Source organism: Gigantopelta aegis, chromosome 5 (assembly GCF_016097555.1).
Source record: "Gigantopelta aegis isolate Gae_Host chromosome 5, Gae_host_genome, whole genome shotgun sequence".
In the NCBI taxonomy this organism is placed as follows: Eukaryota; Metazoa; Mollusca; class Gastropoda; order Neomphalida; family Peltospiridae; genus Gigantopelta; species Gigantopelta aegis.
The window spans coordinates 31,546,109-31,690,287 of NC_054703.1; the positions used below are offsets into that span (position 1 = coordinate 31,546,109).

The 144,179-nt window shown below is 36.8% G+C and overlaps 2 protein-coding genes across 2 annotated transcripts; one reads left to right on the forward strand and one right to left on the reverse strand.

Moving 5' to 3' along the window:
* Window positions 1-28,241: 28,241 nt before the first annotated feature.
* On the reverse strand, window positions 28,242-88,739 carry LOC121373706 (mothers against decapentaplegic homolog 3-like). The gene is made up of 10 exons (XM_041500443.1): window positions 88,588-88,739; window positions 82,003-82,219; window positions 48,987-49,180; window positions 39,056-39,187; window positions 37,525-37,584; window positions 35,272-35,307; window positions 34,106-34,333; window positions 33,342-33,479; window positions 30,790-30,934; window positions 28,242-28,904 (listed from the first exon to the last, which is right to left on the reverse strand). Exons 2-10 carry the CDS (start codon window positions 82,215-82,217, stop codon window positions 28,781-28,783), a joined length of 1,272 nt encoding a protein of 423 aa, XP_041356377.1. The 5' UTR covers window positions 82,218-82,219; window positions 88,588-88,739; the 3' UTR covers window positions 28,242-28,780.
* Window positions 88,740-95,844: 7,105 nt separating this feature from the next.
* Window positions 95,845-119,850, forward strand: LOC121373407. The gene is made up of 5 exons (XM_041500052.1): window positions 95,845-95,941; window positions 97,752-97,953; window positions 99,496-99,660; window positions 109,342-109,374; window positions 114,503-119,850. Exons 2-5 carry the CDS (start codon window positions 97,899-97,901, stop codon window positions 119,089-119,091), a joined length of 4,842 nt encoding a protein of 1,613 aa, XP_041355986.1. The 5' UTR covers window positions 95,845-95,941; window positions 97,752-97,898; the 3' UTR covers window positions 119,092-119,850.
* The last annotated feature ends 24,329 nt before the right edge of the window (window positions 119,851-144,179 follow it).

Sequence of the window (144,179 nt, forward strand, 5' to 3'; positions counted from 1 at the left end):
ACCACTTCATGGGCTACTCTTTTCAATTAGCAGCAAGGAATCTTTTATATGCACCATCCGAAAGACAGGATAACACATACCACTGCCTTTGTTATACCAGTCATGGTGCACTGGCTGGATAGAGAAATAACCCAATGGGCCCACCGACGGGGATCGACCCTAGATCGACCACGCATCAAGCGAACACTTTACCACTGGGCTACGTCCCACCTCCACTAGCTGGAGTGAGAAATAACCCAATGGGCCCACCGACGGGGATCGATCCCAGACAGACCGCGCATCAAGCGAACACTTTACCACTGGGCTACGTCCCACCTCCACTAGCTGGAGTGAGAAATAACCCAATGGGCCCACCGACGGGGATCGATCCCAGACAGACCGCGCATCAAGCGAACACTTTACCACTGGGCTAGGTCCCGCCCCGGTATTATATAGTGTGTTATGGAATTAAAATCTAACAGAAATACAAGATAAAGGGTAGTTAAAATAATCCTAAGTGTACATACATTGGTCTCATGAAAAAATCACCTGCGATGTTTTGTGGCTTTAGCAGGTGAATTAATTTATTTGGGGGGGGGATGGGTGGGTGAAGGAGGGTGTGTATATTTTTGTTTTGTTTTCAGTAGGGTTTTTTTTTGGGGGGGGGGTTGGACATTAATATTTTTTAAATATATTTTTCTTTAAATGTTTTTTAAAATACAGGTTTAAATATTATGAAGTTACAGAAATATAAATAATTATGTTTATAAATAGCAAAAGATACACACCAGGGCTAGAAATGAAAAAAAAAATCTACATGCACCATTAAAATTCTGCATGCACCAAAAATAAGGCAACCTCGTTCTTTTTTTTATAGGAAGCTATTCGGAATTATTCGGCAATACCTATATTTATTTATTAACAGTACCAGAACGTTATACAACTGCATTTATTACCTATTCCTGATAAAATTTGAAAATTTCATCCAACGTAAACACCGTACTGAAATCTATCATAGGCCTATTACAAAAACGTACAAATATTTGTGTTTTGTATTAAGCAAGTTATCAACTTTTTTAACTCGATAAGATCTGTTGGTATAATATAAATTAGCCTATGGAATTCGACGAGAAGTTGCTATTGAAATAATCACTGACTGACTTCGAGTCAACTGAGGTCGAAAATGTTCAAGGCTGTTACGGTACTTTGTATTGATCACAGATCTGGCGGAGTTCAATTTGTCAGTGACGACAACAACTGTGTTATGCGCGTGGATACCCCAAAGTCGGTCTCGACCACCTTCCCTAATACCGTTCACGGATATAACCGCGATATTGCTGGCAATTTTCGCAAATATATTTCACGGAAATGACCGAAAGGGCGCCATTGTCGTAAGTAGGATTATGGGATACAAATTGGATGCGCCCATAAGATAAAAGTTATCGTTTTCATGTGGCGAACAGATTACGAAATAGACAACAGGATTCTAGTATACGCAATACACAGTACTTGAAAAATATTAGCATGCACTGCGTGCACCCAATTTTATTAGTTACATGCACACGCAAAAATCAGCATGCACCGGTGCATGTACTAACACTGCATTTCGAGCCCTGCATACCCGTTTGTATTAAGTCTTTCAAAATCATTTCAAAACTGTTCCCACCTACCCTATTTAAAAAATACTAAATTATGCAATTATGTCTTGTTTTTCTGTGGCAGTGTGTGAAATAGCACTTGCTCATTTGTCCTGGAATCGAACCGCGTCGGTGGGCCCATTGGGCTATTTCTCACTTCATCCAGTGCACCACAACTAGCATATCAAAGGCCATGGTATGTGCTATCCTGTCTGTGGGATGGTGAATATAAAAGATCGCCTTGCTACTAATAGAAAAAATTTAACGGGTTTCAATCTCTAAGACTATAATTATGATGTCGAAATTACAAAATGTTTGACATCCAATAGACGATGATTAATAAATCAATGTGCTCTAGTGGTGTTGTCCTGACAAGTGAAAATCTGCTTGGACAAACACTTGTAATGCACATGTACCTCAATGGTTGTCCAGTGGATAAGTAAAAAAGTTCAACTGATGTAGTTTTAGTTTAAGCAATCACTCTAATAAAACAGTGCCCCATGACTGGGATGTCAAAGGCTGTGGTATGAGCTGTCCTGTCTGTGGGAAAGTACATATAAAGGATCCCTTGCTGCTCATGAAACAAAATATATTTAGGCTTCCTATATGAATATGTGTCAGAATTATCAAATGTTTTTTTCTTGTTTTTTTTAAATAAAAGCATTTAGTTGAACAAGTGGAAATATTGTGCATTGCTATTCCGTGAAGGGAGTATCACAGTATGATATAACTTTCTGTACTATGTCACCTTGGCAACAGCCCAGATAAAAAGGTTATCAGACAGTTTGACCGCTAGTGTTAACACTGTAACTGTTACTCTGTTAAAGGTGATCGCAAAACAATGCACTGGCATAGGAAACAGGGGGGGGGGGGGGGAGAGGGGGGCATGTGCCTCCCACTTTTCAGATATTTTGCTTTACATTTGCTTTATAATAGTGTAAAAGTGTAAATATAAAAGTGTGCCCTTCCCCCCTTTTTGGCACCTTCCTATGCCACTGCAATGTGAATAAATGTTCATATCACCAAATACCATATAGAGGTGGTTGCTGAAAGTTTATGAAGTCTGGAAAATAAAAGATTATTACTGGAGTCTAAAATTACAAATATATTAATATCAATTTACTCTACCTATTATAACAATGCAGTGGCCTAGGAAGGTGCCAAAAAGTGGGAAGGGGGAGGGCACTTTTATATTTACACACTTTTACACTATTATAAAGCAAATATAAAGCAAAATATGTAAAAAGTGAGGGGGCAAATGCTCCCCTTGCCCCAAACCCCACCCCCACTTCCTATGCCAGTGCGATGAGATGGAGATGGCATCTCTATCCATTTGTCTCTCCTCTGTCTCTCCCCTCTCTCTCTATCTTTATCTCCCTCTGTCTATCTATCTTTATCTCCCTCTGTCTCTCTTCTCTGTCTGTCTGTCTCCCTCTCTCGCCCGCTCTTCCTTCATGTCTTTCTAACTAACCCTCTCTCTCTTGCTCTCAAACCCGCACGCACGCAAGTTGTCTTGTTTGCTTGTCATAAGACAAAACTTTTTTGTTTTTATAAGCGGTTTAAATTAAATTTGTTATATAACATATTGCGAGTGTGTGTTTTGTTTGTGGTGTGAGCGGAAAACAAGTGTGAGTAAGAAAGAGAGAGAGAGAGAGAGAGAGAGAGAGAGAGAGAGAGAGAGAGAGAGAGAGAGAGAAGGAAAGAAAGAAAGAAAGAAAGAAAGAGTGGTATGTCGAAAACTAATATTTTTATACAATTAAAAATAAAATAAAATAAACAAAATTAAGTATTTAACATACCTTTTTTTTTTCGGTTTTTTTTTTTACTTTTTCTTCTTCGGTTAATGAACTTAATACCTCGCTCTTCTTCAACACAACCGAACCAGAGAAAACCTTGTACGGGGTCAATCGATAAAACACGAGAACTACAAAAGCCCACGCGAGAGTTACGTAGTCCGATGGTGACGTGTGTGGCGGCACGTAGCTCACCGCTATATAAATACTCGTCGACGCTCGACCAAAGGAAATTAAAAAAATAAAAATAAAGCGGACATATCATAGAAAATGTGGAAAAACCCTCTGTCCTGTTAGAAAAATATTTTACAGAACAAAAAATAGTACACAAAGTCAGCATAAATTAACCTAGATAATGTTGATGATCAATATAATATTTTGTTGGCTTGACGATGTCCTGTTCTAAAAATAGCTGTCCTTGTGATAGTTTTCTAACCTACATATTTCTTAGTGCCATAAGTGCATGTGCAATGTATACAAATGTAGGGTTTATTTTTGGATCTACGCAGCGTTATATCGCCAGCGCTCGTGGAATGCCGTCTACTCCTGTACTTCGTCCGTTGATAATATTAAATTGATCATTATCGTTAAAACAGTTAATTTGAGTCTACAATGGAGTTACGTAGCTTACCGTATCTCCAATAGTTAACCAACCAACAGAACTGTTTGAAAGGATGTAATAATTCTCTGTAGAATTACACGAGAAATAGTTCGTTATTACGTTATTACTCTCTCTCTCTCTCTCTCTCTCTCTCTCTCTCTCTCTCTCTCTCTCTCTCGTCTCTCTCTCTCTCTCTCTCTCTCTCTCTCTCTCTCTCTCTGCGTGTGTGTGTGTGTGTGTGCGCGCGCGCGCGCGCGCGTGTGCATTCGCTAGTCCCCAAAACACGATAAGCCTACTAAGTACTTAATATAGAATTGGCTAAAAAAGGAAATGTTTTATTTAACGACGCACTCATCACATTTTATTTACGGTTATATGGCATCGGACATATGGTGAAGGAAAAGAAAGAAATGTTTTATTTAACGACGCACTCAACACATTTTATTTACGGCTATATGGCGTCAGACATATGGTTAAGGACAACACAGATTTTGAGAGGAAACCCGCTGTCGCCACTACATGGGCTACTCTTCCGATTAGCAGCAAGGGATCTTTTATTTGCGCTTCCCACAGGCAGGATAGCACAAACCATGGCCTTTGTTGAACCAGTTATGGATCACTGGTCGGTGCAAGTGGTTTACACCTACCCATTGAGCCTTGCGGAGCACTCACTCAGGGTTTGGAGTCGGGTATCTCATGCCTCGACTGGGATCCGAACCCAGTACCTACCAGCCTGTAGACCGATGGCCTACCACGACGCCACCGAGGCCGGTATATATGGTGAAGGACCACACAGATATTGAGAGGAAACCCGCTGTCGCCACTTCATAGGCTACTCTTTTTCGATTAGCAGCAAGGGATCCTTTATATGCACCATCCCACAGACAGGATAACACATACCACGGCCTTTGATATACCAGCCGTGGTGCACTGGCTGGAACGAGAAATAGCCCAATGGGCCCACCGACGGGGATCGATCCCAGACCGAACGCGCAGCAAGAGAGCGCTGGAATTGGCTAAAAAGTATGGCGACTATAATTTTAATATTTTACATTCACTACTATATATGGATATTGTCAAATATTGTTAACATAGAAACAAATTCACCATATGTAATAGGGGTGAATACAAGACATTTAAAAGGGTGTGACCGGCCTCGGTGGCGCAGTGGTTAAGCCATCGGACTACAGGCTGGTAGGTACAGGGTTCGCAGCCCGGTACCGGCTCCAACCCAGAGCGAATTCTTAAGGCCACTACACCTTCTTCTCTCTCACTAACCACTAATAACAAACTAACCCACTGTTCTGCACAGACAACCCAGATAGCTGAGGTGTGTACCCAGGACAGTGTGCTTGAACCTTAATTGGATATAAGCACGAAAATAAGTTGAAATGAAATTTAAAAAAGGGTGTGGTTCGAAAATTATAAAAAGAGCAACTTTGCGTTTACCAGAAGTAAACGAATCGAGTTCTTGAAGGGAGCGAAATATCTAGAGGGGTCTGGGGGCATGCCCTTCGTAGGGAAATTTTGAAATATAGATACTTAGAGTTTGCTGCATTGTAAGATATTTCCGACTAATAAAATATTTCTACAATTAAACTTACATATTAAATATATTTTCTTGTTTAGAATATCAGTGTCTGTATATTCAATGTGTTTCTGGTTGTAAGAAGCCCAAAGTGGATTTTGTCTTCAAATAATTTCGTAGGTACGAAAAAATAATTTTTAGGAAATGAAATTTAACCTAGTACAAATATTAGAACGATCAGAAACACGTTTAATATACAGCGACTAATATGTTATGCAGAAAAATATAGTTGATATGTAATTACAATCGTTAAAAAGTCTCTGATAATCGATAACAAATAACATCTTAAAAATTGCATCAAACTCAGGAATGTCCATTTAATGGGAATTTGAACGCAGTAAGTTAGAAAACTTACTTTAATGGTTTGGAATGGGGACGGTATAGTCAATTTGCACTTATAAACAACAAGAAAAGAAAAAAAGAACAAAGTTTTACAACACAAACCTGATTGTAGATATAAAACATAAACAGAGGTAGAATTTGAAGAAGAAAAAAAAAAAGCGTTTTAGGGCAAGGCGATTTTGGCTTGGGTTTCGAGACAGCGCTTCAAAGCCAATATTTCATTGAACGTTCCTTCACGTTGATCATACGTGGTTAATGATCAACATTAAAAACAATAAACATGCTGGCATTGTCTTTGTCTTTTGGTTTGTGAAATCAATATATGTCAAGTATGTGTGGGGCAGCTTTTATAAACGTTTCTTCACAACTGAAGAGAGAAATAGGTTTTAAAACCAAAAGTCTAGCAATGCATGCAGCGAAGCGATTACGAAGACCGTCATACTAAATTATAATGGCATGACATGTAATTATCTTAGTATTACACAGAATATTCAGGGGTGTAGCGTGATCTGGACGGGGGGGGGGGGGGGGGGGGGGTCGAATGTGAACCAAGTGGACTGTTTTTCTATTTTGTTTTTGCACCACCAGAAACTCCATATGTTCTGAAAGCGGACCATTTGCTTCGGCGGGGGGGGGGGGGGGGGGGGGGGGGTCGTCCGAACCCCTGAACTCCGGAGCCTACGTCCCTGATACTAAACAGAGAATACTACATGATCGTTACATACCTTTAAGTTTCCGAATTGCTTCAAACCGTACCTAAGGAGCCAATGTTTTCCCAAACACAATTGTTTGTTTGTCGTCGTCGTAGCTCAGTGGTACAGCGTTCACCTGATGCACGATCGATCCCCGTCAGTGGCCTATTTGTCATTCCAGCCAGTGCTCCACAACTGGTGTAACAAAGGCCGTGGTATGTACCATCCTGTCAGTGGAATGGTGCATATAAAAGGTACAGGTTTAAGAGAAATTAAAACGTAGGCTCTTTTGAACAAAGTTATATACGGCGCTCGCGTTTACGTAATATATACACTGTTGACTTGTACGTCATCTGACAATAGAAAACGACGGGTGTATCTACATTGGTTGGTTTGAATTGGTATTTAAGAAGCCATCAGATGTCTTTAAATTGATATCCAACATGTATCATATCGTCGTAAGATAACATATATTTTACACTGTTGCCTAAAACGTTTTACACAGAGGTACGCTTAGTGATTACTGTAAAGAATTCAATTTTTTAGTGTATTTGACACAGTTCTTTTGCCATGCTTTGTTATTATAGTTAGGTCTATAAACCTTCGGACTACTGAACCTTCAGACTAATGAACCTTCGGACCATTGAACCTTCGGACTATAGAGCTGTAACCATTCATATTGTAATGAGTATGAAATAATCAAATTACAGTCCCCATACTTTAAAAAAAAAAAAAAAAAAAAAAAAAATCCAATTCCTCATTCAACAGGGTTATCGGTTTTTATGAGGCAACGTAGCTTTTGACGTCACATTTTTAGAAACTTACTTTTTAACGGTATCCCAGGAGTGGCTGTACTCCTTGAGGTGAATCTCTATATAGTCTGTCCCATCCTCCTACAATTTATTTAATAATTTTTTGTAAATAATTTCAATTTTGTTTGACGTAAAAATAAAAATAAAAGTTGTTTGGAAATAACCAAAAAAAAAAAAAAAACCCAACAAAAAAACCAATAGAAAAACAACAACAAATTATTTTTGTGTCCAATTTAGAAAATTGGCTCAGAAATAAATAACTTCAAAAGCATAAAAAAGACGTTCCCTGTGGGACGGATTATCGATAGAGATTCATGCAATCAACCATTATTTTACCAAACACCCATTTGACTCTGCTTTGTGCAAAGATACGGTGTAAGTAATAATACGGCATTGATCGAGAATAATGGATTTGTGGTTCAAACGACCCGGATAAACAATACAATACAAAATGCTTTATTTCCGTGCCTACATATGATGTATACATATAATTATTATATACATATCAACACAGTCTGGTGACCCAGCAATAATAAAGTTAATGATAAGAATAATGAACGACTCGGTACAAAATAATTTTTTTTATCGTTGTAAGTGCTACAGTGATTTGCCATATATCATAGGTTATGATAGTGGTTTCAGTCCGTCCCACAGGGAATGCCTTTTTTATGTTATGGAATTTACTAGAAGTTATTTATTTCTGTGCCAACAGTTTTCTAAATTAGACACAAAAATAGTATTCTTATTTCATCCTTATTATGTCAAACAAAACTGAAGTTATTTACAAAAATTCTTCTCTTTTAAAAAAAATATAGAATCATGGGATGGACTACAGTTCTTGCTGTATCCATGTCCCAACTAAACAGAACTGCGCTATTGTTACAAGATGAGCAGCAGGGCAGTTGATATATAAAAAAAAAAAAAAAAAGAAGAAGAAAGAAATACAACAAAATAATCCGAGGAAAAGTAGAGGGTTGTTGCAAGCTTGTCATTGTAGTGCTGGACAGGAACGATTTTTGGGGGGTGGGGGTCTAAAATCCACATTCCGAGATGTTTTTATCTCTGATGAACAAAATATAGCCTATCTTTGGTCTCTCCGGGGGACAAAGAAGAAGGCAAATGAAGAAAACAATTGCTTTTGTCAACATTTCCACATGTTAAACATTTCAAAAAGATTTCCACAATTCTTAAACATTTCTTAAATATTTCCACATTTCATAAACATTCCACATTTTAAAAAACATTTCTTAAATATTTCCACATTTCTTAAACAGTTCCACATTTCAAAAAAAAATTCACATTTCTTAAACATTTCTACATTTCAAGACCATTTCCACATTAAAAGGATTACACATTTCAAAAGCATATCCACATTACAAAAACATTTCCAATGAACTCATCTTTAAATTAATGAAAGATAAAAATCATATGTACCTACATGTATAATGTCAATTATGTGAATACCCAGTACCACTGTGATATGTTATTTATAACACTCTCCTTTTGTGTATCGTTCCAGCCAGTGCACCACGACTTGTGTATCAAAGGCCGTGGTATGTACTACCCTGTCTGTAGGATAGTGCATGTAAAAGAACCCTTGCTGCTAATCGAAAAGAGTAGCCCATGAAGTGGTGACAGTGGGTCTCCTCCCTCAATATCTGTGTGGTCCTTAACCATATGTCCGACGCCATATAACCGTAAATAAAATGTGTTGAGTGCGTCGTTAAATAAACCATTTCCTTTCCTTTCCATGCTTTATAAACTGAATACTTTATAAATTAGCCGGTAGTACAAATACCAATATCAGTAAAGCACTCGCTTGATGCATGGTCAGTTTAGAATCGATCCCCGTTGGGCTATTTCTCGTTGCAGCCAGTGCACCATGACTGGTATATCAAAGGACGTGGTATGTGCTATTCTGTCAGTGGGATGGTGCATATAAAAGATCCCTTACTACTAATGGAAAAAATGTAGCGGGTTTCCTCTCTAAGACTACATGTATATATGTAAAAATTACCAAATGTTAGACATCCAATAACTGATGATTAATAAATCAATGTGCTCTAGTGGTGTCGTTAAACAAAACAAACTTCTGTTTTTAAGTACCAATATGTCACACAGTTTCTGTGTTGTTGAGTGAACTGGGTTTGTATTTGTCACTAGCCCAGTGTTAAAAAGAAGGAAGGAAGGAAATGTTTTATTTAACGACGCACTCAACACATTTTATTTACGGTTATATGGTGTCGGACATATGGTTAAGGACCACACAGATATTGAGGGAGGAAACCCTCTGTCGCCACTTCATGAGCTACTCTTTTCGATTCGCAGCAACGGATCTTTTATATGCACCATCCCATAGACAGGGTAGTACATACCACGGCCTTTGATGTACCAGTCGTGTTGCACTGGGTGGAACGAGAACTAGCCTAACGTCATGGGCTACTCTTTTCAATTAGTAGCAAAGGATCTTTTATATGCACCATCCCATAGACAGGATAGCACATACCATGGCCTTTGATGTACCAGTCGTGGTGAACTGACTGGAACGAGAAATAGTGTTATAAAGAACTAGCCACGGGCGTCGGGCTAGCGGATTTGTCAAACTCTATTACATCGTAACACTTTCACAAACACTTGGGGAGGATTCCCCACCACCCACATAACGACTACAACATTTGACACCTACCCACACACCCTTAATTACAGACACTAAAAGATTATTGGTGGTAAATCTTAAAGGCAGAGATGAATTTTACTTGTAGAATGCAAGGAATTGCATTTCAGGACATCTAGTTTTTAAAATTGTACGGAGAGCACACCCCGAACCCCCACACAAAATTTTGCTTTGCACCCTTGATCTGTCTGCCCATCCCCATGTGTACTTGTTTCTACTGTGCCAGACACCCTTCCATTACCCACACACCCTCCATTAAAATGTAGGCCTAATTCCTATACAGGCCTGATAAAACATTGCATGCATGACTGATTGTCTCACAACTATTTTTATTTTTTATTTTCTATCCCATTTTCAAAGGCTTCTGAATAAAACATCTTAGTTTAATCGGAATGACTAAACTATTAAAGGGACGGACCCTAGTTTTTAAACACTAAGGCATATTTTTCACTATTAGAGAGCCGTTTATGATCACTGAAATCAAACATTACTTATATTTTATTGTTTATATCATCCATTTCTGCACAACCAAAGTGTTTCTGGTCATCCTGCTGTTTCTCATATAACAAAATGCATTTTTTTTTTTTTTTTAACGCATGTGCGTCTGAGAAGAAAAGATTATGGGGTCGAGTTGTAGTCTATTTTAAAAGGTATTTCGCCATTTTAATGTCACAAACTCTTATTTCACTGTGTTGTAACGTTATCCAAATAAATTATGTTTCAGGCAGGATAGCACAAACCATGGCCTTTGTTGAACCAGTTATAGATCACTGGTCGGTGCAAGTGGTTTACACCTACCCAATGAGCCTTGCGGAGCACTCACTCAGGGTTTGAAGTCGGTATCTGGATTAAACATCCCATGCCTCAACTGGGATCCGAACCCAGTACCTACCAGCCTATGAACTACAGTTACGGGTCGAAACTATAGGGTCTGCGACTCTATATCCTACCGGCCTCGGTGGCGTCGTGGTTAGGCCATCAGTCTCCAGGCTGGTAGGTACTGGGTTCGGATCCCAGTCGAGGCATGGGATTTTTAATCCAGATACCGACTCCAAACCCTGAGTGAGTGCTCCGTAAGGCTCAGTGGGTAGGTGTAAGCCACTTGCACCGACCAGTGATCCATAACTGGTTCAACAAAGGCCATGGTTTGTGCTATCCTGCCTGTGTGAAGTGCAAATAAAAGATCCCTTGCTGCCTATCATAAAAGAGTAGCCTATGTGGCGACAGTGGGTTTCCTCTAAAAACAGTGTCAGAATGACCATATGTTTGACGTCCAATAGCCGATGATAAGATAAAACATCAATGCGCTCTAGTGGCTTTTTTAAAACTATATTCTGGATGCTGATCTTCGAAGCTATCTTAGCACTACGATATCGTAAAACCGTTGTCGGCTTTGGCATGCGTCAGTGTAACATCATAGTTTATAACAGTTTTACAATAACGTAAAGCTAAGATAGCTTCGAAAATCTCTAGGTTCGCTCATGTCTCTGTATGAAGGCAAGTTCATATCTCTGTAAGACAGAGTTCAAAGGATGTTTATATAAAGAATGCATTCATTGAAAGGAGCAATGGACGACTTTCTTTTCTAAACATTTGGGGCGGGATGTAGCCCAGTGGTACAGCGCTCGCTCGATGTGGGATTGATCCTTGTCGGTGGGCCCATTGGGCTATTTCTTGTTCCAGCCAGTGCTCCACGACTGGTATATCAAAGGCCGTGGTATGTGCTACCCTGTCTGTGGGATAGTGCATATAAAATACCCCTTGCTGCTTATTGAAAAAAGTAGGCCTAGCCCATGTAGTGGCGACAGCAGGTTTCCTCTCTCAATATCTGTGTGGTCGTTAACCATATGTCTGACGCCATATAACCGTAAATAAAATGTGTTGAGTGCGTCATTAAATGAAACATTTTCTTCCTTCCTCCCTTCCTTCTTTTCTAAACGTTACAGAAATGAAACTGCAACAAATGTCATTGAACATTTATTTCTTACTGATACAGCAGAATAGAAACCAGAAAAAATTATGAACCACATTCAAAACGCAATACTATGACCTCATCACTCTTGTTTGTGGTGGTCGATATTTCGAGTAATTCGTGGACATGTGCAATCAACAAATTGAGGAATACAACAAGACTACAATACATGTATACATATCATAAAAATTTATGATACTATTTTTACAATTTACAAACTACAGGCTGGTAGGTACAGGGTTCGTAGCCCGGTACCGGATCCAACCCAGAGCAAGTTCTTAAGGGCTCAGTGGGTAGGTGTAAGGCCACTACACCCTCTTCTCTCTCACTAACCACTACCAACTAACCCACCATCCTGGACAGACAGCCCAGACAGCTGAGGTGTGTGCCCAGAACAGCGTGCTTGAACCTTAATTGGATATAAGCACGAAAATAAGTTGAAATGAAATTCACAAACGTAGACCTGTACCCTACAAAATATGGGATTCTTTCTTGTGTGCAAAAGTAGGAACATTAGAGCCCATGAAAATAAAAGATTTTAAAATAATTTAAAACATGAAAAGGAACCCAAGTCCTACGCATAATATTTTTCACTCACAACTTTAATGAATATTTACCGGCCTCGGTGGCGTCGTGGTTTGATTGCAAACATATTTTACTGTACAAAGAACAAAAGAATTGGACACAAGTTTGACAACTTACGAGGCCCTCTTCTATATTCATACAATATACTTGGCGACCTATATTACATAGCTGTAAATATAAACTACATGTATACATTCAATGATAACCAGTGTAAGGAAATGTATTATATACAAAAGAATGTGAAGGGAAGAAAAACAAATATGATACAACAGATTACACAAATAGTACATCATGTGCAGTTAAATTCGCTATCACATTTACAAATAATCCTTATGGTAATTTAAATAATACTTTATTAATCAAGACGATGAGTTTTTTAAAATATATATTTGAACATAAGTAAATATTTCTTTATTATTGGCATCGCTTAATGTGCTTCTACCATATAACAGTAATTGTAAATCTATTGGTTGAAAAAGGAATTACATAGAATCCGTCTCTGTTGTTCATATTGTTTATATTGTAAGAAAAATTGGATATTGTTTTCTAATCTGTATCCACAGTTACATGAAGGGTCTGTGGTAAGTCCACATCTGTACAAATCGGCGTTTAAAGGGCTACATCCATGTCGTAATCTTGTATGCAATATATTTTCTATTCTTTTTCCACAGGAAAAATAATATGGAACTTTATTTACCACTGGTGTTACTGCTTTTTTGAAAGACGATATTGTTTCACACTTTTTAATTGCTGGGCTTAAATTATTCCATAAATCAATTGCTGAATAAATGAATGATGATTTTAATAAGCAGGTTCTAACAAAAGGTGTAGATATGTCCTCCCAATTTCTTAACATATAAGGAACCCTTTCTTCTAATCTTTGTGGAATACAATTAGTTAAGAAATCGGGAGTCATTCCTTTCATTATTTTAAACACTGTACACAGGTTTTTTGTTTTTCTCCTTTCACTAAGTGTTGTAAGACCAGTTTCAGTATATAGCGAATTACGTGAAGCAAATTTAGGCATGCCAGTGATTACCCTTGCAACTTCTAGTTGTACCTTTTCTAAATTATCTGCGTTTAATTGGGAACAGCCATCCCAGACCTCTGAAGCATATTCTAGGACGGGATTAGAGTTTGACGATTTAATAACAGTCTGTATTTCCTTAATACTGAGATCATTGCCGATGCTGATGTGCATACATTTAGAATATGACTAGACCATTTTGCATCATCTGCTAAAGTTAAACCTAAATGTTTATGCATTTTTGATTTGTTTAAAGTTGTCACCAAATACAAGACATGGTTCATTAATTAATTTGATTAGAGAAAACAATAATACATTCGTTTTATTTGGGTTAAAGGTAACTAACCATTTGTTTGACCATTCATAAAGTTTCAACAAATTAATGTTTAGATCACGTTCTATAATTGAAATGTCTTTTGATGATATTCCAATACTTGTATCATCGGCAAATAGCCTTGTTACACAGTCTAGTTCATCAGCAATATCGTTAACATAGATCAAAAATAGTAAGGGACCTAAAACGGATCCTTGAGGTACTCCAGCCTTTAGAGTTCCATAATTTGATAACGTTCCATTTATATACACTCTTTGTTTCCTATTAGAAATATAATTATTAATCCATTTTAAGAGATTGCCTCTGATGCCGTATTGTTTAAGTTTATAGATTAAACCCCTGTGCCATACCCGATCAAAGGCCTTGGACATGTCACAGAAAACTGCACAGAAATATTCTTTATTGTCCAGTTATTTACAAATTTTATTTTACAATTCAATTAATTGGTACACGGTGCTGTGGTTAGGTCGGTATGCACACTGATACTTATAAAGCCATCGGTCTACAGGCTGGTAGGTACTGGGTTCGGATCCCAGTCGAGGCATGGCATTTTTAATCCAGATACCGACTCCAAACCCTGAGTGAGTGCTCCGCAAGGCTCGATGGGTAGGTGTAAACCACTTGCACCGACCAGAGATCCATAACTGGTTCAACAAAGGCCATGGTTTGTTCTATCCTGATTGTGGGAAACCCAAATAAAAGATCGCTTACTGCTAATCCGAAAGAGTAGCCCATGTAGTGGCGACAGCGGGTTTTGCTCTCAAAATCTGTGTGGTCCTTAACCATATGTCTGATGCCATATAACCGTAAATAAAATGTGTTGAGTGCGTCGTTAAATAAAACATTTCATTATTTAATGAATATTTCCCTTCATCACGTAGGCGATCGGCTTATGATAACTCAGTCTTTTTATGTCATTTGTGTTACACTATTTTTCACAAATATTAAATATTTTCATACATATAAAACAAAAACAAAATAATAATAAAAAAATAAAAAATTAACCAGTATTTTGATAACTCAGTATTTTTATGTTGTTTGTGTTACCTGTAAAACTATTTTCAATATTTATATCTTCATTTTTAATCAATTAGGCAATCTGCATAGGATAATATGATAATTCAGTCTTTGTATGTCATTTGTGTTACTCAATTTCAGAATTCTAGTCTAGGTAGTACTAAACCAAATAACTTCCGGCTGGGTCAAAGTTCGAGGTGCAGTGAACTTCACAAGTCCTGTGATTGGTGATAAATGTGAGTGTGTTGATTGTAAAAAATAATAATTTCATCTGGGTTAAAAAAAAAAATGCAATTTTATTTCATCTAGTACCACTGTGTCAAGTAGCCTTGTGCTTGAAACATGTATGGGGTACCTGTAAAAAAAAGTACTAAAATTTTGTGCAGAACTAGGGTAGTCATAGACGCTACCCTTATCTCTGAAAGGAGCACTTTGACCCCCATTTTTTTCTGATTCACTTTAAGTGTGAGGGGTGGTAGTATTTATATCTGTGGCGTAGGAGTTTTAGCCACATATGATACTATTGTCGTCTATGGGATTTGATTTGGTAGTATACACCCTCTAATCATATTTTCAATACTAATATTTATTATTATTATTATTTTTTTTTAATCAAGTAAGCAATATGTATACCATAACTCAGTCTTTTTTATCAATGTGTTACTCTATAATATTTTTGACTAATAATTAGGGTCTATGTCTTCAATGAATATTCATACTTATTTCTACTCTTGCAAATAGGCAATTAGCATATGATAACTCAGTCTTTTAATGCCATTTGTGATACTCCTGTATAATACTTTCCACTAATAATTAATGGTAGGAAATGTTTTATTTAATGACACCCTCAACACATTTTATTTACAGCTACATAGCGTCAGACATGTGGTTAAGGACCACACAGATGTATAGAGAGGAATCCCGCTGCCGTCACCTCATGGGCTACTCTTTTAGATTAGCAGCAAGGGATCTTTCATATGCACCATCCAACATGCAGGATAGTACATACCATGGCCTTTGTTACACCAGTTGTGGAGCACTGGCTGGAACGAGAAATAGCCCAATGAGGGCACCGACGGGGATCGATCCTAGACTGGCCACGCATCAAGCGAGCACTTTACCGCTGGGCTATGTCCCACCCCTTAGTAGTTAATGAATATTTATACTAACTTCTGCTCTTATTATTATTATTATTTCAATCAAATAATCAGCACATGATAACTCAGTCTTATGTGATTTGTGTCACTTAATTTTACCTTTAATCAAGAGAACAACAGGTGAGTGACATGTTATCAGCTTTATGGTGTTATTGTGAACATTCGCAACTCTCAGTCACAGCGGAGTGTGTGTGTGTGTGTGTGTGGGATGGTGGTGGAGGGGATGGAGAGGGGTGAAGGGGGTGGGGGTGGAGGCGGGCTATAGCCCCATCAATAATTCTGAATCAAAAATACTCTTGGTAGTAAATCTTAAGACAGACATGAATTTTACTTGTAGAATGCAGGAAATTGCATTTCAGGACATCTATTTTTCTAAATTTTACGGGGAAAACATACCCCGACCCCTCCCCACCAGAATCTTTGCTACTAAAGGAAAAATGTAGCCGGCTTCCTCTCTAAGACGATATGTCTAAGTTACCAAATGTTTGACATCCAAATCATTGTGCTCTAGTGGAGTTGTTAAACAAAACAAACGTTTAGGTTATGGACTTTATCCCGTTTACGACAGTGGGGGATATTCTGCTGTGTAGCTGCACAGAGTTGTGCATGGAGGAAGCAAGTAGACATGGGGGGGGGGGGGCACAAAGCACAAAGACAGACGTGCCTGAAATGTCTGTGGTATAACAGTATGTTAATAAAGTTTTTAGCTGAATCTTACAGGCCCAGAAGAGAATCTGGTGCATGGATGGGTGGGGTGGGGTGGGGTGAGGTTGGAGTGGGGGTTGGGGTTGGGAGTGGTGGGCATGGGGGGATTCGCCAATGGTTCCTACAACCCTTAAAACTATTCAAGTGCCACCGTTTTTTTTTTTTACCTTCTCTTCCCCCCCCCCCCCCACCACTGGTATGCCTTACTGATGAGTTGGTCTATGTGCCTTTTTACCATTAGCCCTACCCCCACCCCCACCCCTGCAAAATATTTCCTGGATCTGCCCCATGGCCACATGACAAACAATAACTGTGAAGTGTGGTTTATCACTTTGCTCTGAATGTTTACAAGAACTGTGAGAGGTGGTTTATCACTTTGCTCTGAATGTTTACAAGAACTGTGAGAGGTGGTTTATCACTTTGCTCTGAATGTTTACAAGAACTGTGAGAGGTGGTTTATCACTTTGCTCTGAATGTTTACAAGAACTGTGAGAGGTGGTTTATCACTTTGCTCTGAATGTTTACAAGAACTGTGAGAGGTGGTTTATCACTTTACTCTGAATGTTTACAAGAACTGTGAGAGGTGGTTTATCACTTTGCTCTGAATGTTTACAAGAACTGTGAGAGGTGGTTTATCACTTTGCTCTGAATGTTTACAAGAACTGTGAGAGGTGGTTTATCACTTTGCTCTGAATGTTTACAAGAACTGTGAGAGGTGGTTTATCACTTTACTCTGAATGTTTACAAGAACTGTGAGAGGTGGTTTATCACTTTGCTCTGAATGTTTACAAGAACTGTGAGAGGTGGTTTATCACTTTACTCTGAATGTTTACAAGAACTGTGAGAGGTGGTTTATCACTTTACTCTGAATGTTTACAAGAACTGTGAGAGGTGGTTTATCACTTTGCTCTGAATGTTTACAAGAACTGTGAGAGGTGGTTTATCACTTTGCTCTGAATGTTTACAAGAACTGTGAGAGGTGGTTTATCACTTTACTCTGAATGTTTACAAGAACTGTGAGAGGTGGTTTATCACTTTACTCTGAATGTTTACAAGAACTGTGAGAGGTGGTTTATCACTTTACTCTGAATGTTTACAAGAACTGTGAGAGGTGGTTTATCACTTTACTCTGAATGTTTACAAGAACTGCAATAGGGGTTGTAGGATAAAAATGTTTGCTCCGTTACATTATCATCTTAAACCGGCCTCGGTGGCGTCGTGGTAGGCCATCGGTCTACAGGCTGGTAGGTACTGGGTTCGGATCTCAGTCGAGGCATGGGATTTTTAATCCAGATACCGACTCCAAACCCTGAGTGAGTGCTCCGCAAGGCTCAATGGGTAGGTGTAAACCACTTGCACCGACCAGTGATCCATAACTGGTTCAACAAAGGCCATGGTTTGTGCTATCCTGCCTATGGGAAGCACAAATAAAAGATCCCTTGCTGCTAATTGGAAGAGTAGCTCATGTAGTGGCGACAGCGGGTTTCCTCTCAAAATCTGTGTGGTCCGTAACCATATGTCTGACGCCATATAACCGTAAATAAAATGTATTGAGTGCATCGTTAAATAAAACATTTCTTTCTTTCTTTTTTATCATCTTAAAGGAAGGGACAATTAAGGCATTTGGCCTGGTATGCATATTCAACGATGTATCATGCACATTATTGCTTAATATCAACAAGTATAATCGTATAGTTAATTAATAAAACGGTTAAATGTGACGGCTGGTGTATATATATATATATATATAGCTGGTGCAGCCATTTTGTACCATCCCAGTGAATACGCCTTCTGGTGAGCTGGTGGTTATGTAATACTTAACGTGTCACGTCAGGAATTAGTCTTAGAACTGAAGAAACAAAACATACCTGATTTTTGCGGATGCATCGCAATGTTCTGTAATAATATCCATCCCAGTAAGCCAACAATATGTATATACTATTTTTCAATACAAAATAAACCATCATTGTCAAAGTGTCTAAATAACTGTATTTTGTTTTGTCCCTACATTAACCCACGTACTGAAATCATAATCAGTGTTTTCTTAGTTAATTGGTCTTTTCTCTCCGTGACCTGTACCTGTAGTTCCTGATTGGCAGGTGTATATTTTCGACGGTCAACGTGTCTAGACACACACAAAAATATGTGCATGTTTTACAAATGATAATGGACATTATCAGCCGTCCTACTTTATTACTGTAAATAATTCAGTGAAACCCTTGATCAAGTAGATTTTCCTATCTAAAATCACAAAACTGACCAATTACGTAGTCCCAAAGAAAAGAAAATGATCACTTGGGTATCGTGAGTGGTAGTTTTAACTCCATCGTACCCTACCAACAGGCCTAATAATATGCATTTTTTCTTTGGATTTTTTTAGAGAAAAGTACTATAACCCCATTTCATTCTATTAATGCAAAATGAAATATATTTAGTTAAATAGTTTATTATATTATGAAGTCATTTCTGTTGTTTTACAAGTCAGGTTGATAATAGCGAAGCACCTTGTCGTAACCTATTGCCTTTGTTTACACTGTGCATACTGAAGTTGGTCGAAGCGGACATCACTTCGCCCCAAGCTAGAATTCCTGATGCACCGGAAACAAAAGAAAATGGCTGCCCCCAGTTAGCAGGAATAATCATGTTTGTTTTTTATTAACTCTAATATTATGCGTTTTTTCATTTCTTAAACTGTAGTATGTCTTGGTCGTCCGGGTATGCATCTTTCCAACACATCAGGCTCATATTTGAGTTGACCCTCCCTTTAAGCACATCCATAGGGAATAATACATGAGTGGCCGTTAGATACCATTTTAAGCGAAAGTGAGTTTATTACATTTTTAAACAACAAATTGCAAGATAAATGGTATCTTAGCGGACGCAAATGTATTATTCTATTTCTTACATATCCCGAAAAACCAGGTTTTAAGCAAGTTTTAATGTTTTCAACTAAAAGTTATTTACAGCCTCTGCATTTGTAGCTAACTTACACATCACAGACAAATGACCGTCAGGTTAACTATACATCACAGTGTAATCAATTTCGATCGTGCTGTTTTTTCATTGGATTTAAAGTCATCACATAGGAGCAGCCAGTGTAAACAAGTATGTGTTATAAAAAATAATGAGTGATGTTCTCATCAACAGTTGTGTAAGAAAGTAGTACATCCAAACACCATGGTATGAGCTGCCCTGTCTGTAGGATGGTGCATATAAAACATACCCTTGCTACTAATGAGAAAATGTAGTGGATATCCTCTCTTAGACTATGTCAGAATTACCAAATGTCCGACATTCAATATTAATAAATCAATGTGCTCTAGTGGTGTACAAGATCAATGTGTAGTGAAACCTCTCAAAACCGGACATTCTATCAAAACCAGACATTTCTCATGGTTCCTTTTTAAATATCTATGAAGAAGACAACCTCTGTAAACCGGACACCTCTTATAACTGGACTTTTTACTTGGTGCCGAGGATGTCCGGTTTAGAGGAGTTTCACTGTATTATGAACATCAAAACAAACATGAATAAAATTTTCTGTAATATTGAATTTTATTAGTTTACATATATTGAAATTCAGAAGAATTACAGATTAATATACCATTTATCGTTTCACAGAATTTATCGTTTTATTTTACATTTTAAAATACAAAGGAATTTGAACTTCAAAGTCTAGTCAATTGACATGATATAGCATTTATCACTTCACAGAATTGATCGTTTATATCACGTTGAATACGAAGTAAGGATTTTGAAATTCAAAATCTAGTCGATTGACATCAGACTGACATACATGTACTTTTGACATACTGTTTATCATTTCACCGAATTTATCGTTTTTATCTAGTTAAATTAACGATGTAAAGAAATGAGCGTTGGTAACCAAGGAAACATGTTCTAATTACAAACTTAACCATTTCCCTGATTTGTATTTATTTTCATATTCAGTGCGTTTATGGCTAGCTCTGGGTCAGCAGAAAATTCTGCAAAAAATCATCCAGCAAACGTCAAACCCCCCCCCCCAGCAAAAAACCCCGTTACTTTCAAACAAAATATAATCTGCAATTGGTGAATTTGGCAAGTTGCCAGAGCTAGCACTGACATTTAAAGGTGCAGACCCTAGTTTCAACTGGTGAAAAATGGACACCGAGTTTAGTTACTCTACAAACCTGCAACACATTTGGATAAAGTTACAACGGAGTGAAACAAAGAGTCTGTGACGCTGAAATATCCCTAAAAACAGACTAGAGCTTATCTCCCATAACCTTTACTTCTCAGATGTACATGTGTTTTTAAAAATTTGAAAAATCCATTTTGTGGTATTAGAAACACCAGGATGACCAAAAAAAAGTTGCACAAATACTTCGGATGTACGGAAATTTGATAATCTAAACAATAACATACAAGTAATGTTTGATTTCAGCTATCAAAAACAGCTCTATAATAGTGACAGATATGCCGTAGTGTTTAAAAACTAGGGTCCGTCCCTTTAAATCAGATTTCAGATAATAGTGACAGATATGCCGTAGTGTTTAAAAACTAGGGTCCGTCCCTTTAAATCAGATTTCAGATAATAGTGACAGATACGCCGTAGTGTTTAAAAACTAGGGTCCGTCCCTTTAAATCAGATTTCAAATAATAGTGACAGATACGCCGTAGTGTTTAAAAACTAGGGTCCGTCCCTTTAAATCAGATTTCAAATAATAGTGACAGATACGCCGTAGTGTTTAAAAACTAGGGTCCGTCCCTTTAAATCAGATTTCAAATAATAGTGACAGATACGCCGTAGTGTTTAAAAACTAGGGTCTGTCTCTTTAAGGAAGATTTCAAATTTCAAGTAACAGTGAAGTCCGTTTCGGTGAGACTGCACTAAACTACATGTAATTCCATGGATACGTTTTTACAACAGTATACACAAATAAAACCACAGTATACACAAATAAAACAGTAGTATACAGGGCTAGCTCTGGGTGAATACAAAGCTTCGCAAAATTATCTATTAAACTTAAAAAATGTCAAGAAAACCAGTTATTTTATAATAAAATGTAGTAAAATTATTTCGCAAACTCAAAATAAAATTCGCCACTTGTTTTCAAAATTCGCAATTGGCGAATTTGGCGACTGCCAGCGCTAGCCCTGGGTATACATAATTAAAACACACTCAACCTGACAGAGGAAGTGCAATGTGTAAAAGGAACATCCGACAACTCTCAGACTTTAGCCCAACCATTTAGAAATGTCACAGTGCTTAAACGTTAAGTTTTATTTTCAGTTTTAAGCTCATGAGCGTTTGGTGTGGAGCATCTACTTATGAAAATGGGTATATTTGTGAGATTATGTTTAATTAGTATCAAAATCAAGTGATGTCGTTAAACATAGCAAAAAAACCTAAAACATTTGTGTCTAAGGTTGACGATAAGTCGCTTTTCGCACCCTTGTTTTGGGTTCGTACACAATACATATAACATATCTTATCGTAATTTCACTTGAAATCCATATTTCATAAAAGGTACAATTTTTTAATCACAAGATTTTCTTCAAACACATTCAGATGCATTAGTAATGTTCAAACAAAAAAATTTCAATAGCAAGTTACCATTGGAATTTTTCCAGCATTCTTAAAACGGAAACGTCATGTACCCAGTGTATGGTTATTGTAAGGTGATTCAAAGTGACATCATTGGAATACTGACGTCATTCAAATTCAAAATTAGCTATATTATTACAATGCTTCACCACATTAAAATAAAAACTGGTCTACTAACCTTGACCCCTGTCAAATTTCTATAACAAGCGGACAACATTGTTTACAGGTTGATATTTTGTTATTTTTCATAATTCTGGACAAAATATTAATTTTAAGTTTCAAAAGATTAAAGAAATAAAAAGTACCTTTTGTCAAATATATCATATCAAAAAATTACTGTTGGATATGTTTTATTTACGGTGTACGAAGCCAAAACAAGGGTGCAAAAAGTGACTGCCGTCGACCTTAGTTGATGTGAGAAAAAAACTATATTTAAGTTTGTTCGTTTCGGAAAGAAAAGAAAATACCGAAAATGATCTGTAATTATTTTTTAAAAAAGTAAAAGTTTTTTTTTTGAGGGGACGGGGTGCATGTGTCTGTATGTGTGTTCCTCCCAGGGCTTAAATTTTGATGAAACATTTATTCTCTAAAAGGGGTAAAATTATCTTGAAATGATATACGTAACTGCTGGCTAAAACTGACGAAAAACTGGTCTCAAGACTGCACAGGGCGATAATAAATTAAACAATAAAAACGACAGGGAGTGTGCTGTGTGAACGTAACAGCCAGTAATTAAATCACACCCAAGGTCATTACAACCGATAGAGAATAACACAGTTAACCCTTTAACTGATGGTGTGTAATGTCTACTATTTAGTACATCAAAGTCATCTATATACAGCTTAGATTTACTTTCAACAATATCTTAAATATAACATGATCTGTAAGGTTCAGGCCTCGTTTGCGTGTCGCCCACCCACTTGAGGATGAAAATTAATGGTTTCACCCATGGCAATCTTTAAAAAAATGCTGTAGGAGACATTCTTAATTTCGAGCCCTGCTACACTCTATATATAAAGATAAACATCTGACTTGTGCACCACACCACTGGAGGCTGTTCCTGATCCACTAGAAATTGTTCACACCCCCCCCCCCCCCAGTATTATTCTTTAGGGCCTGTATACCATTTACGGCATGCACATTTCACTGAGATACAGTTAGTCACAAAGATATCTTACATAAATTAATACACTGCAGAATTTTGTTATTTTAAATGTGCATAGTATTGTTGATTTTTAAATACAATACCATTTGTGAAAAATATTTAAAGTATACTGTTTTTAATATATATTAAGAATTCAGCCTACAACACTTAAGTTTGAAAGATGTTTGACCTAAGATATTTACTATTGACAACTTATTGTCTCAAATATGTCATTCACACATTTTTAAAGTTAAGTATTCAGAAAGTACATCCGACGCCATATAACCGTAAATAAAATGTGTTGAGTGGTGCGTCGTTAAATAAAACATTCCTTCCTTCAGATAGTACATTGTTTGTTTGGGAAACACATCTTACATACAGCAGGCCATAGTTTTTACACACTGTCCCAAACCCTCCCCTCCCCACGGTGAAATCGACTAGCAACGCAGGTTTGGTTTCTCAATGTCATTGAAGTTTAAGATTGTAAAATAAAATTAAAATCAAACAAAATCTGTTTTGCCAAGTTGTAGTAAAAGCTCACAAGATGACATTAAGTATGTATTCATTTCCAATAGACTATTTCAGTTTTATAAAAAATATTTAAAATCCTGCATTAAAATTGCTTTTTAGTTAAAAAAAAAAAAAAAAAAAAGGGGGGTGGGGTGGGGTTAAAGGATTATGACCAAGTTAACTCCCTTAAATAGTGAAATAATTTATGCAATTTTCCCCCATCTACTGTCTAATGTATGTACTGGAAACGATCAAAAATTACCTATCAATAAGAAGTCATTCTTGTTTTAAAATAAACTTTGGAACGTTATCGTAGGTACTTCGTAAGATGCTTTGCCAAAGCAAAAGTAAAAATAGCACTTTTTACTTGTTATTGACATAACCAGGCTCACTAGACCCAGTTTGGTGTGTTTTGGGCTTCACACTGGTTACATCAACCATACAAGACAGTCAATGAACAAAGCTGGAAACCACCTAGTGGGCTGCACGTGCCTAGTTGAGTTTATTGTTAGTTCACGAACTGTACACAGATTAAAACCTACTGTAACAAGTTCATGTGCCCAATTGTTTATCGTTGGCTCACGAACTGTACACAGATTAAAACCTACTGTAACAAGTTCATGTGCCTAATTGTTTATCGTTGGTTCACAAACTGTACACAGATTAAAAGCTACTTTAACAAGACATCGCCAAGCTCATGTGCCTAGTTGAGTTTATCGTTGGTTCACATACTGTACACAGATTAAAACCTGCTTTAACAAGACATCGGCAAGTTCCTACATACACAGTGTTAAGTGCAGGGCTCTATAAAAAAAAAAGCAAGCCAAAAAACCACATCACTAAAAGAAGCACTTCGTTTGACACAATAGCACGTCAACTGTTACACCTAATACGAAACCTGTACAAATGTATTTACAAATTCGACTCTTCTTCACCACAACGGCTAAAGAATCTCAACAAAGGTGAAAATATTGATGCAAAGCAGAGGTCATTCCATGTCAGTGGTTAACCCTTTGTATTCTAACAGAGGTCATTCCACGTCAGTCGTTAACCCTTTGTGTTCTAACAGAGGTCATTCCATGTCAGTCGTTAACCCTTTGTGTTCTAACATAGGTCATTACATGTCAGTCGTTAACCCTTTGTGTTCTAACAGAGGTCATTCCATGTCAGTGGTTAACTGTTTGTGTTATAACAGAGGTTATTCCATGTCAGTCGTTAACCCTTTGTGTTATAACAGAGGTCATTCCATGTCAGTCGTTAACCCTTTGTATTCTAACAGAGGTCATTCCATATCAGTCGTTAACCCTTTGTATTCTAACAGAGGTCATTCCATGTCAGTCGTTAACCCTTTGTATTGTAACATTGATTATCTAAATAATGTAAGACCGATTAACCCTTTGTATTGTAACACTGATCATACCATAATGTAATATTGATTAACCCTTTGTATTTTAACAATGATCATACCATAATATAAAGACTCGTTAACCCTTTGTATTCTAACATTGATCATACCATTACCTGACCAAATTATTAATCCTGTGTCACTGACCCTGTGTCACTGACAGCATTCCGTATCGTGCGACCGGGTTATTAACCCTATATGTTCCAACACAAGATGACAGTGTACCATAGGTCATCATGTAAAAGGCTTTCACTCCTGTGCTGCAAAATCAGAGTCGCACCTAATAATCATCTATCAATGTAAATAATCATCTATCAATGTAAATAATCATCTATCAATGTAAATAAAACCATCCATTTTTCCATCAAATTTTACTTCCTATTTCGAGCCCTGTATGTATACATGTATATATATATATATATATATATATATATATATACATACATACATACATATATATGTATATATTACACACATTATATGTGTGTGTATTTAAAACAACCTTAGTTTCATGCCGTCTTAACGTTCCACACACACAATAAGTTCATTTTGAATCCTCATCCGTTTTGAATACGTTTTTAAGTTTTACTCGAAAGATCGTATCAACTCCTTGTCTGCTTTGAGTAATAGTTGAAGAGTTCCACTCTCACAATAAGGCCGTTTTTAAGTCCTGATCTGTTTTGAATAACATGTTTTTAAGTTCCACACAAAAGATAATATTCTGCTTTGAAGAACCTTAAAAAGTCCCACACACTAAGTTTGTTCTAAAACCTCATCCTTTTTTGAATAAGACGTTTTTAAGTTCCACACGAAAGATAATTCTGCTTTGAACAGGCTTAAAGCTTCACTCTCCAAGAGTCCCATTTCCAGCCATCCTTTAATAACACGTTTTTTATTTCCACACACAAGTTCACTTTAAATCTCCTCTGTAGTTCCGCACTCAATAGTGTTGGCAAGCTTCACCGGTTTTCACGTTCGTGTCCCGCACAAAACAAATCATCTCAGTACTGCACATCCACGTATCAAACGAGTGGACGTACGATACGACATTAACTGTCTATATACATGTTACATACCAAGAGTGTTTACACGCGTCAACATATCGAGTATGTATATAGATGCGAACACATGCATGTTAATATATCAAGTGTGTATACATTAACACATATAAAGTGTCGATACATGCCAACATTGTATTGTATGTACATACACATTAACACATCAAGTGTGTACATAAACATTAACACATCAAGTGTGTACATAAACATTAACACATCAAGTGTGTACATACACATTAACACATCAAGTATGTACATACACATCAAGTGTGTATGTACACATTAACACATCAAGTGTGTATGTACACAGCAACACAAGTGTACATACACATCAAGTGTGTACATACACATCAAGCATGTACATATGCATCAACACATCAAGTGTGTACATATACATCAACACATCAAGTGTGTATGTACACATTAACACATCAAGTGTGTACATACATATTACTAGATCAAGTGTGTACATATGCATCAACAAATCAAGTGTGTACATATGCATCAACAAATCAAGTGTGTACATACATATTACTAGATCAAGTGTGTACATATGCATCAACACACCAAGTGTGTACATATGCATCAACAAATCAAGTGTGTACATACATTACTAGATCAAGTGTGTACATATGCATCAACACATCAAGTGTGTACATACACATCAACAAATCAAGTGTGTACATACACATTACACATGAAGTATGTACATACGAATCGCCAGATCAAGTGTGTACATATGCATCAACACATTAAGTGTGTATACACATTACGGTAATTCAAATGTGTTACAAGATCATGTGTGTCTACACATAAGACACGGTAAGTGTGTATAAAGACATCAACAGATATATCAAATGTTCATGTAAATGTTACAAAGATGTATAAATTGTCTATACTAATGTTAACACATCAAGTGTGTATAAACACAAGAGCACATATTATTTTAAGTGTGTTTATTTTAACATATATATAAAGGGTGTATATAAATATTAACACATTGTGTTAAACATCAACACACATTAAGTGTCTAAATACATTTTACCACAGATCTTTTGTGAATATATTCACGTTCACACAGGAGTGTCACACACTATCAAGTGTGTCCGTGAATATGCATCGACATATCAAGTGTCTACAAGGGTCACACTATCAAGTGTTCGAGTATACTCACTGACACATCAAGTATACATGTGCCACACTATCAATCAAGTGTGTGTGTGTGCACTGACATATCAAGTATGTTCATGTCACACATTAGTGAATATAACACAAGTGAATTCATAAGGCCTATGTATGACATACTATAAACACACATTACAATATGTTAAGGCCTATGTACAGTCAACTGTGTAAAACACACCTTGTACCACTATCTATCTATCTATCTATCTAAATATCTAAATATCTAGATAATATAGATGTAGATATAATAATACAATAATAATAATAATATATATATATATATATATATATATATATATATATATATATATATATATATATATATATATATATATATATAGATATATATATAATATATAGATATATAAATATAGATATAGATATAATATATAGATATAGATATAGATATATCTATATATATATCTATCGACCTATCGATCTATCTATATATAAAATGGTGTTGTGAGAACATACTGGTATAGGCATTTAAACTAAAGATACGCAAAGGCCGAAGCAAACTGTATTCTAGCTGAAGCAAACAACTTGGGTGTCAGCATTTATTTTTTGCCGAGACAATTTTCTGAATTTATACGGCTGTAGCAGTATATACACATTATAGTATGTCAAGACCCGTTAACTGCATGTACACACACAGATTATAACACGTAGATGAGTTACGGCATGTATACACACTTAGAGATGTGCTATGGCATGTATTCACACTTAGAGATGAGTTATAGCATGTATACACACTTAGAGATGTGTTACAGCATGTATTCATACTTAGAGATGTGCTACGGCATGAATACACACTTAGAAATGTGCTACAGCATGTATTCACACTTAGAGATGAGTTATGGCATGTATACACACTTATAGATGAGTTACGTCATGTATACACACTTAGAGATGTGTAATGGCATGTATATACACACACTACAACACGTCAACTGTTTGTGCACTCTGCGGCGTGTTATGACATGCTCGAACAGGGCAGTCCTGGGGAACCCATCTGTGTGAGGACCCGATCCAGCCACTGGAGGGGTCCGTTGAGGTGAATCTCAATCCAACACGGGGTGCTCGTCACCGTCTGTCGTCTGACAAAATAAAATAACACATTGCTTTAGCACAATATTAAAGGTACGTGGTCATAATATTAAAGGTAGATAATCCTCTAAAAACAGTCCCAAAAAAGGGACATAACTGAAACCACCCCTCCTCTCCCCATCACAGACAGTTATTATTACCTGTACACAGCACCCCTCCCCATCATGGACAGTTATTATTACCTGTACACAGCACCCCACCCCATCATGGACAGTTATTATTACCTGTACACAGCACCCTTCCCATCATGGACAGTTATTATTACCTGTACACAGCACCCCTCCCCATCATGGACAGTTATTATTACCTGTACACAGCACCCCTCCCCATCATGGACAGTTATTATTACCTGTACACAGCACCCTTCCCATCATGGACAGTTATTATTACCTGTACACAGCACCCCTCCCCATTATTATTACATGTACACAGCACCCCTCCCCATTATAGACAGTTATTATTACCTGTACACAGCACCCTTCCCATCATGGACAGTTATTATTACCTGTACACAGCACCCCTCCCCATTATGGACAGTTATTATTACCTGTACACAGCACCCCTCCCCATCATGGACAGTTATTATTACCTGTACACTGCACCCCTCCCCAACATGGACAGTTATTATTACCTGTATTCAACACCCCAGCCCTCCCCATCATGGACAGTTATTATTACCTGTACACAGCACCCCTCCCCATTATGGACAGTTATTATTACATGTACACAGCACCCCTCCCCATTATGGACAGTTATTATTACCTGTACACAGCACCCTTCCCATCATGGACAGTTATTATTACCTGTACACAGCACCCCTCCCCATTATGGACAGTTATTATTACCTGTACACAGCACCCCTCCCCATCATGGACAGTTATTATTACCTGTACACTGCACCCCTCCCCAACATGGACAGTTATTATTACCTGTATTCAACACCCCAGCCCTCCCCATCATGGACAGTTATTATTACCTGTACACAGCACCCCTCCCCATTATGGACAGTTATTATTACAAGTACACAGCACCCCTCCCCATTATGGACAGTTATTATTACCTGTACACAGAACCCTTCCCATCATGGACAGTTATTATTACCTGTACACAGCACCCCTCCCCATTATGGACAGTTATTATTACCTGTACACAGCACCCTCCCCATCATGGACAGTTATTATTACCTGTACACTGCACCCCTCCCCAACATGGACAGTTATTATTACCTGTATTCAACACCCCAGCCCTCCCCATCATGGACAGTTATTATTACCTGTACACAGCACCCCTCCCCATTATGGACAGTTATTATTACATGTACACAGCACCCCTCCCCATTATGGACAGTTATTATTACCTGTACACAGCACCCTTCCCATCATGGACAGTTATTATTACCTGTACACAGCACCCCTCCCCATTATGGACAGTTATTATTACCTGTACACAGCACCCCTCCCCATCATGGACAGTTATTATTACCTGTACACAGCACCCCTCCCCAACATGGACAGTTATTATTACCTGTATTCAACACCCCAGCCCTCCTCATCATGGACAGTTATTATTACCTGTACACAGCACCCCTCCCCATCATGGACAGTTATTATTACCTGTACACAGAACCCCTCCCCAACATGGACAGTTATTATTACCTGTATTCAACACCCCAGCCCTCCCCATTATGGACAGTTATTATTACCTGTACACAGCACCCCTCCCCATCATGGACAGTTATTATTACCTGTACACAGCACCCCTCCCCATCATGGACAGTTATTATTACCTGTACACAGCACCCCTCCCCAACATGGACAGTTATTATTACCTGTATTCAACACCCCAGCCCTCCCCATCATGGACAGTTATTATTACCTGTATTCAGCACCCCAGCCCTTGACGAAGCTCATTCTAATCGTACACATCCTTGTTAGCTGATAGACAGACTCGAAGCCCTGATTCACCGATTGCGCAAGTAGAGCCGCAAACTCCTGGTTGTTGAAAATTTTCAAATTACACCCTGAAAATAAACAGCAGATATGACACTGTGAAATTAAAAATATCAAATATTACACCGTGAAATTAAAAACATAAAATATTATACTGTGAAATAAAAAATATCAAATATTACACTGTGTAATTAAAAATATCAAATATTACATCATGAAATTAAAAATATCAAATATTACACCGTGAAATTAAAAGTATAAAATATTACACCATGAAATTAAAAATATCAAATATTACACCGTGAAATTAAAAATATCAAATATTTCACTGTGAAATTAAAATTATCAAATATTACACCGTGAAATTAAAAATATCAAATATTACACCGTGAAATTAAAAATATCAAATATTTCACTGTGAAATTAAAATTATCAAATATTACACCGTGAAATTAAAAATGTCAAATATTACACTGTGAAATTAACCCCTGCACGTGCTGTAACCTCACCATGGTGCAGGGGTGTAACATTCTCTTTGAGAATGGCCAATACAGCACAAATTGAAATTTTGAGTAAAATTCAGTATCTATCTGTGATATTTGTATTTTTGCACAGTTCTTTACACTGTGTTTTTATTTAAATCTTGAATTTTTATATTGATGTTGATTATCAGATTTGTTTTGCTTTTACCATAGTTTGACACCCAATAGCCGATGTATTTTTCGTGCTGGGGTGTCGTTAAACATTCATTCATTCATTCATTCATTCATTCATTCATTCATTCTGTGAAATTAAAAATATCAAATATTTCACCGTGAAATTAAAAATATCAAATATTACACCGTGAAATTAAAAATATCACATCAAGACAAAGTTACAATAGTTGTTTTCTTACAATCTGAGGTTCAAAAATGTAGTTTCAAAATTATGTATTTCAAGTTGGAAACTTGGGTCAGTGATGACGTTTTCTGGTTGTAAAGCTGGGTGGTTAAGAGTTCAGAAGACACTGACAATATCAAAATGTTTTGTTACGCTACCTCGAGGTATTTTACACAGCAGTACGATAAAAACAACACACCTGATAGCTGCAGGTATTTTACACAAGGTAGTATAATGAGAAATATACGGGGAGGTATTTTACACAAGGTAGTATGATAAATATACTGGAAGGTATTTTACACACGGTAGCAGGATAAGAACAATACAGCACGCATTATACCTGGAGATGTTTTACACACAGTCGCGGGATAAGAACAATACAGTATACGTTATACCTGGAGATCGGTAGCAGGATAAGAACAATACAGCACGCATTATACCTGGAGATATTTTACACACGGTAGCAGGATAAGAACAATACAGCACGCATTATACCTGGAGATATTTTACACACGGTAGCAGGATAAGAACAATACAGCACGCATTATACCTGGAGATATTTTACACAGTCGTGGGATAAGAACAATACAGTATACGTTATACCTGGAGGTATTTTACACACGGTAGCAGGATAAAAACAATACAGCACGCATTATACCTGGAGATATTTTACACAAGGTAGCGGCATAAGAACAATACCACACGCATTATACCTGGAGATATTTTACACAAGGTAGCGGCATAAGAACAATACAGCACGCATTATACCTGGAGATATTTTACACAAGGTAGCGGCATAAGAACAATACAGCACGCATTATACCTGGAGATATTTTACACAAGGTAAGCGGCATAAGAACAATACCACACGTTATACCAGGCGGGATAAGAACAATACAGTATACGTTATACCTGGAGGTATTTTACACACGGTAGCGGGGTAAAAATAATATAACACACGTTATACCTAGAGGTATTTTACACACGGTAGTGGGGTAAAAAGAATGTAACCAGTGTTCGAGATTAAAATTTTCGGGCAGTATCCCAGTTGAATACTAACATTTCAAAATCTGGTATCCCATCTGAGAATTTAGTATTACATGGTATCCCGGTGGGATATTGGGTTCTTCAAGTCTGATATCCAAAATTAAATTCTGGTATCCCCGGGATATCGGGATACCGTTAATCTCGAACACTGATAACACACATTATACCTGGAGGTATTTTACACACGGTAGTGGGTTAAGAAGAATATAACACACGTTATACCTGGAGGTATTTAACACACGGTAGCGGAGTAAGAAGAATATAACACGCGTTATACCTGGAGGTATTTTACACACAGTAGCGGAGTAAGAAGAATATAACACACGTTATACCTTGAGGTATTTTACACACGGTAGCGGAGTAAGAAGAATATAACACACGTTATACCTGGAGATATTTTACACACGGTAGCAGAGTAAGAAGAATATAACACACGTTATACCTGGAGGTATTTTACACACGGTAGCGTGATAAGAAGAATATAACACACGTCATACCTGGAGGTATTTAACACACGGTAGCGGAGTAAGAAGAATATAACACACGTTATACCTGGAGGTATTTTACACACGGTAGCGGGGTGCCAGCCATATCGCTGGTTGCAGTTTGGGCTCTGGACGAAGACAGCGTTTTCACTCAGACATTCTGCGAACACCTCGCCGCCGATGTAATACAGACGCACACCTTTACCTGAAAAAACAATGTGCATCATGTCGAGTACCAATCAAATAATTTGCAAACATTAGCTTTGCCTGCTGTCGCTGAATGCAGGGGTAAAAATTATCTGAAGAAGAAAGTCTCCCCAACCCTATCCCACAAAAATGTCCCGAAATAAAGACAAAATACCCCACCCTTCCCACGTAAACTTGAAGAGACATACCTATGTGTACGTGTCATCTTGACTTACCCTCCCCCCTCATAAACTTACAGACACTTACTTATATCCCTGCACGTAATCTCAACCTGCCTCGATCAATTGATGTTGGAGAGAAGCCCGAGACAGAACCGCTCCGAGTTGGAGGGGTCGGTGACAACTTAAGCCCCTATCCCCTCCAACACCATCTTAAACTTACCTATACGTCTGCGCGTCATCTTGACCTGCTGCGTTCGGTTGATGTTGGACAGAACTGCTCAAGAATTGGGAGTTGGTGACAACTTACCCCCCCACCCCCAACTTACCTATATGCCTATGCGTTATCTCGACCTGCTGCTTTCGGTTGATGCTGAACAGAAGCCCAAAACAGAACCGCTCAAGAGTTGGGAGTCGGTGACACCCCCCCCCCCCCCCCCCCCCCCAACATCCGTCATAAACTTACCTATATGCCTGCGCGTCATCTCGACCTGCTGCGTTCGGTTGACGTTGGACAGAAGCCCGAGACAGAAGCGCTCTGAGTTGGAGGGGTCGGTGAAGCCGTCGACGGTGAGGGAGGGCTGGGAGGCGTGGAAGGTTTCGCCGACGCGCGTATTCAGCTCGTAGTACGCAATGGAACACCAGAAATCAGGCTCCTTGTACGTCACCGGCTGCAGGTCATTGCTTTCAGCAGCTAAATAGAGAAATAGAGAAATAAATAAATAGAGAAATAGATCAATAAATAAATAGAGAAATAGAGAAATAAATAAATAGAGAAAGAAAGAAATAAACAAGCATTCTAAGAGAACTGCTGAAGCAATAAATAGATAAATCAATAAATCAATAAATCTATCCATCCATCCATCCTTCCATCCATCTATCTTCTCTATCATTATTATTGTCATCATGCTAATAAAAGGAACAAACTTTTGTAAATAAGTCTTCTTGTACGGTAACCAAACATGCATTAACAGACACTATGTATGCTTAAAGTTATAAACTTTGTTTTGTTTAACGACACCACTAGAGCACATCGATTTATTAATTGTTGACTATTGGATGCAAGTACACCAAATTAGTTTCCATTGCTGATCATGTTAACAGTTTTTAATGAAACTGATCTAGCTAAACAAAGTTTCGATCTTCTTGGGCAGTACATATAAAAAGTGTGGTTCCTTATATTTTATTTATCTGCAAAAAATAGGAAATCACTTGGCATTTGAGATAATTAAATTTTTTAATTTAAATATATTAGCAACCCCAAGTTTTGCAGACTGTAACAGTTCACATTTTTCAACAGTACAATAATGGGTTTTTTGGGTGTTTTTTTTTTTTGGTACAAATTTACAGAACATAGAAAAATAGGGCTAGTCGATTTTTTAACCATGACTAGTGGATTTAGAAAATCACTGATCCCATGGCTAGTGGATTTTGAAAATCACTGATCCCATGGCTATTGGATTTTTTGAAAATTCTAGAAACCCTGTATGATGCAATAACAAGGATATTTATATGACGTCTCTGTCAAATGTAAATACTCGACTCTGTAAACTGATTGTATTCTGTGGTAGCCTATATATGCGTTGCCACCCACTGTGATAATTTCAATTCCTGCTTGTTTTGTGTACTCACGTTCGCAGGGTGGACTGGGAGAAACGTCGATACCATCTGAAAAAACAACAAACAAAAATTGCTTAAAGGCATACTGTCACTGATTTAAGCACCTTATTTCTCTGAAAATGGATAATAAATAAAAATTACATTAATTGTTGGAAACCAAACCTAGCTATCGCATAACCGTAACTGAACCACGGTGGAGTGAAATCCATGTCATCCCTCTCGAAAATTTTAGTTTTTGAATTATGGACCATTGCCATAATTCAATTATTTTTACAAAATGTCATTAATAATGGAGTATGGTGGTTATGAAGATGGTTGAATAAAGTACATATAGGGTCAAATCAAATTATTTTTGTTCAGGTAATACTTTGTTAGACCATTAAATAGGTCAGTGGTCTGTGACAGTATGCCTTTAATGTAGTCCATTCACAACATACTACAGGCCTCATTACCCGGGTTTCAGGTGGATTTCTGCAACTGAACATCTCAGGATTCCATGAGTATAAATTTTTTAAAGAGGCAGGCAGGGAGGGAGGGAGAGTGACAGTGTGGGTGATTGGGGAGAGAGACAGACGGAGAAAGATAGACTGTCAGTGTTTTTGCCAGAAAGAAAGTTTTGGGTAAGGTGAATGGAATTGAATGTAACCAGTCAATAGGGGGTATGGTGGGCCTCCCCTAGGAAGAAAATGGGTTAAAATTAGCATTAGGGTTAAGAAAATCATACAGAAATGATAAGAGTAATTTATTTTGTCGAAAGGATAACTTTAAAAAAAAAATTCTATCAAACATTTGGGTATGGTGATGAGTCATGTTTCCTTCTACAGCGTCATGATGGACAACAACGTGTTTACAGACGCCGCAATGAACATTTTGCCAACAACTGCGTCGCCCAAGTTGACAGATTCGGTGGAGGGAGTGTCACGATGTGGGGAGCCATCTCATACACCGACAGAAGTGAACTTGTGTTCGTACAAGGCAACCTGACAGCTGTACGCTACCCGGATGAAATTCTTTGCTGTCACATGCTTCCCATTTTGGATCGACATAGAGAACTCTTTCAGCAGGACAATGCCAGGCCGTATATGGCACGTGTAACAATGAATTTCCTACAGAATGAGAACATTAATGTGCTGCCATGGCCATCAAGATTGCCAGATCTCAACCCCACTGAACATCTATGGGACGAACTGGACAGACGTGTATGCCAGCGTGACCCGGAGCCTCAGACGCTTCCACAACTGTTACATGCACTGCAGGAAGAATGGGCTAGGATTCCATGTGCCCAGATTCAGAGACTCATTCAGTCTATGCCAAGACGATGTCATGCAGTGATTGCTGCTGTTGGTGGCCACACAAGGTACTGATTTCAGTGCCCTCGTGCGACGCTGTTTGTTGATGAAAACGCCTCCACTGCCGTCAGTCCATAGCAAGAACATTGTCACATATTGATGTCAAATTTTACTGTGATACGATCATAAATAATGGAATTATGCCACTTTGTATTAAAGAGATAATTGCATGAATATTTCGCCTATGCGCGCGCGAGAGAGAGAGAGAGAGAGAGAGAGAGAGAGAGAGAGAGAGAGAGAGAGAGAGAGAGAGAGAGAGAGAGAGAGAGAATGAGACAGTGAGTGATTGAGGAGACAAAGTGTATGTAATTGAGAGAGTGAGAGTGTGAGAGAGAGAGAGAGAGAGAGAGAGAGAGAGAGAGAGAGAGAGAGAGAGAGAGAGAGAGAGAGAGAGAGAGAGAGAGAGAGAATGAGACAGTAAGTGATTGAGACAAAGTGTATGTAATTGAGAGAGAGAGAGAGAGAGAGAGAGAGAGAGAGAGAGAGAGAGAGAGAGAGAGAGAGAGAGAGAGAGAATGAGACTGAGTGATTGAGGAGACAAAGTGTATGTAATCGAGAGTGTGAGAGAGAGAGAGAGAATGAGACAGTGATTGAGGAGACAAAGTGTATGTAATTGAGAGAGAGAGAGAGAGAGAGAGAGAGAGAGAGAATGAGACAGTGAGTGATTGAGGAGACAAAGTGTATGTAATTGAGAGTGTGAGAGAGAATGAGACAGTGAGTGATTGAAGAGACAAAGCGTATGTGAGAGTGAGAGAGAGAAAAGAGAAGACAAAGGATAAACAAACACTGTAGACCAAATTGGACATTTTCTATGCAGCTATTATTTAGATGTACGCATGTACTAGAGATTTTTCTGTGCATATTTGTATCAGCTTCAAAACTATACAAAAGTAAAAGTGAAAGTGTCAAGTCTCACCCATAGCTGAGGTGTCGGACGTGTCTCCCTCTTCGCTCATGTACCCCGGAGGGGGAGTATCTGGAATAATAAATGTGACTCTTAGTAACAGTTGAACTTATTTTAGTCTTACAATCACTTATTTTTAATAATAATTTAACAACATTTTGTGTTATTTTCACTAATAATTCAACTATTATAATAATTCAACAACATTTGGTGTTATTTTCACTAATAATTCAAATAATTCAACAACATTTGGTGTTATTTTCACTAATAATTCAACATAATTTAGTGTTATCTGTGGCAATGATTCAATATAATTTAGTGTTATCTTCACTAATAATTCAACACAATTTAATTTTATGTTCACAAATAATTCCAATATACTTTAGAGTTATTTTGACTAAATACAACATGATTTGGGGTTATTTTTTTTACTAATAATACAAAATAATTTAGAGTTATCTTCACTGATAATAAACATAATTTAGTGTTATCTTTACTAATAAACAATTTACTGTTATCTGCACTAAATATAAACATAATTTAGTGTTATCTTCACTAATAATACAACATGATTTAGTGTTATCTTCACTAATAATACAACATAATTTAGTGTTATCTTCACTGATAATAAAATATAATTTAGTGCTATCTTCACCAAAAATAAACAATTTAGTGTTATCTTCACTGATAATAAAATATAATTTAGTGTTATCTTGAGTAATAATTGAACATAATATCCAGGCTAGAGGTTCAGAATTTCTTACCTATGTCAATTTTGAAAGGTTTTTATTGTAGGCACAATGCTCACAATTTCAAATATGGTAATAATTTGTATCCAAGACTTCGCACTAAAGGGAGAGAACTCACCAGTATCAAAGAAAGAAATGTTTTATTTACAGTTATATGGCGTCAAACATATGGTTATAAACCACACAGAAAATGAGAGAGAAACCCGCTGTCGCCACTTCATGGACTACTCTTTTCGATTAGCAGCAAGGGATCTTTTATATGCACCATCCCACAGACAGGGTAGTACATACCACGGCCTTTGATATACCAGTCGTGGTGCACTGGCTGGAATGAGAAATAGCCCAATGAGCCCACCGACAGGGATCAATCCCAGACCGACCGCGCATCAAGTGAGCACTTTAGCACTGGGTTATGTCTCTTGCCCCTGCTCACAATGAGTCACATATGGTATTAGTTTGTATCCAAGACTAGGCACTAAAGGGAGAGAACTCACCAGGTATGCTGAAGTTATCATTGATGCCGACGGGGAAATCCGTTTTTCGGGTACGGTGGTCTTGTATGCTTTGACAAGTTGTTAAAATTGCATGTGTGACAGCATAGGTCAAACGTATTGAGAGTTAGGCACTAAAGGGAGAGAACTCACCAGGTATGCTGAAGTTATCATTGATGCCGGCGGAGAAATCCGTTTTTCGGGCACGGTGGTCTTGTATGCTTTCACAAGTTGTTAAAATTGCATGTGTGACAGCATAGGTCAAACGTATTGAGAGTTAGGCACTAAAGGGAGAGAACTCACCAGGTATGCTGAAGTTATCATTGATGCCGGCGGGGAAATCCGTGTTTTCGGGTACGGTGGTCTTGTAGTCGTCAATCTGGGGAATCTTGTCGGGTATTTCCGAGTGACGTGGCACAAGGACAGGCGGAAGGACTACAAAAATATAATAAAGAAAACATTATGTTCACAATAACAAAAACGTTATCTAAAAATAGATCGGGTTCGGTGGCGCAGTGGTTAAGTCATTGGTACAGGGTTCGCAGCCCGGTACCGCCTCCAACCCAGAGCGAGTTCTTAAGGGCTCAACGGGTAGGTGTAAGGCCACTATACCCTCTTCTCTCTCACTAATCAACTAACAACTAACCCACTGTCCTGGACAGAGCCCAGGTAGCTGATGTGTGTGCCCAGGACAGCGTGCTTGAACCTTAATTGGATATAAGCAGGCAAATAAGCTGAAATAAAAAAATGAGAAATAAAACCAATTTAGGTTGCTGCATGGGCAGTAACTAGAAATACAGCAAAGAAAACATGTTAAGTACTGTAATTTCTCACCTGTTGTAAGCCGCCACTTTTTTCACTCCCAAAGAATTTTTAATGTAAATGCACTAGTAATAAGCGGTCACCTGTCTCACACAGCCGGTGGCCACCTAAATTGGATTCCAAAGTCACTAAAATACCTGTATTAAGCGGCCACCTGTCTAACACGGCCGTGGCCACCGAAATCGGATTCCAAAGTCACTAAAATACCTGTATTAAGTGGCCACAGTAAATGTTCACTATTAAACAAAAAGGCAGTGACCATTTCGTTTTCAACATCTTGATTAGCGATATTTCTAGTCAATTGTGAAATTGATTAACAACTATATACTGTTAAATAATAAATGTTTTAAAGTGAATCTCGATGCAATACTGAAGAAATTGTTCCCTGAAGGGATATTTTAAATGACAGCGACAAGGTGCAGCAAATAAGCGATCTTCCCATCTTGCAAGTTGATAACAAGCGGCAGTGTTGAGTCATAGATGTGACCTACATATCGCTGATGACGTAAGTTCGTTGTTGACATTACTTCCACCATGGAAACTATTCGTACACACAATTAACCGCCTATAGTGAAGCACTGTTTATGACGTCAAAACGTATCTAGGGGAAATTTTTTAATTGTTTTTTCTTTTCCTAGGGAATGATCACTTTTCTTTCCTTACTTCTCTCTGCCCATATGGGTAATACTTATAGGATATTAAACAAGCTTCCATTTCGTATCATGTTTATGTCCCGAGTGAAATAATGTTCAATTGTCACGAGCTTCAGTGAGTGACAGTGACAATTATTTCACGAGGGACATAAACATGATATGAAATGGTAGCGAGTTTAATATCCTATTTATTACCCATAATCGATCTTAATTTATATCACTCAACTTGTTTGATTAACGTTCCTGTAAGGGTGGAGTGCGCCAATCGATAACATCATCGTGTGACGTTTAAGTGTTCAGGGATCAAACGGCCCGTTGCCTGGTTGCCAAATGTCCTGTGTGGGCGACTTAATTATTAAAAAATAATGGTGTTAGTTGCCCAAATAATATCTTCTTTAGAGCTGTAACATATGAGCCACTATTAATATTTGTATTCCACATTGAAATCATACTCGTGGTTCGCTTACCATAATTTGTCAACAAGCATTATTTTTGGGGCCACCAAATTTTTTGGTGAGTTTCGAACCCTGAATGTTACGTCCCACTTGGCGTTCTAGTGGGACGTATCACTTTGATATGTACCAAGATATTTTAACCACATGTGTAATAACATAGGCTGTTTACTGTACTTCTTTTAATAATGCAAACACTGAATATAAACATAAAATGAAATAATTAAATTTCCGTTACATTCATTTCAATATACATGTAACGCCATCTCATTGGTCCAACGTGATTTTATTCATGTCTCGATGAACACAAAAAGTTACGTCGTCCGGGAACTTCATAATGTATTTTGTATTATTGAATGTTACTGCTTCAGAACGAAAAATTAATTCAAAATATTATTATTAGTAAGTATGTTTTCAATTCAATTGTAAGGATTGTCTGTTATTTCTTCAGCGTTCATCTGGGTATGAACCAAAAAAAAAAAAAAAAAAAAAATCATCTGCTGACTTATGTGAAAATAGCTTCACAGTTTGTGGATGACTTTTTTTTTAGTTCATACCCCGATGAAAATAAAAGAAATAACAGACAATGCTTAATATATATATATAGAGGATTCATCACGAGTATTTTTTAATATGGAAAATATCAACCGAGTCTATGTTAATCGATATTTGTCGAGGCTCTGCCGATTAACTAGACGAGGTTGATATTTTACATATTAAAAAACACGAGTAGCAAATTCTATTTATCCTATAACACTTCTAAAATGACATTCTAATTACTTTTTTTTAGTAAATCACAGTACTAAAGTCGCTGCCATCGATAATATGACGTCATCATGATTAGCAGAGATTAGTTTGACGTCACGCATTTTAAACAAATCTTTGAAAACGTTATGTTCAGGTACACAGGTCTTGTTGGCTTGTAAGCAAATGACCCATCCACAGCAACAAATTACCTAGAGACCTTGCAGATTTGCATACCATTATTAACCGGGTTAATAAAGTAAATTATCACATGGGTTTATGACATGGATATCATGGGTAAGTTATAGGATAAATATATATATATATATATATATATATATATATATATATATATATATATATATACACACACACACATATACACTGAGCGACAAAAGAAACACGAGGAAATTCAAATATTGTGTACATGCGGAAATTATAATCATAGGTATAAAGTAAGACACAAACTCCCTCCTTCTAAGTATTTGTTGGGTTAAGTTAAAAAAAACCTAAACAATTTCATATTATTTTGCCTATTTGAAATCCCTCGATCAAACGCATTTTGCACTTGACTCGTGCATTGCATGCTTTTCATACAATAAAGAATTACTTTTTTTCTTGTCACCTCGTGTCAATATAAGCTAGAACAGTTGGATTTATTTTTGTAAATGCTCACTTAATCACTTTATTTAAATGCCGTGCCTAACAACAGATGATAGGAATAGAGCATTGGGGTGCATTTAAAAACAGGATGGAGTGTGGCAAGAGTTGCACAGCACCCTGTTGTACACCAGTCTACCATCAACAGGCTTCTCAGGCGTCATCGGCAAAAAAATGCTGTCGCAGATTGACCACGCAGTGGAAATCTGAGGGTAACCACAAACAGACAGGACAGGTACATCCTGATGTCACATTTACATAATCGCTTCTTGCTAGCATCGTCAGCAGCACAGCAAACCATAGGGATTCACAATAGGCCAATAAGCAAACATACAGTGCGACGTCGCTTAGGAAATGCACTCCTTCATAACTGACATCCTTACGTTGGTCTAGTATTAACGAGACGTCATCGACTTCGTCGACGTAATTGGGCTCCAGCTAATGGGAATTGGCGGAACAGGCAATGGCAGAACATCGTCTTCTCGGATGAAAGCAGGTTCTGTGTGCATATGGCTGATAGTGGAGTCCGTAAAGTAGGGCTAGTGAATGTTTAATTGTGGCTAGTAACTTCTTAAAATCACTGATCCCATGGCTAGTCAAAGAGTGGAAACCCGCTAAATTTTTCCATTAGCAGCAAGGGATCTTTTATATGCATCGTCCCACAGACAGGATAGCATATACCACTCATAGAACACCGACTGGAACGAGAAATAGCCAAATGGGTCCATCGATGAGGATCCTAGATTGACCGCACATCAGGTGTGTGCTTTACCACCCCACCAATGACATGTGGCCAAAGGTCACAAACATTCCCGAAGGAATTCCTCAGATTTTCCAAAGTAAAATTATGGGGGGGGGGGGGGGGGGGGGGGGGGCCACCTGGGGCTCACTCTTACAGGACTAGCTCTGCCACTCGCCAAATTCGCCAACTGCAAATTTTTAGAACAATTGGCAAATTTTATTTAAATTTGGCTTTTTTTTTTTTTTAATAATAATTCATATTTTATTAGAAAATAGCTATAGGTTTTGCATTTTTGAGATAATTTAGCAAAATTTTCTGATCACCCAGCGCAAATAAAAGATCCTTTGCTGTCTGTCATAAAAGAGTAGCCTATGTGGTGACAGCGGGTTTCCTCTAAAAAAAAACAGTTACAGAATGACCATATGTTTGACGTCCAATAGCCGATGATAAGATAAAAAATCAATGTGCTCTAGTAGTGTCGTTAAATAAAAACAAACTTTACTTTTTGGGGGATCACCCAGAGTGAGCCCTGCCTCTCAGATCCACTACTGACCGTAACTGTAGTTCATATCCCAGTCGAGGCATGGGATTTTTAATCCAGATACTGACTCCAAACCCCGAGTGAGTGCTCCGCAAGGCTCAATGGGTAGGTGTAAACCACTTGCACCGACCAGTGATCCATAACTGGTTCAACAAAGGCCATGGTTTGTGCTATCCTGCCTGTGGGAAGCGCAAATAAAAGATCCCTTGCTGCTAATCGGAAAGAGTAGCCCATGTAGTGGCGACAGCAGGTTTCCTCTCAAAATCTGTGGTCCTTAACCATATGTCTGATGCCATATAACCCTCAATAAAATGTGTTGAGTGCATCGTTAAATAAAACATTTTTCTTTCTTTCTTTCTGTATATATATAACTAAGTGTACAAAGAAAAGAAAAACAAAAGAAACAAAAACAAAAAAGAAGAAGAAAGACTACAAAGTAAAACATAGATGTACAATGTAGAAGTACATGTACATGTATGTAAGTGTAAAATCAATACTGTTTGACAGCTCTGCGCGTGTGTCACATAACTCAACCAGTGTCTGTTGGCTACAGCTCAGCTCCACGAGTGAGTCCGGTGCTTTCGAACTGTCCACAATGTCAGTGTGTCCTTGGTTCATTTTCAAATAATCCTAATGGACACATATCTACAATGTATGCGTATCCATAGCAACAAGCGGATCATTTATCTGTTTATGGTACCAATATATCTATATATCTATATATATAGCTATGAAATAGATAATCTGCAGAAACCATAAAAGTGATATTCGGTGAGGAATCATATTTTCACTGAAAACACAGAAATCATATTTATTTATATATTTTTGTGTTTTCAAAAGGATAAGCGAAAAGATATTTTTTAAAAAAGCAAAAGATAATGTAAAAAAATAGGAAAGATGTATATACAGTCAAACCTGTCTTAACCGGTCACACAAGGGAAGGAAGGAAATGTTTTATTTAACGACTCACTCAACACATTTTATTTACAGGTATATGGACCACACAGATATTGAGAGAGGAAACCTGCTGTTGCCACTTCATGGGCTACTCTTTTCGATCAGCAGCAAGGGATCTATTATATACACTATCCCTCACAGGATAGTACATACCATGGCCTTTGTTACTCCAGTTGTGGAGCAATGGCTGGAACGAGAAATAGCTCAAAGGGTCCACCGATGGGGATTGATCCTCGACTGACTGCGCATCAAGCGAATGCTTTACCACTGGGCTACATCCCGACCCTCACACAAGGGAGTAGATAAAAGTGGCCGCTTTAGACAGGTGGCCACTGAGTACAGGTTGCCACATATATATTATAGTCTTTAAAACATTTGTTGTTGTTTCTTGTTTTACCGTCTGTCCTGCTTATCAACGGATGTGTGCTTCACAGTTGACTATAAATCAACTTATGACATGTCGTCTCTTTAAAAAATAATGCAAATGGAATGTATTAAGTTAACAGTTCTCAACAAGTTTGTTTTCTTTTTTTCTTTAATTATTTAATTCCTATTTCATACGGTGTATTGTCATAGTAAGTGAATCTACAAATGTCAAGTGTAGCCTGCCCAGAGGCAATTAGATGCATTGCAGTCATACTTTCTTAATTGATACACAGTAGAGATGTCGGGACTGAATGGGTACTAGTATTCCTGAAAGAGTGATGATGGGTTATTTGCTGCACCTTATCGCTGTTGTTAAAATATCCCATTTGTCTAATAGTAAACATTTAATATGGCTGCTTAATACAGGTACTTTAGCGATTTGAGATCCGCAGGTGACTGCTTATTACATGTGCATTTGCATTATAAATCGTTTTGGTGGGAAAAAAGTGGCCGCTTAAGACAGGTGACCGCTGATTACAGGTGGCCGTTAGGACAGGTTTGACTGTATAATCAAAGCTCGAATTTGGCAGGTGGCAATTGCCACTCAAAACGCACCAAATACTTTCCAATAATCCATTTCACAAGCAGCTTTTGCTTTCCATCTTATTTCTAAAAATCGTTTCCAGTATTTCCCAGAATTCTTGATTCGCCTTTGTCATGCGTTTTCTGCATTTTAATGGCAGAACTTAAAATATTTTAAAACATTACTACATTTGTATCGACACTGTGGACGCGGCTATTTCACATCGGTACACACACCAATAATGGAAGAAATATCTACCAACAACATTCCCGAAAGTCATTCGGGTTTTTCAACTCAGAGTTCAGTGACAGAGAGTGATGCAAATGTCGTGAACTATTTAGACTGGTTCTCAGAGTGGTCATTCGGTTTAACATGTAGCGTAAAAACTAGGCTTGTGAACATTAGCAAAAAAAACTACTGGCTGAACTTAGCTTATCAGCCGAGAAGTTCCGAGTGTAAAATAATAGAACTCTAGAACTGATTCTCAATTTTAAACATTTGCCTCCCAATTAAAATATGAGAAGCAAAGATTGCTTTCCAATTTTTTTTAAATGAATTTCAATCCCTGCATAAAACACGATTTTTATGTCAATTTGCATTTCGCTTGTCGACATAAAAATTATACTCAAACAAACACCATGAAATTGTATGTATGTGTGTGTGTGTGTGTATGCACTTTCACACAGACAGGTAAGCACATACCACGGCCTTTGACCAGTTTTGGTGCACCCATTAAAATAAGAAAAAAACCCCCCAAAACAATCAGATGAATGGATCCATCAAGATGTTTCAAACTTGCAATGCAAGCACCTCAAGCGATCACTCAACTGACTGAGCTAAATTGCACCCCTACAGTGACATTAATACCGGAAATTAATGGATTTTGTTTTTCAACAGGTGAGAGTACATAGAGATTATTATACGAGATTGTGTTATGTATTGATTTTACGAAAACAAGTGTCAGGATTTTTGTATCGCCTGAGCGAGAGCGAGGGTGATACATGAATCGTGACATGAGTTTTTCGTAAAATCAGTACGATTCACACGAGAATGTAAACATTTCTTAATTATCCAAAATATTATTTTTATGACTAACAAACTAAGACCATCTCAAATGTAACCAAAAGGCATTGATGAAATGACATTGTTTTCCGAAATGGCGTAATTTTGGTAATCGATTAGTGTCAGTGTTAACTTTAAAACAAAAAATTTGAATATGGCGCCATACCCGTTTTACCCTCTGGTGGAATCCCGGGCAGTTAAGACTGGGGAAGCTGCATTAAGTTATGATGTCACATCCATAAATTACATCATTCGCTATGAATGTGAAACCATTACGACACGTCTGTCATACAGGTTCTATTTCCCTGAATATCTTGAACTATGTGTGTAGTAAATAAGGACACCAAGTGAATAATAAAAATAATATTACTATAACAGGTGTGTAGTAAATAATGATATTACGACACTGAATTGCTGTTTTGATCTCCACCTTACCTTACCTTAACTTCTATATCTTGAACTATGTGATTAATAAATAACAATATTACACCAGGTGAGTAATAAAAAATATTACAACACCAGGTGAGTAATAAATAATATTATTACAACAGGGGAGTAATAAATAATAATATTACAACAGGTGAGTAATAAATAGTATTACGACACTAGGTGAGTAATAAATATTATTATTATGACATGTGAGTAATTAATATTATTACTATACCAGGTGAGTAATAAATAATATTATTACGACACCAGGTGAGTAATAAATAATATTATTATGACAACAGGTGAGTAATAAATACTACAACAGGTGAGTAATAAATACTAATATGACAACAGGTGAGTAATAAATAATATTATTACAACAGGTGAGTAATAAATAATAATAATATGACAACAGGTGAGTAATGAATAATATTACGACAAAAGGTGAGTAATAAATAAGATTATTACGACACCAGGCGAGTAAAAAATAATATGACACCAGGTGAGTAATAAATGATAATATTATGACACCAGGTGAGTAATAAATAATATTACGACAACAGGTGAGTAATAAATAATACGACACCAGGTGAGTAATAAATAATAATACTACGATACCAGATGAGTAATAAATAATATTATTACGACACCAGGTGAGTAATAAATAATAATATTACATCAGGTGAGTAATAAATAATAATATTACATCAGGTCAGTAATAAATAATAATATTACGACAACAGGTGAGTAATAAATAATATTACGACACCAGGTGAGTAATAAATAATAATATTACAACACCAGGTAAGTAATAAATAATAATATTACATCAGGTAAGTAATAAATAATAATATTACGACAACAGGTGAGTAATAAATAATATGACAACAGGTGAGTAATAAATAATAATATTACGACAACAGGTGAGTAATGAATAATATTATTACGACAACAGGTTAGTAATAAATAATATTATTACAACAGGTGAGTAATAAATAATATTATTACGTCAACAGATGAGTAATAAATAATATTATTACAACAGGTGAGTAATAAATAATATTACGACAACAGGTGAGTAATAAATAACATTATTACACCAGGTGAGTAATAAATAATTATATTACAACAGGTGAGTAATAAAGATTATTATGACACCAAGTGAGTAATAAATATTATTATTACAACAGGTGAGTAATTAATATTATTACTATACCAGGTGAGTAATAAATAATATTATTACGACACCAGGTGAGTAATAAATAATATTATTACAACAGGTGAGTAATGAATAATATTACGACAAAAGGTGAGTAATAAATAAGATTATTACAACACCAGGTGAGTAATAAATAATAATAATAATACAACACCAGGTGAGTAATAAATAATAATACTACGACACCAGATGAGTAATAAATAACATTATTACACCAGGTGAGTAATAAATAATTATATTACAACAGGTGAGTAATAAAGATTATTATGACACCAAGTGAGTAATAAATATTATTACAACAGGTGAGTAATTAATATTATTACTATACCAGGTGAGTAATAAATAATATTATTACGACACCAGGTGAGTAATAAATAATATTATTACAACAGGTGAGTAATGAATAATATTACGACAAAAGGTGAGTAATAAATAAGATTATTACGACAACAGGTGAGTAATAAATAATATTACGACACCAGGTGAGTAATAAATAATAATATTACTACAACAGGTGAGTAATAGATAATAATATTACAATAACAGGTTAGTAATGAATAATATTACGACAACAGGTGAGTAATAAATAATATTATTACAACAGGTGAGTAATAAATATTACAACAGGTGTGTAATAAATAATATTACTACAACAGGTGAGTAATAAATAATAATATTACAACAGGTAATAAATAATATTACTACAACAGGTGAGTATTAAATAATTATATTACAACAGGTGAGTAATAAATATTATTATTATGACACCAAGTGAGTAATAAATATTATTATTACAACAGGTGAGTAATTAATATTATTACTATACCAGGTGAGTAATAAATAATATTATTACGACACCAGGTGAGTAATAAATAATAATATTACGACACCAGTTGAGTAATAAATAATAATATTATGACAACAGGTGAATAATAAAAAGTAATATTATGACACTAATAAATAATGGTATTACTGCACCAAATAACTTTTAATCTCCATCTCACCTGGGGGTTCAACTCTCGTGTAGTGAAACGGATTGACGCATACTTCGTCCTTCTTCAGAATAAACGCGTACTCGCACCGGTCAATGGCCCGTAACTCTTGGTGACTGTTGAGGTCCGGCCAGCGCCACAGGCGACAGTATATGACATGGGGAAGGCCTTTACGGTGAGAAACCTGCAAACGTCCATCTAAAGATCTGAAAATAAACACACATGATTTTAAACACAGGCGACAGTATATGACATGGGGAAGGCCTTTACGGTGAGAAACCTGCAAACGTCCATCTAAAGATCTGAAAATAAACACACATGATTTTAAACACAGGTGACAGTATATGACATGGGGAAGGCCTTGATGGTGAGAAACCTGCAAACGTCCATCTAAAGATCTGAAAATAAACACACATGATTTTAAACAAAGGGACATATATACTCTAGGTTTTAAACATTAAAGAATATTTGTAACTATTATAGCCGTTTTTGATAACTGAAATCATACTTTACTTAGATTTGTATTAGTTAGATTACCCATTTCCGTACATTCGAAGTGTTTTTGGTCATCCCGGTATTTTTAATATCACAACATGCATTTCTCATATTTTTAAAAACGCACGTGCGTCTGAGAAGTAACAACTATGGAATCGAGTTTTAGTCTATTTTTAGAGGGTATTTCACCATTTCAAAGTCACAGATTTAATGTTTCACTCAATTGTAACTTTATCCAAATGAGGGGGGATACGTAGCCCAGTGGTACAACCTGGTGTCTGTGCAGTGGTACAGCGCTCGCTTGATGCGCGGTCGGTGTGGAATCGATCCCCATCGGGCTATTTCTCGTTCCAGCCAGTGCACCACGACTGGTATATCAAAGGCTGTGGTATGTACTACCCTGTCCGTGGGGTGGTGCATATAAAAGATCCCTTGCTGCTAATCAAAAAAAGTAGTCCATGAAGTGGCGACAGCGGGTTTCCTCTCTCAATATCTGTGTGGTCCTTAACCATATGTCTGACAACTACGCCATATAACCATAAATACAATGTGTTGAGTGCGTCGTTAAATAAAACATTTCTTTCTTTATCCAAATGTGATACAGGTTTGTAGATTAACTAAACTTAAGTAGTGTTAAGTTTCACGGGTTGAAACTAGGGTCTGTCCTTTTAACTAAACACTTAAGTAGTGTTAATTTTCACGGGTTGAAACTAGGGTATGTCCCTTTAACTAAACTTAAGTAGTGTTAATTTTCACGGGTTGAAACGAGGGTCTGTCCCTTTAACTAAACTTAAGTAGTGTTAATTTTCACGGGTTGAAACGAGGGTCTGTCCCTTTAACTAAACTTAAGTAGTGTTAATTTTCACGGGTTGAAACTAGGGTATGTCCCTTTAACTAAACTTAAGTAGTGTTAATTTTCACGGGTTGAAACTAGGGTATGTCCCTTTAACTAAACTTAAGTAGTGTTAATTTTCACGGGTTGAAACTAGGGTCTGTCCCTTTAAGCATCAGCTATTGGTTGTCAAACATTTGGTAATTCTGACTCGTAGTCATCACAGGAGATCCAGTGCATCCATTCAACTGACTGGGTTTTTTCCCGTTCCAACCAGTGCAACACAACTGGTCAAAGGCCATGGTATGTGCTTTTCTCTCTGTGTGAAAGTACATATAAAAGATCCCTTGCTGCATTAGGAAAAATGTAGTGGGTCTCCTCTGATGACTGCGTGTTAGAATGATTTATTTAATGACGCACTCAACACATTTTATTTACGGTTATATGGCGTCAGACATAGGGTTAAGGACCACACAGATATTGAGAGGAATGACCAAATGTTTAGGAACTGACATTCAACAGCCACGGACTAATTTATCAATGTGCTCTAGTGGTGTCGTTAAACACAAATTTTTTATGACTGAAGTACCATACAACAATACACACATGTCAAAATGGTAATCATTAATTCTGTGAAAAAGTCAACTAAAAAGAATATTTTAAATCTGCAAACTTTTTGAATATGGAGCAATATCCAAATATATTTTGGGGGATATTGCCTTTTACCTGTTTTACCCTCTGGCAAAAACCCTGCATGTGTCAGAGCAACGAAAAGACCATTAATTATATAAACAATAAATGTATCAGTTAGTTTTGAATGTTTGTGCACTAAACGTTTGGTAACAAGAGTACACTTTAAAGGGACATTCCTGAGTTTGCTGCATTGTAAGATGTTTTCAACTAATACAATATTTCTACGATTACACTTAGATATTAAATATATTTTCTTGTTTAGAATATTAGTGTCTGTATATTCAATGTGTCTCTGGTCGTCTTAATATTTGTAAGAAGCCCAAACTGGATTTTGTCTTCAAATAATTTCATACGTATGAAAAAAATATATTTTAGAAAATTTAAAATGAAATTTAACCTAGTACAAATAGTTTAACGATCAGAAATATGTTTAATATACAGCCACTAGTATTTTATGCAGAAAAATATATTTGATATGTAATTACAGTCATTAAAAAGTCTCTGTTAGTCAATAACATCTTAAACATTGCAGCAAACTCAGGAATGTCCCTTTAAAGGTTTATTTTTATGCAATTAATAAATGTTATGTACATAGAGGATTCGTCACGAGTATTTTTTAATATGGAAAATATCAACCGAGTCTATGTTAATCGGTATTTGTCGAGGCTCATATTAAAAAACATGAGTAGTGAAATCTATTTATCCTATAACACTTCTAAATTAACAATTTAATTAATGTTTTAGTAAATCACAGTACTAAAGTCGCCACCATCGATGATATGACGTCATCACGATTAACAGAGATTAGTTTGACGTCACGCATTTTAAACAAATCTTTAAAAACGTTATGCTCAAGTACACGGGTCTTGATGGCTTGTAAGCAAATAACCCATCCACGACAACACATTACCTCGAGACCTTGCAAATTTGCATACCATTATTAACCGGGCTAATAAAGTAAATTATCACATGGGTTTATGACATGGATATGATGGGTAAGTTATAGGATAAATTAAGTTACTTATGGAAATGGCTATAATTCAGGTATATTTCACACAATGTCAGTAATGAGCATTTTACTTAAATGATTAGTGGAAATACAATGTTTATTGCATTGTTATAATGATTTTAAACAAGTACCACACCACTGTCCCTCATTATAGTAAAAACTGAATGTTAATTTATATAATATTTCTATAATTTGTCTTTAGGTACTTTTCACCAACCATAAATAATGACGACTTAAAGTGATCTGTACTGGTAAGTGTAATATCGTAAATGTATTAATTTATGTTTAAACTTCTTGTTCATGTTCTTAACATTTTTGGATAAAAGAGTTATTTCTAAAAATATGTATTAAATCATAATACAAATATTTAAACTTTTTAAAAACAAAATTTAAAAAATTACATATAAAATATAGAGGATTTGTCACTGGTTTTTTTAAATGGAAAATATCAACCGAGTTTATGTTAATTGGTATTTGTTGAGGCTCTGCAGAGACAAAAAACATTAACTACACCATTAACTAGACGAGGGTTTTTTTATTAAATAATTTCAGTTTTGTATGACGTAAGAAGAAAAGTAAAAGTGTTTTGGAAATATAAAAAAACACAAACAACTATTTTTGTGTCCAGTTTAGAAAACAATCGGCTGAGAAATAAATAACTTGTAGTAAATGATAAAGCATGAAAAATGTCACTCATAGTGTGCACATCATTTAAAAAGTGACCGGCCTCGGTGGCATCGTGGTAGGCCATCGGTCTACAGGCTGGTAGGTACTGGGTTCGGATCCCAGTCGAGGCATGGCATTTTTAATCCAGATACAGACTCCAAACCCTGAGTGAGTGCTCCGCAAGGCTCAATGGGTAGGTGTAAACCACTTGCACCGACCAGTGATCCATAACTGGTTCAACAAAGGCCATGGTTTGTGCTATCCTGCCTGTGGGAAGCGCAAATAAAAGATCCCTTGCTGCTAATCGGAAAGAGTAGCCCATGTAGTGGCGACAGCAGGTTTCCTCTCAAAATCTGTGTGGTCCTTAACCATATGTCTGACGCCATATAAGCATAAATAAAATGTGTTGAGTGCGTCGTTAAATAAAACATTTCTTTCTTTCTTTCTTTGATTTAAAAAAAACAAAAATTCATTCTTGTTGTCAATTGTTAAATAAACAAACACATGCTGCTAAGGCTTTGGCTATGTTATGGCTTTAAATTGTAACAGATATAAAAGAAATTTATTTTTTTGTATTAAATTAATTATTATAACTGTCTTTTCAGTAGAAAATGTAATGTTCTGTTGTATAATAATTATATGCGTTTGAAGATATCCATCACTTTTAGTTCTTCATTTCACAGTTTTAATACTTGCTTTCAATACTGCATTCTTCTTTTTGTGTTTGCTTTTCTCCTGACGAAGTCAACATTTGGTTGACAGAAGGTTGAGAAAATTTCCTTGGGGTTTTAAACGGTGTTTATTTTTATCAAGAAATTAATTAAAAAACAGAACTTAAAATTTTGCTTTCATCTTTGTGAGTTTAAAACGATATCGGTTAATTAAAACAAGATTACATTTAATACACTGACCATGAATGAATGAATGAAAATGAATGAATGAAATTGTTTATTTAATGACACACTCAACACATTTTTTTTAGGGTTATATGGCATCAGACATATGGTTAAGGACCACATAGATATTGAGCAAGAAAACCTGCTGTCGTCACTTCATGGACTACTCTTTTCGATTAACAGCAAGGGATCTTTTATATGCACAATCCCACAGATAGGATAGTACATACCACGGCCTTTGTTACACCAGTTGTTGAACACTGGCTGGAATGAGAAATAGCCCAATGGGTCCACCGATGGGAATCAATCCTAGACCGACTGTGCCACTTTACCACTGGGCTACGGAATGAATGAATTAATGTTTAAAGGGACAGACCCCAGTTTCAACCTGTGAAAATTAACATTAAGTTTAGTTAATCCACAAACCTGTAACACATTTGGATAAAGTTACAATTGAGTGAAACATGAGTCCGTGATTTCGAAATGGTGAAATACCCTCTAAATATAGACTAAAACTCGACTCCATATTACATGCGTTACTACTCAGATGCATGAGTGTTTTTAAAAATATGAGAAATGCATTTTGTGATATTAGAAACACCAGGATAACCAAAAACACTTTGAAAGTACGGAAATTGATAATGTAAACCATAAAATCTAAGTAAAGAATGATTTCAGTTATCGAAAACGGTTATAATAGTAAAAAATATGCCATAGTGTTAAAAAACTAGAGTATGTCCCTTTAAATGACACCCCAGCATAAAATTCACATCGATTATTGGGTGGCAAACAAAGACACATGGAAGTAACCTACATGAATGTATATGGACAGAATTAAATTTAAAATTCACATCGATTATTGGGTGGCAAACAAAGACACATGGAAGTAACCTACATGAATGTATATGGATAGAATTAAATTTAAAATTCACATCGATTATTGGGTGGCAAACAAAGACACATGGAAGTAACCTACATGAATGTATATGGACAGAATTAAATTTAAAATTCACATCGATTATTGGGTGGCAAACAAAGACACATGGAAGTAACCTACATGAATGTATATGGACAGAATTAAATTTAAAATTCACATCGATTATTGGGTGGCAAACAAAGACACATGGAAGTAACCTACATGAATGTATATGGACAGAATTAAATTTAAAATTCACATCGATTATTGGGTGGCAAACAAAGACACATGGAAGTAACCTACATGAATGTATATGGACAGAATTAAATTTAAAATTCACATCGATTATTGGGTGGCAAACAAAGACACATGGAAGTAACCTACATGAATGTATATGGACAGAATTAAATTTAAAATTCACATCGATTATTGGGTGGCAAACAAAGACACATGGAAGTAACATGAATGTATATGGACATACATGAATGTATATGGATAGAATTAAATTTAAAAAAATTCACATCGATTATTGGGTGGCAAACAAAGACACATGGAAGTAACCTACATGAATGTATATGGATAGAATTAAATTTAAAATTCACATCGATTATTGGGTGGCAAACAAAGACACATGGAAGTAACCTACATGAATGTATATGGACAGAATTAAATTTAAAATTCACATCGATTATTGGGTGGCAAACAAAGACACATGGAAGTAACCTACATGAATGTATATGGATAGAATTAAATTTAAAATTCACATCGATTATTGGGTGGCAAACAAAGACACATGGAAGTAACCTACATGAATGTATATGGATAGAATTAAATTTAAAATTCACATCGATTATTGGGTGGCAAACAAAGACACATGGAAGTAACCTACATGAATGTATATGGATAGAATTAAATTTAAAATTCACATCGATTATTGGGTGTCAAACAAAGACACATGGAAGTAACCTACATGAATATGGACAGAATTAAATTTAAAATTCACATCGATTATTGGGTGTCAAACAAAGACACATGGAAGTGTATATGGACAGAATTAAATTTAAAATTCACATCGATTATTGGGTGTCAAACAAAGACACATGGAAGTAACCTACATGAATGTATATGGATAGAATTAAATTTAAAATTCACATCGATTATTGGGTGTCAAACAAAGACACATGGAAGTAACCTACATGCATGTATATGGAAAGAATTAAATTTAAAATAAAATATTATAAGACTCCATCATATGTGGTCATGTGAGATAGAAAAAGAACACCCGAGGTGGTGAAAATTTCTATCCAGGGATGAGGCTTGCCAAGTTCCATGGTCGAAATTTTCATCACCAAGGGTGTACTTTTTCTATCCCACATGACCGCATATGATGGAGTCTTTTTTTTTCCCTCTCACTCATTCGGTAAATAAACCATTATTTTACATGAACAGAAAAAGATGGCTGAACAAGTAACTTTTTTATTTGACCATTTTATCATAAATAAACTACATTACCATATTTGCAGTGTTTGTTTCATGTGTTAAATAAAATTTAACACTACAAATTAACAAGATATCTTTTTGTTTTCTTTTTTTTTTATATATTTTTTTTTTATTGTCCCCAGAAACATAAGCAAGGTCAAGGTTAACAAGATATCTTTTATAATAACAAGATATATTTTTTATAATGAAGGTTTTAATAACAGAATGTTAATTTAAAACTGTGTCTAATGACCTCACGTCACCATCTCACATTAATATGATGTCATATATTACCAACAACGTCATGTTAAACGCAAGCGCGTGATATCCCATGTAAGATAGAAATTTCTTACATGGCTTTCTTTCATGGGGTAGTTCTGTCCTGAAGATGAGAAAATTTAGTACACAACACAGTGTAAAGAGCTGTGGGTAAAACCACAATACAATACAAAATTATCAAGGTGCATGCAAGTATATTTTTAAATTTTGTATAAAAATCAAAATGTCTAAAAATAAATTAAATTAATTCTGGATAGAATTTTAACGATTCTAATATACTTTTTCATCAGTTTTAGATGAGTTTGTTTTTGTTTAATGACACCACTAGAGCACATTGATTTATTAATCATTGGCTATTGGATGTCAAACCTTTGGTAATTTTGACATATAGTCTTAGAGAAGAAACCCGCTCCATTTTCCATTAGAAGCAAGGGATCTTTTATATGCACCATCCCAGACAGGATAGCACATACCACGGTCTTTGATATACCAGTTGTGGTGCACTGGCTGGAACGAGACAGCCTAATGTGCCCACCAACGGGGATTGATCTCGAACCGACCGCGCATCAAGCGAGTGCTTTCACCACTGGACTACGTCCCATCTCCTGTCTGTGGGAAGATGCATATATATAGTCCCAAAGTGCCCACCGACGGGGATCAATCTGAAACCGACCGCACATCAAGCGAGTGCTTTCACCACTGGGCTACGTCCCATCTCCAGTCTGTGGGAAGATGCATATATATAGTCCCAATGTGCCCACCGACGGGGATCGATCTCGAACCGACCGCGCATCAAGCGAGTGCTTTCACCACTGGACTATGTCCCATCTCCTGTCTGTGGGAAGATGCATATATATAGTCCCAATGTGCCCACCGACGGGGATCGATCTGAAACCGACCGCGCATCAAACAAGTGCTTTCACCACTGGACTACGTCCCATCTCCTGTCTGTGGGAAGATGCATATATATAGTCCCAATGGGCCCACCGACGGGGATTGATCTCGAACCAACCGCGCATCAAGCGAGTGCTTTCACTACTGGACTACGTCCCACCCCCTAGCTGTAGAAGATCACACCGAAATGTGGCACACGGTCAGTGTACACTGGTAGCATCCACAATAAGGAGTGTACACTGGTAGCATCCACAATAAGGAGTGTACACTGGTAGCATCCACAATAAGGAGTGTACACTGGTAGCATCCACAATAAGGAGTGTACACTGGTAGCATCCACAATAAGGAGTGTACACTGGTAGCATCCACAATAAGGAGTGTACACTGGTAGCATCCACAATAAGGAGCAGGAAGGACGTATTTTATTTAACGATGCACTCAACACATTTTATTTACGGTTATATGGCGTCGGACATATGATTAAGGACCACACAGATACTGAGAGAGGAAACCCGGTGTTGCCACTTTTCGATTAGCAGCAAAGGATCTTTTATATGCACCATCCCACAAACAGGATAGTACATACCACGGTGTTTGATATACCAGTCATGCTGCACTAGTTAGAACGAGAAATAGTCCAATGGGCCCACCGATGGGAATTGATCCTAGATCGATCACGCATCAGGTGAGTGCTGTACCACTGAGCTACGTCCCACACAATAATGAGGATGGTTCTTTAAAATAAATGCTAATATACTGACCAGAATAACTAATATTGTTTTCTCAAGATGAGGATATTTCTTCTCTATTTAATTTTGCCTTTAAATGATAAAACTTAGCGAAACAGTCATAGCCGAAGTTACAAAGCCTGTTTATTTGTTGCATGCGAGTAATTACATCAGAGGTTTTACATTTGAAAAACTCCTTAAAATTCATAAACATTTCCTGAACATTTTTTAATTTTTCCCAGGACATGAAATTTTCTGTCAATGAATGGGTTTTTTTTTTACTGATGTGTGGTTGTGAAATTTGGCTTCTGTTTCTGTTTCCTGTTTTTGTTCTGACCAAAGAGTAGAGTTTCGGTTTTCATTTTGGTTTTTATTGACATTTTACGCAAAAATATAAGTCAGTTCATCAGGTTAGTATCAGAAGTGGGTATTGGGTATTGATTCGTCTAGTAGGAATAGTTTTGCCTGTTTCGCATGAGCGGAACAAATTTGGAAAACCGAAGTACAGTGTTTTTCCCCATTTCCAAGGTTTCGGTTTTTCTTCTATAATCGAAACCAAACTGATTCCACAGTTAACTGCACATCACTTATGTTTTTATAAAAAATTATTGTCTGAATTTAGTCAGGTTATGAGGACAACAAAAGTAAAGATGCAAATTTTTTTAAATAAACCACAGAATTTTTGGCCTGCATTTACGAGAAACTAGCTTTGTAAATTTGGCCCTCAAAGAAGTTTATCTTTGATGAACTAAAACTTTTTGAATTTAAAAAAATCTTTTTATTTTTTTTTGCAATTTTAACCATTTACTTTTCTGAAACATAAAAAAGCTAATAACTGGGGTTTTTAATTTCAATCCTATAAAAAAAAAATACACGTTTGAATTATAACAAGATTCAAATGAATAACCAATAGGCCTAATATACAAATCTGAAATAAATAAAATCTTACTAAATAAATCGTTATGGCTGTTACAGAATAGAGAGATTGAGAGGGGAGTTGAGAAAACAATGTCACACTTGTTTAATATAAAAACTTTAAAAAAAAATTTATTATCATAATTATTTGTTTTATTACTATACAATTTTATTTAAAGGGTTTTTAAACTGCATTGTAAGATGTTTCCGACTATTAAAATATTTCTACGATTAAACTTACATATTAAAAATATTTTCTTGTTTAGAATATCAGTGTCTGTATATTCAATGTGTTTCTGGTCATCTTAATATTTATAAGAAGCCCAAACTGGATTTTGTCTTCAAATAATTTCGTACATGTATACGAAAAAATCTTTTTTAGGAAATAAAATGAAATTTAACCTAGTACAAATATTAGAACGATCAGAAACACATTTAATATACAGCCATTAATATTTTATGCAGAAAAATATATTTGATATGTAATTACAGTCGTCAAAAAGTCTCTGTTAGTCGATAACATCTTAAAAATTGCAGCAAACTCAGGACTGTCACTTTAAAACATGAATGTAGAGAGAATGTTTTTGACAAGACTTACAAGGCTTAAAATAAATATGACACATTTTTTCCTCCAGTCTCGTGAACCGACTGTAACAGACGTTCACCGTGTATCATTCCCCCTCCCCTCCCCTTCACAGACGTTCACCATGCATCATTCCCCCCTCCCCTTCACCACGCCAACACCAATGATTTCCCCTATTTGTCCACTTTAAAAAAAAAAAAAAATTACTAAAAAAAATAAAACCCAAATTAATTCAACATGAATGCTTCAAACCCGCCAACCAGAACGTGGGGTGAAGCTAAAGCGGGAAATTTCTATTTCCCCTTTTTTAACTAACAACAACACACACACACACACACACACGTACACTCACCTTGAAATTCATCACTTAACAGCAAACAACGATAGAAAGTAAACATCCTTATATCCGCCAACACACGGTGTCTGTGTTAATATCCAGTCACAGACTTCCCACAAAAAGACACATGTATATATATAAATAAATATATCTAAAATATATCTCTATCTTTGAAAAAATATATAAAACACCTCAATATTTTTAACAGATATATAAACAAATTGTAAAAAACCCAACAGAGAACAAGTTATAAACGTGAGGTAGTAGAGCTCTGCAAAAGGTGAGGAATTTAAAAAGAAAGAAAAAGAGAAAAAAAACACCCGTCTGGACTGCTGCAATTCACTAGCCTGGTGTCTCAACGGCTTGTTGTTCACAGTGACCCAGACAAAACGTGACCTAGTTTTAGACACACACACACAGTGATGTGAGCTGCTGGTCTGCAAATCAGGGAACCAGTTCAAACCAGAACAGTAGTACATACATACTTGATTCTGTAGACACACTGGGTTCTCAGCAGGGGTGGAGGGTCAGATAAAGGACACACTCTCCCTCCCCTTACCCTCCCATATCTGCCCAACAGGACATGTGGCATTACATAATCAACAGGCATGGGGTTTTCCATCCAGAACTTACATTGCCAGAGGAGATCAAGGGAGGGGAGGTGAAAACAAAAAGGTGGGGAGTAAATATTCTTCTTATAATATAGGGGAAGAATCAGAGGGGGTGGTGTGGGGGAAAAAAAAGAAGAAAAAAATGAGAGGGGTGATGCAAACAGAGGAGCACAAGTTCACATCTGATTTCAAAGGCTGTGGTATGTGCTATCATGTCTGTCAGATGTGGTGGGATGTAGCCCTGTGGTAAAGTGCTTGTCTAATGCGTGGTCGGTCCAGGATCGATCCCTGTCAGTGGATTTTTCTATTTAGCTATTTTTCTCATATCAAAGGCTGTGGTATGTGCTATTCTGTCTGTGGGATGGGGTGGGACGTAGCCCAGTGGTAAAGTGCTTGTCTAATGCATGGTCATTCTAGGATCAATCCCTGTCGGTGGGCCCATTGGTCTATTTTTCTCATATCGAAGGCTGTGGTATGTGCTATCCTGTCTGTGGAATGGGACGGAATGTAGCCCAGTGGTAAAGTGCTTGTCTAATGCGCGGTCGGTCCAGGATCAATCCCTGTCGGTGGGCCCATTGAGCTATTTTTCTCACTCCAGCCATGCAGTGCAACACAACTGGTATATCAATGGCTGTGGTATGTGCTATCCTGTCTGTGGGATGGAGCGGAATGTAGCCCAGTGGTAAAGTGCTTGTCTAATGCGAGGTCATTCTAGGATCAATCCCCATCGGTGGACCCATTGGTCTATTTTTGTCATATCAAAGGCTGTGGTATGTGCTATCCTGTTTGTGAAATGGGACGGAATGTAGCCCAGTGGTAAAGTGCTTGTCTAATGCGCGGTCGGTCCAGGATCAATCCCCGTTGGTGGGCCCATTGAGCTATTTTTCTCACTCCAGCCATGCAGTGCACCACGACTGGTATATCAATTGACAAAGGCAGTGGTATGTGCTATCCTGTCTGTGGGATGGTGCATATAAACGATCCCATGCTACTAATGGAAATAAGTAGGGTTTTTTTCTCTAAGACTATGTCAATATTACCAAATGTTTGACATCCAATAGATGATGATTAATAAATCAGTGCTCTAGTGGTGTTGTTAAACAAAAAGAAACTTTAACTTTTCAAAGGCAATAGCAGGGAGGATGCAACGGTGGGGTTGAAAACAACAAAGCGGTATGCAAGAACACAAGGTGTTGGCCGTTTTGGTGGTGGGGGACCGGCCTTGGTGGCGTCGTGGTTAGGCCATCGGTTTACAGGCTGGTAGGTACTGGGTTCGGATCCCAGTCGAGGCATGGGATTTTTAATCCAGATACCGACTCCAAACCCTGAGTGAGTGCTCCGCAAGGATCAATGGGTAGGTGTAAACCATTTGCACTGACCAGTGATCCATAACTGGTTCAACAAAGGCCATGGTTTGTGCTATCCTGCCTGTAGGAAGTGCAAATAAAAGATCCCTTGCTGCTAATCAGAAAGAGTAGTTCATGTAGTGGTGACAGCGGGTTTCCTCTCAAAATCTGTGTGGTTCTTAACCATATGTCTGACACCATATAACCGTAAATGAAATGTGTTGAGTGTGTCGTTAAATAAAGCATTTCTTTCTTTCTGGTGGTGGGGGGTGGAGGGGCTCATGATTCTTGTATAGAAAAATGTGTCTGCCCTTAAGGTGTAGTGACTTCCCTAGAAATTAGGCAAGGCATGGTAGACCAAATACTTTTGGGGCATTTTCACCATTTTCTGGGCACTTGTTTTTCATTAAAAATACACAAAAACTAATTGAAATAAACATTAATGTAATTTATGTGCTTGCTTTAATAAATGAATGGCAAAAGATATAAAAGGCATATTTTATTAATTAATAATACCTTTTTTAGGGTGTTTTATAAAGGCAATTTTAGAATTAATTAGTGAAAAAGACTTGTTTAATCTTAGGGCAGCATGGTGCTGATTAAGGCAAGATGGTGTTAGACTATGGAGGCATGGTACTGATTAAGGCAAGATGATGCTAGACTATGGAGGCATGGTGCTGATTAAGGCAAGATGGTGCTAGACTATTGAGGCATGGTGCTGATTAAGGCAAGATTGTGTTAGACTATTGAGGCATGGTGCTGATTAAGGCAAGATGGTGCTAGACTATTGAGGCATGGTGCTGATTAAGGCAAGATGGTGTTAGACTATTGAGGCATGGTGCTGATTAAGGCAAGATGGTGCTAGACTATTGAGGCATGGTGCTGATTAAGGCAAGATGGTGTTAGACTATTGAGGCATGGTGCTGATTAAGGCAAGATGGTGTTAGACTATTGAGACATGGTGCTGATTAAGGCAAGATGGTGCTAGACTATTGAGGCATGGTGCTGATTAAGGCAAGATGGTGTTAGACTATTGAGGCATGGTGCTGATTATGGCAAGATGGTGCTACACTATTGAGGCATGGTGCTGATTAAGGCAAGATGGTGTTAGACTATTGAGGCATGGTGCTGATTAAGGCAAGATGGTGTTAGACTATTGAGGCATGGTGCTGATTAAGGCAAGATGGTGTTAGACTATTGAGGCATGGTGCTGATTAAGGCAAGATGGTGCTACACTATTGAGGTATGGTGCTGATTAAGGCAAGATGGTGTTAGACTATTGAGGCATGGTGCTGATTAAGGCAAGATGGTGTCAGACTATTGAGGCATGGTGCTGATTAAGTCAAGATGGTGCTCGACTACTGAGACATGGTGCTGCACCATGCTAAAACAAGCTAGGAAAAACACTAAGGTGGTTCATGAAATAGGGGATTCTCAGATTTTGGCAAGTAGTGAGCAGAATTTGATCCCTGTATGTAGATTTCTCCTCGACTCTTCTCAGAGGGTGTATGCCACCAAATCAAATCCCATAGACAACAATAGTAACATACATGTATGTGGCTAAAACTCCTACCTGCAGCGTATCAATCGACATAAACGCCACAGATATAAATGCTACTACCCCTCACACTTAAAGTGAATCAGAAAACATTGGGGGTCAAGCTGCTCATTTCAGAGATAACGGGTACTAAGCGTCTATGATAAAAGATAAGATAAAAACTTTATTGCATGTAGACATTCCACATACGGAACTGGATGCAAAACATACAAGACACAAACAAACATCATACTATTCTAATGACTAAATAAGGATTAATTATGGGCATTACATGTATAGTCATGAACAAATTTGCATACCGCACCAGCACAGGCTGGATTTTGGTTTTGCATATAGTAGTTATATACACTAGTTCTGCATAGACTTTTTTTTACAGGTACCCCATACAGTTTTCAAGCACAAGGCTGCTTAACACAGTGGTACTAGATGAAATAAAATTGGCCAAGATGAAACTACATTTTTTGTACAAAAAAGACACTACCATTTTGTTATCACTAATGAAAGGACTTGTGATGTTAACTGCTCTATCAAAACTTGGGTGCACCTTGAACTTTGACTATGCCCTCAGGAATAAAAATTTAAAAATATTTCACTGGTCTTAGGGACATGTAGCCGAGAAAATTTATTCGTCCCCAAGAAAAATCATCCTGATCACACCTACCTGTACGTGGATTCTAGCAAACTGTGTAGTCAGGTTTTCCAGGGCTTGAACTAAGGAATTTGTCACCCACAGCAATTTAAAACAAAATTATGGTGGGTGAAACGGCCTACCTACAGCAATTTAAAGCTATCCAGGCAGTTTAAAAAACAGAGAGACTTTTGAAACAAACAGATGACTGAAAGGTTATTTTGCTGAATGTAGACATATTTTAAATATACTAATGGTATATATTGCCTGGAGCTTTACCAATGGCACTTTTGTACCGTGGGTGATGTCCCCCGACCAACGGCAATCTGTATCTCAGCGACGGCAATTACCCTCATTGCCACTGTTACGTTCGAGCTCTGGGTTTCTGCCAGAGGGTTAAAAAAAAAAAATTTGGGATGTGGTGCTATGAAATTCAATGCAACCACAGTCAACAGGGGATATGGAAGGGGGGGGGGGGCCCTCCCCCCACAAAGAAAATGGGTTAAGTTTAGGGTTTGGGTTAATAAACAAATCTGCACAAAAATTTGGGTATGATGTTATACCCGTTTTACCCTCTGGCAGAAACCCTGGGTGTGTAAAAATATACTCTTCAATAAAAGTAGGGGAACCTGAAATATTAATGTTAATATCAACTATTAGACCGAACATACGTTTTGACCACAGATGTCCTAGTAAAGAACGTTCAGGTCTGTTTATCAACACACTGAAACACATTCCACAGTTTGTACAAGCATCATGCAGTTGCCCATACACGTGTGTGAGGTGTCATTCTCGATTTTGACAATTTCCAGGAAGGTCCATTAATCACTGTGGAACATTATTTTTGTCAATCTTTTCCATTCTGTTGATCATACAGTTGTTATTGTTTTGTTTTTAGTCATTTTTATTGTTTGAATTTGTGATTTACTGATAAAAAAAATGTCAACATTCAAATTTCACTTCTGACCCCAATCGTCCTTCAAGATCTTTGGTGGTCATAAAACCTACTGTAATGCTGAACTACCGGTTGTAATGTTTGCCCAATTAATTCACTATTATCATATAACCATTCCCCACAGCTAATATAACTTACAATGTTGGCAATTGTAAATTCTTATTACAGTTTCCCTACTTTTTTTGAAGAGTGTATATATATATATATATATATATATATATCTTTTTTGCATATTTTGAATTTGAATTTGGTTTTCTTTACAAATTATACCTACAAAATGTACCAGTTCTTTTCTTTCTGTGGTTAAAATTGTTTTAATATTAAAAAATAATGAACCCTTTAGTATTTTTCCTAGCTAGGTCCATGGGTGCACAAAGTTAAGATTTTAAATAAAGGCTTATTTAAATTAATAATTTACATTTCAGAAATAACTGCTTCATTTATAAATCTCAACCGTTGTTTTCTTTTCTTTTTTTAAAAGCCATGTACACATATTAGTTGAGATTTTAATGACAGATTTTAATCACAAATCGAAAAATAATAATTAAAATTTGTATTTGTATATTTGTTTTGAATTGTACATATACATGTAGCTAAGATTTTAATCATTGATTTGTATTACAATTTTCAACATATAATTTTTATTTATTTATTTAGTTATTTTTTTTATGATTTTAATCACTATATGAAATTAAAATTGTAGATTTTAAAAATCTGTTCGAGACTACATATATGTCAGTAACAGAAATGTTTAATTAATAAATTAATATTTTTTATATAACAGCTTCATTTACGATGTAACATTTTTTATTTTTTTATTGTGCTTGTGATTTTGCAAGGGTTGCCATAGTTTCTGCAAGAGATTTATTCTAGGATATGCCTTTGATGGGCTGCAAAGCGTACCAGCCTTCGTGCTGAAGTTATGGTCAATTAAAAAATCATTTCAACAACGTCATGATGTATATATAAAGTACTATAAATACTCTCATATAACTCTTTTTGTGTCTTTGTTATGTTTAAAGAGTTTGTTTTGTTTAACATCACCATCATCGGCTAACTGGAAGTTTGTTTTGTTTAACAACACCACTAGAGCACACTGATTTAGTAATCATCAGATATTGGATGTCAAACATTTGGTAATTCTGACTCTTAGTCATTAGAGGAAACCCGTTACATTTTTCCTAATGTAGCAAGGGACCTTTTATATATGTACTTTCCCACAGACAGGATAGCACATGCCATGGCCTTTGATATACCAGTTGAAATTATGTTCAGTCGTACAAGAATATTTAAAGAACTTTTTAACATTTAAAAAATATATAGAGGTTATTACCAGTGTTTTTCGGTATCGTCAATATCATATATTAGGAATAAAAATTGTATTATGTGAGCCTCTGGTGAGCATAATACATTATTTTTATTCCTAATATATGATATTGATGAGGTTTTTTATATTATTTGAGTGTTACTTAATTATTTATTATGAAAGTAGATTCTTAAAAAAACACCCTAAAATCATCTTATTTCAGTGATATTTAATTAAATATTTATCACTAAAAAGTGAATTTCTTAAAAACTAAAATTTCATTATATTATTTGAATATTATTCAATTAAATATTATCATTAAACATTTATCCTCTTCAAAAACAAAAATTCCATCATAATAAAACATTTATCAACAACAACAAAAACAATTTAAAACCAAAAAATTCCATTATATTATTTGAATGTTACTTCATAAAATATTTAGAAACAAAAAGTAGATTCTTTAAAATCAAAAAATTCCATTATATTATTTGAATGTTACTTCTAAAAAAAAATCTCATAAATATTATTTGAATATTATTCAATTAAATATTAATCATTAACGATCAGCCTCTTCAAGAGAAGAATGTTATTATCATGTCATGTCATAGGGTTTTACGTGCACATTCAGAACAAGCTGTTGTATCGCACGCCTGTCGTGGGCACAAGAGCCGGCCTTGACCGGCTCCTCCATCCATGACAGGAAAGGTGGGGGAGGGGAGATGAGGGACCGCCTGCACTGGCAGCACCAGCAGCCCGATCAAATCGGTAGCCGGCGGGTGGGGGTGGTGGTGGTGCTATGGAATTTGAATGGAGCAGTTAAATGCCAAATAGAAAAGGGTGCGCAATTTTGATTGAGGGAATTTGGCACAATTTTGAACGGTCAGTCGAAAGGTAAATGGCCGAGCTAATATAGGTTTTCATATTAGAATGTTATTACCGTTGAGTGTTATCTAATGTTTGTGCTCTCTTCGTGTAGCTAATATAGGTTTTCATATTAGAATGTTATTACCGTTGAGTGTTATCTAATGTTTGTGCTCTCTTCGTGTTAGAGGCGAGACGTAGCCCAGTGGTAAAGCGCTCGCTTGATGTGGTGTGGGATCGATCCCCGTCGGTGGGCCCATATTGGGCTATTTCTCGATCCAGCCTGTGCACCACGACTGGTACATCAAAGGCCGTGGTATGTGCTATCCTGTCTACCTTGCTGCTAATCGAAAAGAGTAGCTCATGAAGTGACGACAGCGGGTATCCTCTTTCAATATCTGTGTGGTCTTTAACCATATGTATGACGCCATATAACTGTAAATAAAGTGTGTTGAGTGCGTCGTTAAATAAAACATTTCCTTCCTTCCTTTCCTCTTCGTGTTAACACCTGTACTACTACTAAAGTACCTGTCAGGTTTACAAGGTACACCTTGGCTTTTGTCCAGCGTAAATGTACGATTAATCAAATCCTCTACTACACGTACATCCTCTTTACCGAGACCGAATGAACGTCCAATCAGGTGGACTCGAGCAATCTGGCCCATGTTGTCCACTGCTGTCACAAGAAACGACTGACCGCCTCTCAAGACAATTACTATACACTGCATCCAGCTTGTAACAGACACCAGCTCTGGGAAAGTCAGGGTTTTTTTTTTTAAGGAAGGAAATTTTTTATTTAATGATGCACTCAACACATTTTATTTAAGATTATATGGCGTCGGACATATGGTTACGGGCCACACAGATATTGAGAGAGAAAACCTGCTGTGGCCACTTCATGGGCTACTCTTTTTCGATTAGCAGCAAGGGATCTTTTGTATGCATCATCCTACAGACAGGATAACACATACCATGGTCTTTGATATACCAATTGTGGAGCACTGGCTGGAATGAGAAATAGCCTGTTTAAGGAAACCACTATATCAGAGCACATTGATTCATTTATCATCGGCTACTGGAAAAGTTAAAAAAGTTTGTTTTATTTAACGACATCATTAGAGCACATTGATTTATTAATCATTGGCTATTGGAAAAGTTAGTTTGTTTTGTTTAACGACACCACTAAAGCAAATTGATTTATTAATAATCGGCTATTTGAATGAATGAATTAATATTTATTGACACCCCTTATCTTAGAGAGGAAACCCACTACATGTTTTCATTAGTAGCAAGGGGACCGGCCTCGGTGGCGTCGTGGTAGGACATCGGTCTACAGGCTGGTAGGTACTGGGTTCGGATCCCAGTCGAGGCATGGGATTTTTAATCCAGATACCGACTCCAAACCCTGAGTGAGTGCTCCGCAAGGCTCAATGGGTAGGTGTAAACCACTTGCACCGACCAGTGATCCATAACTGGTTCAACAAAGGCCATGGTTTGTGCTATCCTGTCTGTGGGAAGTGCAAATAAAAGATCCCTTGCTGCTAATCGGAAGAGTAGCCCATGTAGTGGCGACAGCGGGTTTCCTCTCAAAATGCGACACAACTAGAGCACAATGATTTATCATCGGCTATTGAATGTCAAACATTTGGTAATTTAGACATATTTTCTGAGAGAGGAAACCCACTTAATGTTCCCATTAGAAACAAAATATCTTTTATAACCATCCCACAGACAGGATAGCACATACCACAAGGTGTTATACAGGGTGACTGCTATACAGAGGTTGCTGTAAAATGTGCCTGGTATATAAGGAGGTTGTTATATAATGTCTGGTATATAGAGGTTGTTATATAAAGTGTCTGATATATACCACGGTTGTTAAAGAAGGTGTCCACTAGACCAAGGTTGTTAAAGGTGTCCACTATACCAAGGTTGTTAAAAAAGGTGTCCACTATAACAAGGTTGTTTTATAAAGGTGTTCACTATACCAAGGTGTTCACTACAGCAAGGTTGTTCAAGGTGTCCACTAAAGCAAGGTTGTTAAAGGTGTCCACTATACCAAGGTTTTTAAAGAAGGTGTCCACTCCACCGAGGTTCCACTGTAGATGGCCTACAGGGGAAATAGTATTACAGCTAATGACACTTTGATCTTGTCACCGTGCTATTTATAGTAACGAGGGCACAACTCATCTTCTTTATTAACCTATTTCTGTATTGATCTGATTGGTCAGTGAGTGAGAGCGAGCGAGAGAGAGCGTTGAGCCTCTGGGCGGACCGAGGAAAAACAGCTTTTCCGAGTAATGAGGAAAAAACAGCTTGTCCGAGTAATTCTCACTCTTCTCATCACCGACAATTGTTTAGACTTCTTTGATGTTAAGTCGCCAATTCATTCCTACGGACTCCACATCACCGGTGATTAGTGGTGGACGAGAAATTGATTTAAGACTGATTAGCTTAATAAAATGCGCTTTCACTCGTCCAACAACTTGTAAAGATGGGATTCTATTTTCATTTACTATATATAATAATTTCATTATTTCATATCTAGGGCAGGGCATGACTTAGCCCAGTTGTAAAGCGCTCGTAAAGCAGACCGTCTCAGATCGATCCCCGTCAGAGGATGCATTTCTCGAGAAATTGATTCAAGACTGATTAGCTTAATAAAATGAGCTTTCACTCGTCCAACAACTTGTAAAGATGCGATTCTATTTTCATTTACTATATATAATATATTTCATTATTTCATATCTAGGGCAGGGCGTGACTTAGCCCAATGGTAAAGTCCTCGCTTGATGCACAGTCCATCTAGGATCGATCCCAGTCAGAGGGTCTATTTCTCGTTCCAGACAGTGCACAAAGTACTGTATCATGGTTTTTGCTGGAGGGTAAAACAGGTATGGTGCTAAACCCAAATTTTTAGGCAGATTAAATTTTTGACAAATTAATTACTCGTCATTACTGTATTATTTTTTTAACCCTAACTTAACCCATTTTCTTTCTGGGGAGGCCCCCTTGACTGTGGTTGCATTAAATTATATAGTGCCATACCCAAAAATTTCTTTTTGGCAGAAACACTGGCTGACCACCAACACATACTGACACTTTCAGAAATGAAAACCTCGTAATTTTAGAGTTAATAAGAAAACAGTGATTATTCCTGCTAACTGGGGGCAGCCATTTTCTTTTGTTTTGGTTGCCTCCAGTACTCTAGCTTGAGGCAAAGTGACGTCACCTCCCAACCAACTCCTGTGTGCACAGTGTAAACAAATGCAGTAATTTTACGACAAGTTGACGGTGGTTGCATTCAATTCTATAGTGCCATACCCAAAAATGTCTTTCTGGCAGTATATATATATTTCTTTATTTCATATCTAGCGAAGAGCAGGACGTAGCCCAGTGATTACGTCCTCGTTTGATATGCAGTCCGTCCATTAGTGGGTCCATGACTGGTACGGGTGTTGATTTTCCACTTATAAAACGTGTTTTCTGTTTACTGGACCACAATTCTGTTTATATCTTCAAAAACAGTCCGGTAAGGCTTTTGAACTGTTATGGCAGTGGCAGTGTTAAAGCCCTGCCACACTCTTCCGCGATTCCACAGAGTTGGCCCGGCGATGTAAAATGTTTTTGAGCGCCATGGGATCGCAGAAAAATGCTGAAAATCGTTGCAAATTATTTTAAATTATCACAAGATGGAGATATCACGGCGTCCTTACAGCGATTGTGGCATTTTAGTTGACGATCGACTGCGCGGATGGCATGCTAGTAGTTGTCACTGCGCATCCACAGTGCGCACAGCGTTCCTAAAACTTTCGTACTGCATCTGTGTGGAGTGTGTAAAGCTGCAACATTCACACACCGTTGTCGGTTGCTTTTGCTCGTCTCTACAGTCCACGTCAACTTATATATTTTAAGTTCATAACTTCACATCAGGATGGCCGACATATTCAGTGCATTTAATAAACATTCTTCCTTGATATAAAGGAGTACAGTAAAGGAGTTTTTTAATTAATTTTTTTAATTTGAGACATTAAGTTATAGTTACCTCATCCTTTTACGAGAGTTTCGTCTAGTTAGGCCACGGTTATTGTGGCCGTTGAGTGATGTGTGTAATGATTGAGAGCGTAGCTTGAGATCTCTTACACTCTTCACTCAAAGGTCGCAATAACCGCGGTCTAACTAAATGAATCTCGAGTGATGGATGAGACCTTGTACCACACCCCCAGTCACTGGTATATCAAAGGCTGTGGTATGTACTGTCCTGTCAGTGGAATGGTGCATATAAAAGAAAAATGCAGCAGGTTTCCTCTGATGACTACATGTCAGAAATATGTATGTTCGACATCTAATAGCCGATGATTTATTATTATTAATCAATGTGCTCCAATGGTGTTGTTAAACAAAACAATCATTTACTCCCATTTGGTCCAAGTGCCATTTTGTTGAAGTGTTAAATAAACTGAAGTAATGCTTAAGTGATTTGCTATTTACCTGCCTTTTACTTGGACCTGTTCACATTTTCACTATTTATTAAAAAGGAAGAAACGAAATGTTTTATGTTTTATTTAACAATGCACTCAACACATTTTATTTATGGTTATATGGCATCGGACATATGGTTAAGAACCACACAGATATTGAGAGAGAAAACCAGCTGTCACCACTTCATTGGCTACTCTTTTCGATTAGTAGCAAGGGATCTTTTATATATGCAACATCCCACAGAAAGGATAGTACATACCACGGCCTTTGGTGCACCAGTTGTGGAGCACTGGCTGAAATGAGAAATAGCCCAAGGGGCCCACCGACGGGAATCGATCCTAGACTGATCGTACATCAGACGAGTGCTGTGCCACTGTGCTACATCCCGCCCCCTGTTTAAAAAGTGTCACATGACAGTATTTAGCATAAAGCTATGCAATACTGACATAAAGCTATGCAATACTGACATAAAGCTATGCAATACTGACATAAAGCTATGCAATACTGACATAAAGCTATACAATACTGACATAAATACGTAATATGTTCTAACACTACAAGAAATAGAGAAGTCATATTAAGATACTATACAGCAAACAACAATCTGAATGGCACGCTATCCTGGAAAAACAACTCGGCAATCTGGGCTGTCTGTTCAGAACAGTATGTTAGTTCTTAGTGGGTTAGTTGTTAGTGGTTAGCAGGTCTCTCCGTGAGAGATGAGCAGCGACTCGCGTGCGCCTCATACTCGCCTAAAACTTAAAACTGGCGAGTAGTTTATTGCTCGCCTTGATCGTTTTGCTATAGGTTATTGTTGAAGAAAGTTATGACTTAAAGAACTGTTTCAAATTGTAAACCCATTAAGGCAATATCGTAAAAACAACCGTTTCGTTCTTTAACACTAAACTATCACTGCCACAGAACGTGTAAACGTTGATAACGGGCTATTATTATTATTATTATTATTAGCGTTACTTATTGCCTCTGTCATGTCCACGATTAAGAAAATACTTCTTAAAAAATAATAGTTTTAAAAATCAAAATGGTTTGCACACAAATAATTCGTTATTCAACGACTGAATATATTTCAATATGTGAGCTGGGTAATCTGTCAACTGTTTCAAATTATTAAATAAAAACATTTTGCATGCTTACGTGAGAAATCCTTTTTCAATATGGGTACGCTTTTATCATACACTGGTGGATGTTAGATCGTAGCTGAAAGAGGTTTCCGGTCTATTACCGAGATTGCGAAAGGAAAATTTGTAGAACTATCAACCTGTTACATTCTAAATAAAGCTATACACAATTTGTTTGTTGTTTATTTTTAATTTTTGAACTTTCTCTCCTTATTTGGTATTTCTCGCCTGGGATCAAATTCAGGAGAGCAGTGGATTGCTCTCCTGCTATTTTCAAATGGAGAGGCCTGGTTAGTGAGAGAGAAGAGGGTGTAGTGGTCTTACACCTACCCATTGAGTCGTTAAAACTCACTCTGCATGGGTAGGAGCCGGTATCGAGCTGCGAACCCAGTACCTACCAGCCTTATGTCCGATGACTTAACCACGACACCACCGAGGCCGGTAGAGAGTTCATTAACTAATTACGTAATGCCCAGTTGTTATCTTAAGGCCTAAAACAGAAATATGTGTTTTCAGGTTTTATCCTTGAACAAAATAGGCTATAGGTATAGGAACTGGATTGTGTGTTGGTGGCTTTTTTAAAAATCAAATCAAACCAAGAAACCGTAATCAGAAGAGGTGTTTTGAATCTAGTTTGCTGACTGCAAAAAATCAGGGATCATAAATAAATAAAAAATCCTTTAAATTTTTTTTAGGGTTGCTACCTAAAATTAGGGTAGGTCATGAAACCGGAAACACACATATTTCTTTTTAGGCCTAAGTCAACACTATTTAAAAAAAAATTAAATGGGACCATAAGAAGCCCTGGTAAATTACCTTTAACTGCTAATCTTGACAATCACCCATAATCAATGTGCTCTAGTGGTGTGGTTAAACAAACTGTTGATGATCACCCATCATCTTACACATACTTTGGTACTTACACCTTAACATTCACGAAGTACAACAGCAACTGCCACTAGCAGACAACTACACACCGTCTGGTTATTAATAGCAGTTGGGTCATGTGATGTCTGGAGGTCAAACCTGACCAACACAGGCAGCTGTTGCGTAACAGACCAATCAGGATAACTGTTACATAACCATCTGTCTGGTCTCAAGGCCTCTGTGGTGTAATGGCTAAGGGTGTGTGTGTGTGTGTGTGTGTGCTATGGGGGGATGGGGAGATGGGAGGGAGGGGGGATTGGGGATAGTGAGACTAGACCAGTACTAAAACGCTTGATGTTTTGGTCTCCTCTCAAAACCGGACCCTCTGTAAAAAAAAATTTCAGTCATTTTTAAAAAATCGGTAAAGAACTTAACCTCTCTAAACGGGATACCTCTTAAAACCGGACATTTTATTTGATCCCGAGGGTGTCCAGTTTAGAGGGGTTTCACTGTATTGTGTGTTTAAGCTCTATCTCCCTCTTTAGGTGACATATGTCCAATTATTACTATTATTTAGTAAAACTGTATTAACTGAAAGTAAAGTAGGGCTAGTAATCGAGGCTAGTAATTTTTTTTAAATCACTGATCCCATGGCTAGTGGATTTTATAAAAATTCTAGAAGCCCAGAACTTTAAACTTTTAGTTAAGCTATGAGACATAAAAGCTGGTACTCGCACCCAGTTTAACGACTCAATTGGCTAGGTGTAATTTAGACCACTACATCAATTTCTCTCTCTCTCTCTAACCACTAACACACTGTCCTGGACAGACAGCCCTTGATAGCCTAGGTGTGTGTGGCCAGGACAGTGTGCTTAAACCATAAATGGATATAAAAAGCTATAAAAAGTAAGTTAAAAATGAAAATAACCCAATGTCTTGGACAGGCATCCCACTAATTGTAGCCGAGGTGTGTGTGTGTGTGTTATGTGTTTGTGTGTGTGCGTGCGTGTGTGTGTGTGTGCCCAGAACATTTTTGGGTATGGCACTATGGAATCGAAAGCAACCAGTCAACAGGTGGGGTATGGGGCGCCTCCCCAGAAAGAAAATGGGTTAAGTTTAGAGTTAGGGTTAACGAAAATCATACAGTAATGATAAAGAATAATTAATTTTGTTAAAAGGTTAACTTAAAAAAAAAAAAAAAAAAAAAAAAAAAACATTATTTGGTTATGGTGCCATACCTGTTTTACCTCTGGCAGAAACCCCGGCTTGAACCGTAATTGGATTCAAGCCCGAAAATAAGTACATAGATAGAGAAATAACTTTATTTACTAGCTTCGGTCGGTGTAAAAAGGTTAAGCTATCGGAATTAAAAGCTGGTAGGTACTGAGTACGAGGTACTGAGTACGCACCCCGGTACCAGCTCCAACAAGTTGTAACAACTCAATGGGTAAGTCAGGGGACAATATTTCGAAATCTGAGGTAACCGGAAGTCGGTTCACATGGTTTTTACTTGGGTAACCAATTGTTCGGTTACGTGAATTATATTTGCGTAACCTGTATATTACCTGATCGTTTACCTCAAAGTTATTATTATTATTATTATTATTATTCACCACTTGCCATCGGGATCGCAATTTTTTTTTTTTAGTTGCCTGAATCTAAAACCCACTGTCCTCGGGCATCGGGCCACCGTATTCTAGAACCTAGCAGCTTGCGGAAGTTAACACCAAAAACCCAAACAACAAATGTCCAGTTCCTCTGAACTATAAAACAGGATACTCACTGGTGCATGATTAGATTAATAAAAATAAATCTTATAAAAAGAAAGCCCACAATTTGACACTGATATTTTGCGGTGGCGATGCTACTTTCACTTTATCACTGGTACTTCTATACTACAGTGACATTCCAAATGTTTGTTATTTAAAGCTCATTATGCGATGTTAGTATTTTTCAGGTTTTGCGACATTTTTTTATTTTTGTTAACGTTAAAACCGTTTTCATCCTTTGTAAAATTATAGGTAATCCAATATTATGTCTACATATATTCCTGTAGAGATAAAATAGCAGCAGATAATTTAGGCACTTTAGCGGTCCGTGCACATTTCTTTCAAACTTGTGGTTCGTCTCTATACTGAGCCTTCGGTCGCAAGTTACAACCGTTGCAATATACCGTTGTCTACTGGTTTGCCGCGCATCAAGTATCTAAAATCGGTTTAAAACATTGGTCGGAATGCTAGTAGTATGTCTCCATGAATAAACTTCAGGTAATCGTGAAGTCTGCAGGTTTTAATTTCTGAACGTCTACAGGTCACGACGTAACCGATTTGCGGTTCGCGTAAATTTAATTTTGCGTAACCGACACGCGAACAGAATGGCGGTTCGCTTGAAATATTGTGCCCTGTAAGTGATGATCACAACATCCAACTTCTCTCTACTGCTCTGATAATCCAGATAGATGAGGTGTGCCCAGGACAGCGTGCTTGAACCCAGCCTTCGAAATATGCTGCATGGTCAGTGTAACGGATTAATAGGTTACGTGGTACTCGTCAGGTGTAACCGGCCTTGGTGGCATCGTGGTTACACCATCGAACTACAGGCTGGTAGGTACTTGGTTCGCAGCCCGGTACCGGCTCCCACCCATGAGCGAGTTTTAACGACTGAATGGGTAGGTGCAAGACCACTACACCCTTTTTTTCCCTCAGTAACATTTCCGTGCACACCCATTGGTGCGATCATCAATCATTATTTTTGATAACACATACTTGTTATCACACATATGTGCTTAACATGATAGCAGACATGAACCTTCATTTAATTAACATGCATTGATTTATTAATCATTGGCTACTGGATGTCAAATATTTTGGAATTTTGACATATAGTCTTAGAGAGGAAACCTGCTAATTTTTTCCATTAGTAGCAAGGGATCTTTTATATATGCATCATGTCAGACAGGATAGCACAAACCATGGCCTTTGATATACCAGTTGTGGTGCACTGTCTGGAACGAGAAATAGCTCAATGAAGCTACTGACTGGGATCGACCCCAAGACCGACTATGCATCAAGCAAGCGCTTTACCACTGGGCTACGTCACACATCCTACGTGTCGATACAAAATGTTTTTGTCCCTTGTGTTGAAATTGCCATATCTACAGGTATACCTCACAATGGCACCTGACACAGATTAGTAGGCCTATACATTATTAATTACAGTAAAAAAACCATTAATTTTGTAAGCTACGGTTTGTTTATTATTCTAGAACAATTCATAAACATTTCACCTACAAACTCAATCAATCACAATGTAGTCCACATTATGCATTGACATAAAAATTTAACAACGAAACTATAAATATAAAGTTAAAAATATTAATTAGTAGAAATATTTTTAAAAGAATGATCCAACGTGAAATAGCAACTTGGAGAATATGTAATTCAACAGAATTCTGAAAAACCATGAGTTATGACGTCAATCGTCGTAAAACATGAGTTATGACGTCAATCGTCGTAAAACATGAGTTTTAACGTCAATCGTCGTAAAACATGAGTTATGACGTCAATCGTCGTAAAACATGAGTTGTGACGTCAATTGTCGTAAAACATGAGTTATGACGTCGATTGTTGTAAAACATGAGTTCTGACATCAATCGTTGTAAAACATGAATTATGATGTCAATTGTCATAAAACATGAATTATGATGTCAATCGTCATAAAACATGAGTTATGACGTCAATCGTTGTAAAACATGAATTATGATGTCAATTGTCATAAAACATGAGTTGTGATGTCAATCATCGTAAAACATGAGTTATGACGTCAATCGTCATAAAACATGAGTTATGACATCAGGCATATTTATAAATCATCTAGCCCCGAAGGGCTGGACAAATGTATCTAGCACTGTCAGTGTTTGTGCCAGGAAGAAAATTTTGGGTATGGTGATATGGAATTGAATGCATCCATAGTCAACAGGGGACCTCCCCGAGAAAGAAAATAGGTTAAGTTTAGGGTTAAGAAAATCATACAGTAATGATAAAGAGTAATTAATTTTGTCAAGAAGTTAACTTAAAAACATAAAATGTGCCAAAAAATTTGGGTATGGTGCCATACCCGTTTTACCCTCTGGCAGAAACCCTGACCATGCATAAGTTGGCCAATTTAGTCCAGTGGGTAAAAGAAAGAAATGTTTTATTTAACGATGCACTCAACACATTTTATTTACGATTATATGGCGTCAGACATATGGTTACGACCACACAGATTTTGAGAGGAAACCCGCTGTCGCCACTACATGGGCTACTCTTCCGATTAGCAGCAAGGGATCTTTTATTTGCGCTTGCCACAGGCAGGACAGCACAAACCATGGCCTTTGTTGAACCAGTTATGGATCACTGGTCGGTGCAAGTGGTTTACACTTACCCACTGAGCCTTGCGGAGCACTCACTCAGGGTTTGGAGTCGGTATCTGGATTAAAAATCCCACGCCTCGACTGGGATCCGAACCCAGCCTGTAGACCGATGGCCTACCACGACGCCACCGAGGCCGGTAGTCCAGTGGGTAAGAAAATCACCTAAAACACACCCACTTACATTCTGCTTCTGTCAAGAAATAAAACCATGCATGCATGTAAATATCTATTTTCAGCCTCTGCAATTGAAAAAAAAATGTATGTGGCAAATATTATGTCATAGAAAAAACAGACAAGAATAGTCTGTGGAGAATTTAAAAACTCAGTGGCAACCTCCATACCACTGGCAATTGCAGGGGTTGATTAAAAAATATATACCCAGCAAAATTCATACACCCAGTCTTTGATGGCTTTTCCTACAAGTAACTAATAGGCTATCTGAATGCTCTATAATGTATAGTTTCCTATTACATCTTTCTGCAGAGTAGAGTCTTCACAAGTACTCGGGTACGGGTCGAGTCTAGCAAGACTTGAGTCCGTTCACAGGACTCGAGTACCCGTACAAGGTGGAATACAATGATCAACTATGATACAATGGACAATGTAGGCCAATAATTTCAGCAGTAGATAATCAACAATATGAGTTACACAGCAATTATATGATCATGCGCTAGTTTCTCTTTTAATTTGGCCATCCGTCACAACACTGAACATATCCACTGGATTATAAATGCAATACGATGACATGATTTGGCATCCATGTTCAGCGCTGGAATTAGAATGCATAATTCTATTTTACTTCATTCCTTAGTCTCATTATTATCTAAATGTCGGGTACTCCGGTCCGGGTTGAGTTTGACCCTCGAGTCCAATATTTTGGACTCATGGAGGCCCTAGTGCACAGCTATTTATTTACTATTTATAGATATATGCAGATAGTGGGGGAGTGTGAAATCATAGGTCTTGTATGGATTTATGTACGGTTACATTTTGTCAACAAAGAATGACTGAATGAATGAATGAATAAAAGACATTTTGTTTAACGACACCACTAGAGCACATTGATTTATTAATCATCATCTACTGGATGTCAAACCTTTGGTAATTTTGACATATATTCTTAGAAAGGAAACCCGCTACATTTTTTTCATTGATAGCAAGCGATCTTTTATATGCACCATGCCACAGACAGGATAGCACATACCACAGACTTTGATGTATCAGTCGTGGTGCATTGGCTGGAACGTTATAAAAATATGAATAGCAAAACCATGTGCACGTTTGTTGAATGATGATCTATGCGACCTCATGACCTCTCAAAAGATGTGTTTCCTGGGTATACATGTATGTGTATTCTTACCTGGAAATTTTTTCTGGGTGATATGGGTGGGTGATATATTAATTTATCATGCATTAAAGGCTTTTATAGGAGATATCGCCGGCACTATAATTTGCGATATCTCTTGCAATATTCTCCTAGGAGATAACGCTGCTTTTGTTACGTCACTGTGTATGTTTCAGTGCTAAACCTATCATTAGTGACGTCACGCCACTGTTGTTCTGCTAGTTAACGAGTCCACCGCTGCCAAAATATGTATAGTGACATTCAACTCACATTACTGACATTGTTTACAACTGTCGCAAATGAAAAGAATGATAATGGATTATAAAAATAATACCCCCTCATTTCTTGTGATATCATAATTTATCAGCACTCGTTGATAAAAGTATAAAAACTGATCAATCATGATATCACAAGACACTCGGGGAGCCTCCTCTATATAGATGTACCAGGTATGTAAACTCTCAGTGCAGGCCTGCGCAAATTAAAAATTTGCATAACCTGAAATGGGGTTATGCCAAAAGATTTTGCATAACCTATTTTGGTTTGCATAACCTGGGTTTTTTCTTTATAATAATAAAAAAAAAAAAAAAAAAAAAAAAAAAAATATATACAGTGTATATATATATATATATACTTAATTTTGAGAAACATGAGAGTGGCAATGGTAAGTAAAAAGTATATGTATACAAATGTTTAAGAGATTTAAAAATAATAATAATGATTAGAACTATTGTAATAAATTACCAAAACATAGTGAATGTCAGGCTTGACCTATTATATAAAACACATCATCATGTGTGCATAACTACGTGTGAATAAATAAGAATTCACTGCAGGCAATTTCTTATCATTAATTTTATAATATTAGTCTTTTATATGTATATAATGTCATGACATTCAGTCCTGAGTGGGAAACTCGGTGCCATCTTCCTCATCTGAGGAACAGTGGATACTGATACTGTCACTGTTATTATCACTGACACTGTCGTCATCGTCACTGTCACTATCCGATTCGGAATTACAGTTAATAATAGGGTCACTGTGACTGGTTTACCTTGGTTGCTGATCCAGTTCGAGATTGTAATGACCATCACAATATCACCATTTTTGATTGGTTAAATTCGGCTATAACACCTTCTAACAACCAATGGGAATGCACCTACTGTGCAAGATATTTATACAAACTCTTGACTGGTTACGTTACGCGCTACGAAAAAGCACTGCGTCGGGAACAAGTCTAATGTTTGTAAAAATGTTTGTAAAAATGTATTGGTACGTTGCCGGGATTAATCATTCTGTAAATTTTACATGAACGGTAAATTGGTTATGCCAAATAAAATGGCATAACTGATGCACGAATAAAACGATCGTTCTTGCAATTTGTGCAGGCCTGCAGTAGGATATTCTCACCTAGGGTTATTTTTCCGGTCGAAGGAAGGAAATGTTTTATTTAACAACGCACACAACACATTTTATTTATGGTTGCATGGTGTCAGACATATGGTTAAGTACCACACAAATATAGAGAGAGGAAACTCACTGTCGCTACTTCATTGGCTACTCTTTTTGATTAGCAGCAAGGGATCTTTTGTATGCACCATCCCACAGACAGGATAGCACATACCACAGCTTCTGAGGTACCAGTCATGGTGCACTGGCTGGATAAATTAATTGAGGTCACTGCACTAGGTTTACTGACATTTAAGCAAACATACTAGGGTGATACCCCATAACGAACGTACATGCATTCATATTTATCAAACAAAAACATTTCAATAGCAATTTTACATTAAACGCTGTCCAGTGTTCAGAAAACAAAAAACGTTAAGCACTAGTTTATTATTATGTACGGATATCCAAAATGACATCATTCACCAGAGGCTCGCAAAATACAATTTTGTTTCCTAATATATGATATTGATGATACCAAAAAACACTCTGGTAATAACCTCTATTTATCATCCATTAAAGGTTTTGTAGAAGATATCGCTAGCACTATAATTTGTGATATCTCCTGCGATATTGTCCTAGGAGATATCACTTCTTTTTGTTACGTCACTGTGTATGTTTCAGCGCTAAACCTATAATTAGTGATGTCTCGCCACTGTCGTTCAGCTAGTTAATGAGTCTACTGCTGCCAAATATAGTGACATTCAACCCACATTACTGACATTGTTTACAATTGTCGCAAATTAAAAGAATGATAATGGATGATAAAAGTTTTAAAATCCTCGACAAGCCTCGGTTTTCATAATTTTATCAACCCGTGCTGACAAATTATGATATCACACGACACTTGGGGACAGGGCTCGAAACGGCGACCAATGTCCTCGTTGGGCGACTTAAATATTAAAAAATAATGGAGTTAGTTGCCCAAATAATATTACTTGGGCGATCTTCTTTAGAGCTAGAACATTATATGAGCCACTATTAATATTTGTATTGCATATTATAATTATTACACATTCAAATTTTGCTCATGGTTCATGGTTTGCTTAAATCTTAATTTGCCAAAATCCATTTTTTTTTGCCACCATATTTTTTGGCGAGTTTCAAGCCCTGCTCGGGGAATATCCTCCATATATCACAAGACACTCGGGGATTATCCTCTATATATCACAAGACACTCGGGGAGTATCTATATATCACAAGACACTTGGGTAGTATCTATATATCACAAGACACTCGGGTAGTATCTTCTGTATATCACAAGACACTTGGGTAGTATCCTCTGTATATTACAAGACACTCGGGTAGTATCCTCTATACATACACACACACACTCTCTCACCTGGGTATGGTGATACACTTCGTGTTCTGGTCCTGCGTCGACAGGGCCTTGGTGAGTTCGTCGATCCCGCCCGTCTTCTTCAGTTTCTTCACCAGACTCTTGACGGCCTTCTCACTCCACTTGTCATCCCTCTCGTGGTCGCCCTTCTTCCACGCGAGAAGTCTTTTAACGATCGGCGGCGTGAACGGGGACAGTGTGCTCATCTTCTCCACCATGTCTAAACAAATGACATCACCACTAGAGCACATTGATTTATTTTTCCATTAGTAATGTCTAAACAAAAGTTTTGTTTTGTTTCAAACGACATAACCACTAGAAAGTAAAGTTTGTTTTATTTAACGATGCCACTAGAGCACATTGATTTTTTATCTTATCATCAGCTATTGGACGTCAAACATATGGTCATTCTGACACTGTTTTTTTTAGAGGAAACCCGCTGTTGCCACATAGGCTACTCTTTTATGACAGGCAGCAAGGGATCCTTTATTTGCGCTTCCCACAGGCAGGATAGCACAAACCATGGCCTTTGTTGAACCAGTTATGGATCACTGGTCGGTGCAAGTGGTTTACACCTACCCATTGAGCCTTGCGGAGCACTCACTCAGGGTTTGTAGTCGGTATCTGGATTAAAAATCCCATGCCACGACTGGGATCCGAACCCAGTACCTACCAGCCTTTAGACCGATAGCCTGCCACGATGCCACCGAGGCCGATACTGACAGATAATTTCTCTTTTGTCTTAGCTCTTAAGTAGGTTTTAACTCAGTCGAAACATTGATAGATTCAGGCCTGGTGCTTATAAAACTTTTACAGTCCTGTGGATAATGAATTCACTGAGGGATTTACAACCTCTGATATCGCAAGTGGCTTACACCTACCCATTGAGCCTTGCAGAGCACTCACTCAGGGTTTGGAGTCGGTATCGGGATTAAAAATCCCATGTCTCGACTGGGATCCGAACCCAGTACCTACCAGCCTGAAGACCGATGGTCTAACCACGACGCCACCAAGGCCGGTTAACCACTAGAGCACATCGATTTATTTTTCCATTAGTAATGTCTATAAAAAATTGGTTCCGTTTAACAACACCACTAGAGCACATTGATTTATTTTTCCATTACTAATGTCTAAACAACGAAAATTGACAAATTGAATAGCCCTCGGTCATGAAGATTTGTGGTCTTGACTAGTAAAATTCTTAATTTTAGATTTGTGGTCTTGACTAGTAAAATTCTTAATTTTGAGTCGTGATATGTTATAATTTTTATTAAGAATTTGTTGGCCACCGTAATTTTATATATATTTTAACAAATTGATTTATTAATCACTGGCTATTGAATGTAAAACATTTGGTAACTTTGACATATACATTTAGTCTTAGAGAGGAAACCTGCTACATTTGGTAACTTTGACATATACATTTAGTCTTAGAGAGGAAACCTGCTACATTTGGTAACTTTGACATATACATTTAGTCTTAGAGAGGAAACCTGCTACATTTTTCCATTAGTAATGTTTAAACAAACAAAAGGATTCGACCCTCAGTGGTGAATTTGTGGTCTGGACTAGTTTTCTTAATTTCGAGCCCTGGTACATTGTGTAAGTCATCATTTTTTTCCCCAGGGCTGCTAGAATGTTTATAAAATCCACTAGCCATGGGGTCGGTGATTTTAAAACTTTACTAGCCCTACTTTACTTTAAGTTAATACAATTTTACTAAATAACAGTAATTGGATATGTCACCTAAAGAGGGAGATGGTGCTTAAAAAACACTAACATTGGGGGGATGGGGGAGGGTCAGGATATTCATATTAAAACCCACCAACTTAACTGCAATATTTGACCAAAAATATTTCACTAGCTGTTGGGCATGACAACAGTAGTTATTTACTAGCCAGGGGAGTGGGGCTACCATAATCTAGAAGCCCTGTTTTTACTAACAATTATAACTTGTATCAGGGCTCGAAATCAAGAATTTTGTTGCCCACAACAATTTTAACCCCCAAAAAATTAGTTTTGTTTAACACCACCACTAGAGCACATTGATTAATTAATCGTCGGCTATTGGATGTCAAACATTTGGAAACCTAGTACATTCTCCCAATTGTAGCAAGGGATCTTTTATATGCATAACCCCACAGACAGGATAGCACATACCATGCAAATTTCATGATTTTCAAGGCATTTTCCATGACCTGCTCAAGCATTTTTTGTATGTTTTCTTAATATACAAGCAATAAACAATGTCACAGAACAGGATTTATTTTTTCAAATTGTAATGCTGTACTTACATTGTCTCTGATTAGCTGGTAGTTAATTTTTGCTTTTGTTTAACAACTCCACTAGAACCCATTGATTTGTTAAGCATCAGCTATTGGATATTCAAATATCTGGCTGTATTTTGAGTTGATGAAATATGTTACAGGGTGGTGGAAAGATCGTTAATACAGTAGTTCTGTTTGTAGTTTGTATCAATAAATGATAAATATCACAGAATTGTTGAGAAATATTGAATCTTTAAAACTGTAGTTCTATTTACAAGTATCCATAAATGATATTACAGGGGCAATTCCACGACGAAGCGGACAAAGACTCTAAATTTAAATATCAATTATTTTAATGAATGAATGTGTTTTGTGATCAACACTATGCTGAAATTCATGGATAATAATTTTAAAAAAAATGTCACTGAGGTTGTTGCCAAAACAAAAAAATATTGCATGCTCAATAGATGCCTATTATTTTGACAAATAAATACAATAAAAGCATATTTTTTAAGGCCATAATACATAAATTATGCTTTATACAATCAAATACAGTGTTATGTTTGTAATTCTTGGTCAAATAGACCACCTAGCACAATGTAACGTGAGTAACCGAATTAACATTTTTTTCTTCTCTATCATTTATTTCTTGTTTCTAACAAACGACACTTATATTTTCCTACACTAATACTTACTACAGGTAGTGAAACCACAAATTTGTCACAATAGTGACATGAAACGGATACATAAAAAATTGTAACGCGAGTAATCAAAAAATATGTAACGCGAGTTACATGTACCAACATTTTATTTTAATACAACAATACCTGTGTATGAATAATTATACCAACATACTTCTCACTAACATCAAGTTTGTTTCTGCTGCCACTTACTGGCTAATAAGCCTAAATATATATGTGCAATTCCAGGGTTACACTTTTGAATGAGTATGCCATTCACCCTTTCAAAGGACAGTACAGAGTGGAATAGTCCCAATTCAGTACCAAATTTGCAAAATTCTGAAATTATGGTTGGTGACTGGTATGTTGTTGAATACGACGGGACATTGTTCCCAGGAGAAGTGCTTGACATCAGCTTGCAGGAGAATGAATATCTGGTGTCAGTGACATGGGCGTCAGTCCGGCTTTAAAAGTGTGTGTGTGTGTGGGGGGGGAGAGAGACGTGTTAGTGAGTGTGTGTGTGTGTGTGTGATAAAGGAATGTCAATGAAAATCATAAAGCTACACATTAGTGGTTAAACTTTAAATTTTTGTTAGTTTTTTGGGTACGGTTATAGAATATGTCCGCCACCTAAATACAACCATTTATGATTTACTATACACTAAATAACGAATATGTTATTTTCGATAATTTCAACTACTCTGACGATTACTAAAATAAAGCCAATAACTCGAGTTAATTTCTATTTTATTTTATTTTAGGAACTTTGCGTTAGTTTGTGTTTTATTTCAGGAACGGTTAGGGTTTAGTTTGTTTTAGGAACATAGGGTCGAGTGATTTTCTGTTTTACTTTATTTTAATTTAGGAACTTTGTAGGTCGAATGTTACAGAGGAGTGTTGATAGCCTACATGGCTACAGAGTGATTAGGGTTAGCAAGGGGGGCTGGCCCCCCCAATAAGTCTTAATGTCCATATTTTTATTTATTTATTTGTTATTAATTTTTTTTTCTAAATAAATAATTTTATTTTCTTTCTTCCCCCCCCCCCCCGCAAAAACCCATGCCCCACTTTTTTAAGAATCCCCACCAAAAAATCCTGCTTTTTACAGAAGGATTAGTGGCGGACAGATTCTATAACTGCTCCGTTTTTTGTTGTTGCTGTTGTTTTTGTTGCATTTGCTAAACGAAAAAATGGAGGGGGGGGGAGGGGGGAACACTTATATAGATTGTCCCCCGGCGTTGAAAAGTGAGGGGGACGTGTTCCTCCTGACCCCCACGCCCATGGTCAGTGATGGAACCAGCAGGATGTTAAATATTGGAAATGGCCAAACAAGAGAGACAGCATTTACTACATGAGGAATAAAATTATTAAGGCTCTAGACAATCTTACACAATTGTTGACAGATAATGAATCTTTAAAACTTAGGTTCCGTTTGTATCTTGGAACCTAGAGTTTGACCCATACCCCTCTATATCAAGGCTCTAAAGACTAACCCTAATCCTAACCCGAACCATCGAAAGGGGGGTACGGGTCGGAAAGAGTTCGACCCGTACCCCTCTATATCAAAGGCTCGAAAGACTAACCCTAACCCAGGGCTAGCTCTGGGTGATTAGAAAATTTCGCCAAATTATCTAAAAAATGCAAAACCTATAGCTATTTTCCACAAAAATATAAATTATAAAACAATATTTTTTCGCCAAATTAAAATAAAATTCGCCAATTGTTGTCAAAATTCGCAATTGGCAAATGGCAGAACTAGCCCTGTAACCCTATACCTAAAACTACCCTAGAACCATTGAAAGGGGGGTACAGGTCAAACTCATGCCTACGGGTTGAAGTCATGCCTGTATTTTCAGGGCTAGCCAAATTGACTAATAAACTTCAAATATTGAAGAAACTGTCACTTATTTTCTAAAAAATTTCAATTATTACAGGTAATTATTTCGCCAAACTAAAATAAAATTCGCCAACTGCTTTAAAAATTTGCAATTGGCGAATTTGGCAAGTACCAGAGCTAGCCCTGATTTTTAAAACTGTAGTTCTGTCAATGAAAGATGTTACAGAATGGTAGTGAGAGTGTATCTTTAAAACTGTAGTTCTGTCAATGAAAGATGTTACAGAATGGTAGTGAGAGAGTATCTTTAAAACTGTAGTTCTGTCAATGAAAGACGTTACAGAATGGCAGTGAGAGTGTATCTTTAAAACTGTAGTTCTGTCAATGAAAGATGTTACAGAATGGTAGTGAGAGTGTATCTTTAAAACTGTAGTTCTGTCAATGAAAGATGTTACAGAATGGCAGTGAGAGTGTATCTTTAAAACTGTAGTTCTGTCAATGAAAGATGTTACAGAATGGTAGTGAGAGAATGGTAGTGAGAGACTGTATAGATCTTTAAAACTGTAGTTCTGTCAATGAAAGATGTTACAGAATGGTAGTGAGAGTGTATCTTTAAAACTGTAGTTCTGTCAATGAAAGATGTTACAGAATCACAGTGAGAGTGTACCTTTAAAACTGTAGTTCTGTCAATGAAAGATGTTAATGAATCGAGTGAGACTGTATAGATCTTTAAAACTGTAGTTCTGTCAATGAAAGATGTTACAGAATGGTAGTGAGAGTGTATCTTTAAAACTGTAGTTCTGTCATTGAAAGATGTTACAGAATGGCAGTGAGAGACTATAGATCTTTAAAACTGTAGTTCTGTCAATGAAAGATGTTACAGAATGGCAGTGAGAGTGTACCTTTAAAACTGTAGTTCTGTCAATGAAAGATGTTACAGAATGGCAGTGAGAGTGTACCTTTAAAACTGTAGTTCTGTCAATGAAAGATGTTACAGAATGGCAGTGAGAGTGTATCTTTAAAACTGTAGTTCTGTCAATGAAAGATGTTACAGAATGGTAGTTCTGTCAATGAAAGATGTGAGAGTGTATCTTTAAAACTGTAGTTCTGTCAATGAAAGATGTTACAGAATCACAGTGAGAGTGTACCTTTAAAACTGTAGTTCTGTCAATGAAAGATGTTAATGAATTGAGTGAGAGACTGTATAGATCTTTAAAACTGTAGTTCTGTCAATGAAAGATGTTACAGAATGGTAGTGAGAGTGTATCTTTAAAACTGTAGTTCTGTCATTGAAAGATGTTACAGAATGGCAGTGAGAGACTATAGATCTTTAAAACTGTAGTTCTGTCATTGAAAGATGTTACAGAATGGTAGTGAGAGACTGTATAGATCATTAAAACTGTAGTTCTGTCAATGAAAGATGTTACAGAATGGCAGTGAGAGTGTACCTTTAAAACTGTAGTTCTGTCAATGAAAGACGTTACAGAATGGTAGTGAGAGTGTACCTTTAAAACTGTAGTTCTGTCAATGAAAGATGTTACAGAATGGCAGTGAGAGTGTACCTTTAAAACTGTAGTTCTGTCAATGAAAGATGTTACAGAATGGTAGTGAGAGACTGTATAGATCTTTAAAACTGTAGTTCTGTCAATGAAAGATGTTACAGAATGGCAGTGAGAGTGTACCTTTAAAACTGTAGTTCTGTCAATGAAAGATATTACAGAATGGTAGTGAGAGTGTATCTTTAAAATAATAATGGACGACCTAAAAGTTAAAATGGGTCTCGCGCGCTCACTGTTTCACTACTTACACGTCACGACTATTCCAGTGCAGAGCGCACCGTTATCCTGTTAAGTCCGTCCTAGAAGTTAATATCCTTTCGTCTGCTATCTCCACTTTGCGATATATCAAACTGTGGCGATGATGTCCGCATTCAAACGAGAACTATGCCATTACTCCCAAATGGAAGCCATTAGTTGGTTGGTTGGAAATAATTTACTCCCTTTTTTCCGAAGCATCACAGAAACTTGACAGTCTATATTGCCGTGCAGTTTATAATATCAACTTTAAGCCCCATTCGATTTACGTGTGGTTAGTGCTACTCACTCACTCATTCGCTCAACGAAGGAGGTGGGGGGGGGGGGGGGGGGGGCGTAGTTGGTAACACGTTTCATAAATTCCGTATCATATCACTCCAATACTAATGCAATAATCGCTCTCCCCGATCCTTCCTCGCCCCCCCCCCCGCCCTCTCTCTCTCTCTCTCTCTCTCTCTCTCTCTCTCTCCATCTCTCTCTGAGTGTCCCTCTCTGTCCCTCTCACTCTCTGAGTGTCCCTCTCTGTCCCCCTCTCTCTCTCTCCCTCCCTCCCACTCTCTCTCCCTCTGTCTATCATCTCTCTCTCTCTCTCTCTCTCTCTCTCTCTCTCTCTCTCTCTCTCTCTCTCTCTCTCTCTGTCTCTCTCTCTCTCTGTGTCCCTCTCTCTGCCTCTCTCTCTCTCTGAGTGTCCCTCTGTCCCTCTCTCTCTTTCTCTCCCTCCCTCCGTCTCACTCTCCCCTCTCTCTCCCTCTATCTATCTTTATCTCCCTCTGTCTCTATCCATGTCTCTCTCTCTCTCTCTCTCTCTCTCTCTCTCTCTCTCTCTCTCTCTGTCTCCATCTGTCTCTCCCTGTATGTCTGTCTTTCTCTCTCTCTCTCTCTCTCTCTCTCTCTCTCTCTCTCTCTCTCTCTCTCTCTGTGTGTCCCTCTCTCTGCCTCTCTCTCTCTGAGTGTCCCTCTCTGTCCCTCTCTCTCTTTCTCTCCCTTCCTCCGTCTCACTCTCCCCTCTCTCTCCCTCTATCTATCTTTATCTCCCTCTGTCTCTATCCATCTCTCTCTCTCTCTCTATCTCTCCATCTGTCTCTCCTCTCTCTGTCTCTCCCTGTATGTCTGTCTCTCCCTCTCTCTCTCTCTCTCTCTCTCTCTCTCTCTCTCTCTCTCTCTCTCTATCTCTCTCTCTCTCACACACACACACACACTCTCTCTCACACACACACACACACACATTTGCTATTGCTGGGATAGGCGTACGGGCTCCCAGTTTCGTTGAGGGGCAGGCTAATTTTTGTCCGAATTAAACAAAATTGCCCGAATTTGGATAACCACATTTATTCATAGTAGCATTACAGCCAAACATGCGGGGTTACAAACGAATCACTACATGGATTATAACTAATACTGTGAGCAAAACGATGGAAATACATGGTGAAAAGTGTTCAGGCCAGCTAGTTTTTTTTCCGAATTTTCTATCGTTTTTGTCTGAATTTTAGGATTTTCTCCAAGACTGGGTGGGAGGGGGGAGGGGTATGATTGCTGGGTCAGCAGACTATTTATGTGTACAATTATATGTATATATCACGGAAATAGTACAGACTATTGTATTGTATTGTATTGTATTGTATTGTAAACTATGTACAATCGCAAATAGTCTTAGAGTGGAAACCCGCTACATATTTCTATTAGTGAGTGAGTTAGGTTTTTAGGGCTACGTGATCGTTTAGAAAAAGCTGTTGTCAAATAGAAAAAAAAGGAAATGTTTTATTTAACGACGTACTCAACACATTTTATTTACGGTTATATGACGTCAGACATATGGTCAGGACCACACAGATATATTAAAAAAACTATTTTAAAAAGAGGACAAACATGCTCCCAAATATCTCTTCCTGGGTACTAGAAGAGAGCAAATATTACATTGTCAGCTTCGTCTTGGTATTACTGGCCTCGGTGGCGTCGTGGCTAGGCCATCGGTCTACACGCTGGTTGGTACTGGGTTCGGATCCCAGTCGACTCCAAACCCTGAGTGATGCTCCGCAAGGCTCAATGGGTAGGTGTAAACCACTTGCACCGACCAATGATCCATAACTGGTTCAACAAAGGCCATGGTTTGTGCTATCCTGCCTGTGGGAAGCGCAAATAAAAGATCTCTTGCTGCCTGGGGAGAGGAGGGGCCCGGCCCCCATAGATTTTGCAACAGTTATAATTTTAGTATACTATATTAATTTTCATTTTTTTTACGATTCCCTCCAAACTTCCCCCAAAGTTCCATTGGCATTCCGGCTCATGTCATTCCCCCCCCCCCCCCCAATGGATTTTCTGGATCCGCCACTGCATACCACGGCCTTTAATATGACAGTCGTGGTGCACTGGCTGGAACGAGAAATAGCCCAATGGGCCCTCTCTCTGTGTCTGTCTGTCTGTCTGTCTCCCCTCTCTCTCACCGACGGGGATCGATTCCAGACTGCGCATCGAGCGAGCGCTTTACCACTGGGCTACGTCCCGCCCCTCAAATAGAAAAATACAATTGGGACTAGGCCTATATCAGTTTCCACTGTTTTATTTATTTTAATTTTATGTATAATCTTCGTGTTACTCTTTTCTACTAGTCATGTCTACTCTGTTCGCCCTCAGTCAGTTCGCCCCCACGTGCATAACCCGTTCGTCCCCACAAAGGTACCTGTTCGCTCCCATAAAGCAGGGTTCGTACGGGTCACGTTTCGCCCCTATGCCAGTTCGCCCCCAGGTCTGTTCGCCCCCAGTCAGTTCGAGTCATGGAAATCCTGGAAAGTCATGGATTTGTAAATGTCATTGTCCTGGCCTGGAAAGTCATGGAACTTTGATATTGGTCATGGAAAATGAAAATATATCTAAATCATTGGACGTCGATATTTCCATACTTGTTTGTTCTGTGTTTTTATGGCCAATATCACGTGTTAGCAGTCATAGTGTTTTTAGAAGGTGATATTTTTTTTTGATGTTCATGGTTACTAATTAGTGGCCAAAAGAACCCAGGCAATAATCCCTCAGTTAGAATGATGCTCCCCAGAAGAGGCCATATTGAATTGCGGTTCAAAACCCTCTTAGGTGTTAGTCGAAGATGCATAATCAGCATCAAAGTTATGTAGCTGATTAACCATTGTTGTATTTCTTTCTTCTTAAAACAGATCATATCTGGCAGGAATGGGTGTTTTAATAAATGTTGATGATGTGGTTTGTGAATTTGTGAAAAAATGTCGGTGTCTACGCTTATTCAGCACCCTACGTTTAATTACATCTGGAAAAAAATAATAACCCCTTACGCTAAGTCGGCACCCAACGCTTATTACAAATCTCATGACTCAAGATCAGTCCAAATTGTGGAAGGACAACAACCCCTCCCCTCTAAGAAAAGAAACACACACAACGCACGCACGCACGCATGCACGCACGCACGCACGCACGCACACGCACACACACACACACACACACACTTTAACATCCCTCTAAAGAAACAGTACAATAATTGTTTAAAGTAACAAATAATTGGGGCGAACTGACAAAAAGTTGAGGGCGAACTGACAAATATTGGGGGGCGAACAGGCAAACAGTTGGGGGCGAACTGGTACATGAAGCGAACAGGTCAATCTGGGGGCGAACTGACTGGGGGCGAACTGACTTGGGGGCGAAACGTCATGTATTTATACTAATCAAAATAATTTAAGGGTCAAAAAGTAATAACTAAATCAGTGTCAGGGTGAATTAGTCTGATGTTGAAAAACTATATCCCAAATATTATTAATTGTTACGTATTTTCAGAAAACCATAAATAAACGTCATTGTAAGTCACGTGACATGCTGTCAAACTTGGAGGGGGTTAAACATGGAGTTTACACTAGCAGATTTGTTTAACAACGCGTGAATCCACCCCTGGAACGAAGACATTCATTAAGGTTCAATTAAGGTTCAAGCACGCTGTCCTGGGCACACACACACACACACACACACACACACACCTCAGCTATGTGGGCTGTATGTTCACGACAGGGTTAGCAGTTACTTGTTGGTGTGAGAGAAGAGGGTGTAGCTGTCTTTCACCTACCCATTGAGTCGTTAAAACTCGCTCTGGGTGGGAGCCCCAACCGGGCTTCGAACCCAGTACCTACCAGCCTCATGTCCGATGACTTGACCACGACGCCATCGAGGCCGGTCGCTACTTTGCCACAAGAAGTTGACCCAGATCTTTGAGGTTGGCGGGACGGGCGTGGTCATTTGAAACTCGCCCGATCTATTCATCTCAGGCGTACTCTGTTGAAGCCAAGTCAGGCGAATATGCTGGCCAATCCATCATGGCGACAACCTTGTTGCCCGAGAACGTACGCCGCCACCCTGTCGCGGTGTGGTCTGGCATTGTCGTCGTGCAGAACTGACCCGCACCCAATCTGCTGCAGTGCTGGGAGAACCAACGGCCGGATAATCCGATAGCGGATTCCAGTCATACTGCCATCCACCACGTAGAGAGGGGTCCTGTGATGACCAGAGATGCCGCACCACACCATGATGCTGCCACCACCGGACCGGTGAAGTTGTCTGACGTTAACGTCAGCGAAGCGCTCTCCTGGATGTCTGTAGACGTGAACGTGGCTGAACTTGAACTGGATACTAAACACGTTAAACTGGAGACTGAACCTGGATTCATCTGTGAATAGCACGCGAGTCCACTGAACAGGTTGAACTGGAGGCTAAACCTGGATTCACCTGTGAATAGCACTCGACACCACTGAACGCGTTGAACTGGAGACTAAACCTGGATTCATCTGTGAATAGCACTCGACCTCACTTAACACGGTGAACTGGAGACTAAACCTGGATTCATCTGTGAATAGCACTCGACCTCAATGAACACGTTGAACTGGAGTCTAAAGCTGGATTCATCTGTGAATATCACTCGACCACACTGAACACGTCGAACTGGAGACTAAACCTGGATTCATCTGTGAATAGCACTCGACCACACTGAACACGTTGAACTGGAGACTAAACCTGGATTCATCTGTGAATAGCAGTCGACCCCACTGACCACGTCGAACTGGAGACTAAACCTGGATTCATCTGTGAATAGCACCCGACCTCACTGAACACGGTGAACTGGCGACTAAACCTGGATTCATCTGTGAATAGCACTCGACCTCACTGAACACGGTGAACTGGCGACTAAACCTGGATTCATCTGTGAATAACACTCGACCCCACTGAACACGTCGAACTGGAGACTAAACCTGATTCATCTGTGAATAACACTCGACCCCACTGAACACGTCGAACTGGAGACTAAACCTGGACACACCTGTGAATAGCACTCAACCTCACTGAACACGTCGAACTGGATTCATCTGTGAATAGCACTCGACCCCACTGAACACGTCAAACTGGAGACTAAACCTGGATTCATCTGTGAATAGCACTCGACCCCACTGAACACGTCGAGCTGGATACTAAACCTGGATTCATCTGTCAATAGCACTCGACCCCACTGAACACGTCGAACTGGAGACTAAACCTGGATTCATCTGTGAATAGCACTCGGCCTCAACGAACACGTTGAACTGGAGACTAAACCTGGATTCATCTGTGGATAGCACTCAACCTTTAGAACACATTGCCACCGCAGATGACGAGCGCACCAATCACGTCTGGCCGTTTTGCGACATGGTAGGAGTAGTGGTCGAACAACCTGGCGACGACAGAGCACATTATTGAATCTCAGACGATTGTGTATGGTTTGATCAGACACTAGAAAGAAGTGTTTTATTTAACGACGCACTCAACACATTTTATTTACGGTTATATGGCGTCAGACATATGGTTAAGGACCACACAGATTTTGAGAGGAAACCCGCTGTCGCCACTACATGGGCTACTCTTCCGATTAGCAGCAAGGGATCTTTTATTTGCGCTTCCCACAGACAGGATAGCACAAAACATGGCCTTTGTTGAACCAGTTATGGATCACTGGTCGGTGCAAGTGGTTTACACCTACCCATTGAGCCTTGCGGAGCACTCACTCGGGGTTTGGAGTCGGTATCTGGATTAAAAATCCCATGCCTCGACTGGGATCCGAACCCAGTACTTACCAGCCTGTAGACCGATGGCCTGCCACGACGCCACCGAGGCCGGCGATCAGACACTAGAGTTCCAGTCGTAGCCTGCAGATTGTCACGTAATGGGCATGCAGTGATTGTGCGTTGACGTACAGCCATATTGGTGACGTAGCGGTCCTCTCTATTTGTAGTCAAAGCAGATCTGATGGGGGGGGGGGGGGGGCAGGGGCCCGCCCCCTAAATTTTGCGACAGTTATAATTTTATTATATATTGATTTTCAACCCCCTCCAAACCTCCCCCAAACTTCTCTTGGCATTCCGCCTCATGTCCATGAGACCCCCCTCCCAAATGGATTTTCGGGATCCGCCACTGGTAGTGCTCCGGGATCTTCCCGAACATGAACGATTTCGAACAGAATTCGTTGCTTGGTAACGTTGCCAAAGTCGACCAACAACGTTCTGACTGACACCGAATCTCAGAGCAGCCTTGGTGGCGCAATGGTTAAGCCATCGGACTACAGGCTGGTAGGTACAGGGTTCGCAGCCTGGTACCGGCTCCAACCCAGAGCGAGCTCTTAAGCGCTCAATGGGTACGCGTAAGGCAACTACACCCTCTTAATTCTCTCTCACTAACCACTAACCAACTAACAACTAACCCACTGTCCTGGACAGACAGCCCAGATAGCTGAGGTGTGTGCCCAGGACAGCGTGCTGGAACCTAATTGGATATAACCACGAAAATAAGTTGAAATGAAATGAAAGCGAAGAGCCCTTCCTCGATCTACAATAGTCCGTTGACGTCGCGCCATCTTCGAATTTCGAATTTGTACCATAGACGGACGCAAGCTCCAATTATAGGGAAATTCCGCGTGGTGAACATGAAATGCACGTGCAGATGAAGCGATTTGTGAAAAAGCAAGTAATGCACGCCTACTCATCAGACCTATCGCGCTGGGTCCCGTTCCACGAAGCGATCTTAGCCCTAAGATCACCTTAAGTGCATAAGTACAGTACTTAAGGTGATCTTAGCCCTAAGATCAACGTAAGTGCATAGGGTAGCTATGCGCCTACGGTAATCTTAGGGCTAAGATCGCTTCGTGGAATGGGGCCCAGGTCAGTAAATCATTGGGTGCCCCAACCTATTGGAGGAAAATACCAACGTAATTAGAAAGACCGAAACTAAAACAAAAGCGGAAGGAACAAGGGTTATTCAACAATTACGTAACTCAAAATGGGCTGTATCCCGCTGCACCCCCTCTAAAATATGTTTGTAAGTTTGTTTATAGCCATTTGAATTACGCTGCTGGGCAATTCCACGCTAAAGTGTGAAAAAATCAAATCATGTTATTCCATATATATTAAGATTGTTTTTAATGTAAAAATGTCTGGAGAATCCAAATCTGATAAATAAAATATTGTAAAATAAATGGATGTGTTTGACTTGGTATAATATCCGCCCGGTCCCCTCCATTATTATTTTTAGTTAGGGGTTAGGGGTTAGGGTTTAGGGTTTAGGGTTAGGGGTTGGGGTTGGGGTTAAGGTTAGGGTTAGGGAGGGGGGGACCGGGCGGATATTTTTCCCATAAAATATGTTTGTAAGTTTGTTTATAGCCATTTGAATTACGCTGCTACATTATGACATGGTACGTCCGTATGTCTGCACGTCCTTTGAAGTTTGATCCGTCCATACACTTTTCGTTTCTGGAGCATATCTTTTTTATCAATTCATATGGGATCACCAAACCTTGAATACATGTACAACTTAGGACAGCATTGTGTTGCGTTACATAACTAGGTCACCATGACCTACTTTTGATGGGCATATCATAATCACGTGCCTCATAGGTAATCTTGTTTTGTTATTACTTGCTGCTTTGAAGGTGATAAATAAAGTGTATATAGGCCCATAGGAACCACTTGAGGACGAAACTTTCCTTCTTCTCCCCCCCCCCCCCCCCACCATAGGGCAGGATTTAACTCGGTCAGTTGAGTAGGATTGCACTGCGTCAGTAGATACTTTCTACTGATCAGATATTTTCTTGTTCCAACCAGTGCACAACAACTGTTCAATTTCTGTGGTACGTGTTTTCCTGTCTGTGGGAAAGTGCATATAAAAAGGATCCCTTGCTGCATCAGGAAAAATGTAGCGGGTTTCCTCTAATGACTACGTGTCAGAATTACCAAAAGTCTGACATCCAATAACCGATGATTAATTAATAAATATGCTCTAGTGGTGTCATTAAACAAAACAAGCTTCAAACTATGTTAAAAACCAATAAAAATCTGGTTTGCACCCCCCCCCCCGGAACTAGAGATTGTGCCATCCCCCAACACCTCTCCAGATATTTTTCCAAGAAAAGAAGAAAATGTTTTAAATAACGACGCACTCAACACATTTTATTTAAGCTTATATGGTGTCAGACATATGGTTAAGGACCACATAGATATTGAGAGAGGAAACCTGCTGTCGCCACTTCATGGGCTACTCTTTTCGATTAGCAGCAATGGATCTTTTATATACACCATCCCACAGACAGGATAGTACATATCACAACCTTTATTACACCAGTTGTGGAGCACTGGTTGGAACGAGAAATAACCCAATGGGTCCACCGACTGGGATCGATCCTAGACCGACCGTGCATCAAGCGAGCGCTGTACCACTGGACTACGTCCCACCCTTGTTCCTAGAGCCCCAGGCGTATGTGCAGGATGTGGGTTTTCAAGGTCAAACCCACCCCCCCACCCCACCCCCAAAGCTCAATCAATTAATTTTTTTCAGAGGGAGTATGTCTCATTTTCAGAGAGAGCATGTCTCGATTTCCCTATACTCTTTGCTTGCCACAGTCTAAACCCCCCCCCCACTGCTAAAATTCCTGCAAACACACCTAGCTGGGACCTGATATAAAGACAGTCGGGCTCTGCCTGTTGTGCAATCCTTTTGACTTTTTTTCTGATCTATAAAATATTTCAAAACAAATAATGACAGTCAAACAGACGGCTAACCATGTAGATGTCTATATGTAATATATATATATATATATATATATATATATATATATATATATATATACTTGCAGCATCAGTGACAATGCACAGAAACTCAAAATGCTGAGGATTTTATCCAGTAGAAATGGGACAGACTCTTGAAATGCTGAATCATTATTAACAGACCCTGTGACAGTTGTTTAGCTTGAGATCACGTCATACAGAGGACAGTGTTGGAGATGCAGTCACAAAGAAGCCCAGGTGCACATGCACTTGAACCAGTAGCTGACAGTGGTGAGTTGTGTGAATAGAATTAAAGGGGAACTAAACCCAAATATGAGCCTTAAATAATTATGTGTTACAAAGATGTATACCCGGACATGGTTTCTGCCAGAGGGTAAAATGGGTATGGCGCCATACCCAAATGTTTTGCAGATTTTTCTTTTTTTAAGTTAACATTTTGACAAAATTAATTACTCCTATCATTAGGCCTACTGTATTATTTTCTTAACCCTAACTCTAAACTTTACCCATTTTCTTTCTGGGGAGGTCCCCCATACCCCCTGTTGACTGTGGTTGCATTAAATTATATAGTGCCATACCCAAAAATGTCCTTTTGGCAGAAACACTGGCTGACCACCAACACTTACTGACACTTTCAGAAATGAAAACCTCATAATTTTAGAGTTAATAAGAAAACAGTGATTATTCCTGCTAACTGGGGGCAGCCATTTTCTTTTGTTTTTGTTGCCTCCAGTACTCTAGCTTGAGGCGAAGTGACGTCACCTCCCAACCGATTCCTGTGTGCACAGTGTAAACAAATGCAGTAATTTTACGAAAAGATGCTTCGCTTTCATCAACCTGACTCAGGGCTTCTAAACATTTTATAAAATCCACTAGCCATGGGATCAGTGATTTAAAACATTTACTAGCCACGATTAAAAATTCACTAGCCTTACTTTACTTTAAGTTACTACAATTTTACTAAATAATAGTAATAATCAGATATGTCACCAAAAGAGTAAGATAGGCCTACAGCTTAAAAACACTATGATTGGGGTGTTGGGGTGGGGACAGGATATTCATATTTACAAAATAGACTTAACTGCAGCACTAGCTGTCGGGCATGGCAATAGTAGTTATTTACTGGCCCAACATTGAATATCACTATCCATGGGAGTGGGGCTACCATAATCTAGAAGCTCTGCTAGCCGTGGGGCATGGCAATAGTAGTTATTTACTAGCCCAACACTGAATATCACTAGCCATGGGAGTGGGGCTACCATAATCTAGAAGCCCTGCTGACTTGTAGAACAACATAGATGACTAGATAGTATAATAAACTATTTAACTAAATATATTTCAATTTGCATTAATAGAATGAAATAGGGTTATAATAGTATTTAGTATTATATAAGACCACTACACCTTCTTCTCTCTCACTAACCACTAACAACTAACCCACTGTCCAGATAGACAGCCCAGATAGCTGAGGTGTGTGCCCAGGACAGCATGCTTGAACCTTAATTGGCTATAAGCATGAAAATAAGTTGAAATGAAAATATGGGATAGGGTATGATCACAAACTTTAAAAAAACCCAGAAGAAAGAAGTTAGTGGTTAATGGTTAGTGAGAGAGAAGATGGGGTAGTGGTCTTACACCTACCCACGGAGTCATTAAAACTCGCTCTTAGTGGGAGCCGGTACTGGGCTGTGAACCCTGTATCTACCAACCGTATATGTTTGATAGCTTAACCATGACACCACCGAGGCCGGTTTAGAATGCAACGTGACTTGAAACTTCCACATAACGTATATCATTTACCTCCCTTTGTAGATGGTGCGTCGTTGCCGTGTGTTCCAACAGGACAGGCAGGGATGCCATGTGTTCCAACAGGACAGGCTGGGATGCCATGTGTTCCAACTGGACAGGCTGGGATGCCATTTGTGACGGGTAATCAGAACGTACATGTGGGTGACGTCACTCACAAACACTACCACAGTAAGTGAAGAAATTCATTGTTTTCAGACCTTCAAAGTTAAATGAGAAATGAATTTTTTTGGGTGAGTTTATCGATGTCACAAATGATATAAACTTGTGTAGCGTAGCATAGGGAATCATTCTATACTAAATTTGTAAATGTTATACCATACATTGCTGTGTTCTAACAGACTTTTCAAGTATCTAAATGCCATCATAAGAAGAGAGGGACCTTCAAAGTTAAATAAGAAATGAAATTGTTTTGGTGACTTTATCGATGTCACAAATTATATAAACTTGTGTAGTGTTGTATTTTTATACTAAATTTGTTAATGTTGTACATCAATAAATTCACCTAAAAAAATAGAAACCATTTTTTAAAATTAAAAAGAACTATTGGAGTTTGAAATATGCCTAAATCGGTTTATGTCTTTTTTTATGACCCATTTTATATAATGATGTCCATGTTTTGAAAGTCCAAATGATATACTGTCAACACTTTCAAATAGCATAGACTTCATTTAGTGGTCTTCCTGGCTTTTTGCACGAAAAATATCACTTTTTCTACAGGATATCATGGAATTTCACTATTTTGCTAGCAGTTTTAGTGAACAATTTATAAGTGGGTCATGACTTCACCATATTTAATACCAAAATATGGGTCTATATCGATATTGTTGAAAAGGGATGGACAGTTGTTTTCCGAACCATCCTGTTATGTCTGCACACACCAGGTGTGGACAACAGGAAACTTGTTCCGTCGAGTCCTATCAATAGGCTCATGAATATCAACCAAAATGAAAACTGTTCCACAGATGCCTACCTTATACATGTAAGTAGCATGCTTTCTTATGTACCAGAAAAAAGGCTTCAGGTGGCTAAAAATAGAGTGCAAATGAAATTGTAGGTAAAAATATTGCATTGACTGAATAAGAGCTACTTCTTGTTCCAGCCAGTGCACCACGACTGGTATATCAAAGACTGTGGTATGTGCTATCCTGTCTGTGGGGTGGTGCATATAAAAGATCCCTTGCTACTAATGGAAAAAAGTAGTGGGTTTCCTCTTTATGATTGTCAAAATTATCATATGTTTGACGTAGCCGATGATTAATAAATCAATGTGCTCTAGTGGTGTCGTTAAACAAAAATAAATAAACTTTGATCGAATAAATATACTGAATTACCCCAAGACAGAAATAGCAGTAAAAAAATAAAATTCTATATCGCATAAAATTATGGGGGGGAAAGGCCCAACACCTTCGTGTGAGAAATGTTACAAAATGCAAATTCAGTGAATGATCACTGACTCATTCAATATACAGACTTTCGTTTTTGAAAAACCCAGGAGTGCTAAAAATCGCACTCCTCAAAATGCTTACGAAGGGGGTGGAAATCACACTCCTCAAAATGCAGAGGAGGGAAAAATCAGACTCCTCAAAATAATCAGAATTAGAAGCAAGAGACTGAGAGGAATTGCACCCATGAACATGATTAAGTTTGAGAAGTAATAGTTTTTAAATTAAACATCTTAAGGGTTAATGTTTTGTGTTTTCAAAAGAAATATCCTAATTTAACTAATATGATGGTTGTTCTCAAAGATGGAATTAATGGGTCATTGCAGTCTTACATGAAAAACAGAAACACCATGAACACATTTATTGATTTCTTATGTATTGTATACATATCATGTTGCATTACAATTCTGAATCATGATGATCTGTTGACCATTTATGAATAAGGAATTGAAACTGATTTGTTTGTGCTCATTCTGTTTTATTTAAACAAGTACAATAATTTTAGTTTTCATTGCAGAATGATATGATTTCTCCATGGACACAAACCTGTGAACTTAGTGTAAAAGTATAACAACCACATGGCACAGGGTTATCACATTTATCATGATATCATAATACACATGTTATGTACCTGCAAATTCTCTATTTTAAAAAAATAATAATGTCATAACAGATAATGTCAACATCTATTGTTTTCTACCCAAATATATCTTACTACAATTTTTATAAATATATATTTTTACAAACAGGATTAACTTTGATTATCGGTGTACTGTAGTTTACACGTCATTTATTATACTACTTACTAACTCAAATCATAGCAACCCATTAAAAACCCCCAACCCAAAACAAACAAACAAAACCAACCTAATGTAAATTTAATTTTAAAATATACATGCTTTACACTCGTTACATTCAAATTACTGAGTTGAAATTAAATCGGTGTAGGTTTGTTTCAGGTGCCCATCAACCGTTACAAGTTCAAGGCTTAATCCCCCCCCCCCCCCCCAATTAATAATTTTTTAATGTAGGTACTTTGTTAAATTTATCTATATCATGATATTGTGAACTTAATTTATTTTTGTTTTGAACAAGTCTTGCAATTTATGTGATATTTTAGAAATTAAATAAATAATATACTTTTAAAGTTTTGCAAATGTAAATTGTGACATGCAACCTTTAAAGGACTGGTTACCATTTTGCATGTTATGCGGGCACTGTATTACTATTAGTGTTAGACTTTGGGTTCCAATGTAAACAAGAAAATAGCGGAAAAACAGTGTTTACTTTATAACTTGTGGTACATCGCCTGCTTGATGCGCGGTCGGTCTGGGATCGATCCCCGTCAGTGGACCAGTTGGGCTATTTCTTGTTCCAGCAAGTGCACCACGACTGGTATATCAAATGCTGTGGTTTGTGCTATCCTGTCTGTGGGAAGGTGCATATAAAAGATACCTTGCTACTAATGGAAAAATTTAGCAGGTTTCCTCTCTAAGACTATATGTTGAAATTACGAAATGTTTGACATCCAATAGCCGATAATTAATAAATCAATGTGCTCTAGTGGTATCGTTAAACAAAACATTTTTTTTTCATAGGAATTTATTCAAGGGCCATATAACTGTCAAATTGTGTCGGCAGTTTCTATCATCATTATTAGGCATTTACTTGTTATTATCTGTACTAAAAAGTTGTATATATAATTACATAATTATGTGATATAATTACAAACGTTCTGATGTTGAATCATAATTTAATTATTATTGTCTTGAAAGTATCAGCAATGGAAATATTAATGTTTGAAATTATTAGCAATGGAAGTATTAATGTTTGAAATTAGCAGCAATGGAAATATTAATGTTTGAAAGTGTCAGCAATAGAAGTATTAATTTTTGAAAGTATCAGCAATGGAAGTATTAATGTTTGAAAGTATCAGCAATGGAAGGTTTAATTTTTGAAATTATTAGCAATGGAAATATTAATGTTTGAAAGTATCAGCAATGGAAGTATTAATGTTTGAAAGTATCAGGAATGGAAGTATTAATGTTTGAAATTATTAGCAATGGAAGTATTAATGTTTGAAAGTATCAGGAATGGAAGGTTTAATTTTTCAAATTATTAGCAATGGAAATATTAATGTTTGAAAGTATCAGCAATGGAAGTATTAATTTTTGAAATTATTAGAAATGGAAGTATTAATGTTTGAAAGTATCAGCAATGGAAGTATTAATGTTTGAAAGTATCAGCAATGGAAGTATTAATGTTTGAAAGTATCAGCAATGGAAGGTTTAATTTTTGAATTTATTAGCAATGGAAATATTAATGTTTGAAAGTATCAGCAATGATGTGACACCCAATAGCCGATATGTATTTTTGTGCTGGGGTGTTGTTAAACATTCATTCATTCATTTGTTCATTCATTCATTGTATCAGCAATGGAAGTATTAATTTTTGAAATTATTAGCAATGGAAGTATTAATTTTTGAAAGCATCAGCAATGGAAGTATTAATTTTTGAAATTATTAGCAATGGAAGTATTAATGTTTGAAAGTATCAGGAATGGAAGTATTAATGTTTGAAATTATTAGCAATGGAAGTATTAATGTTTGAAAGTATCAGCAATGGAAGTACTAATGTTTGAAAGTATCAGCAATGGAAGGTTTAATTTTTGAAATTATTAGCAATGGAAATATTAATGTCTGAAAGTATTAGCAATGGCAGTATTAATTTTTGAAATTATTAGCAATGGAAGTATTAATTTTTTTAATTATTAGCAATGGAAGTATTAATGTTTGAAAGTATCAGCAATGGAAGTATTAATGTTTGAAAGTATCAGCAATGGAAGGTTTAATTTTTGAAATTGTTAGCAATGGAAATATTAATGTTTGAAAGTATCAGCAATGATGTGACAGCCAATAGCCGATATGTATTTTTGTGCTGGGGTGTCGTTAAACATTCATTCATTCATTCATTCATTGTATCAGCAATGGAAGTCTTAATTTTTGAAATTATTAGCAATGGAAGTATTAATGTTTGAAAGTATCAGGAATGGAAGTATCAATGTTTGAAAGTATCAGCAATGGAAGGTTTAATTTTTGAAATTATTAGGAATGGAAATATTATTGTTTGAAAGTATCAGCAATGGAAGTATTAATTTTTGAAATTATTAGCAATGGAAGTATTAATGTTTGAAAGTATCAGGAATGGAAGTATTAATGTTTGAAATTATTAGCAATGGAAATATTAATGTTTGAAAGTGTCAGCAATGGAAGTATTCAATTTTGAAAGTATCAGCAATGGCAGGTTTAATTTTTTTAATTATTAGCAAAGGAAGTATTAGTGTTTGAAAAATATCAGCAATGGAAGTATTCATGTTTGAAAGTATCAGCAATGGAAGTATCAATGTTTGAAAGTGTCAGCAATGGAAGTATTAATGTTTGAAAGTATCAGCAATGGAAGTGTTAATTTTTGAAAGTATCAGCAATGGAAGTGTTAATTTTTGAAAGTATCAGCAATGGAAGTATTAATGTTTGAAAGTATCAGGAATGGAAGGTTTAATTTTTGAAATTATTAGCAATGGAAATATTAATGTTTGAAAGTATCAGCAATGATGTGACAGCCAATAGCCGATATGTATTTTTGTGCTGGGGTGTCGTTAAACATTCATTCATTCATTTATTCATTGTATCAGCAATGGAAGTATTAATTTTTGAAATTATTAGCAATGAAAGTATTAATGTTTGAAAGTATCAGGAATGGAAGTATTAATGTTTGAAATTATTAGCAATGGAAATATTAATGTTTGAAAGTGTCAGCAATGGAAGTATTCAATTTTGAAAGTATCAGCAATGGAAGGTTTAATTTTTTTAATTATTAGCAAAGGAAGTATTAGTGTTTGAAAAGTATCAGCAATGGAAGTATTCATGTTTGAAAGTATCAGCAATGGAAGTATCAATGTTTGAAAGTGTCAGCAATAGAAGTATTAATGTTTGAAAGTATCAGCAATGGAAGTGTTAATTTTTGAAAGTATCAGCAATGGAAGTATTAATGCTTGAAAGTATCGGCAATGGAAGTATTAATGCTTGAAAGTATCAGCAATGGAAGTATCAATGTTTGAAAGTGTCAGCAATGGAAGTATGAATGTTTGAAAGTATCAGCAATGGAAGTGTTAATTTTTGAAAGTATAGGCAATGGAAGTGTTAATTTTTGAAAGTATCAGCAATGGAAGTATTAATGTTTGAAAGTATCAGCAATGGAAGGTTTAATTTTTGAAATTATTAGGAATGGAAATATTATTGTTTGAAAGTATCAGCAATGGAAGTATTCAATTTTGAAAGTATCAGCAATGGAAGGTTTAATTTGTTTAATTATTAGCAAAGGAAGTATTAGTGTTTGAAAAGTATCAGCATTGGAAGTATTCATGTTTGAAAGTATCAGCAATGGAAGTATCAATGTTTGAAAGTATCAGCAATGGAAGTGTTAATGTTTGAAAGTATCAGCAATGGAAGTGTTAATTTTTGAAAGTATCAGCAGTGGAAGTGTTAATTTTTGAAAGTATCAGCAATGGAAGTATTAATGCTTGAAAGTATCAGCAATGGAAGTATTAATGCTTGAAAGTATCAGCAATGGAAGTGTTAATGTTTGAAAGTGTCAGCAATGGAAGTATTATTTTTTGAAAGTAGCAGCAATGGAAGTATTAATTTTTGAAAGCACCAGCAATGGAAGTCTTAATTTTTGAAATTATTAGCAATGGAAGTATTAATGTTTGAAAGTATCAGCAATGGAAGGTTTAATTTTTGAAATTATTAGGAATGGAAATATTATTGTTTGAAAGTATCAACAATGGAAGTTTTATTTTTTGAAATTATTAGCAATGGAAGTATTAATGTTTGAAAGTATCAGGAATGGAAGTATTAATGTTTGAAATTATTAGCAATGGAAATATTAATGTTTGAAAGTGTCAGCAATGGAAGTATTCAATTTTGAAAGTATCAGCAATGGAAGGTTTAATTTTTTTAATTATTAGCAAAGGAAGTATTAGTGTTTGAAAAGTATCAGCATTGGAAGTATTCATGTTTGAAAGTATCAGCAATGGAAGTATCAATGTTTGAAAGTATCAGCAATGGAAGTGTTAATGTTTGAAAGTATCAGCAATGGAAGTGTTAATTTTTGAAAGTATCAGCAGTGGAAGTGTTAATTTTTGAAAGTATCAGCAATGGAAGTATTAATGCTTGAAAGTATCAGCAATGGAAGTATTAATGCTTGAAAGTATCAGCAATGGAAGTGTTAATGTTTGAAAGTGTCAGCAATGGAAGTATTATTTTTTGAAAGTAGCAGCAATGGAAGTATTAATTTTTGAAAGCACCAGCAATGGAAGTCTTAATTTTTGAAATTATTAGCAATGGAAGTATTAATGTTTGAAAGTATCAGGAATGGAAGTATTAATGTTTGAAATTATTAGCAATGGAAGTATTAATGTTTGAAAGTATCAGTAATGGAAGTATTAATGTTTGAAAGTATCAGCAATGGAAGGTTTAATTTTTGAAATTATTAGGAATAGAAATATTATTGTTTGAAAGTATCAGCAATGGAAGTATTAATTTTTGAAATTATTAGCAATGGAAGTATTAATGTTTGAAAATATCAGGAATGGAAGTATTAATGTTTGAAATTATTAGCAATGGAAATATTAATGTTTGAAAGTGTCAGCAATGGAAGTATTCAATTTTGAAAGTATCAGCAATGGAAGGTTTAATTTTTTTAATTATTAGCAAAGGAAGTATTAGTGTTTGAAAAGTATCAGCATTGGAAGTATTCATGTTTGAAAGTATCAGCAATGGAAGTATCAATGTTTGAAAGTGTCAGCAATGGAAGTATTAATGTTTGAAAGTATCAGCAATGGAAGTATTCATGTTTGAAAGTATCAGCAATGGAAGTATCAATGTTTGAAAGTGTCAGCAATGGAAGTATTAATGTTTGAAAGTATCAGCAATGGAAGTGTTAATTTTTGAAAGTACCAGCAATGGAAGTGTTAATTTTTGAAAGTATCAGCAATGGAAGTATTAATGTTTGAAAGTATCAGGAATGGAAGGTTTAATTTTTGAAATTATTAGCAATGGAAATATTAATGTTTGAAAGTATCAGCAATGATGTGACAGCCAATAGCCGATATGTATTTTTGTGCTGGGGTGTCGTTAAACATTCATTCATTCATTCATTCATTGTATCAGCAATGGAAGTATTAATTTTTGAAATTATTAGCAATGAAAGTATTAATGTTTGAAAGTATCAGGAATGGAAGTATTAATGTTTGAAATTATTAGCAATGGAAATATTAATGTTTGAAAGTGTCAGCAATGGAAGTATTCAATTTTGAAAGTATCAGCAATGGAAGGTTTAATTTTTTTAATTATTAGCAAAGGAAGTATTAGTGTTTGAAAAGTATCAGCAATGGAAGTATTCATGTTTGAAAGTATCAGCAATGGAAGTATCAATGTTTGAAAGTGTCAGCAATAGAAGTATTAATGTTTGAAAGTATCAGCAATGGAAGTGTTAATTTTTGAAAGTATCAGCAATGGAAGTATTAATGCTTGAAAGTATCGGCAATGGAAGTATTAATGCTTGAAAGTATCAGCAATGGAAGTATCAATGTTTGAAAGTGTCAGCAATGGAAGTATGAATGTTTGAAAGTATCAGCAATGGAAGTGTTAATTTTTGAAAGTATAGGCAATGGAAGTGTTAATTTTTGAAAGTATCAGCAATGGAAGTATTAATGTTTGAAAGTATCAGCAATGGAAGGTTTAATTTTTGAAATTATTAGGAATGGAAATATTATTGTTTGAAAGTATCAGCAATGGAAGTTTTATTTTTTGAAATTATTAGCAATGGAAGTATTAATGTTTGAAAGTATCAGGAATGGAAGTATTAATGTTTGAAATTATTAGCAATGGAAATATTAATGTTTGAAAGTGTCAGCAATGGAAGTATTCAATTTTGAAAGTATCAGCAATGGAAGGTTTAATTTTTTTAATTATTAGCAAAGGAAGTATTAGTGTTTGAAAAGTATCAGCATTGGAAGTATTCATGTTTGAAAGTATCAGCAATGGAAGTATCAATGTTTGAAAGTATCAGCAATGGAAGTGTTAATGTTTGAAAGTATCAGCAATGGAAGTGTTAATTTTTGAAAGTATCAGCAGTGGAAGTGTTAATTTTTGAAAGTATCAGCAATGGAAGTATTAATGCTTGAAAGTATCAGCAATGGAAGTATTAATGCTTGAAAGTATCAGCAATGGAAGTGTTAATGTTTGAAAGTGTCAGCAATGGAAGTATTATTTTTTGAAAGTAGCAGCAATGGAAGTATTAATTTTTGAAAGCACCAGCAATGGAAGTCTTAATTTTTGAAATTATTAGCAATGGAAGTATTAATGTTTGAAAGTATCAGGAATGGAAGTATTAATGTTTGAAATTATTAGCAATGGAAGTATTAATGTTTGAAAGTATCAGCAATGGAAGTATTAATGTTTGAAAGTATCAGCAATGGAAGGTTTAATTTTTGAAATTATTAGGAATAGAAATATTATTGTTTGAAAGTATCAGCAATGGAAGTATTAATTTTTGAAATTATTAGCAATGGAAGTATTAATGTTTGAAAGTATCAGGAATGGAAGTATTAATGTTTGAAATTATTAGCAATGGAAATATTAATGTTTGAAAGTGTCAGCAATGGAAGTATTCAATTTTGAAAGTATCAGCAATGGAAGGTTTAATTTTTTTAATTATTAGCAAAGGAAGTATTAGTGTTTGAAAAGTATCAGCATTGGAAGTATTCATGTTTGAAAGTATCAGCAATGGAAGTATCAATGTTTGAAAGTGTCAGCAATGGAAGTATTAATGTTTGAAAGTATCAGCAATGGAAGTGTTAATTTTTGAAAGTATCAGCAATGGAAGTGTTAATTTTTGAAAGTATCAGCAATGGAAGTATTAATGCTTGAAAGTATCAACAATGGAAGTATTAATGCTTGAAAGTATCAGCAATGGAAGTGTTAATGTTTGAAAGTGTCAGCAATGGAAGTATTATTTTTTGAAAGTAGCAGCAATGGAAGGTTTAATTTTTGAAATTATTAGCAATGGAAGGTTTAATTTTTGAAATTATTAGCAATGGAAGTATTAATGTTTGAAAGTATCAGGAATGGAAGTATTAATGTTTGAAATTATTAGCAATGGAAGTATTAATGTTTGAAAGTATCAGCAATGGGAGTATTAATGTTTGAAAGCATCAGCAATGGAAGTATTAATGTTTGAAAGTATGAGCAATGGAAGTATTAATGTTTGAAAGTATCAGCAGTGGAAGTATTAATGTTTGAAAGTATCAGCAATGAAAATATTAATTTTTTAAATTCTATTTCAGAAACAGGAGATGATAGATCATCTAAGATGATAGGTAAGGTTTTTTGTTTTTTTAAATTATCTATCCATATTAACACTTAAAGGAATAACTTAGAAAAAGTTATTTTCAAATGTTTATTTTGTGTGGTTGTAAGTCATAAAGATGGACAGAAGGTGCATAAGCATTGAAAGTGGGGGTACATGAGGTGGTGGGGTGTGTGGGGTGTGTGGGGTGGGGGTCCTGCATGTTAAAAGATAAAAACTGCACCCTACACTTAGAAATCAAATTAATATAGAGTTGTCCCCCCTGTTTCTGTCACCTTTTGATGTTTAAGATGTTTCATTTCAACTTATTTTTGTGCTTCTATCCAATTAAGGTTCAAGCAAGCTGTCCTGGGCACACACCTCAGCTATCTGCATGTCCAGGACAGTGGGTTAGTGGTTAGTGAGAGAGAAGAGGGTGTAGTGGCCTTTCACCTACCCATTGAGTCCTTAAGAACTCGCTCTGGGTTGGAGCCGGTACCGGGCTGCGAACCCTGTACCTACCAACCTGTAGTCTGATGGCTTAACCACTGCGCCACTGAGGCCAGTGTTTAGGATGTGTGCGCATTTATTGTAAGTTATTAAATATACCTTGTTGTTGAGCAGTGTGCAATATATCAGCACTTTGGACTGTTTTTGTAGCATTCGATCCAGTTTGACAGTTCGACAGTCTACTGCTATGAAACTGGTGATATGTAATGAATAACATGTTTTAAGAGACCTGCACTTTCAGTGAATAAGCAGGGAGATGAACTGTTGTTACTTGATATTAGGGCAAGTCATGTCAGCACTTTGACTTGCCCGTGCAATTTGTGAGTAGGCCAAATTGTTTTTGGGTGTTTTAAAAAAAAGAAAAAAGTATTATACTTGGCATAGGAGATCAGTTTCAATGGGCATACATACACAACTCGGTTCAAAAGTATATCATTGTTTATAAAGATGTTATGACAGGCAGCAAGGGATCTTTTATTTGCGCTTCCCACAGGCAGGATAGCACAAACCATGGCCTTTGTTGAACCAGTTATGGATCACTGGTCGGTGGAAGTGGTTTACACTTACCCATTGAGCCTTGCGGAGCACTCACTCAGGGTTTGGTGTCAGTATCTGGATTAAAAATCCCATGCCTCGACTGGGATCTGAACCCAGTACCTACCAGCCTGTAGACCGATGGCCTAACCACGACACCACCGAGGCCTGTCAAGAACAGTAAAGTCTGTTAATGTTGCATCAGCCAGAAATATGATCAAAGTTAACAGTTTCGATCAGCAGGTGAAACATTTAGTCAGTTAGATTACAGTGAGATCGTTTCAAAACATAACTGTTCGGTGTTTTATCAAAACATATACATGTTTATATGTTTGCTTGTTGTGCTTATTTATAAAAATGCTTATAAACAATTTAAGGTAAATTACAAAATGGATTCATTGACAATCAGTGTTGACAGACAGGGATGTAAGAGCTATGCAGAAATGCGCTTTTGGGCCATTCCATGGTAATTATTTAAGCCAGGACGTGACATTCTGACTCTTATGATCTCCTTCACTGAAAATCCTTTTAAAATGGAAATGCAGTTTTATCATTTATAGACTTATTACATATAGTAGTATAAGCATATCAGGCCTAATTCTGTTTTTGTAAAAAAAAAAATACTTATAAAGTGAAAAGTAAAATGTGCCAGGACGTGACAAAAATGGACATCACTTTTTTAACACTGCAGTAAATTTCAAAACTCTGCTCTCCTGATAGAATGTTTGCTTATTGAAATACACTGTTTAACACAATATCCAGTCCATTTCTAAATGCCGTATCGCAATTTACTAAAAAATATTCTTTATGATGTAACATTTACTTTTTAAAATTTGTAGTACGAGCCAGGACGTGACGAGCCAGGACGTGACTTTTTGTCCAGTTCACTTATACAACTAATAAATGATACAACTAATAAATGATATGTATATCAAATACTACTAATGAAACACTGTTAGTTTATGAAATCAATGATATTTACTTGTTTTAAGTGTTTTTATCATCAAAATAAGTGCATAAAATCCTAATTAATTGAACTGTCGTTGTGCAAAAAAAGTTCTCGTACAATATTCATATATAATATACTTTTATAACAAGTGACCATACTGTCAACAACACTGTTTATCCTGATGTTGCTAAGTCTGGTGATTTTTGTCTTACCTTTACAATACATGTACAAACTAAAAAGATGAAGAATAGATATAACTTTTTCATTTTGCATTTAGCTCAACATTGATTGTACAAATGTAGCTACATTTCTCATAAATGACAGGTCCTGCATCAGTACTGCTTCATTTATAGTTCTATCTATGAATGTTCACCTCAATGCACAACAAAATTTGTTTTTCAACTTTATTATTTTAAAATTTTAATTTAATTTTTTGAAGTTTAATTTTTTTTCTAATGTTTTAAAAACATTTTCAACATGCATTGAGATAGATCTATGTACTATCAATAATACTGAATAAGTTTATGATAGGCCAGACATTTAATTCTGTAGAATTTTTGTTTGCAATTTACCATATATTTTAGAATTAATATATTATTATATTTTGCCTTTTGTTGGTATTTTTATGATCATCTGATTCAATTGGAATTCAAAATATGAACCTCAATCAGTACAGAAATTATAGTTTTTGGACAGTTTCTTCTTTCTGTTCATCATTATCTGATAGGCCAAACTATCAACAATGTATATTAATATAAACTGTTTATGGTTGACAATATCAAAAATCTCAATGACACAATTGATTTGAATTCCCCCAACCCAAGTTTTATGACCAACATGTATCTTTACCAATTACATCCTTCACTGGAGAAATGTTGGTTTATATATTCTAATTCATGTTTGAATACCTGTATCTGCCAAGGAATAAACTTTAGATTTTAGCAGCACATTGTATTTGAACAAATCTTTGACACAATATTTATTGTACACCAGTTTGGATTTCACAAAATGGAACATTTGCTATAAATACAAATATTCTTTAAATTGGTGGATTATCAATAATTCATTGTTTGGTCAAAACATAGAAGCATAGAATTAATTGATATAGTATCTTTGTATCTACATGAATCCATGTTAAATATTCGAACATGCTCCCTCGAACATCCAGTTTTTCCGTTTCCGATTCTTGATGGTGAGAGCAAAAATATTGAAAATAAAAGTAATTTCTTTTAGGTACATGTGCATTATCTAGTCAGTTTTGTTAGTTTCTCTATATAGAGAGATTTAATACATTTTTAATCTTTACTCAGTTTAACTTGCCATCTTGAATGTCACGTCCTGGCTCAATGTCACGTCCTGGCTCAAACTTTGAGGTGGTTATTTTAATCATTTAATACAACCAGTCATCATTATGCCTTTTATTTATACTTGGAACATTGAGAAGGAGGAGAATTAAAAGGCATTTTTATTTCTGAAAAATAGTTTTTAAATAAAACTAACTTTTATATGTCAAATCAGCCAGGACGTGACATTAAATATTTAGAAAAATAATTTAAGATACTAATTCTGATATGAAAGAAGGCAAAGTAGTATTTTTATATGCAGTATATTTTAGATATGATGTCCTGATACCTAATTTTTAAATTTTACATAACAGTAATGAAATATTACCAAAAATCAAATGTCACGTCCTGGCTTACAAAAAATATTTTTTCAAATAAAACCATCATTAAAACCATTAAAACAAAAGTAAATTGGTGATAAAAGTATATTTGTATGTGCTTAAGGGTGTTAACTTTAGGCTAAAATAAAAAGCTAGTTTAACAGATCATTTTGAAATTTCCACACCCATGGACCAAATACCATGGAATGGCCCTTTTCCATTTCGTCTGTAAAAAACCTCAATAACATGATGTTCAATACTGTTGACTGCACAAGGTTCATTTGCATGTTTTCACGGTTTTAAGTTTATGATGTGTGCTTTTTGTGATTTGTTAGCATTGAATGCAATTTTTGGCAGTTCGAGGGGTTGCAAAATTTTTCCTTCAGGGGCCCTTGAGTGGCCTCTGACCTCAGCTGCAGTAAGCTTTTTTTTGTTCCAGCCTCTCTCGCATCTCAGGACAGATAACATTTTTGGAACATGAATACATATACAGTCAACGCCACTTGTTTGCATATTGGTTTACTGGATAATATGCAAATAAGCGGGTTTAACTGTATATAGAAATTTTTTATGTCTTATTAGTTGGCTTCAAGTAATAAAATCGGCCTCGGCGTTCCGAATACTTTTTATTGTAATAGACTTGTTGGCCCCCAAATTTCCTAAGAAAACATGTATTAGTTTGGTTGCATATTATACATACCGGAAAACCAGTTAATTGAATTATTATCAAAGCTAACATTTTGGTTGTTTTACAGATATTACATTTAGGACATATTCCTGTAAAAAATGCGCCATATGAGTGACTCACGATAAGGTTTAGACTTGCCAAATGTTGTTTTCACTCTCCTGGGGCAACCATAAAATGAATACCCTGCCATAAGTCTGGGGTGTCAATGACAGCATTTTTGTGCTTTTGGATAAAAGTTACTGCTTTTGGTAAAGATCCTCAAAAACCAGCCTCGGTGGTGTTGTGGTTAAGACATCAAACAAAAGGCTGGTAGGTACTGAGTTCGCAGCTCGGTACCGGCTCCCACCCAGAGCGAGTTTTAATGACTCAATGGGTAAGACCATAACCGCTAACCCACTGTCCTGGACAGACAGCCCATCTAGCTGAAATGTGTGCCCAGGACAGCGTGCACGAACCTTAACTGGATATAAGCACGAAAATAAGTTGAAATGAAATGAAATGATTGATTAAAAATGTAAACACCAAAATGTATACACAATTTTGTACATTTGGAATAGTCTTCATACAGAAAAATAACCTTTCAGTCATGTTTATTTACTTTAAGAGTCACTTTAAAATACCCCCATAGACACTGATGTAGGGAGGTTCAAAATGGCATCGGTTGGCCATTTACCAACAATATTTAAAATTAAAATTGCTGTGGATGACAAATTCTTAAGTTCAGATCCTGGATTTGAAGTAAAAGTTACAATTAGTAAAATAATTACAAAAATGGCAGACAACTCAGAACATTGTTTATAATGATGTATTTTCAGATACGACATCACAACAGTTGCAGAACTTGGAGACAGATGCTTACGTTAAAACAAGAGCATTTGAAGCAGCAAAGAAACGACTTCTTGATCTTGGCATTGTGGTGTTGATAGGAAGTTCTGGATCAGGAAAGTCGTCTCTTGGTCTCAACCTCCTGAAGTGTATTGGAGATCTGGACAAGAGACAACCAATGCAGCTAACACATCATACCCAGTTTGAAGATATTCCAGTACCAAAAGACATGGCCAGAATCAAAGCAAAGGATACACTGGTTGTGATGATTGATGACATGTTTGGAAGAAGCAATCTTGTCACTGATTTCCAGCGATCCTGGGAACTGAAGTTTCAGAAAATGTGGGATCTCACCGATTCTGGTTTGGTTAAATTCATAATTACATTTAGAACACACATATTTTATGATTGTAGAAACAATTTAAAGGAATTTCCTGTTTTCAAAAAGTGTCACCAGGTTGATCTTCATGGTCCTGATTATTGCCTAACCATTGACGAAAAACGAAATATCCTGAATACACATCTAAGTCAAAAGCAGATGACCATGAAAGAAGAAGATAAAGAGATGGCAGTATCTGAAACATTTACTGCATTAGGCTTTCCCCAGTGCTGTAATTTCTACGTAAAGAATCCAGAAGCGCGGAAGAGAGGAGTGAGATATTTCAAAAAGCCAATAGAATACCTTACAGAAGAGTTTGAGAAAATGAGGTCAGACCAAGGAGAGGAAAACCAGCTCCAGTATCTCGTTCTGCTGTTGGTTATGTTTAAGCAGGGAACCCTAAAGAAGAACGATCTCTGGCAATCATTTGAGGAAGATGTGGAAACCACCAATCTAATAAAGAAGCTGAAAGATGTGGCTTGTTCAATTAAAGGAGAGGTGACACGTCGTCAGATAAAACAAACAGTCGACTCTCTGTGCGGTGTGTATCTCTCATATTCTGACGAATGCAAAGAGTATTCATTTATTCACCAGTCCGTGTTTGACACGCTGTTTCTGCAGTTTTCGTCAGAGTATTTTAAAGAAAGTATAATGGTTTGCCCTGTATCGATGTTGGTTGAGTATGTTGTTACATCAGAAGCATTGACTGATGGTGCTGTTACCCTGGTGGTGGAAAGTGATAAGTATGCAGTGCTTGCTCAACGATTTACAGACTTGTTGATGTCAGACAAGGCTAGAGATGTACTTCTGCATCCATCATTCAAAGATGAACATTTTGTAGAATTTCTGACCTCAGAATTCTGGAATTCTCTAGTTTTGAGTAACATTCTGTCAATCAATCTTGTTGAACAGTATGAAAAAATAGTGAAATTCATAGAAGAGAGTCTTTTAAACAGATGTTGGGATGTTGCTGATAAAGTGAATCTCCATTACTTGAACTTTCGATTAGATAGTGCTGTGTCCATCATAATGTTAACTTCGTCAACGACAGCAAGTGTGGCTGTCGTTAATAACCTGCAATTGGTGTCCAAGTACTTTGCTGCCAAACTTGTTGAATTCCATTCCACCATCCCTGCACCTCATCTACAGGAGGCTCTGAGTGCCGCAGTCCTGATGGGGAATACTGAGGTAGCTGACATTTTATTGCAGTGTACTGAACCAACAATTGATTCATTTATTGCTGCTGCAGGGTCAAAAACTGATAACGTTGCAATATTTGAAGAACTTCTGAAACACAATAAACAGTTGACCTTGCCTGTGGATTACTTGGGACAATTACTTTTTCTAGCAATGGAGGTAGGAAATGGAAAGATATGTAGTCTGTTGATTGATAAAATCGGTGGGATGGAGAGAAGTGATGAGATTCTTGATCAGGCTGTTAAACGACTTCTGCTCGGGATCCATGATCATACGTTTCAGAATGTTTTGGCAAATGGAGCTGTAGCGCATTTATTTAGACAGTTATCCAGATATTCGAAAGTATGCACATCTGATACTGCCATTGTTTTGGCAGCAGGATGCAGCCATGCAGTAATTTTAAAAGAAATTATTGACCTTAAGCCAAACGTACTGAATGGAATGACTCATGTTGAATCACTCTTGCATAATGTTGCCAAAAGTGGATGCCTGGAATCTTTGCTTATCTTTATAAATCAGGGCTGTGACGTCAATTCTGTCAATGCAACGGGGAAGACGCCTCTACACATAGCAGCGCAATTTGGAAAGTTGGAACTAGTAAAAGCACTGGTTAAACATGGAGCTGAACTGAATGCGGTAGATTATAGTTTAAATATCCCACTTCATTTTGCCATTCTGTTTGACTCTTTTTTAAATTTAAGTTGTGTGCTAGAAACTTATGCAAAAATACCTACGAAAGCGGGCATTCCACCTGTCTTTGCTCTACAATACAAGGCAGTAGAACATTTACAGGAAATTGTTAGGAAGTGCGCAGAAGGAAACCAAAGAAATAGAAGTGTGAATAATCCAGATCAAATGGCTGCATTCGGTATTATAAATGTCTTGTTAAAAATAGAATCACAGAGAAATGTACGAAATAGAAATGGAAATACTCCATTTGAGTTTGCAATACCATGGAGATTAAGCTTTTTAAGTTATGGTGTTGCAGAATGCTCTTTTAAAGTAACTGGAGCTGGAAAAGGTCCACTTTACTTTACTGAAAAAAATGCATCACTGGAAATTGTTAGATATTTGGTAGGAAAAGGAGCTCATGTAAACCAACGGAATGCAACTGGAAACACACCACTCCATTTTGCTTCACTTTGGCCATTGGATTACCTTTATCAGGAAAGAGAAGATGTGAAAGTAAAAAGTCAACATCGAGATGTTTCACTTCGCTCTGTAGCAAGATGCAGGTCATCAGAAGTTGTTAGCTGCCTGGTACAAGGAGATGCACAAGTAAATGTACAAAACGAAAGAGGAAACACGCCACTTCACTCTGCTGCACTGTACAGTTTTGCTAAAATTATAACTTTTCTTATTGAAAAGAAAGCACAAGCAAATCTGGTTGACAAAAATGGGTTGACGCCGCTTCACTTTGCTGCATATGGCAGGTCATCAGAAATTATCAATGATCTCATAGGAGGTGGAGCAGACGTAAATGTAAAAGACAAAGATGGGAACTCACCTCTTCACATTGCTGCACATTTTACATCAGTGGAGAATGTAGGTTGTCTTGTGCAAAGACGAGCACAGATTGACATGAAAAATGAAGATGGCAACACTCCACTTCATTTAGCTGCAAAACAAATGTCTTTAAACATTGTAAGTTATCTTGTAGAAAAAGGTGCACTGGTTAACCTACAAAATCAAAATGGAGAAACTCCACTTTTCTTTGCTGCAGAACAAAAGTGTTTGGAAATTGTGAGCTACCTTATAGGACATGGTGCACAGGTAAATATACAAAATCAAAATGGGAAAACTCCGCTTCACTTTTCTGCAGAAAGATACCTTGTGAAAAAAGAAGCACAATTGGATCACCCCACTACTTGTGAGACTACTGAAACGATCCTGGTTGAAAAACATGGGTCAATGAAAATAACAAGATGCCTAGTAGAAAAAGGAGCTGATGTAAATGTACAAACAGAAAACGGGAACACTCCGCTTCACTTGACTGCAAAACAGATGTTTTTGGAAGGTGTAAGTTATCTTATTGCAAAGGGAGCAAAAGTAAATGCACAAAATGAAGATGGAGAAACTCCACTTCACATTGCTGTGCAACAGATGTTTTGGGAAGGTGTATGCGATCTTGTAGAAAAGGGTTCACAGGTAGACATACAAGATAAAAATGGACAAACTCCCCTTCACATTGCTGCAGAAAATACACCTCTGCAGATAATGAGATACCTTGTAGAAAAAGGATCGTACATAAATTGTGAAGACCGCCAAGGGTACACACCATTGGGTCATGCCTGTTTGTCTGGTGAGACTGAAAATGTGCAGTTTTTGCTAGACGAATGTGCAGATCCTAATTATGGAAATATCCCAGCAATGCATGTAGCTGCAGGACTTCACAATACAGACATGCTTCAGGTTCTTCTGGACGAAGGTGGGGATATAAACTCTCTCTCTAACTCTGGCTCTACTCCACTTCATATAGCAGTGAGGTGGGATTTACAGACTGTGCTGTCTGTGTCTACATATAATTCATATTTTAATTACCGGACGGAATATGATTTGTTATTTTGTGAGAATTATTGTGATATCTTGAGTGAATCGGACAGTTTTAAATCATTTATTGTCAATTTTGGAGAGGAATCGGAAACGGAAGAAGATCTATTGAATTTTTTGCTTCAGAACGGTTGTGACTTAAATGTCAGAAACAGTTCAGGGCAGACAGCTTTGCACGTGTGTGTTTTGTGGGACCAGCTTGGGAACCTGAAGAATCTACTACAACGAGGAGCTGATGTGTCGGTAGTGGACGATGGAGGTAACTCTGTGCTGCACTATGCAGTGGGCAGACAGCAGGTTGAGGCTGTCGAGATGCTAGTGGAATCAGGTGCTGTGGACATGAAAAACAATGATGGACTTTCAGCCTCTGATTTGGCTTTTAGTCAAGTGCAGCTGATGGATGATGAGGACAGGATGACCAAGTGCTGCCAGATAATTTCTCACTTATCTTAGCTCAGTCAAAACACTAGTAGAATCAACTGCTGTTGACAGTAACAGGCTGGTAGCTACAGGGTTCGCAGCCAGATACTGGCTCCAACCCAGAGCGAGTTCTTAAGGCTCAATCGGTAGGTGTAAGTAAGGCCACTACACCCTCTTCTCTCTCACTAACCACTAACCAACTAACAACTAACCCACTGTCCTAGACAGACAGCTCAGATAGGTGAAGTGTGTGCCAAGGAGAGCATGCCTGAAACTTGATTGGATATAAGCATGAAGATAAGTTGAAATGAAATGTGGACAGTAAAAACAATGATGGACTTTCAGCATCTGACTTGGCTTTTAGTCAAGTGAAGCTTATGGATGATGAGGACAGGATGACCAAGTGCTGACAGATAATTTCTCTCTTGTCTTAGCTCTGGAGTAGGTTTTAACTCAGTTGAAACACTGGTAGAATCAGGCCTGGTGCTTATAAACCTTATAGAGTCTTAGACTCGAGACTATTAATAGAGTCTGAGACGTGAACGTCATGGCAACGCCATACAAATTGTATGTGTGTGATGTCATTTGAGATTGAGTCTGGACTCTAAAAGTGTTATAATCACGGGCCCAGGTGCTGTGGACAGTGAATTCAATGCTAGACTTAAGACTCTGATATCTCTTTAAATATCTCAATACTTACAGATGATGAGGATGAATTGACCAAATACTGACAGATAAAGAAAAAAGTGTTTTATTTAACGACGCACTCAACACATTTTATTTACGGTTATATGGCGTCAGACATATGGTTAAGGACCACACAGATTTTGAGAGGAAACCCGCTGTCGCCACTACATGGGCTACTCTTCCGATTGGCAGCAAGGGATCTTTTATTTGCGCTTCCCACAGGCAGGATAGCACAAACCATGGCCTTTGTTGAACCAGTTATGGATCACTGGTCGGTGCAAGTGGTTTACACCTACCCATTGAGCCTTGCGGAGCACTCACTCAGGGTTTGTAGTCGGTATCTGGATTAAAAATCCCATGCCACGACTGGGATCCGAACCCAGTACCTACCAGCCTTTAGACCGATAGCCTGCCACGATGCCACCGAGGCCGATACTGACAGATAATTTCTCTTTTGTCTTAGCTCTTAAGTAGGTTTTAACTCAGTCGAAACATTGATAGATTCAGGCCTGGTGCTTATAAAACTTTTACAGTCCTGTGGATAATGAATTCACTGAGGGATTTACAACCTCTGATATCGCTTTAAATATATCCATGTTTACCAGATGATGAGGACAGAATGACCAAGTGCTGACAGACAATTTCTCTTTTGTCTTAGCTCTGTAGCAGGTTTTAACTCGGTCGAAAGGACGTTAGGCAAAGCAGGGCTTTAGATCTCACTAATTTGGGCACAACAGGGATTGTGTGTTATTTCTCTATTTCAAGAACAGTAATGTTATTACAACTGCTGAAGGGTTGTAGTATTCAGAAATGCATTTCAAATTAATTTATCTGACCAAAGCATACCAATTCAGTGGTTTTTAAAGTGAAAATTCCAAGGTTAGCATGTTTGTACTTAATTTGTCCATGTTTATTTGGGGGTAATTTATCTGATTAAAGCATACCAATTCAGTGGTTGTAAAGTGAAAATTCCAAGTTTAGCATGTTTGTACTTAATTTGCAGAGGATGAGTGAGTAGGAAAGCCAGTGGATGGGTAAGGAGTGCAAAAAGAACCTGTGGCTAGTGACTTAATATATGTCATATTCTGGTGACTGCTTCCACTATCAAGAGGTGGGACATAGCTCAGTGGTATAGCGCTCGCCTGATGTGCGATCTATCTAGGATCGATTTCTGTCGGTCGGCCCATAAATTGAGCTATTTCTCATTCCAGCCAGTGCTCCACAACTGGTGTAACAAAGACCATGGTATGTACTGTGCTGTCTGTGGGATGGTGCATATAAAAGATCCCATGCTGCTAATCGAAAAGAGTAGCCCATGAAGTGGCTACAGCAGGTTTCCTCTCAATGTCTGTGATCCTTAACCATATGTCTGACGCCATATAACCGTAAATAAAATGTGTTGGGTGCATTGTTAAATAAAACATTTCCTTCCTTCCACTATCAAGTGCTTATCCTTAGGAGGGCTGCCATGTTCCCTAGGAGATTTGTAAGAGGATGTTTCATCCTCCCAAAGGACTACCATTTTCTTTAGGAGATCCGTAACAAACTGTTTCATCTCTCCTCCAGGAGGACTTATTTCTGTAAGATATCCATAACAGGTTTCATCCCTCCTCCAAGAGGATCGCCATTATCTTTAGGAGATCCATAACAGACTGTTTCATCCCTCCTCCAAGAGGATCGCCATTATCTTTAGGAGATCCATAACAGACTGTTTCATCCCTCCTCCAAGAGGATCGCCATTATCTTTAGGAGATCCATAACAGACTGTTTCATCCCTCCTCCAAGAGAATCGCCATTATCTTTAGGAGATCCATAACAGACTGTTTCATCCCTCCTCCAAGAGGATCGCCATTATCTTTAGGAGATCCATAACAGACTGTTTCATCCCTCCTCCAAGAGGATCACCATTATCTTTAGGAGATCCATAACAGGTTTCATCCCTCGTCCAAGAGGATCGCCATTATCTTTAGGAGATCCATAACAGACTGTTTCATCCCTCCTCCAAGAGGATCGCCATTATCTTTAGGAGATCCATAACAGGTTTCATCCCTCCTCCAAGAGGATCGCCATTATCTTTAGGAGATCCATAACAGGTTTCATCCCTCCTCTCAATGTTTATCACCGTAGCTTTGGTGCAATCTAAATAAACCTTGCAAAGTTGTGTGTGATTCAGTCAAGAGGATCGCCATTATCTTTAGGAGATCCATAACAGGTTTCATCCCTCCTCCAAGAGAATCGCCATTATCTTTAGGAGATCCATAACATGTTTCATCCCTCCTCCAAGAGGATCGCCATTATCTTTAGGAGATCCATAACAAGTTTCATCCCTCCTCCAAGAGGATCGCCATTATCTTTAGGAGATCCATAACAGACTGTTTCATCTCTCCCAAGGAGGACTGCCATTTTCTTTTGGCAATCCATTGTTATGGCTGTTTGATCCCTGTCAGGAGGAATGAGAGTTCTAGATTTTATTTAATACAGTGTTTGTTTTGTTTTAATATGAGGGTTCTAGAATTAGTATTGTGGTCAGTTTTAACATATAACAGTTCTAGAATTAGTATTGTGTTCAGTTTTAACATATGTCAGTTCTAGAATTAGTATTGTGGTCAGTTTTAACATATGTCAGTTCCAGAATTATTATTGTGGTCAGTTTTAACATATGTCAGTTCCAGAATTAGTATTGTGTTCAGTTTTAACATATGTCAGTTCCAGAATTAGTATTGTGTTCAGTTTTAACATATGTCAGTTCCAGAATTAGTATTGTGTTCAGTTTTAACATATGTCAGTTCCAGAATTAGTATTGTGTTCAGTTTTAACATATGTCAGTTCTAGAATTAGTATTGTGGTCAGTTTTAACACATGTCAGTTCTAGAATTAGTATTGTGGTCAGTTTTAACACATGACAGTTCCAGAATTAGTATTGTGGTCAGTTTTAACACATGACAGTTCCAGAATTAGTATTGTGGTCAGTTTTAACACATGACAGTTCTAGAATACTTTACAATCTATTTAGTAGTTTAAAGGGACTATCCTGAATTTGTAATCATTGTAACATATTTTAAAACAGTGTATTGTTTAGAATAGGTTTCTGATTATGCTAATGAGTTTTGTAACTCAATCCAGCCAGTGCACCACAACTGGTATATCAAAGGCTGCGGTATGTGCTATCCTGTCTATGGGATGGTGTATATAAAAGATCCCTTGCTGCTAATCGAAAAGAGTAGCCCATGAAGCGGCAACAGCGGGTTTCCTCTCAATATCTGTGTGGTCCTTAACCATATGTCCGACGCCGTATAACCCTAAATGAAATGTGTTGAGTGCGTACATGTAATAAGAATACAATTTTGGGCTACTACAATCGTTATCACTACAAGAAACACGTAAATAAACAAGTAAAGCAAGTTTATTTGGTTTAACAACACCACTAGAGGACATTGATTTATTAATCATCAGCTATTGGATGTCAGATATTTAGTAACTACATGTATGACAGTCCCAGAGAGGAAACCTGCTACATCTCTCACTTATCAGCAAGGGATCTTTTATATGCATGCATTATCGCACAAACAGGATTGGACATTGCACGGACTTTGATACCAACTCCAAACCCTGAGTGAGGCTCAATGGGTAGGTATAAACCACTTGCACTGACCAGTGTTCCATAACTGGTTCAACAAAGGCCATGGTTTGTGCTATCCTGCCTGTGGGAAGTGCAAATAAAAGATCCCTTGCTGCCTATTGTAAAAGAGTATCTTGTGTGGCGACAGTAGGTTTCCTCTAAAAAACCCAGTGTCAGAATGACCACATGATTGATGTCCAATAGCTGATGATAAGATAGAAAATCAATGTGCTCTAGTGGCATCGTTAAATAAAACAAACTTTACTTTTTGGTGCACTGGCTGGAACAAGAAACTGTGAAATGGGTCCACCGATGAGGATCGATCCTAGACGGAGCTCGCATCATGCGAATGCTTTACCACTGGGCTACGGCCTACCCAATGTTCGCACAGGCTTGAAAAGGCCTTGAATTTGAGGTGTAAAAAAAGTCCTGGAAAATGAACCAAAATGGTGCTTAAAAGTCCTGGAAAATGAAAATGTTTTTAAATATATGAACCCTGAAGGAGCCTTGAAAATTTTTTTTGCTGACTTGAAAAAGTCTTGAATTTTAGTGGCGAGTGGCTGTATGAACCATCCTACCCCATTGTGTATAAACAAGAACATGAACATGTATTTAATTTTTAATTTTAATTGTTAAAAATGCTCTTTTAGTAAAACAACAACAACTCAGGACAGTGACTTTTAAAGAGACAGGGGGTGGGACATAGCCCAGTGGTAAAGCGCTCGTTTTATGTGCGATCGGTTTGGGTTCTATCCACGTCGGTGGGTCCATTGGGCTATTTCTCGTTCCAGCCAGTGCACCACGATTGATATATCAAAGGCCATGGTATGTACTATCCTGTCTGTGGGATGATTCATATAAAAGATCCCTTGCTACTAATGGAAACAAATGTAGCGGGTTTCCTCTCTGTGACTGTCAAAATGACCAAATGTTTGACATCCAATAGCCGATGATTAATAATTCAATGTGTTCTAGTGGTTTCGTTATACAAAACAATATTTTTTTTTTTTAACATAATGGCAGCTTTAGTATGGTCTACAATGTGTTGACACTTAAAGTGACAGTCCTGAGTTTGCTGCAATTTTTAAGCTGTTATCGACTAACAGAGACTTTTTAACAACTGTAATTACATATCAAATATATTTTTCTGCATAAAATATTAAATGTTAAACTTGTTTCTAGTATTTGTAGTAGGTTAAATTTAATTTTATTTCCTTTTTTTTTTGTATGTACAATTATTTGAAGACAAAATTCAGTTTGGGCTTCTTATAAATATTAAGACGACCAGAAACACGCTGAATATACAAACACTGATATTCTAAACAGAAATGTATATTTAATGCATATTGTTAGACTTTAAAATATCTTATTACTCGAAAACATCTTCCAATGAATGATATTCAGGAAAGTCCCTTTAACTTGTGATTGTTGTAGAATTTACAACAGTTGTAGAATCATATACAGTGTAAGGTTCATTTTCTGGTGGCAGTATGGGAATCTCATTTCCATCTAGACTTCTAGAATTTACAACAGTTGTAGAATCATATACAGTGTAAGGTTCATTTTCTGGTGGCAGTATGGGAATCTCATTTCCATCTAGACTTCTAGAATTTACAACAGTTGTAGAATCATATACAGTGTAAGGTTCATTTTCTGGTGGCAGTATGGGAATCTCATTTCCATCTAGACTTCTAGAATTTACAACAGTTGTAGAATCATATACAGTGTAAGGTTCATTTTCTGGTGGCAGTATGGGAATCTCATTTCCATCTAGACTTCTAGAATTTACAACAGTTGTAGAATCATATACAGTGTAAGGTTCATTTTCTGGTGGCAGTATGGGAATCTCATTTCCATCTAGACTTCTAGAATTTACAACAGTTGTAGAATCATATACAGTGTAAGGTTCATTTTCTGGTGGCAGTATGGGAATCTCATTTCCATCTAGACTTCTAGAATTTACAACAGTTGTAGAATCATATACAGTGTAAGGTTCATTTTCTGGTGGCAGTATGGGAATCTCATTTCCATCTAGACTTCTAGAATTTACAACAGTTGTAGAATCATATACAGTGTAAGGTTCATTTTCTGGTGGCAGTATGGGAATCTCATTTCCATCTAGACTTCTAGAATTTACAACAGTTGTAGAATCATATACAGTGTAAGGTTCATTTTCTGGTGGCAGTATGGGAATCTCATTTCCATCTAGACTTCTAGAATTTACAACAGTTGTAGAATCATATACAGTGTAAGGTTCATTTTCTGGTGGCAGTATGGGAATCTCATTTCCATCTAGACTTCTAGAATTTACAACAGTTGTAGAATCATATACAGTGTAAGGTTCATTTTCTGGTGGCAGTATGGGAATCTCATTTCCATCTAGACTTCTAGAATTTACAACAGTTGTAGAATCATATACAGTGTAAGGTTCATTTTCTGGTGGCAGTATGGGAATCTCATTTCCATCTAGACTTCTAGAATTTACAACAGTTGTAGAATCATATACAGTGTAAGGTTCATTTTCTGGTGGCAGTATGGGAATCTCATTTCCATCTAGACTTCTAGAATTTACAACAGTTGTAGAATCATATACAGTGTAAGGTTCATTTTCTGGTGGCAGTATGGGAATCTCATTTCCATCTAGACTTCTTTAAAATGTCTATTGAGTTTCATGTGAAAATTCTACATATCTTTAAAATGTGTATTGTGTTTCATGTGACAATTCTAGAAATCTTTAAAAGGTGTATTGTGTTCCATGTGAAAATTCTAGAAATCTTTAAAATGTGTATAGAGTTTAACATGAAAATACTAGAACTTTTTTAAATGTGTATTGAGTTTCATGTGAAAATTCTAGAAATATTTAAAATGTGTATTGAGTTTCATTGTAACAGTTCTAGAAATCTTTAAAATGTATATTGAGTTTCATGTGAAAATTCTAGAAATCTTTAACATGTGTATTCAATTTCACATGACAATTCTGTAGGTCTTTAACATGTGTATTCAGTTTCACGTGATAATTCTAGAACTATTTAAAAAATGTATTGAGTTTCATGTGAAAATTCTAGAAATCTTTAAAAGGTGTATTGAGTTTCGCATGAAAATTCTAGAAATATTTTAAATGTGTATTAAGTTTCACGTGACAATTCTTTATGTCTTTAACATGTGTATTGAATTTCACATGACAGTTCTAGACATATGACAATGTGTATTGAGTTTACCATATGACAATGTGTATTGAGTTTACCACATGACGATGTGTATTGAGTTTACCATATAAGAATGTGTATTGAGTTTACCATATGACAATGTGTATTGAGTTTACCATATGGCAGTTTGTACTGAGTTTACCATTTGACAGTTTGTACTGAGTTTACCATATGTCGATGTGTATTGAGTTTACCATATAAGAATGTGTATTGAGTTTACCATATGACAATGTGTATTGAGTTTACCATTTGACAGTTTGTACTGAGTTTACCATATGGCGATGTGTATTGAGTTTACCATATGACAATGTGTATTGAGTTTACCATATGACAATGTGTATTGAGTTTACCATATGGCAGTTTGTACTGAGTTTACCATATGGCGATGTGTATTGAGTTTACCATATGACAATGTGTATTGAGTTTACCATATGACAATGTGTATTGAGTTTACCATATGGCAATTTGTTCTAAGTTTATCATATGACAATGTGTATTGAGTTTACCATATGACAATGTGTATTGAGTTTACCATATGACAATGTGTAATGTGTATTGAGTTTACCATATGACAATGTGTATTGAGTTTACCATATGACAATGTGTATTGAGTTTACCATATGGCAATGTGTTCTGAGTTTACTATTTGACAATATGCAGTGAGCTTAAAACTGTGGTACCTAGAAAAAAAAGACTCGTTTCACACATCTTGGCTATCTGGACTGCCTGTCAATTAAGGTTCAATCACGCTGACTGGGCAAGCATCTTAGCTATCTGGACTATCTGTCAATTAAGGTTCAAGTACGCTGACTGGGCACACACCATAGCTATCTGGACTGTTCCCAATAGCCGTGTATTTTTTGTGTTGAGGTGTCATTCTATCTGGACTGTCTGTCCATTAAGGTTCAATCATGCTGACTTGGCACACATCATAACTACCTGGACTGTCTGTCCATTAAGGTTCAGTCACGCTGACTTGGCACAAACGTTAGCTATCTGGACTGTCTGTCAATTAAGGTTCAAGCACGCTGACTGGGTATACACCATAACTATCTGGACCATCTGAAAATTAAGGTTTAAGTACTCTAACTGGGCATATTCCTTAGCTACAAGTAAAGTCCGTGAGCCGACCTTGATGGGATTTGAACCACAGTCTTCAACTGTTCAATGGCATATACACTGGACCACGAAAGTCACTGGTCTATGAGCATCGGATTTCCAGCGACCAGGGAAGTTGGGCATGCACAGCTAGTATACACTAATTCATATGTCAAATGTGGGGATGTATAGTCTTCAAAGCTGGATAACAACAGCTTAATTCTGAATGTGCACATTAATCATATCACCTTGACCATGAAAGCGCTCAAATATTTGTGTTTCATTTTGTAATGAAACATTTTAATTTGTGTTTTCGTGCTGGGGTGTTGTTAAACATCTATTCTATTCTATTTTTATTTGTGTATTATGCACCCAAGTGTATAGCGCTATGGAATTGAATGCATCCACAGTCAACAGGGAGTATTTGGGGGGGGGGGGGGGGGGGGGGGGGTGGGCTCGACGAAAGAAAATGAGTTACGTTTAGGTTTAAGGTTAGAAAAATCATACAGTGATGATAGGAGTAATTAATTTTGTGAAAAAGTTAACTTAATTTTTTTTTTTTTTAAATCTGCCAATAAATTTGAATATGATGCCATACCCGTTTTACCCTCTGGCAGAAACCCTGAAGGCATTGTAGTGTGGGTCTAAAATCCCCCACCCTCTTCCTGTGGTAAATATGATGAATACAATGAGTCTCAAAGGCTTTAAATATATTCCGTGATAATCAGCATTTTAAACTTTGTTGTGGGGGTGGGACCTAGCCCAGTGGTACAGCGCTCGCTCAATGCGCGGTCGGTCTGGGATCGATCCCCGTCAGTGGGCCCATTGGGCTATTTCTCGTCACAGCCAGTACACCACGACTGGTATATCAAAATCCATGGTATGTGCTATACTGTCTGTGGGATGGTGCATATAAACGATCCCTTGCTATTAATCGGAAAGAGTAGCCCATGAAGTGGCGACAGCGGGTTTCCTCTCTCAATATCTGTGTGGTCCTTAACCATATGTCTGACGCCAAATAACCGTAATTAAAATGTGTTGAGTGCGTTGTTAAATAAAACATTTCTTTCTTTCTTTTAAACTTTGTGTTTTGTGGTATCAGACTGTCATAAAATGGAATGTGTTTTATATATAAAACAAAATGCAGCCAGTCATTACTATTTTTCTCTCTTTATCACTTAATTTTCTTTCTAGTATTTCTCACCAAACCAAATTCTGTAGTGCTAATTATGCTATGTCGGACAAAAGCAGATAACCCACCTCCCTTTAAATGCCCCCAATCCTACTTTTCGTTGCAGCCAGTACACCACAACTGATATATCAAAGGTATGTGCTATCCTGTCTACTGTATGGTACATATAAAATATACCTTGCTAATGCTATTAATGGGAAAATGTAGCAGGTTTCTTCCCTAAGACTATATGTCAAACTTACTTTTCGTTGCAGCCAGTACACCACAACTGATATATCAAAGGTATGTGCTTTCCTGTCTACTGTATGGTACATATAAAATATACCTTGCTAATGCTATTAATGGAAAAATGTAGCAGGTTTCTTCCCTAAGACTATTTGTCAAACTTACCAAATGTTTGACATTCAGTAGCTGATGATTAATAAGTCAACCTGCTCTAGTGGTTTCATTAAACAAAACATTATTATAACCCATTAGTGTAATACCAGTGTAACCCATTAATGCAACACACATTATTATAACCCATTAGTGTAACACACACAGTCTAGCCACCAATGTAACCAATTTGTGTAATACACCAATGTAACCCATTAGTGTAACACACCAGTATGACCCATTAGCGTAACACACCGGTGTAACCCATTAGTGTAACACACCGGTGTAACCCATTAGTGTAACACCAATTACAAAAGTAAGCCACCACCCTTCATCTTCCAAACGGTAAAATATGTGCACATACCCGTCATGCACAACTGTTTTTTTATTCAGGTCATTGAAACTATATCCATCTTTTTAAAACGGATTACAAATTTAAATAAATGTCACATTTCGAGACTGGAAGATCCAATCGCCCAATCGCCAAAAAATTACATATATATATATATATACATGTATATAGTATATACTATATACATATGATAATAACCGACTAACAGTAATTAAAAATAAAAACAGACCAAGTGGGTTTTAAATATTAAATGTTTTATTATGATCAAATATGATCATATTTCATGTTTGTTATGCTTTCTCAAATACACAAGTGTATATATACAAGCTATTTCATGTCTGTTATGTTTTGTTGAATACACAAATGTATATATAAAGGCTATTGTTTGTTTGTTTGTTCTCCAATACCCAAATATATAAATATAGGCTATTTCATGTTTGTCATTATTTCCCAGTACAGAAATGTACTTGTATATAGGCTATTTCATGTTTGTCATTATTTCTCAAATACAGAAATGTACTTGTATATAGGCTATTTCATGTTTGTCATTATTTCTCAAATACAGAAATGTACTTGTATATAGGCTATTTCATGTTTGTCATTATTTCTCAAATACAGAAATGTACTTGTATATAGGCTATTTCATGTTTGTCATTATTTCTCAAATACAGAAATGTACATGTATATAGGCTATTTCATGTTTGTCATTATTTCCCAGTACAGAAATGTACTTGTATATAGGCTATTTCATGTTTGTCATTATTTCTCAAATACAGAAATGTACATGTATATAGGCTATTTCATGTTTGTCATTATTTCCCAGTACAGAAATGTACTTGTATATAGGCTATTTCATGTTTGTCATTATTTCCCAGTACAGAAATGTACTTGTATATAGGCTATTTCATGTTTGTCATTATTTCCCAGTACAGAAATGTACATGTATATAGGCTATTTCATGTTTGTCATTATTTCCCAGTACAGAAATGTACATGTATATAGGCTATTTCATGTTTGTCATTATTTCCCAGTACAGAAATGTACATGTATATAAGCTATTTCATGTTTGTCATTATTTCCCAGTACAGAAATGTACTTGTATATAGGCTATTTCATGTTTGTCATTATTTCCCAGTACAGAAATGTACATGTATATAGGCTATTTCATGTTTGTCATTATTTCTCAAATACAGAAATGTACTTGTATATAGGCTATTTCATGTTTGTCATTATTTCTCAAATACAGAAATGTACTTGTATATAGGCTATTTAATGTTTGTCATTATTTCTCAAATACAGAAATGTACTTGTATATAGGCTATTTAATGTTTGTCATTATTTCCCAGTACAGAAATATACTTGTATATAAGCTATTTCATGTTTGTCATTATTTCCCAGTACAGAAATGTACTTGCATAATATGCTATTTCATGTTTGTCATTATTTCCCAGTACAGAAATGTACATGTATATAGGCTATTTCATGTTTGTCATTATTTCTCAAATACAGAAATGTACTTGCATATATGCTATTTCATGTTTGTCATTATTTCTCAAATACAGAAATGTACTTGCATATATGCTATTTCATGTTTGTCATTATTTCCCAGTACAGAAATATACTTGCATATAGGCTATTTCATGTTTGTCATTATTTCCCAGTACAGAAATGTACATGTATATAGGCTATTTCATGTTTGTCATTATTTCTCAAATACAGAAATGTACATGTATATAGGCTATTTCATGTTTGTCATTATTTCTCAAATACAGAAATGTACATGTATATAGGCTATTTAATGTTTGTCATTATTTCTCAAATACAGAAATGTACATGTATATAGGCTATTTCATGTTTGTCATTATTTCCCAGTACAGAAATGTACATGTATATAGGCTATTTCATGTTTGTCATTATTTCTCAAATACAGAAATGTACTTGTATATAGGCTATTTAATGTTTGTCATTATTTCTCAAATACAGAAATGTACTTGTATATAGGCTATTTAATGTTTGTCATTATTTCTCAAATACAGAAATGTACTTGTATATAGGCTATTTCATGTTTGTCATTATTTCTCAAATACAGAAATGTACTTGCATATAGGCTATTTCATGTTTGTCATTATTTCTCAAATACAGAAATGTACTTGCATATAGGCTATTTCATGTTTGTCATTATTTCCCAGTACAGAAATATACTTGTGTATAAGCTATTTCATGTTTGTCATTATTTCCCAGTACAGAAATGTACTTGCATAATATGCTATTTCATGTTTGTCATTATTTCCCAGTACAGAAATGTACATGTATATAGGCTATTTCATGTTTGTCATTATTTCTCAAATACAGAAATGTACTTGCATATATGCTATTTCATGTTTGTCATTATTTCTCAAATACAGAAATGTACTTGCATATATGCTATTTCATGTTTGTCATTATTTCCCAGTACAGAAATATACTTGCATATAGGCTATTTCATGTTTGTCATTATTTCCCAGTACAGAAATGTACATGTATATAGGCTATTTCATGTTTGTCATTATTTCTCAAATACAGAAATGTACATGTATATAGGCTATTTAATGTTTGTCATTATTTCTCAAATACAGAAATGTACATGTATATAGGCTATTTCATGTTTGTCATTATTTCTCAAATACAGAAATGTACATGTATATAGGCTATTTAATGTTTGTCATTATTTCTCAAATATAGAAATGTACATGTATATAGGCTATTTGATGTTTGTCATTATTTCTCAAACACAGAAATGTACTTGTATATAGGCTATTTGATGTTTGTCATTATTTCTCAAATACAGAAATGTACTTGTATATAGGCTATTTCATGTTTGTCATTATTTCTCAAATACAGAAATGTACTTGTATATAGTCTATTTCATGTTTGTCATTATTTCCCAGTACAGAAATGTACATGTATATAGGCTATTTCATGTTTGTCATTATTTCCCAGTACAGAAATATACTTGTATATAAGCTATTTCATGTTTGTCATTATTTCTCAAATACAGAAATGTACATGTATATAGGCTATTTCATGTTTGTCATTATTTCTCAAATACAGAAATGTACATGTATATAGGCTATTTAATGTTTGTCATTATTTCTCAAACACAGAAATGTACATGTATATAGGCTATTTCATGTTTGTCATTAGCTACCCTTAAATGACGAGATCTGTAATAATAATAATAATAATAATATTCATAATATTCATAATAATCAAGGTTTAAGCATGTTTGTGATTTTGAAAACGCCAAAATTAAAATTATAATTGAATTTGAAAAATTTATTTTATTTTTAAATTACCAGAAAGCTAATTTGTAAATAAAAATATTTTTTGTTTCATTTAAATAGAACTTGAATTTGGCAACAGATTTTCAAATCAAATTTGTCAAATTGCTAAAAGTTTAATACTGATGATGATGGTTACGATGATGATGAGGACGAAGATAATGTATAAAATGATTCAAGAATCAGTTTGTAACATGTTTATTGAATTTACTAACACAATGTGTCGAGTTCCAACAAAAATATTTTTATCAGACAAATTTGAATATGCAAAACATCTGTATTATTTAGGAGAACCAAAACAAAAATAAAATATACCTACAAAATAATAATAATTAATATATATAACAAAATAATGTTCAGCTAAATCGTGGGTTTTCCCCAACCACGTAGGCTACTCTCTACCGTTCTTACAACTTTCTATCATATATCTACCATGCCAAAACCATTAAATGTGTACATATTTGACTGATAATACTTGAGTGTTTGCAATAAAAAAAACGGTAACAGCATTTAATAAAGTTTTAATTTGTAAAACGCCACGTTCCATTCTTCGCTGTTTCCGGGTTCTATTCAATGTTATTTGTTTACCATAGTTTGACACCCAGTAGCCGATGTATTTTTCGTGCTGGGGTGTCGTTAAACATTCATTCATTCATTTACTATTCAATGTTTGTTATCACGATTTAATATGAAGATATACGTGTTTAAAACCACAAATTATTCGTTTGCAGAGTAGAGTAAATTCAACCAAATTTGTCAACAATTATTTTTAATAAATTATTTTAATGAAAAATAAAATAAAAACCCAAACCCAACCCAACCCAACCCAACCCAACCCAAACAAACAAAATAAATAAATAAAATACATAAATACATAAATAAATAAATAAATAAATAAATATATATATATTCAATGTAAAATAAAAAAAAAAAAAAATGTTTATATGTATACATGTAATAAATTTAAAAAAATCAATAACATACATATTTATTACCCATATGGGCTCAAATATACCGGGTAATATTTTTTCGATCTCTGCACAGTGTGCAGATTGCTTCTGCAGCCACTGATTGGCTGGCTTAAAAATCACGACGTTTGGTTGGTTGCTTGCCACTGCCGGAACTTCACTTTCATTCATATAATGTTTCCATTCATGAGTCAGATTGCACATACGTTATACGATCTACAAAGATTTACAAAAACAAATGGACTCATTTGTTTCGTAAACATGAAATGGTATATTTTCATAAGCAGCAGCTTTAGTAATATATAAAAATAATTATTTTCAAATGCGAATACGGTTGTATTATTTTGTACTGTAAGCATTTGGCTGTGAAAGGAACGCCATTATGATATGACGTCACTTACATTACGTAATGTAATGCGCGTAAGATTATATGACATAATGGCTGATTTGTTGTAGACTGCAGAGGAATTTTTACATTAAAAATCAGTTAAAATTGACAATGGGTAATAAAGAGAATAACCAACTCGCTACGAGGAGTTACAAATTATCTGTCCCTCGTGAATGAATGTTGTAAAACCCTCGCCAAAGGCTCGGGTTTACAACATTCATTCACTCGGGACAGATAATTCGTAACTCCTCGTAGCTCGTTAGTTATTCTCTAAATAATTACAGAAATAAATATTAAATTTTCAAATGATGAAAAATAAATAGGAAATTTAAAATATTAAATATATAGTTTTTTTGTTCTTAATTTAATTTTTTTCTTCACATGTAAGTAGAAATATAACAATGCTTTTTCATACACATTTACATGAAATTAGAAATGATAGTGGTATTGTTTTTCAATATTTATAATTTATTAATGTAAATAATTTAATTTGTGTGTACAAAATGACATAATCTGATAGGAATTCTGATTTCACTGAGCCTGTTTTAACATAAATCTATTTGACCTACCGGTATCTAAATTTTATACTTTTCAGTACTTATATTAAGAAAAGTCCAATGTAAATAATCTTTATCATGGTTCATACACTTATTTACCAAGAAAATTCATGACTTTCCATGATTTCCACTGATAATGAAATTAACAGCAATTGAAAACTGCTTTAGAGTTATACTATTTTTTCTCTCCAAAGGCTGCAAGAGTAATAAATTATAAATTAAAGAAACAAAATACTGCTATTTTACAAATGTGGATTTCTAAAACCAGATGCAGCAAGAAATAATTATGACTGTATATAAAAGTACACTTAATTTATGGTTTACTAATAGTTTAAAGTGAATATAGGTACAACACCAATTAACACTAATTACATTAATTTCAAGAGATGCATTACATGCAGTATTCACACATGGCTTGTTTCATGTTCAATGTACGAGTTACTTGCTTAGCATGTACATGTATTTGATAAACTGTACATAAACAATACCTATCTGGTATTTATATTTTCAGTCCAACAGTGTGGGGGTTTTCAATGCCATGCTAGAATTGATCACAATGTAGTCAACATACTCTCCCAAAAAGTAAAAGTATTATAAACTGTTATAGGCTTAAACAGTCACTGGAGAATAAAACGTTGGGATTTTGCTACATTTGTCCCAAATAGTCCAGTTAGGCAATAATAATAAAAAATAAAAAAAATAAAAAGAGACACCCCCCCCCCCCCTCAAAAAAAAGAAGGAAAAAAAAGAAATTTAATTTTTTAACAAACATTAAAATTTCCACTTTCAGGATATTTATGTAAATAAATTCTAGATTATAATTTGGAAAGTATTTTGTTATGGTTAGTTTGTTTTTGGGTCTAGCAAAATCAAAACAGTTTGTTCTGTTATGCCTCAAGCATTTAATCAAATATCACATTGCAAAACAAGCTCCACAGTCTCTTTAGAATAACCAATAATGAAAAGAAATTAATATTTTTTTTACATCTCAGCACATTTTAAATTTGGTGTTTAAACATCTGTGTTTCAGAAAAACAGCCTTCATAATTTTGACCCATGGTTTTGACACTTGGCATAGATACTGACTCACCAAGAAGGTAAACCCATGGCCACCACACAAGCTACTCCTACCAATTAATTTAATTTCAGCATTTTCACTTTCATTGGAGTTATTTGTTTAAACCACCATCACAGCATCCTTTGGTAGTATTTTTGTCAGTAATTTCAGATATATGCTTAGTATAAAAATAAAATGCATCCTACATACATATTACAGCTTACAAAAGAGATACCCAACTAATAGGCCCCCTATAGATGGATTAACAAAGGAATAATCAAATGTAGAGTTTAACAAATGAAGAAAAGAAAAGTTTATTCTGCCTTGTACCTAAAAATTCTGGGAACATGACTAAAAAATATTAGGTAGGGCCAGTCTAAACTTTAAACTACATCTGTACTCTTTTTAACTTAAAACAAATGGGGGAAAATAATCAGGGTAAGCCTTTGTTTTTTAGGTAGGGTCGGTTTCAAGAAACAATTGTTTTTACACCTCAATGGGCACTCCACATCTCACTATTCTGTTTATATTGTATGTATGCTATTTGCATGTCTCAAACTATTATTTTCTTCTTCTTCAAATTGTGTATTAGGGGCTGTGGAAGAGGTGAGGGCCGATAGGGCCATGGTCTCCTCTTTTTTTCCTGTTACTGTTCTCAAAAGTCTGGAGATGTCATAGGCCCTATGTTAACATCTGATATTTAAACTTATTCTGGGTGAGCATGCCTCCGAACCCCCAACAACAGGTTCGGGCCCTCAAATACATGTATATACACACACACTCTCTCTCTCTCTGTCTGTCTGTCTCTCTCTCTCTCACACACACACCACAACCTTTTAACTAAACAGCACACTGTAAGTACCCCCACCCCATCCCCACTTTCAAATACACTCCACTGGCCCTGTACATAAATAAAAAAAAGGGTTGTTTCTAAAACATTTTTTCTTTTAGTCTGTGAAATTATTGATTAAAAATAAATAAATAAATAAATTAAATAATCGACAACAAACATGACCATGGGGGGGGGGGGGGGGGGGGGGTAGGACGAACTCACCTAAACCCTCCCCCTCACCAAAAAGCAGTGAACAAAACACACAAATAAACAAATGTCCACATAGCATACATAAAAGGAAGAAAATATAATATTTCAACCAGCCTAGATTTTATTCAAATAATATATAAATAATTAATTTTGTTTTAAATCCACACACCGAGAATGGATAGGTTTTTGGCAATGACATACAAACGCCTCATTTTTCAGCGATTCACGGTTTGTTTTGTTGTTTTTTTGTTGTTGTTGTATTTTGTCATATACTAGATCCGTTATGCAGTCCAGACATTCTTTGTGCAATGCATCATCGTCTGAAAAAATATGACCACTTTTCCTGTTCGTACAGAGGTGGACAAGTAATTTTATACGACCAGTGGTTTCAAATCACACTACTGAACAGCTGTTTAAAGCGAGACTCTAGGGTGTATAGTGACGACGCGACCTCTAAGGGGGGAGATAATTTCTGGGTGTTCGCCATTCAACCGGAGTCACGGAGCTGCTGTCCGCCTGTCTAAAACTCACAACAGACTGAGTCTCCACACTTCTACATGTAACCCGGCACGGCGTCGTCACTGTCACAACTCTCATGTTCATTTTCTAACTCGATGTCCGTGGAATTTTTAGTATTCACGACACTGCCGTGTCCACCAAGAACAAACCATGTTGGCTTGTATGTTGAAATTGTTGTGTGAACCACATATGTACACATTTTCCGCGTTAATAATTTTGTCGCAATGCTGAATCGTGTTATTTTCTCCCAATTGTACATCGTTACATGAATCGAAGTTGTAGCCGTCACTGGCGTTCGATCCCGACGGAAAAGGCATCTTTGTTTCACAGTAAACAATCTGTTGAAGAAATTCTGATGACAATGAAACATTGTATATTGGAATTCTTAATGAAGTCTGTTGTATTGTTTCTTTCTTTCCTAGTTATCAGACAAATTGTATTGCTTCTGGACACTTCGCTAGGCAGTGTAGATACGGCTGCGTGGAAATTTCCCTCAAGTATTTAGCTGTGTCTATTTTTAGTGCGACCTCGCTGGTCAATAAAACTGACTTCTACACAACCCGCCTGCTACCGATTTGATCGGGCTGCTGGTGCTCCCTTTCACCTGCCAGTGCAGGCGGTCCCTCCTCTCCCCTCCCCCCACCTTTCCTGTCATGGACGGAGGAGCCGGCTCTTGTGCCCACGACAGGCGTGCTCTACAACAGCTTGTTCTGAATGTGCACGTAAAACCCTATGACATGACATGACATAACTTCGCTGTGGCGTTGCTGTAAATAGGATTTCGTACGGGGAAGGTGTGTGTGTGTGTGGGGGGGGCAGTGGCGTAGCCGGGGGGGGGAGGCAGGGGTCATGCCCCCCAATCCCGGAAAATGTTTACCTTTTCGCTTATTAATAACATTAAAAAGGTTCCTGTGTCATATCCCACTACACAGGTGCCCCCCCCCCCCCCCAATACAAATTCCTGCCTACGCCATTGGTGGTGGTGGTAGTGGGGTTGTAGATAGGTATACTATTTTATTTTGCTTTATGTAACATTATTATATTGTTCTGTTAGTAATGACAACAATTATTTGTATGAAGCGACTGTTTAATACAATAAGGCTTACATTACATTTGTGATTAGCTCAAGTCGCCTCCAGCCCCTACATATCAATATTAATAAGTGGTGGGCTGGAGGTGATTCGAGCTAGTTTGTGATACAGGCGCGGATTCGGGGGTGGGGGTGGGGGTGGGGGGTTCTTGAGGCCCCCAGCTTCCGAAAACACACACATGCAGGCATGTACGCGCGCGCAAACATTGCCATACGAGCTCCAATTTTTGTAGGAGGGCAGGCTGGCTTTCGCTCGAATTAAAGGAAAATGCCCGAATCTGGATAACGGCGTGTATTCATATTAGTATTACTACGAATCGGCTATATAGAGCTGCTAAAACATCGCTGCGCATTATTACATGAATTACGACTAATTTTGAGGGTAGACTAATGGAAATAATGTGTGGTAAAAAGGTCTCATGTTAGCACATTTTGCCCGAATATCTCTATTATTTTTGCCTGAATTTGAGGTTTTTCTCCAGCACAAGGGGGTGAGGGTGGGGGCTGTCTCGTACGTTTATGCACGCAAAGACGCATAAACACACACACGTACATTTATAATGATTTGCTTCAAAATGTATAAGTGCGCGAGTTCCAAACATGTACTGTATATTTTATACCCAACTCAGTACTTGTAGTTTGTATGTAAATGGATGAAATTGTATTTTGGCTGGGGCGGATCGGGGGGGGGGGGGTGTCCAAGGTGTCCGGACATTAAAAAGGTTCCTGTGTCATATCCCACTACACAGGTGCCCCCCCCCCCCCATACAAATTCCTGCCTACGCCACTGGTGGTGGTGGTGGTAGTGGGGTTGTAGATAGGTATACTATTTTATTCTTGAGGCCCCCAGCTTCCGAAAACACACACACATGCAGGCATGTACGCGCACGCAAACATTGGCATACGAGCTCCAATTTTTGTAGGAGGGCAGGCTGGCTTTCGCTCGAATTAAAGGAAAATGCCCGAATCTGGATAACGGCGTGTATTCATATTAGTATTACTACGAATCAGCTATATAGAGTTGCTAAAACATCGCTACGCATTATTACATGGATTACGACTAATTTTGAGGGTAGACTAATGGAAATAATATGTGGTAAAAAGGTCTCATGTTAGCAGATTTTGCCCGAATATCTCTATTATTTTTGCCTGAATTAGAGGTTTTGCTCCAGCACAAGGGGGTGAGGGTGGGGGCTGTCTCGTACGTTTATGCACGCAAAGACGCATAAACACACACGTACATTTATAATGATTTGCTTCAAAATGTATAAGTGCGCGAGTTCCAAACGTGTACTGTATATTTTATACCCAACTCAGTACTTGTAGTTTGTATGTAAATGGATGAAATTATATTTTGGCTGGGGCGGATCTAAGGGGGGGGGGGGTGTCCAAGGTGTCCGGACTCCCCCCTCAAATTTGAGAAGTGCCCCTTTTATTTAGGATTTTTAGGTTTTTTACAAATTTATTTATTCTGTCAATGTATAGAACACTGTAGAATACGTCTGCCAGCGTCCCTGTTGTAACACTATTATATTTTGGTCCATGTGAACCGTGTGTAATTTTTCAATAGTGCCTTTTCATATGTTATGGTGCCCTTTTTGTCTTGGACACCCCCTCATCAAAAAAGCTGGATCCGCCCCAGTTTGGTAATGTTTTATGTTTATTATTAATTGAAATGTTCACAGTATGTAACATCATCTCGTGAATAGGCATTTATATAGGCTTACTGCCAGTTTGGCGATCCACTTCATTTATTTGAATAAATATTGTTTATATATATATACAGTCAAACCTGTCCTAGTGGCCACCTACCTTAAGCGGCCACATTTTCCCTCCCAAACGATTTATAACGAAAATGCACCTGTAATAAGCGGTCACCTGTCTAACGCGACCTCAAAAATTGTCCCATGCCGTTGCTGGGACTCGAACCTGTGGCACCGAATCGCCCGCAAATTTGCAAGACTAACCACGATGCGCTCTGAGCTATCGAAGCATCCATAAAAAGGATGTTCTTTAACTCAACCACATGCATGGGGCCTACAATCTACGCGATCGATTCCGCTTACGTGCATGAAACAGTGGGCAGACCTGGCACTGGCTAGTATGTATTGATGTATGAATATCTATATATTGTATATATGTCTGTATGTATGTATGTATGTGTATTTATGTATGTATGTGTGTGTATGTGTGTATGTGTATGTATGTATGTATGTATGTGTGTGTGTGTGTGTATGTATATATGTGTGTTTGTATGTATGTATGTATGTATGTATGTATGTATGTAACACACCACACACAAATAAATTTGAATCGGAGGTGGATGTGCTGAGCCCCGTTCCACGACGCGATCTTAGCCCTAAGATCAACTTAAATGCATGGGGTAGCTATGCGCTTAAGGTAATCTTAGGGCTAAGATCGTTTCGTGGAACGGGGCCCTGAAGGTTAAATTTAAATTCTAGCACTCACTTATTGGCCAACTTTGTACTGGCAGTTGGTAGTCTGAACCTAGCATTATTCAGTGTATAAACTGTCCTGAAGGTTAAATCTAAATTCTAGCACTCACTTATTGCTTATTAACCCATCTTACATAATGAAAATATATCTGTATTCTTATCGGTAAAAAACCCAGTCACATGATCATCCGTAAATAGTGATATTGCCCTGAGACGGTCACTTATTGCCTATTAACCCAGCTTTTTAGTGATTAAGTTGTGTTGCTGAAGTGTACCGTACTTAAAGAGGCCAACCAAAACCAACGATAAACACAAAAACAAGAATTTATTTATACTTCGGTTGTTGCACAACTGCATAGGATGATATTATACATGAACAATTTGTAATATACACGTAACAAGATGGTTAACAATATATATATATATATATATATATATATATATATATATATATATATATATATATATATTACATAATGAAAATATATCTGTATCTGTATCTATCTATCTATATATATATATATATATATATATATATATATATATATATATATATATATATATATATATATATATATATATATAAATAGATAGATAGATAGATACAGATACAGATATATATATATATATATATATATATATATATATATATATATATATATATATATATATATATATATATTACATAATGAAAATATATCTGTATTCTTATTGGTAAAAAACCAGTTACATGACCGTCCATCAAAAGTGATATTGCCCTGACCAATGAAAATAAAGATGAGACAAAATTCTACCCAATTAATGAGTATGTAACGTAAATCAACGTCAACTGCTAATTCTAATATAAACAAGGACAAACTTCTTCGGTCTGGAAACACTGGCCTCGGTCAATATCAATTTCTTCGGTCCATAAAACATGATATTGCTCTCAATGACGGTCAATAATTGATATATATATATATATATAAAATAGATATAATATCTTACATTTTCAGTGCAATCAAAGCATGTGATATTTTTCAGATGACATACGTTAAGAATTTGATAACTTTGCAAATTAGATGTAAATTAATCGAGGTCACGGCACTAGGTTTATTGACATTTAAGCAAACGGACTAGGCTGACATTTCATAATTGTCCTATGCGTTCATAGACATCAAATAAAAAAACATGTCAATAACAATTGTACACTGAAAGCTGTCTAGCGTTAAAAAAACCCCGACCCCCACAAAAAAACCCCACAAAACGTTACACACTTGTTTATTGTGATGTAAGGACATCCAAAATGACGCCATTCGAGTTTGACGTCATTTCCATTCAAAAAGACACCGTGCCACATATTCTTACGTCATTTGAATATGTAGTAATGGCAGACTGGAATTAAAGTTGCGTGTACAGTTTAAAAAAACACATTGTATTAAGCTTGAGTGTATATGATAAAGAGATTATTACCCTCGTGTGTTTCGGTTTCGTCAATATCATATATTAGGAATAAAAGTCATGTATTATGCTCGCCATATGTAAGATGTTTCCGACTAATAAAATATTTCTACGATTAAACTTACATATCAAACATATTTTCTTGTTTCTGTATATTCAATGTGTTTCTGGTCGTCTTAATATTTGTAAGACGACCAAACTGGATTTTGTCTTCAAATAATTTCGTACGTACGAAAAAATAATATTTTAGGGAAAAAATGAAATTTAACCTAATACAAATATTAGAACGATCAGAAACGCGTTTAATATACAGCCGCTAATATTTTATGCAGAAAAATATATTTGATATCTAATTACAATCGTTAAAAAAGTCTCTGCTAGTCGATAACATCTTAAAAAGTGCAGCAAACTCAGGGATGTCCCTTTAAATAAATACATTAATAATTAAAATAGGTTGATTTTATTTAGTGTATTGATTCGTTTATTGTCCATTAGTTCTTTAAAGGTATTAATATAATAACATGGACGTAAAAACTGAATCATTGAATTTTCACGTAAATGTAATTAAAGTAGACTCACGTTTGCAAAATACTAACTGCCATTGTCATTAAAAGTAAAGTATTGTTTTATTTAACGACGCCACTAGAGCACATTGTTTTTTTTATCTTATCATGGGCTATTGGACGTCAAACATATGGTCATTCTGACACTGTTTATAATAGGAAACCCGCTGTCGCCACATATGCTACTCTTTTACGACAGGCAGCAAGGGATCTTTCATTTGCGCTTCCCACAGGCAGGATAGCACAAGCCATGGCCTTTGTTGAACCAGTTATGGATCACTGGTCGGTGCACGTGGTTTATTGAGCCTTGCGGAGCACATACTCAGGGTTTGGAGTCGGTATCTGGATTAAAAATCCCATGCCTTGACTGGGATCCGAACCCATTACCTACCAGCCTGTAGACCGATGGCCTAACCACGATGTCCACCATTGTCATTAAAGTCCAATGTTAATCAATACATGTACACAACATATTTCAAACAAAACATTAGTTATAAAATGTCACTCTGTTAGTAATTTCAAACTGAATATTGTCTATATGCAAGTCCAACCCCTGCAATTATGGAAATGTCCCCAGCCAAATCAAATATGCCGTTATATTCAAAGGCAAAAAAGTGTATTGGATAATTGAAAACACCACGACAATATCTACGGCATTGCTGATTGCCGTGGGCAACTGCAAGGTTGCAAGTCAATGGCTTGGTGTATTGTAAGAACACACTATGACTATTAAATTCACACAAATCCTTCCTTGTAAATGATGAAAAAGCCCAACAACAATGGTTTCGAAATTTAACATTCGTTGAAAATACTGTCGAATGTGAAAAGTCACGCCAGTTGCACAATAAGTCAACACTTTCCATTGACAAACTGCAGCAATTAACATAATCATTACATACAACTTAATATTTACAATTCTTTTGTTAGGAAAGTTAATATTTCAAAGGGAGGCCACTCGCATTAATTTCATGTCGCATTTCAGTCTGCCCACCGTCATTTCAGTTTTAAAAGAAAAATTAAAAAAGTCAAATTAGCCAAACATAAAAAGGACTTAACTGCTCGGCCGAATATTTAATTAATTTGGTGCATTTTAGAAGGATAGTTCAAAAATAAATGAGAGAAAGAAAAGAGTATCAGGCTTGGTGCTTATACAAAGTTTTAGAGTTTAGAGTCGAGACTCTAATAGAGTCTG

What these genes read in the sequence shown, in the direction of transcription:
- LOC121373706 (XM_041500443.1), bottom strand. Translation starts at nt 82,217, where the DNA reads ATGGTGGAGAAGATGAGCACACTGTCCCCGTTCACGCCGCCGATCGTT. An exon ending in AAGTGTATCACCATACCCAG is followed by an intron (nt 49,181 to 82,002) that starts GTGAGAGAGTGT and finishes GTTTATTTTCAG; the next exon opens with ATCTTTAGATGGACGTTTGC. An exon ending in GTCCGACACCTCAGCTATGG is followed by an intron (nt 35,308 to 37,524) that starts GTGAGACTTGAC and finishes TTGTTTTTTCAG; the next exon opens with ATGGTATCGACGTTTCTCCC.
- LOC121373407 (XM_041500052.1), top strand. Translation starts at nt 97,899, where the DNA reads ATGCAGTCACAAAGAAGCCCAGGTGCACATGCACTTGAACCAGTAGCT. An exon ending in CACTCACAAACACTACCACA is followed by an intron (nt 99,661 to 109,341) that starts GTAAGTGAAGAA and finishes ATTCTATTTCAG; the next exon opens with AAACAGGAGATGATAGATCA. An exon ending in TAGATCATCTAAGATGATAG is followed by an intron (nt 109,375 to 114,502) that starts GTAAGGTTTTTT and finishes ATGTATTTTCAG; the next exon opens with ATACGACATCACAACAGTTG.